Below are 144,179 nucleotides of genomic sequence, written 5' to 3'. Positions count from 1 at the left end.
AGTAAAGGTAGCCTTTCTAACATTTCTCAGGCTCTGTACCTGTGACTTTCTGGTGTCAACATGCTAGATAATATTTCTCGAATTCCACAGAATCACAGAGGACACGTGATTTATGTGCATGGTTAGTACACACCACAGAAAGAACTGGAACCCAAAAGCCTGTGTTCTTCCCTGCTGTGCCAAATAGCAGAAAATAAGCCCCAGGGGCTGCTCTGGTAAATGTACGCTGTTGGGGGGCAGGGCACAGACTGAGGGAAACAGGCGAGTTTCGCCGAGAGCCCAGTGAGCTGAGCGTCTCAGAACGTACTCAAGAGCACCGTGGCCATCAGTACTCCCGAAGAGCCACTTCTTACAACACATGCAGACCCCTGGGCCCACCTGAGACAGACTGGATCAGAACTCCCGGGGATCTGACCCAGGAGTGTGCATTAACAGGCACCTTTGGATTCTTCGACCTAGTTTGAGAAACACTGGAATAAAGAATGGGACCAGCCATGCACTTGAACGGGATGACAAATTTAAGTAAACAGGGAGAAAAGGACTTTTCACAGTGTCTCGTATGTAGTTAGTATTCATATATACTGCCGAATAAACAAGTGGAAAGGAACTTTGGTATCAAGAACTGACATCGTGTCTCCAGCCAAAGCACCCGAGGTTAGCAGCCCCGGAGGAAGGCAGAGTCAGTGGCTCCTTGCCACCAAACACTGTTTATGAAAGGGGCGCTTTACCTCGTGGGGAACATGGAGACTTCCATCACCCCTGGGAACTTCTAATTGAAGAAGCTAAAGTAACAGCCACTGGGGCCCAATCCTTCCCAGCCAGCCCCCCTTCACAGCTGAACTACCCAAAGTTTGTGGGGGAGAGACGCAGAAATCCCACCAAGCAGGACCCGAGTAACCCTGGACCAGGCATGAGGGAACGGGAACAAAGGACTCAGTGGGATGGGTAGCTGCGAGAGCTGTGTGCTGTTTTATCAGTGCTGATAAGATGTTCCTACCAGTGTGGAAGGCAGACAAGAATATTGGAGCCGAAGACACTTCCCTCTGGAACATGGTCGAGGCGAAGGATGCCCAGTGAGCATTTTGAGAAATACACATTGAGACAGGATTGAACAGAATTGAACTGGATTCGATTGACAGTCATGAATCTGATGCTTTTGATAGCTCTTTTTATTAATATCTTCCTGTTGGTAACGATAAGTATTTATTTTGAGGGGTTTTTTTTCTTTTTAAGGAAATGAAAATAAAATCAATGAAATTTTGTGTTTTTTTAGAGAGAGCACGAGGGGGGAGGAGTGGTAGAGGAGAATGAGAGAGAGAACCCTCAAGCAGACTGCCCACTGAGCATGTAGCCCGACAAGGGGCTGGATCCCATGACCCGGAGACCATGACCCAACCGGAAATCAAGAGTTGGGCACCTAACCAACTGAGCCACCCAGGCGCCCCCTAAAATGTTTCTTAAAGACGATTGCTTCAAACTAAACTATCACGGCACATTACCTATGGGGTGGGGGGTGATGGGGAGGGGCCCCTGGCAGGTTGATAAAGTTGTTTCCTGATCATGATATCATATAGCTGATCTCCACACTTTTCTGGATTATGTTATATTTCACTACAAATTTTAGCCAAAGAGGCTGTCTCTTTGATTGGCAGAGATGGAGAAATTGGTCATAATTTGGGATGTGTAATGTCCCACTTATCCGGGAACCATAAAATCTTCTGGAAACCATTCTTGTTTTGCAAATAAACATGCTCATGTGTATCTGCTTGGTTAGAAGGTGTAAACTGAGCTTCCGTGTACTCTTCTGGCAATGTCTTCTCACCACCGCCCTCCCTGTGAAAGATGCTGCTATTTCCCGGTGCCCTGGGATGTTGGCTGGAGCAGTCTGGAGGTGGCACATGAATGAGCTCCCTGGGGAAAGGAATTGGAGCCTGATCTCAGGAAATGTTCTTCCCGCCTATGGCAATTATTTTAAAATAATTTTCTATAGGATCTTTGATCTGTCTTACCAATTCTACATCAGTGTTTGTTTTTAAATCAAAGTTCGTTTTTTTTTTTTTTTAAATACAGGCTCATAAAATATTAGGATTCAATATTCGCTTTGTCTTCAAATGCTACAATTGTATAAGCTGATTAAAGCAGACCTTTTTTTCCCCCTTGGAATCTTTGAATTAAGAGAAAATAAAATCACTGCTCTGCATTTTCAGCTGAAAACAGGAAGGGATGGGTGAGGGGAGGAAATGTAAGTCTGCATCCAAAAGACAGAAAAAGGAAATTGTCCAGGGACGTGGCCACTGACTGTCCTTCCTATGGCTACATGAATTCATTTCTGATCAGACCCTAGTTATGAGAGGAGAAGTTAAATGTTATATTAGAAGCAAATCCCGTTGGGGATTTGGAGCGTGGAGGGGATGATGTCCACAAGATAATTAACATCTCTAATGTATGTCCTAACAAATCCAAACAGAACACTGGCTTTGTATTTGCTTTGGTTTTCTTCCTGCTAATAAATGTCTCGTCCCTGGGCTAAAGTAAATCCATCACCTTTGTTACTGTGCTTTTTCTCCTTCTCCCTGATTTCTCTGGTCCTACAGTCCTTAGGTGTGTGACCCTCCCTTTCAGGCTCTCTCTGGCATAGGTCCTTGTGATTCTGTGACACACTTCACACTTTCTCTTCCCTCGGCCACCATCTGCCTCCCAGAGTTCAGAATTAAGGTGCTCCTTTCTCACTGCTTGCTGGGGAAAGCCAACTGCATCACAGGGAGAGCGAATCCTATGGCAGGATGGTAAACACTGACCACGGGAAGGTATAAAGAGTGAGAAACCAGCTGAAGAAAAGCAATCTAGCTGAGTTCAGAGCAGATCTTAGGTAGGAAGGGCCTCTAAAGGTAATGTGGCTTCATGGCCATCCTGTAAATGCAGGTGACCAGCTCGAGGTCGGTTGGGACAACTTTGGCTTAGTTTTCTCCACCATCCCACACTGCCCAGTTCGTGTGTCCTCCGTGTTGGGGCAGGCCTGGTACGGCGCTGGCACTTGGGCCGTCTCACTGGGCCTCCCTTTAGTGTCTTCTAAGTGTGCACACATTACGGGGCGTACAGAGGGGCCCATTTGTCCTGCGAACACCTACGGACTTCACCAGGTCCCTGGTTTCTGAAAGGTTTTTCTATCAGAGTAGTTTGGGGGGCGGGGTGCAGTTCTGAATCCAGACTATGGAGTCTTTCAAAATCTTACAAAACACAGCACCGCCAAAGGCATCTTTAAGCGCAGCGCCCGGAATGAAGGAAATTCCAAAGGCCGCTTGAGAAGCCAAGGCAGGAGCAGGGCCCCGCGCCCGGGAGCGAGCGGGATGGGGAGGAAGGGCGGCGTTAGCGTGGAGGGGAAAGGGGGGACAGCGAGCAGTCCGCGAGCCAGGCCGGCCCGAGGGGAAGGCAGGAGAGAAACCTGAGCTGGGCCCGGGTAGTCCATCTCCCCATCCCTTCCCCTGAGCCCGGCGTCGCGCGCGTCCGTGGCCTTGGAGCCGAGGGGCGGCGGTCGGGGTGAGGGGGGTGCAGGGGGCGCGGGGCTCGGTGGCGCTCCGAGCGGCCGCTTGGCCCGCGGCCCGTTGGCTCGGCGCCCGGCCGGCCGGTCCCGCCCCGGCTGGGATGTAGGGAGCGCCGGCCTGCCTGCGCCCCTGTCCCCCCTCGCCCAGTCCTCTCGCGCGGCGGCTCTCGGTGCGCGCGTCTCCCTCCTGCCCTCCCGCTGCAGCCATGGCCGCCTCCTCCGCGCGGCCCACCGTCCTGGCCCTGACCGCGCTGGCGCTGCTCCTGCTGCTGTGCCTGGGTCCAGGTAAGTGGGGCGACGGCAGGGTGCGGGGACGGAGATCGGTGATGGAGTGAGGGCGGAGGGACCCAACCCGAGCCCGGGCAAGTACCAAGGGGTGATAGGGGTCTTGGGTTTTGCACTTGCACAAGTGGGAGTGGCGTGCTTGGGTCCGCAGACAGAGTACTAGGGTCAAGGGCAGGGTCTCAGCCCTGCGTGGCCACCTTGGGAAAGAATGAGGGCCAAGGTCCGAAGGAGGGGCAAGAAGTGTTTTGGACCTAATACAAGGGGCAAGGGGGTAACGGGAGCTATCAGCGGTGGGGGCCCTCCAGGACTGAGGGAAACCCAAAAGCTTCATTATGGAGATGCCCTTCCAGGCAATTCCCTAACCAACTGAGTCAGGTTCCGGGTCTGCCAGACTGTGCCCAGGCCTCACATCCCAGATGGGGGAAATGCTCTTAAAGGAGAAATACTTAACCTTCTGTGCTTCGTGGAGCCCTCAAGCAATCGGTTGAAAGTTCCAGGTTTGTTCCCTATAAAATGAGCATATTCATACACATCCCCAAAATGAAGTAGTTTGGAGGGGGTGCAGGCATCTGAACCTTGGGGGTCCACAGACCCCACCTGACGGTTTTGTCCTGACTCTACTACCTTCCACTTGTAGGATCCTTTAGGGTTCACTAGTGGCCTCAGGCCTGCATGAGCACATTTGAGGCTCCCAGCTCTGAGAGGCATATGGTGATCCCAGATCTCCTGCTAAGGGCGGGGAGGCTTGAATCGCCTGCCCAAGACCAGGAGACTGGTACTCTTCCCCCTACAAAGCAGATGGCTAATGACCATGGAAGACACCCTTGATTGCTTTGCTTATTCAAAACAGGTATGGAAAAACAAACTCTTGGTGAAAGGGAGGGAGGAAGCCTGCCCTAGGAGCCCTGAGGCCAAAGCCCCAGGTCGCCAGAACAGCGGGGGACCTGTTCCAGTGGGGAGAATTGCTCTCCTTCTAAGTTACAACCACAGGAGAGGCTAATAAACTACGTGATTGATCTACCTCTCCTACTTTGTTCCTCCCATTTTCAGAAGCACGTCTGAATAAAAGGAGTGAGCACCTGCTATAAGCCATTCCTTTTCAGATTTGCATTTTATTTCATTCGTACCAAGAATGAGGTGAAAGGTGCCAGTTAAAATATTATCATCATTGAGCTGGAATGTGAAAGTTCTTATGACATAAAATGAAAATCTTTATACATCAAGTCCCACAGCTGGTTCCTTACGACACCCAAAAACACTTAATGGAGAAAATGATCATTGCTCCTTCTTGAGTAGTTTATTAATAGTTAGCCCCTTCAAAGGGGGGCATCTTGCAATTCTGCATCTGCTGGGAGATCTAATGTCAGGTTTAATAAATTCAGGAGTGCCTATTATCAGCCTAGAAGTAGTGACTGATGATATTGGGGTAAAAAACAAATCCATACTATAGGAAAAAGAATTCACAGCTATTCATTTGTTCATTTTTTTCTTCAAACAAATTTAGTGTGGTGTCTGATCACATGTATTAATATTTATCTATACTTCAGTGTGTAGTAATTGGCACAGTGGCAACATCAATAATTCATAATTTAGGATTTTTCTGTGCCTTTCCGTTGTACAGCCAAGATCTGGCGAGGCTTTCATTTCTTAGAACAGTAGTGACATATTTGCTGCTAGAAATTGCAACAAGATTGCAAATGCCTGAATCCAAAGTCTATTTCAACATCAGGCCATATTTCATTCATTTATTGTTAAGTGCTTTTACAGAGGCAAACAGATGGAGGGACGATACTTAATTCTGTGTGTGCCACGCTGTTGTTAGAGAGGGACCAGTGTTAAGATATTAATGAATGCTAATATCTGTGCCATGGAAAGTGTCTGTCTGCTTTGGCAAATGTGTTCATAGATTTCTTTATTGACTCTTAAGATTCGATGGGAAGTACAGCTTTAAGTGTAGTCCTACTCCACTCTAATTAAATAATCCTCTCAACAGGAGCCCCATCAGGTGCTTATCTCTGCTTATTTACTCTTGATGGGGAACTTCTTGGGGTGACTCACCCCATCTTTGGAGTGGCTGCCAAAGTGTTGGAAACCTTAGTTTATGCCCTAATCTATGGCCCAGGGGTGTTTCTGGAAACCATTTGCTGACTCATTTTTTTTCAAATTGTATTCCACTGTATCAGTTAACATAGTTTAAAATGTATGTATTATAAATATCCGTAGTCAAATCATTTGAAGGCTTGGTAAATTTTGAACAAATTTTGTACATTTTTAGTGAAAGTTACTAGTAATGCTTTACTGAGAAGTGCGATGTATTTTTATTTTTAATCCCCGTGCCCAGTTTTGGAGTTGAGAGGGTTGTTGGTAATAAATGTATGATGTACCAAAACAAAAAAAATTTCTGGTTCCTAGAGCTTCTTCCCAACCATGCTTCCTGGCTGATGTACCTACTCTAAAGGCAGTTGGGTAGTGCTCAAATTCAGATGCCTACAGAGAGCAAATAGGTGAAATGGCTCTTTATGGACCATGGGGCGTGCTGAGTGACTTGGGCCCAGAGGCATTCAAATTCAAAATTTTGTAAACAGTGGGTATGCTCTTCAAACATGTCTGCAGGTAAAGCTCAGCTGTGGGCAGCCAATTTGTGACCTTTGGCCACAAGTGTGGTTTTTTTCCCCCAAGTACATAGTATATTCTTTAAGCAGGGGGCAGTTCTTAATCTTATCTGGATCCCAAACCCTTTTGAAAGTCTGGCAAAAACTATGGCTCCTATTCCCAGAAAACTGTACCTTTGCAGATGCGAACACAGGCCTTGGGGTCTGTCCATGGATGGGAAGGTTAAGGACCTGCCTGAAAAGGTGGACACCAGCCCCTCCATCTTGGGGCCAGACCAGCTCCTTATACCTGAACATGCTCTGGAGGCCGGGCTTTTCTCCCGGGAGCTATGGATATCCCTTCACGGAACAAGCCTTGTACCTACACGTAGCACCTAAGGTTAGCAGAAGTGTCTGCCGGTCCTCACACCTGCTCACCAGGAAGAGGAGGGTGTCCTACCAGGCCAGGCATGTTATTTTCTATTCAAATGTTTAGGCTGCTTAGAAATACTTTCAGAACTGAATAAAAATCACAGCAACTGGTACCAATATGGCCTAGTTGCAAGAGGAGCCAGACGAGCTACAAAACTGGGCTGGATTTTTAAAGAGCTAAGGTGCATTCCTTGGCTTGTGGCAGCGTAACTTCTCGGCGCCTGCCCACCTCTGTCTTCACATGGCCACCTTCTCTGTACCCTCTCCCTCTCCTCCAAAGATCCCAGCCATCGGATTCAGAGCCCACCTTACATCCACTATGATATCACCTCCTTCACAGTTAACTGAGATTCTTGATTACGTCTGCAAATGCCCTCTTGTCAAACAAGTTCACATTCAGAGGTTCTGGGTGGATATGAATTTGGGGGGAACACTATTCCACTTACTATACCATGAAAAGGGAAAGTTTGCAGGAAGGTACACATGCCGGGTGGCCGGGCCTCATAATAAGACACAAGGGGCTGAAAGAACAATGTCATTTCTCCTAGGTATTGCTCAAATCCTAATGCTCCTGGTCAGCCACGGTCATTGTCACCAGTCTGAGCCATGAGCAGCCTGAATTGTTTTTCCTGCATGACAGGAAACGTGGCAAACAGCAAAACTGTGAAACCGCCAGGTTACCAGATCGAGATGGGGGCACGCGGGGATTTTTTTCCAACTCTGATTCTTGCGCTTGAGAAATTAAAGGGGGCCGTGCAACTCTGACACGATTTCTATGTCCATTCCATTAGGTGGCATAAGTGGGAATAAACTCAAGCTGCTGCTTCAAAAGCGGGAAGGTAAGGATACCCTGCATGGAGAAGGGCGGCATTCTTAACGGATCGCAGGGAAAGGCGATGTTGAGTGTGCTCCCTGGGGTCTTGTGTTTGGAACATCGGAAGCGTTTACTCCTTGAAAGGTTGGCAGATCTGAAGGGCTTACTCTGTGGGTATGTGTGTGGTATTTTATTAGGTAAATATTATTGCCGGTAAATGTTTGAAGATTGTTTTTCTGAAAGCTGTCAGTGTGGACCCCAAAATAAAAGAAACAGTGTTACTGTGTTAATTTAATGCTGTGTATTTTAGAACCATGATACCCTTTGGAGCAGATATCTAAATTTAGAGCATATCCTTTAGAGCACATAAAACATCCGTTAGTGAGGTAGACTCGGACTAGTACTGTTGTGGTACTCTATATCCAGTTAGCCCTTGGGGGCAGCGTGGAACAGAAAAAACTGTTTTGTGACTAACACCTGTTGTGAGAAAATACTCCTATGATGAATGTGGTAGCCAGCAGCAAAATGTTGTAGAAACAGAACAGGCTGGGAGCCACACACATCCTGGGCCCGCCACAATCAGGTAGATCTGTTGGACCAATTATGTTGTCTTGTGAAGGCCATCTTCCCTTGGAACTGTCATCTTTGCCTGTAAAATGAAGAAGTTGTTTATCTCTTGGAAATGAGGAGTGTGGCCACATTTCTGATATAGACCTTTGATCCCTTATTCTTCCCTCCCCGCCTCCCCATCCAGTTGAAAGGGGATTCTGGCCAGCTCAGTCTGCTCCCTGACCTTGTGGAGCTCCCTAGTGCTATTCACATGCTTCCCAGTCAGCCCTCCAGAGATCCCCCAGATGCTGGGCACTTGGGGCCCCTCGCAGGGGCAGGGGGCTCCTGAGGGAGCTCCCAGCATCTTTCTCAGCATTTCCAGCCACCCACCAGGCCCTGGCCAATCCCCGATCTCTGTGCCGGGTAGCCCGCTCCTCCAGGACACCCGGGGTGATGGAAGTTCTCAAATGGCCAGCCTGTCAGAGGTGGGAGAGAGCAGACCACCAAGATAATCACGAGTCCTGGTGTACATTCTCAGCTTTTATTCAAGTCAAGCCTAGAAACACATATTGAGCACCTACTATGTACAAAAGAGTAGTAACAGGCCCTGAGAGAGACACAGATGAACAGGAAGTGAGGAAACACATCCACTGCTATTTATCCATGTGACCCAAGGAACACACCGAACACTTCACTCCCATCATCCTTTGCGGCCTTCATAACAAGGGACTGCCAGTCCAGTTTTATAGATGAGGGGGCCGAGAGCAGGGGCAGACGCAGGGACACAGCTGCTTCCCCTGAGCACAGCCCGCAGAAGTGGTGGCTTTTAAACAGTTGAGACCACAATGGGAAGACGTTGTTAAAGAAGCTGAGTGTTAAAGCAAGGGCCAGTACCTGTCAAGACTCGGTTGAATCGTCGATGATGTGTGAGGCCCGCAGAGGGTGGCCCAAGGTGGCCCGGTCTGCTCCGGCTCTCCAGGGTGTGAGCTTGCTATACTGCCGAGCTGGGCCTGAGCTCATTGTTCCAGCACTTTTTTCCTCGTGGTCTCCTAAGCAAGCACAGCACTCTCTGGCTTGCACGTGCAAGGAACATATACTTGTGTGGCCTTAGACATCCAGTTGCTTCCTAAATGCTTAAGGGGTATGCCACCAGGCCCTGTCTGAGGCCTGGGGTCTAGGCCTGGTGAGTCGCTGCTGAGGACGGGCTACATCTTGTTTCTCCCCTGTGCCCTAGAAGTTGGGGGCTAACCTGCGCCCCTTGATATGGCTGCACCCAGATGGACGGCTTACTACCGAGGGGCATGGAGACTGATGACAGGCGGCTGTATTTTATCACATGTGATGTAAGAGTGAAAATCAAAGCCATGTTAGGCAGGGTGAGCTTGGGGTGCGGGATATATACTAGTGATTCGCCCTGATAAGAAAAGAACTCATGCTTTGTGCTTTGGGGGGTGGGGAATTGATCCTTTTAGCACCTGCTCCGGCTAAGACTAAAGTAGCAGTGGACGAGAGTAAGGCCAAAGAATTCTTGAACAGCCTGAGGCGCCAGAAGCGGCAGCTGTGGGACCGGACTCGGCCGGAGGTCCAGCAATGGTACCAGCAGTTCCTCTACATGGGTTTCGACGAAGCGGTGGGTAGTTCCTCCCGCCGGAGGCCTGGCTCCCCCCACAGCGGTGTGGTGGGGGCAGAGGCTTGGCTCGGGGAAACAGGGCACAGAAAATTAGCCTTCGGAATTCACTCCAAAAAGGATGAGCCCCATGATAGGCCAAGTGCTACCCAGGCGTTGGATAACATCTCCATCGGGATACAGGGACATCAGCTGGAATTTTTCATCAGACCACATGCAAATGGGAATCTCTCCCAACATGACTGGGAAGCGGAATCCCAGAGAAAATGGCCGGGGCTTAAATTCATCCCAGAATCCCATGTAACTTATCTGCACAGTTTTGCCTGGGTGTCTTTAAAATAACTCACAATGGGGGCACCTGGGTGGCTCAGTCGGTTAAGTGTCTGCCTTCAGCTTAGGTCATGATCCCAGGGTCCTGGTATCGAGTCCTGCATCGGGCTCTCTGCTCAGCGGGGAACCTGCTTCTCCTCTCCCTCTGCCTGCCGCTCTGCCTACTTATTCTCTCTCTCAAATAAATAAATAAATAAATAAAATCTTTAAAAAAAAAAACTGACAACCTGTCCAAAACACATTTGCGGCTTTACCTCCCCAAAATGTCAGAAACAACAAGATCGAAGCAAAGACCCGTGAGGATAATGGGAAGAGACGAAAAGTGACTTTTTAAAGAAAGATGGGTCTTTGCAGATGTTTTCAGGAAAATCTGGCAATGCATTTTCAGGAAAAGATGGGTCCATTCCATTCATGTGTCCAGGCAGGGAGGTGAGTGGATGTATTCACTAAGTCAAGGAAAAAGAATGTTTACAATCACAGACTGTAGCTGGGGGCAGAGTTAAGGTCTCAGATTCCCATGCATAGACACAAGTGTACAGAGTGACCAGCAGGGCAGCGCTAGCAGGAGTGCTGTATTGGAGGCTTGGCGGCGGCCTGGAGAACGCTCAGCCTGCCACCCCAGCCAGAAGGGGGACGGGGACAGATGAAGGGCAGTATCTCCAAGAGGGGGCAACTGGAGAAGTACTTCTCCAAATGGCCCAAGATTTATACTGTGAGTAGAGGATGTATAAGACATCGCAATAGATGAAAAACAAAAACTCTTTAGAAGCCTCATTTTTAATGGCTGTATAAAATGCAGTCGTGTGGTTGGATTATAATTTCCTTCCCATTCCCAACCATTGGATATATTGGTTATTCTCTAATTATCTTTTTGCTACTTAAGTAAAATTTTTTTTCCTGTGCAAAAAGCTAAACACATACATTCAGACTCTGCCAGGTAGGATTCTAAGCACTTGTATGAATGAACTTACTTACAGTCGCAACAACCCAAATGACAGGTACTGTGATTTGCATCTTTGTGTGTAGTTTGTTCCGTACTTGGTATTGCATTCTTCCCAGGGGAGTTGCGGAGGCAAAAGGTAGAATCACTTGCGGGTCTTTGGGCACTGTCAGATTGCACAATCCCAGAAGTCCTGTGCGAGAGCACCAGTTTTCTGGCATCTTCAGCATCACCTCGAATTCTCACTGAAAATTAAAAAAAACAAAAAAGTACTTGCTTGAACATGAAAATGGTATGTCCTTGTAGTAATTTGCATTTCTTTGATGCAGTCCATGAAAATGGGTATTAAGAGTCTAATGTGGAGAAATGGCTAAAATAATGACTGGTGACAAAACCAGAATAAAGGTGAGGATCCATAAGATTATAACTAAATATTCACAGAAAAGAGACACCTGGGTAGCTCAGTCAGTTAAGGGTCTGCCTTCAGCTCAGGTCATGATCTCAGAGTCCTGGGATCTAGTCCCGTATTGGGCTCCCTGCTCAGTGAGGAGCCTGCTTCTCCCTCTCCCTCTGCCCCTGCTTGTGCTCTCTCTGTCAAATAAATAAATAAAAATTAAAAAAATAAATAAATATTCCCAGAAGAGACTAGAAGGAAATACATCAAAATGTCAGTTGTGGTTGTCTCTGGCAGTGGAGTTATGATCCCCCTTTTTCTCTGTCCCACTCCCACGTATCGATTTGTAGAGTATGAGTCTGTGTTATTTCTGTACTCACAAAACATTTCTTTAATTTCTTGAAAACCTTGATGTTTCAAGGTCTGAGGTTTGCCAAAACTTCAAACACGATTATAAAATGCAAAAAACCAAGGAGAAAAATGATTTCACGATGGGAAAAGCTCCGGTGTTGTGGGGAAAGCAAACATTCTCGCTTTCATGGCAGAGGCGGAGGGCGGGCTGAGCAGATGCCAGAGCCCCTGGGGCTCAGCAAACAGAGGAGGGGCCGAGTGGTGCTCACCAGCATGGTACAGGCTGACGACTGCTCACCCGAAGTGGGTGGCCACAGAGAACACCATCATGGGCGAGACTGGGCCTTCCAGCCTCAGGGAGTGCTCAAATACCCATGTTCACTGGCAGTCTTATTAAATAGATTCCTGCGACCCAACCACCGGAAAATTCCATCCAGGCAGCATGGAGGGGTGCCTGAGAACTTGCACTTTTAGCATCGTTAGAGATTTGGATGCGGTGGTGCACTGGCCACACTTTGAGAAAAATTGGACCCAAACTTTTAGATACCCTGCAACCCCCCTAGGTCATCCCTCTCTTGTCCCCGCCTTTTTGGCCTCACACCAAACCTCTCCCCAAGTTGTCAGCATCAACACATGTGAGCGCCCATCTACATTCATCTTGCACTTTCGCTACCGACAAAGAATTAGTCTTTCCTTTAAGAGACGCATCGATAGCAAAGACCAGTTACCCCAGCTGTAAACTTGAAAGTCCTTCTATTCTTCTCACTCCTTCAGTTCTTCCCCTCCCTTTTATTCCTGCTAACTGCAACTGTCTCTTTTCATGTGTCTCTCAGCAACTGTAGGCTTCATGAAGGCAGGGAATCTGTCCTACTTGCTTGGGGTGGCCCTTCAGTGCCCGGCACAGGGCTGACAGGCTGGGCCCATGGAATCAGCGTTTGTGGAATGAGTAAGTGCAGCCACAAGTTCTAGCCAAACCACGGGTATAAAAGGGTCACCATTGCAAGTCCCTGTGGCTCTACCAGGGTGGTGGTTGATTTCATTTATCAAGCATCTACTCTGTGCACTAGGGCCAGGCACAGGACAGGACAAGGAGAGAAGGCAATGTCTGTAAGATGTGTGCAGTGCCTGGGGGTCAGGCCAAGCTATCGCTATCTTTGGGAGATGCCCATTTTATTTCCCAAAAAAGAGAAAAATGTTTGAGTGTCGGGTATATTGAGAACTCATAGGGCAGAAGTTTTCAAGGGCTTCATGTGTACTCCTTTGGGGACAATGGCTTTTATCAGTACTCTTTAGCTGGCTGTGTTGACCTCTGAGCACAGAATACCATCATGACAGGCGATTCTTGGGAAAAGTTGTTAATCACTGAGGAAAAGCCATCACAGAGAAAAGCCAGGGATAAGATGTGGTCGAGGGGGAGTGTGTGTCCTTAAATCCGTTCTCTATTTTTCTCTTTTTCTCCAGAAATTTGAAGATGACATCACTTACTGGCTAAACCGAGGTCGGAATGGGCACGACTACTATGATTACTATCAGCGTCACTATGACGAGGACACAGCGATTGGTCCCCGGAGTCCCCACAGCTTCAGGCACGGAGCCAGCGTCAACTACGATGACTACTGATCATCACTTCACGCTCCGTGCACCAGCACCGGAAGTGACCCCTTCACTGCCTCGCACCATGTGGCTTCTGCTGGGCTTGACTTCCGCAGATCTTTTCTACCCCCTTTCTGTGACCAGGAAGGAAGAGTTAAAGCAAAGATCAATGCCTTTTGATATTTCATGCAAGAACCTAACAATGCATTCCATTAAAAAATAGAAATAAAAGCATTTTGTTAAAAACAAAAGTCTCAGGATTTCATTTGGATGGAAAGTAAGCTGGCCACAGTTTTCATTCCCTGGATTTTCTCCAAGTTGAAGCCTCCTCTGAGAGGCAGCTCTCTGTCACCGGTACCCTGCCTGGAATCCTAGCCGCCCCCTGGGCAGACCATGGGACTGAGCAGGGGTCTGCAGTTTGTTAAAATTCTGCCCACTCGAAATGCAAGAGAGGAAACCAGCAAGAGAATCTGGTCAAAAATTATTTAAGGTTACAGACATGGTTTGGAGTATTCTAATCACTGTACAGGTGTTTGAGACCTTCTGGGCCCCAGGCCCTGAGTGAGAACTGGGCCATTTTAATATGATCATGCAGGGAATGAAGGGTAATAGGAAAAGAGCTAAAGTTTGTGTGAATTCAAGGCCTCACTTGTCTTAAAAAAAGTAAAGCTTCGCCAATGAATTCAAGAAATATTTAAGAATATACTTCACGGGGGCACCTGGGTGGCTCAGTTGTTAAGCGTCTGCCTTCGGCTCAGGTCATGATCCCAGGGTCCTGGGGTCGAGCCCCGCATGGGGCTCCCTGCTCAGCAGGAAGCCTGCTTCTCCGTCTCCCACTCCCCCTGCTTGTGTTCCCTCTCTCGCTGTGTCTCTGTCAAATAAATAAAATATTAAAAAAAAAAAAGAATATACTTCATGTAGTATTTAAACAACCTGAGGGGATGAAAGAGAAAAGTGGTGTGGGGGTGGGGAGAGGGAGGGAGGGAGGGATGGGAGGGAGGGGAGGGGTGGTGGGCTCCTGAGGCGTTTTTGCTGGAGGGAGTCTGGTCACAGCCTGTGTGATGCCCACAGAGCTGCGGGGGAGGGCAGGGAGCACTCAAAATGGCTCTTACACTTTTGTGGGTCACAGACCCCTCTGACAGTCTAATGGAAGCTTTTTGTTCTTTCTCCAAAAAAATGATAGTTTTGTATATAGTCCCTGAAACACATCTCCATTCACAAATCATGAGTAATTAAAAAAAAAAAAAAAAGCCAGCTTAGTCGCAAGTACTGACTCCGGGAGACTGGTGTTTATGGACACTCATCACATCTGCATAGGAAGGTAATTTTGTTTCTTCCTTTGACATCCTTACAATTTTTAAAAATTTTTGTAAAATATTCATAGCATAAAATTTACCATTTTTACCATTTTTAGGTGTATAGTTCAGTGGCATTGAGTACTTTCACATTATTGTGCAACCATCACCACCACCCATCTCCAGAGCTTTGTCATCTTCCCTAACTGAAACTCTGTCCCCATGAAACATGACCCCCCCCCAGCTCCTGGTAGCCCCCCTTCTCCTTTCAGTCTCTATGAATAGGACTACTCCCTGGTACCTCATTTAAGTGAAATAATACAGTATTTTTCTGTGTCTGGCTTATTTCACTTAGCATAATGTCCTCAAGATTCATCCATGTTGTAGCCTGTGTCGGAATCTCCCTCCTATTTAAGGATGAATAATATTCCAATGTACGTTTATACCCCATTTTATTTATCCATTCATCTGTCAATGGACACTTGGGTCACTCCCCCCGTTGGTCTATTGTGCATAATGCTATGGACATGGCTGTGCACATAGCTCTTCATGCCCCTGCTTCCAATTCTTTTGGGTATATGCCCAGAAGTGGAATTATTGGATCATACGGTAATTGTTTAATTTTTTGATGAACTGCCATACATGTTTTTCACAGTGGCTGTCCAATTTTACATTCTCACCCTTTAAATGTGTTTCTTTTTCTTGTCTACTATGAGGCTGGCTCAAACCCCAACACAATTAAAAATGAGGGAGGGAAGGGTGACAGAGAGGATATCATAACTTCATTCCCAATCTTGCCATGTTTCTCCATATAGTACGTTTGCTGGATGATTTTTGTAGATGTCTTTTATCAAATTAAGGAAATTTATCAAATTAAGGAAATGGATTTTTCTATTCATCGTGCTGGCTTAAAAAATATGCTAAGATAATTTTTAAATGTTATGTCTGGATGTCAAATTCTATTTTCCTAATCTGTTGAGATGATACAATTTTTCCTTGTTAATCTGTTAATTAATGTGAGTTCTATTAATAAAATTCTAATATCAATGAATTGAATCCCTGGAGTGAAACTTAACTTGATCATGATTTCTTTTTATTTATTGTTGGATCTGGTTGGATATGTGTTCTCAATTCTCGTATACATGTTCATGAGAAGGTTGGTTTTAGTGTTTTTTCTGGTTGTTTTTGTCGGTTTAGATATCAAAGTTATTCTGGCCTCTTAAAATGAGCTGTTTTCTTTTCTATTCTGTGTAGGAATAGAATGATCTGTTTCCTGAATGTTTGGTAGCAGTCAGATAAGGCCATCTGAATGCGGTGTTTTCTCTGTGGTAAAATTGTTTCCTATTGATAGCATTTCTTTTACAGGTACAGGATTATTCTGACTTTGTGTTTCTCCTTGGATCTTTCTAGGTAGTCATCCATTATATCAAAGTTTTAAAGTATTGAGAATTGTTCTTAATATCCTCTTACTGCTTTTCTCTGTAACATCTGTGGTTTTATTTATTTTTTCATTCCATTCCACTTGTGCCTTTTTTTAAAAAATGAATCATCTTTTCAAACATGAAAATTTTGCTTTGTTGATCTGTTCTTTTGTATGTTTTTCTATTTCATGAATTTCTTTTCTCTTAATTTCCTTCCTTCTACATCTGTGGGTCTTTGATTTATATTAGATCTTAGCTCTATTTTGAGCCTTAATTTTTTTTTTGAAGGCATTTAATATTGTTTCCTTCCAAGAACTGTATCCCATGAGTTTGATGTGAAAAGTTAAGATGATGAAATCATCTCATTTCAATTATATTTTCTCCTCTGACCCTTAAGTTGATTACAAGTGTTATTAAGTTTCCAAGTGAATGGATTTTTCTAATTATTGCATTGGCTTTGTTTTCTAACTTAATTACATTGCGGTAAAAAAACATTTTTTAAAATAAATAATTTAAAAAAACACTACTATAGTCAGACCCTGGTCCTTTGAACTATACTGAGGTCAGTTCTGTGCCAGTGCGTCAGGCCCAGCAAATGTTCCATGTGTGCTTGAAGGGACTGTGTCTTTTCCAGACATCAGATGCAGTCAAGTCCATTAGCTTAATCTTGATTTTTCTACTTTCTTACTGGGTTTTTTTGGTCTGTTTGATCTACTAATTACTGCCAAATGTATTAAAATCTATGATGATGATGGATTTGACAAGCTTTTCCTTTAATTCTGTCAGTCTGGCTTCATATGAGGCTATACACAAATTTACATGGTATACACAAATTTAGAATCAATGCATCTTCCTGGTGAAGGGAATCATTGATCATTATGCAGCAAATTTCTTATTTCTAATAATGTGTTTTGCCTGAATTCTCCTTTGATATTAATAGAACTATATTTGCCCCCCTTTGGTTACTAACTGCCTGGTATATATTTTCCATAGTTTGGCCTTTGTTCTGTGTGCTTTATAGGAGTCTTTTGTAAAGAGTACACAGCTGAAATTTATTTTGTTTTTAAAACATGGTGTAACTATTAAGGACTTAATGGGAGAATTTCGTCCACTTACACTTATTGTGATTAGCCATTTCATTTTATTTCTAACATCACATTTGGAACTTTTTAAAAAAGATTTTATTTATTTATTTATTTATTTATTTATTTGCACAAGCAGGGGGAGAGGCAGAGTGAGAGGGAGAGAGAGAATCTCAAGCAGACTCCGTGCTGAGGGCAGAGCCTGACTCAGGGCTCCATCTCATGACCCTGAGATCCTGACCCAAGCCAAAATCAAGAGACAAAGGCTTGACTGACTGAGCCACCCAGGTGCCCTGTATTTTGAACTTTTGACTCATTCCATTTCACCTGTTCCTGTCCTCCTGTTCCTCTTTTCTTGCCTTCCTTTGGACAGCTTTGTTTTCCTTGGTTTATTCTTTTCCCTTTACTTCTTTTGAAGGTATACATTGGGTCTATTCCATTAGTGTTTGCTCTTTTTAATGCCTATTTGATGACATGACAGGCACTCTATAACCATGGTCTTCTGGACAATACAAGGACCTTGCAAAACTTATTCTCTAGTCTCCTCTTCCAACTTCTAAGCGGTTGTAACTTGGCATTTTAAATCTAGCCTGCTTTATTTTCCCCACAGATTATCTTTGTTTCATATACAGTCATTAGATTGTTTAGATTGTCACATAGTTATCTTGATTCACTATTTCTCTTTGCAGCTCAGACCACACACCTGCAGTCATTTTCCTTCAATTGGAATTACATCCTTCAGAATCCATTTATTTTTTTTTTAAGATTTTATTTATTTATTTGACAGAGAGCAAGAGAGCACAAGCAGGGGGAACAGTAGAGGGAGAAGCAGGCTCCCTGCCAAGCAGGGAGCCCCAGGCAGGGGATCGATCCCAGGCCCCTGGGATCATGACCTGAGCCGAAGGCAGATGCTTAACCATCTGAACTACCCAGGTGCTCCCAGAATCCATTTAGTGAGGGTCATTTGGTGGTAAACTCTCAGGTTTGACACTTTCCATTGTTTCACTTGGTACAGAATTTTTGGTTATTTATTCAGCACTTTGAGGATATGATTCTCTTATGGTTTTCACTGTTGATGTTAAGAGTTTTGCTATTCATTTATCACTTCTCTGTGCATGACACTGTCCCTCCAACTGTCTTTTATAACCTACATGTCTGCTATCTCTACAGCTAGGTCTTTATGTGTTTATGTTGCTTGGGGTTTGTTGGGCTTCTTAATCTGAGGGTCAGTGTCTTTCAACAAATTTGGAAAATTTTCCCCATTACTTCTTTGAATGTTGCTTCCTCCCCATTCTATTAGCTCTTCCCAAAATGTTATTCAAGTATATAAACTTCAATTATATTTTCCCTTTCTCAAATATATGTTATGTCTCCTGTTATCTGCTCAGATTTTCAATTTTCTCTTTTATTTATTTAAATGTATTAAACTTTTTAATTTTTTTTTCCTCCAGTATCTGAAGAAGTCTTTGTGGATCTATTACCACCCGCCTTCCATTAATTGTTTTTCACTCATAACACCGTCTCCTTGATTCCATGTAATGTCTAATTCCTGTTCATTTTCTTTAGAGCTTTATTTGGTTGAGAAATATTTGATGCCTGACTTAAGCTGAATTCTTCCAGATGTCACTTGAATCTCCCTTTATCAGTGCCTTGGGTGCAGGGGCAGGAGGAGGAGGAGTCTTACCAAACCGGGACCACTGTAGATTAAATTCTCCACTTGTGGATTTATAGACCACATAGGGACACCTTGCAGTTAAGATTCTCATGGGTGATCTCTCCACACCCACCCCAAACCCCTACTCAGCTGTTTGAAAGAAAGCATCCTCACTGCTCCCTTCAGTGTGATGGGTTTATTTATTTATCCATCTAGGTGGATTCCTTACTTTTGTATCATTTAAGAGATCATCTAGAGGATTTTTTAAAAATTATATTCAGGGGCGCCTGGGTGGCTCAGTCGTTAGGCATCTGCCTTCGGCTCAGGTCATGATCCCAGGGTCCTGGGATCGAGCCCCGCATCGGGCTCCCTACTCAGCGGGAAGCCTGCTTCTCCCTCTCCCACTCCCCCTGCTCATGTTCCCTCTCTCGCTATGTCTCTTTCAAATAAATAAATAAATAAATAAATAAATAAATAAATAAATAAATAAAATCTTTAAAAAAAATTATATTCAGCATTTTATTTGCCCTCATTGGAGATTTACTCAGGTTATCTATCCTGACATACTACTAGAAACAGAATTCCTATTTGGTCATTTACTTAAAATCAGACATTCTTCACTTTTTTTGTGTGTCTAGGAATCTCTCTGAAGCATAATGCTTTTTAATACATAAATATATAGGATTACAAATGAAACCAATTATACTGAAAAAATTACCAACATTTTAAAAGACACATTTGTGATATAGTGGTAAATGTTCTTCCTCATGCTATAAGTAACAAGATCTGGTGACAGGTAGACAATCATGGTAATTTCCAAGTAGTGAAAGTATTTTGAGATATTCATAACAAGTATAATGTGATGGCATATCTGATTTGTATGCATGACAAAACACCAGGTAAGAGCTAAGACTATTGCAGTTTGTTGTCTATATTTATAATTAAAGAAAAGGCTAAATTTGAGTTAGGGGGTAGTAAAAACAAATAGCATAAGATTTTTCCCCATTCAAGTTCGTGAAAATCTTTATTAGAGGGGTTTCCAGTCCAATTCCTGTAGTATATCCAGAGTGAAAGTTCCCCACTGTGTTTAGGTTAAAGGTGAAAATACCTGACGAGTCCTAGGAGGTGTGGCCCTGCCTCTTCCTTTAGCCTCCTCCTGTCCTCGCTCCCTCTTGCTCTGTGATTCAGTCACTCCAGCCATTCAATCCCGTTAGCGTGTCATCTACTCTTTCTGGAAGGTTCTGTCTCCCTCTTTTGCCTGGTTAACTCCCAGACTTCCTTCAGTGTTCAGTGTTGTCTTTCCCCCTCCCCAGTCCTCTCAGGCCAGCGTCCTCACACAGGCTCTGCTGTAGTGCCGTGATGCAGCACTTCCCTAGAGAAAATCAGCACCCGGACCATTCTCTGATAAGCCTCTTTTTCTCTCCTGGACTGTAAACTCCAGGACGGAGAGCATGACTATCTCTTGTTCACCACTGAATCCCCAGAACCTCGCACAGAGCCCATCAGAAGAAGTGCTCTTCAGTATGGGTTGGATGGAGCCTGACTGCATTCGGGAAGGGAAATTTGATTCACTCTCATTTTTGAGGAAAATGGCCGGAAGGATTGCATGAGAGACACCTCCTAAGTTACAAAGTGAGTTAGGAACAGAACAGAAACTATAACCCAGAATTGGTGGTCCTTCCCATACCAGATGATCCCTCTCCTTCCTCCCCAGGACAAGTACCACTTACCTTAGCTTATTCATGTCCCCACCCTTATTTCCCCCATGGCAGTGTCCACCTCTTCCCTCCAAAGTGTGCCTCATGGGCCTATACTTTCCTGAACCTGTACTCAGACTGGAAATAGTGAACTTTTTCCTCACCTAACCACTGCACTGACAGCCTCTGAGCAGAAGCTCACGTGACCAAGGCTGAGAACTTAAAGCAAGGCTGGGTGGAAAGCTTGCCCAAGCTTGGTCAGAGGCCCCTGGCCAAGTGCTTTCCACATCATCCCACCTAATTCTCCAAGTGTTCCTTTTTTTTTTTTTTTTTTTAAGATTTTATTTATTTGTTTGACACAGAGAGAGAGAGAGGAATCACAAGCAGGCAGAGTGGCAGGGAGCGGCAGAGGGAGAAGCAGGCTTCCCGCGGAGCAGGGAGCCCGATGTGGGACTCGATCCCAGGACTCTGGGATCGTGACCTGAGCCGAAGGCAGACGCTTAACGACTGAGCCACCCAGGCGCCCCCAAGTGTTCCTTTTTAAATCAAGAAATACTGTAATTTTTCTGGATCAGAATTACACTCCAGGACTTTATAAACCAAAAGCTTCAACAAAGGGCAAAAAAATGCCACTGTAAAAAGATGAAAAGAATGGAAATGGAAGGACGGCACGTGCCTAGACATTGTTCTCCCCCTCTTCCTCTGCCCATCTTTTTCAAGACTCAGTAGACAGCATCTGGGGGGAGGATGACTAGGAATCTATGCTGGGGATGGGATGCCTGGAGTGACCAGACTGCTCATTTTCAAACATCTGAAATGCTGTTAAGAGAAAAGTCTTTGTCTTGTTCTTGGAAAGCCCCAAGGGCACAACCAGAACCCAATTTTAGCTCAAACTTCCAAACATAAAATGGGTTGCTTCACAAAGTTAAGTGTTTCCAGCAGGGTGCGTGAACATTTTGTGAAGACTGTTTATTGAAAATTCTGCTTTTGAAGATTAAAGTTTCTTAAAGCTTGAGATCATGGGATACCCAGTGGTGATTCTTGTACAACAGCGACTCACTTCTCCATCCCTGCTGAGCCCTTGTGAAGAGATCTAGCATCTGATTCTTCTGAAACTGACTAAACTTTTTTCTCTCATAAGACTAATAGTGTATATACATAAGGAGAAAAGGCAAGACTAGATAATGGTAGCAATTATTAGAGCCAAGAGAAATACACGCCATTCAGGCTACAGACCACTAAATAAATGTTCAAGGAGTCTTGTTACTAATTTTCCAGTAGTTTGTGATCTACCCTGCTTCTACATCATATTGTAGCAATTGGGAAAAAAGGTAAATACATCCAGGAAATCTGGATTTATAAGAGCTGTGTCTTTTCCCTGGAAGTTCATTTCTTTTCTTGTAAATAAATACCTAGTCTACCTAACATAAAACAACCTGGGGAGAGGGCAGAGAAAAACACCAAGAGGTGTCACTGCTGTGATCATCAGCATTAAACAGAGGCTGAGAAGCAATGGAAAAGGCAGATGTACTAGTTCTGAACAAAATGTGTGGAGTAGAGTCTGTTACAAAGGATGTGTGTGCGCATTGGATGTAATTCATGGCTAGTTTTTTGTTGTTGTTTTTAATTGAGCTCTGTCATCCTATTCTTTTCTGATTTCCACTTCCTTTTCCCTTTTTGCTGAGAAACAAATTTTGTGAAAACAAACCAGGAAATGTGAAACAGAACACAGAAAATAAGCATCCAATATCAAAGAAGCCCAAATGCTGATAGGAACGCTGACGGAGGGTCCTTATTGCGCTGACAACAGATGAATTTCACCTCCTGCCACTTGATCTGTGAAAGTAGGAATGATGATTTTGATTAATTGTCCATCCACGACCTTTCCAGCTGGCCAGCTGACTCAGACACGGTTCTGTTGTGGGAAGTATAAACACAATTATCATCATTTCCTCCTCACATATGTATATTATATCACTGCAACCTCACTATCACCTTTAAGGTAGGAAAATCAGGTGTTACCACCTTCACCTATACCTTTTTTGTGTATCTTCAACAAGTTTTATTTCATTAATACTTGATTAATGAAATTCCATTTTTAGCTCCTGATTTTATTTAATCCTTTTCAATGCCTACTAAATTTTCCTTGATTTAAAAGTAATCTTTCAAATTCAAGTTTTGTCAGAAAGCACACGGCATCAAGCATAGACCATGATATAGCTGGAATACTTAACATGATTGGATTTTTGGCATCATGTGATCATGGTTTTTTGTTTTGTTTTGTTTTTTTGCCCTTTATGGTGGAATATATTGATCAGGGTTTTCAAATACTGTACCAGCCTTGTATCCCTGAGTAAGTTCCACTTGGTCATGATGCGTAGGTTTTTTTTTTTTAAGATTTTATTTATTTGACACAGAGAGACACAGCGAGAGAGGGAACACAAGTAGGGGGAGTGGGAGAGGGAGAAGCAGGCTTCCCGCTGAGCAGGGAGCCCGATGTGGGGCTCGATCCCAGGACCCTGAGATCCTGACCTAAGCCGAAGGCAGACGCTTAACAACTGAGCCACCCAGGCGCCCCAATGCATAGGTATTTTTATATATTGTTGTTGAATTCAATTTACTAACATTTTATTTAAAGTTTTTGCACCTAAAAATATAAAAAATTTGCACCTATATTCATGAGGGATCTTGGTCTGTGGTTCTTTTTTTGTACTGTCTTTGCCTGGTTCTGATGTCAAAGTAATACTGCTTCATAAAATAAATTGGGAAGTGTTCCTTTCCTCTTCTAGTTTTTAGAAGAGATTGTGTAGAATTGATGTGAATTCTTTTTTAAATATTTGGTAGAGTTCTCCAGTGAATCCTCCTGGGCCTGGAGGTTTTTCAGGAGGCCATTACGGATTCTATCTTATATGACTATTCAAATTATGCATTTCATATTGGGTAAGTTGTGTCCGTTTGTGTTTTTCCAGGATTGGTCTATTTCATCTAAGTTGTCAAATTTATATACAAAGCTGTACCTACTATTCCCTTATATTCTCTTGATGTCTCCAAATTGGTGTCATTGGCCACTTACATTTAATGTAATTATCATGTTAAGGCTTGAATCTGCCTTTTTACTTTTTGTTTTCTGGCTTGTTGTGTTTTTGTTTCCCCACCTTCCTATGGGTCACATTTTTTTTTTTTTTTACAATTCTATTGGCTCACTGGGGTATGTCTCTCTGTATAGGTCTTTCAGTGGTCACTCTAGATATTACATTATATATACATGTGACTTCTCAAAATCTACTGAAGTGAACTTTTACCAGTTTGAGTGTAATATGGAAACTTTTTACCCTCCAGCATTTATAGACAGTTGCCTTATTTCCTTTAAATTAATTGAAAACCACAAGAGTGTTATAATTTTTGCTTCAACCATCAAACAATTTAGAAAACTTAAGAGAAAGCAAACCTATTACATTTACCTATATTTTTGCTCTTTCCATGTTCTTTCTTCCTGATATCCCAAGGTTCCACCTTTTATCATTTCCTTTTTGTTTAAATAATTTTAGTCATGATTGTAGGATGGGTCTGCTGTGAAAACTTCTCATAGTTTTCCTTCATGAGAGGAAGGAAGGCTTTCCCCTCCACATCTGAAGGGTATTCTCACTGGATATAGAATTCTGGACTGACAGTTTTCTTCCAGCACTTGGAAAATGTGCCACTTATTCATGGACTCTGCAGTTTCTGATGAGAAACTCATGGCCATTCTAATTGTTTTGCCCCTAGAGGCAATGTATCATTTCCCTTTGACTGCCTTTGAGACGGCTTTCCTTTGGCTTTAGTTTTCAGTTTTACCATTATGGATCTTGGCATGGATTTCTTTGGCTTTATCTTACTTGGGGTTCACTTTGCATTTTGAATCTGGTGGTTTATGTTGCTTTGGCAACTTTAGGAAATTGTCCATTATTTTTTTCAGTTCCACCTCCCTCTCCTCTCCTGGGACTCCAATGACATGACCGATTTTTTCATTATAGTTCTACACATCTTTTTTTCAGTCTACTTGTTCAGAACAGGTAATTTCTATTGTTCCATCTTCAAGTTCATGGAGTCTTCACTTTGTCCTCTCCATTCTGCTGTTGAATTCACCCCCAGAGCTTTTTATTTTGGTTATTTTCTTTTTCACTTCTAAAAATTCCATTGAATTCTTTATAACTCCTCTTTGCTGAGATCTTCTATTTTTCATGTTTCAAGCTGTTTATAATTGCTCACTTAAGTATTTTTTATGATACCTGCTTTAAAATATTTGTCAGGTGGGGATGAGAAAGGTACAGCATCAGTAATATAGTCAATGGTATTGAAGTAGCTTCTATTGAATGGTGACCAATGGTCGCTACACTTGTGAGCATAGTGTAATGCACAGAATTGCCAAATCACTATGTTATACACCTCAAACTATGGAACACTGTGTTTCAACTACAATCCAATACAGAAAATTGAAAATAAATAAAGTATTTGTCAGATAATCCTAACATCTGTTGTCATCTCTTAATTCCATTTGAGATCTTCTTGGTTCTTGGTGTGAGGTGATTTTTCACACCTTGGTGTGACGTGACACCTGGTTGAACATTCTAAGATAAAACACTGGGCCTTGGCAGGCCTTCTCTGACACCACTCCTGTGAGTGAGAGGGAGCACTGCTCTTGATTGCCTGGTGGGGGTAGAAGTCCAAGCTCCTCACTGATGACAATCAGGCTGGAAGAAGGGGCACCCCATTACTGCTGCACAAGTGGTCCCCACTGGAGTTGCTTTGTAACTACTGATCAAAGTGCTGAAAGTCCTGACTCTCCACTAGGGCTCCTCAGACACCACCCCAGCGGGTAGCAAAAGGGGCATGTCAATACTGTTAGTAGGGGGTGGAAGTCCAGGACCCCCACATGGTCTGACATCATGGAGACGGGGTCATTGCCACCCGCCGGAGACGCAAGTCCCAGATCTGGCCATCTAGTTCCTAGCTCCTGCGAGGCTTTCCCTGATACTACCAGAGAGGGGGTGGGGAGGAGGTTGAGGCATCTTGTTACAGCCAGGCAAGGGGAACACTTCTGGCCCCACTTGGCCTTTGCTGGCAGGAATGGGGGATGGGCTGCGATTTTCTCACACGGTATTTGACTGGAGTAGACCCATCGTTTAAAAGTTAGTTCTGCCTTACTAGGCTGCCCCTTTCCTGGTACATTTGCTACAGTGAGCAGGTTTCAGGTGCTTTGACTGTGCCCACTGGCATCTCTAGGTCGCTGGCTTCTCAAATCTGGGATATATGAGGCAAAAAGAAAATCCAAGGAAACCACCACTTGTATTAGCTTCCTCGGGCTGCCATAACAAAATACTGGAGACTGGGGGGCTTAAACAACAGAAACTTATTTTTTCACAGTCCCAGATGCTGAAAGTCCAAGATCAAGGTGTCAGCAGATTCGGTTTCTCATGAGGTCTCTCTCCTCGGCTTTCAGATGGCCACCTGCTTGCTGTGTCCTCACATGGTCTTCCCCGTGCGCATGCACACATACATTGTCTGGATTTCCTCCTTATAAGGACACCAGTCAGACTAGACTGGGGTCCACCCTAAAGACCTTTTTAACTTAATAACCTCTTTAAAGACCTTATCTCCAAATATACTGTACATTTTGAGGTCCAGGGGATTAGGAATTCAACATGTGAATTTTAGGTGGGACACAAGTCCACCCATTATGACACTACTGTATCCCTCCTCAGGTCCTGAGATACCTAGTCATCCACTTTTTTCTATCCACTTCCAAAGTCCTCCTACGTGTGTTTTACATATAATGTCCAGAATTTTAAATTGTACTTAGTGGGAAGAAAAGGCAAAGTCTGCCTACTCCATCTTCTTGGAAACAGAAGTCTCCTTGCATTTTTCTTTATTTTTGTTTCTTTAAGGACTGGTCTACCACGGTTGGTAAGTGGCAGAGCCAGCTATTCTGACTCCTGCATCCTGAGTCTTTATACCACGTCACATTAGTTTCACTTCAAATAAAATGTGTAAAAGATACAGACACACAAAATTTCAAAATATACACAAATAGCAAGACTTTTAACAAGCATTAAAGTTCTTGAACAAACCCTTTCACCAACATGGAAGGGGCTTGCAAGTCATCCCTCTGTCCTGCTAAAAAGCAGAACTGAAAAAACCAACATCTCTTCTTAGAGGCAACACAGTAGTGAGGTTGCCGAGCAAACTGCTGTCCCCCAAATTGAAGACTGACAGCCGAATACATAGGACTACCACTTACTGCAAGAACAGGGCCGAAGGAGGAACATCTGAATTGTAACTGACAAACTGCTGGAGGCCCGTGTGGACAAGTCTTAAAAAATCCAGGGGGACCCCCAAAATCTGTGAGTTTTCTCTCTAGGAACTCAACCTGGTGTTCATAGGTAAAGAGCAGAGAAAAATTCCGTGCTCAGGAGAGAAAAAGGAACTGTTTTGAATTACAGCAGAGGACTCTGTTCTCCCTAACAAGACCTGCCCTCTCGGGAGGCACTAACCAGTCTAACCTGCTGGGGTTATATCAGAGCCCAACTGACCTGGGGAAAGGGAATCATGCCAGCCCTGCTAGATGTTTCCCACCTAAAAGGAGAAAAAAAAATTAAGATTTTTGATAATAAAAGCCCTACTTTTCCTTCCCACAGCACAGCTGTAGATAAAAATGACCCTTGTTCCCCAATGTGCCTAGGGTACAAACAGGACACAGTCAAGAATTTTTAATACAGAGAAAACAGGTGGGTTAATCTTGGTAATGAGAACAAAGCCCTACTGGAGTCTTTGAAGCAGTGTGCATGCCCACCTCCAGATACTGTAGTAAGCAGTTCTCAGGGCAATGCAATTTTTCAATTCCCTAGCAAATGTAACAATTAACCACAGAGAAAGTCTAGGTAATACACACAAATCACCTTCATATACAAACTGAAACATTAAAACTCACAGCTCCTCTGCCCCAGGAAATCACTGAGGACTTCCCAGATTTCCCATAGTGTCTTATGAGGTCAAATTGTAACTCACTGTCATGGCCAGACCAGCATTTCACTCAATACAACTTCGAAATTGAGAATTGAGAATGAAGTCAAGCTCCCAGTCCAACTGAGAACTATTAGAGGGACAGCCCATCCAGGGCCAGTGCCATGACCAAAGACTCTACCAAGGCTCATGGAGTAACCAGGCTGCTGCAAGAGTCTACTTGGGGCCAGTGGGCCAGGCTCAGTACTGAAGAGCACATAAGTGAAATCCAGCATGTTCTGATTCTGTAATGTGCACCTTGCTTGAGCTCATTCACGGTCATTGAAGGAAGAGGAATTATACCCCAGCAGTGAATCCCACATCAGGAGCCAATCCTGAAATGCAGGGGCACTGTCATCTAACCACCTACCTGCCCCTCCCCAAGCTCCCTCAATACCACTTTCCTCTCTCCCTGGGACAGTGACATGCTCAATCCAAAGCTTACATTATTTCCCTGGATGCATTATTACCCTTTTCCTTAGGGGGAATTAGACACGATCCCTCTTCCCCTTCTTCCTTGTTCCCTGAAAACTTTTATGGAAATCATAGGGACGAAAGTAAAAAAAATTCCAGAATTCTAGACACAAGCAAATAATAAGGTAAAAGAATCCTGAATCCCAGGGCTTTTGGGTACCCCCAAACTGCTCTGTCCAACTTAGCTCTACAAAAGTTCCCTCCAGGTCTCTACTCGTTCTGCGATGTCTGGGGTCCAAACTTCTCAGCTCTGTTCACCTCTGCCCAGTAAATGGTGTATTGCACAGTTCAGGCCAAAATAATGACAATTAAAATAAGAACGTTCCGTGACTCCTCTCTTTCTCTTTCACACAATGTCTGATCTAGCAACAATCCCGAGCTCCAGAATCTTCTGGGGAATTTAGCATGACAAATAAAACAAAACCACAGCTTCCTTGGCCTGGCCTCAGTGATTCTGATAGGAAAAACATGTCCAATTAAAAAAAAAAAAAATCCCCAAGTGATTGTGAAGGGCAGGCAAGTCTGGCTTACCCTGGTTAGTTATGGAAACAGGCACTCTGCTCCACTGCTTGAGCTCTCCTGGTGCCAGGTCAGCCTCTGTTGCTATCATGCAGAGCCAGCTGGCTTGGAAAATGTAGTTGCTTTAACTCCCTGTATTGTTCTCCCATTTGGTACAAAAGGAATACAAAAATCCTAACACCAGAGCTTGAAAGAATTCTTAATGAAAGCAAAAGCTCTCAAAGTTTTCACTCAACACACCTAGTTTACAGATTTTTACAACAAATGGCACTTCTTTTTCTCCACCTGGTCGTTGCTGCCAGAGAAGGATATACAGTGATTCAAACGCTGGATGAGATCGGAAAAGTCTCTCCACACAGCAGTTAATATTACATGCAGATTCAGCCCCAGGAGCAGAGCAATGTTTTTAATACCCACTCATCAGGTTACATATACCAACCTGGATGTTTTCGGGTTTTTCCTTTAAATTCTACAGCATTTTTCTTAGCAATCCAACAACGCACCATGCAAAGCAGAGAGCCAACATTTAAAATTGCAAGTGTGTTTCAATATTTATTAAAATAGCATATTTAACCACTGTTAACCAAGAATACGTTAACTTTGTCCCCTCCCACCCCCACCCCAAATACGCAGCACAACACAGTAGTGATTTCAAATATCCTTGATCGTGATAACCAACAGAAGTATTTCAAAGTCAAGTTTGCAACTAAAAACTAGACCTTGGAAAAATTCTGAATTAAAAGAAACATAAAGCTCTCCAACAGAATTCTTTTATCTGCCTGAAGAATAAAAGCCGGTGTGTCACCCACCTGACAATACTGCCAAATTTGTTTTTTTTTGTCCTTTATGCATAGTATAATGTCTCATTTATAAGTACCCACTTTTATAAATAAAATTGGCATTTTTCACCCCATTTAATGTTCCTTTTCAGCTTCACAAAGAAACCAGTAAATAAAACTGTCAACGACAGTCACGACATATGCTCTCATAGCAAGATAAAAAACGTGAAAATACGCAAAGATGCATCTACGCTATTTTACATAAAAAGACAGATTTTAAAAAGTGCAAGGCAAAATTTGCAGTTTTCTGAGGGGAGTTTTTAGGCACATCCATTTCTCAAAGCAAGCTTCAGAATGAAATTCCAGTTTGTTCTTCATGACACCTGTTTTAAGTCTTTCTTTAAAAAAAAAAAAGAAAAAAGAAAAAAAAAATACATCCCATCAAGTGTGAAACAGGGAGTCTCCCGTCCCGAGAAGTGAGGTTTTCAGTTATGGCGTGTCCGTCCTTTTTTTATTCTTGCGGGCTTTGGTTTGGGGATGTATTGATTATTTGCCTGGTACTCGAGTTCTTTACGGAAATAGTGGATGGCTTTGTTCAAACCTTCTTCCAGCGGGACCTGTTTAAAGAGAAGGTGAGAAGGGGAGACAAGGTCACTGTTGAAAGAAACTGTAGACCTCCCCGGGGCTTCGCGGGCAGGAAGTGCTGACGAGCGGCCTGCCCTCCGCAGGGGCACTCACAGCACCGCGGGTGGGTCACACGGCATCATGGGGCTCGCCAGGACAAGGTCCTTCCAAAGCTGCTTTCAGAACGCACTGGGCAATTTAACAAATTACACCCCAGATGGACATAAGATGCGCTCTAATCCCCAAAGACCTGAACCACCTCTTGCTGGTTTGGGGTCTATCTCAGTTTGAATCAACCACAAAGAGCACCTGAAAATAATGCCCGTGTGCATGTGCCTTTCTTTCGGAAGTGTATGATGGAGGGAGGGTGCCCTGGGAAACACCTGTGCGTGACCCACCCACCTCACTCTCCCACGGGACATTCGCTCCCAGTGACCTAAGAGGCTGAGTCTGAGAAGAACCCATGACGACACCGCGGAAGCAATCTTAATTTAGAGCCCCTCCCTGCAGCCAACAGGAAATCCAACCAGCTGCCCATGAGAACAAGGGGAGAAGTCAGGAGGGGAGTGCTGCCAAGGGGCACCGGAAACTGTTGGGGGAGAAGGGTATGCCTGTTACCTTGACTGTGGTGATGGTTTCACTGGTATAGAAATACATCAAAATTTATCAAGTTGGACATTTTAAATATAGGCAGTTTGCTATATGCGAATTGTACCTCAACAGCACTGTCAACAAGACACATATGGAAAAATCAAGATGGGTATATGACTAAACGCTTCGTTGGACAAGATCCCTCAGAAACTACTAATGAGCTGAAACTAGTAGTAAGAGAAACCAGTGGTAGATGTCTCATCTTCTAAATGTGTTATACATCTAAACTCCAGAAAAATAAAAATACCTACATACCTCACATAATATAAAAGCAATAGTTACTACACAGCAAGTGTACATTTAGCTTTTTAAAAAATATTTTGTTTAAAATAAAGGGGCTCTACTTACAAAAGGACTGATGGCAAATGCCTTCTAAAAACAAAGATCTGCACTTGCTGCTTTGTGTGGCGGGAATTCTTATGTATTAAATTTTGTCTGGGCATGAGCATATTTTTAGTGCACTCAACAAATCCCTGTGGCCTTCAGATCACTCAGACCTGTAGATTCCAGGATAAAATAAGATCGGACTGGAACTCTCAAGTCCCTTTAAGATCCAACACTGTAGGATTCTACTCAGCTCTCTGGAGGGCAGCAGAAGAGACCGCCCCAAAACATGACTGTGGGAGCTCAGGACCACATCACCCCCAGATCTGCCACTTTGATAGGTATATGGACCGTGCTGGGCTGCAGGCTCTTGAACAAGTGCAGGGCGAGGCTCTCTCTGAACTCCTCCGACCAGACAGGCCCTCCACCAGAAATCCAGCTGTCCTGAGTTCCCTCCCAGAGGTGTCATCAACCAGGGAGCACTGGCTCTCACCGCAGGAGAGGGTACTACACCTGGACACCAGGGAAACTGTCACTGGCTCTCTTATCTCCCATCTGTTCTTCTAAGGGCCCATTCACAGTTCTTTTTTTTTTAAGATTTTATTTATTTATTTGAGAGAGAGAGAGAATGAGAGAGAGAGAGCATGAGAGAGGGGAGGGTCAGAGGGAGAAGCAGACTCCCCACTGAGCAGGAAGGCCGATGTGGGACTCGATCCTGGGACTCCAGGATCATGACCTGAGCTGAGGCAGTCGCTTAACCCACTGAGCCACCCAGGCGCCCCCATTCACCGTTCTTAAAAATCATTTACTGTCCTCTAAGAGGCCTATGTGCCCCTCTTCTTTCCCTATTAAGATGGTATTTAAACCTAAATTCTAAAGCTGCCTCTTGAGTTACTTATTCTTCCCTGGGTATCTCCCACATCTACCTGCAGGACACACACTAATCTACCTGCACAGTTTCCCACAGGCCACATGGAGTCTAACTTAGTCTAGGAGCAACAGAAAGGCATGGAGGGTTACCGCTCCCTGGACTTCGGTCTCTCATACTCCCAACCTGGTGTTCCACCTTCCTGGGAACTGGGGTGACCTGCTTGTCCCGGTTGACGCAGCAACCTTGCCCAACCCTGCATGTCCAAGGACATCCTGGGCCGAGTGGAGACAGGCAGGTCAGCCAGGGCGACCCAGGCCCAGAGCGCATGCGGCCATTGCCCTGGATCCTTCTTTCACAGAGTAAGCCATGTGCATGTGCAAGTTTACAAAAGCAGACTCCACAGTGGGCTCCCATTTCCCTGTCACTGAGTGAGACACAGGAAAGGAGAAGCCATATGCCAGCCTGGAGAAAACCCTCCGTCCTGTCCGCCCAAGCACGCCAGTGCCCACAAGGACCCGCCACGGGCCTTTGTCGACAGGGCAGCGTGGGCCACGCACTCACCACAGGCTCCCACGCCAGCATCATCTTTGCTTTTCTGATGTCTGGTTTTCTTTTCTGTGGGTCATCCTGGGCTTCGGAGAGAAACTGAATCTCACTTCCACTACCTGAATTAAGAAAAAAGAAAGGTAAGAGAATCACAAACCACTCCAGGTGGGACTTTTACTGTATGCCTCAAAGTGAAATCCCTCCATGCAGTGAGTAAGGGTGCAGATGACGGAATGCATTTCCCACGGAGTCACTGAGTCACACGGGGGACTGTACCTCTGGCCCCATGAGAACTGGGTGGGAGGCAGTCACTCCCGAGAGAAAGGGCAGGGCTCCCTAGCTGCCCGCTCCCGGGCAGACCACCCACTGTCAGCTAACACGGCAGGCATGCCCACAGAGCCAGACTCCAAAGTAAGTAAAAGTGGCAAACGAGGTGTCATCTGTGATCCGATGGCCTCACTGAGCCACATGTGAGGCATTCACACACTGCAGGAGCCCCTGGCCTGGAAGTGGGCTGTCTTCCAACTTGTTTAACCAAGTAGAGTGCAGGAGGAATGACTGAGGGCCAGTTCCGGGCTGACGCCTTACGGAAGACCTAACTATTTATGCACCTGCAGGTGTGAGCCCTGAGCCAACACATAAGATGTCCAGCTACCGTGCTGGCCAGCAGAATGAAGCCACGCGAGGGACCATCGGCAAAGACCTGCAGAAGAAACGCCCAGCGGAGGCCAGCCCCGGGCACAGAATCACAAACCAATACAATGGTTGCTGTTGTAAGCCTCTGCAGTTTGGGGTTGTGTGCTACTGAGCCTTTCACAGAACCCTAGTGATTATAATGCCCAAGGATCTTGTCAAAATGCAGATTCTGATCCAGAAGACATGGCTGGAGTGTGTTATTCTGCATTTCTAACAAGCATCTGGGTGACGCTGAAGATGCTGGCCCCTGGGCCCCTCTCGAGGTAGAGGTTTGGGATGGCCTAGATCCTGGACAAACTGCTATCTGAGCACATCCCTTCCTTACCTGGGTAGAGACAGGCAGACCCAGAGTGGGAAAGCTGGGGAAGTACATCTCGGGGAGGCTGCTGGGGCCATGAGATCCTGCAATTTATGACCAAGGATGGCCAGCCCCCCCTCCTGTCCGAGTGTCCAGAGCTGATAAGAACATGCTGGTAGATGACAGCTCCAACTCAGGAAGGACAGCCCCCAGGAATCAACCCAGCTAAGTATGGGGTCTAGACAAGCACTTGAGCACGTCCTACATCAGGCTTACCCCAGTCTAGCCAGCCACACTCCAATCTGGTTGTGTCCTGACTCAAATTGCTTGATCAACCATGGAAAACAGATCATCCCCCCTCCAAAAGTCAGACTTCCCAGAGCTCTAGTAAGCCTGCTGATGTGACAAAGGGCTCACCCACTGTGCATCTGCAACACAAGTGCTGTCTGAAAACACACAAGCTTCTTACAACTTCCAGAGCACGTCCCTGATTGGGGTTACTCCCAGTGTCTACACTGCCGCCAACATGTCGTGGCTAGGTCGGCCGGAACTGCCAAGAACTTGAAACTCGCCAGCAGATTCCATCAGAAACACACAAGCTGGTACTGCTCCCTCTTGGCTCTTGGAAATCTCATTCTCATCACTGTCCGTGTTTGGAAATCCAACACTTGTTACTTGTGCAGAGTGATCTACCACTATCCCATCTCAAGCACTGGGAACAAATCTACTCCTCCCACTCCACCCCAACCTGCTGATACAACTGTGAACACAACCAACCTCCCTTCCCACGCTCCTTCATCTTTATCTTTCCATTACTTAATTAAAGACTCAGAAGACAATTAAGTGTTCCTGAAAAGTTCTGCTTTTTATCCAATTCAATTAGCTTGAATTAATTACACATTTTCTAATCAGGGTGTTATTAACTGATAGGGTGAGTGCAGCCAATTTCACTCAGTGACGTGTTCATCTTACTTACCAACAAGGTTTTTAATTAACTGAGCAAATTCTAGGATTGTGTGTTCTTCCGGGTTCCCCTAAGGAAGAAATGGTTGCTGGTTATAAGTATAATCACAACAGCAGAGACCACCACCCAAACCACATGCATGTCTTCCAAGTATCCACGGGCTGACTCTGGCATCTTGGAAAGTCATGAGGCTCCTGGCTCTTCATGTTTCCTCGGGTTCTTCCCTGATCTGGATGATGACTGATCCGCCTAGTGAAGTGCTAAACTGTGTCTGGTCCTGCTTTTGTCCTCTAGACTAACTGTCTGTTGACAAGAATGCCCCTCGGCTGGGCGCCTGGGTGGCTCAGTTGGTTAAGCGACTGCCTTCAGCTCAGGTCGTGATCCTGGAGTCCCGGGATCGAGTCCCACATCGGGCTCCCTGCTCGGCAGGGGGTCTGCTTCTCCCTCTGACCCTCTTCCCTCTCGTGCTCTCTGTCTCTCATTCTCTCTCTCTCAAATAAATAAATAAAAAATCTTTAAAAAAAAAAAAACAAAAAAAAAAACAAAAAAAAAAGAATGCCCCTCGGCTACGTCAAGAGCATCTAATATGGACACACGGTACCTGGCCAAGAGACAGGACGATTTCTGTATCTAACGTTACCATAACTGCATTGTCACTTGGCATAAAAGTTTGGGTCTGCAAAACGAGCTCTCCTAAGACAATACACTTCCCTCAGGGTGCACTGTGTCAACAACTTAAGCAGTAACAGACTTGCTTACTTGCACATGGGAGCTGTAAAGGAACCAAAATGCACTCGCAGATGAGGGCTCTGGGTAGCCAGAGGGAAAGCCTCAATGTGGTTTATAGAGTGAGCTTGCCCTTAGGGGGCATCAAAGAAAACCACTTTCTCCTTTTCTTCCTTCCATCACACAGGACGGCGGCCACTGCCCCTCTTCCCTTCCCGATCCTGCTGCTCTTACTTGCCACCCCCTCCCCATCGTAAGAGGCCACCATCAAGTGTGACAATTAGGTGTCCTATATACGCTGTACCCCCAACTTCCTGATCTGGCCTGAAGCTGGAAGGGACCAAGTCCTACATATGAGCGCCAAGACAGGACTGACTAGCAAAGTGGAGTGACAGGAACTCGGGAGGGAAGGGCCCCGTCTTTGTCAGGGCTACTTGCAGACACTCTTCAGACTTTGGGGAAGACGGGTTTCTCCCAGGGATGGGAGTTCCCAAAGGGCCCTGGGTCAAGGCCCCCTCAGAAAGAAAGAAGGTACCTAGCATCTAAAGAAAAGACTGTGGTTACTTGGGGACTGGGGGACATCACTGACAACATCACCATTTTAAAGGGCCTGGAGCAACACCCAGGGTAAAGGTGACCCGGCCTTGACAGCATCCGGTGGTAAACGCTCGGAAGAAACAGGCTCCACGACACGTCTCATTCTAATTTCATGTTCTTTGAAAAGTGCATGAAGGCAGCCCTGGCTGGTGCATGCTGACCCATGAATCGGTCAACAGTCTGACAAGGGAATGAGGTCTCCACCTTTCCTATTTGGTAAGAACTCCCTCCCAACTCAGTGAAAAATGAATGCGACAGATTCGTTTGGTTGCGATCTTGCGAAAGATTGCTGGTTACAAAGAAAAGTACAAAGAAAGGTTTTTGAGTGAAGTGGTTGTGAAGAATCAGCAGGCATGGCCACACCTATGAACCTTAAAACCTTGTAGGAAGCAGGAGAGGTGGTTTGGGAGAAGCACCTGAAGCCGATCCAAGGCTTGTCAAGGTGAGGCCATGGCTCCCGATACGCTAATGTCAGGGGCCGTTGGCAGAAGCAGAGCATTTGAATGATGGGCAGTCTGCACTGGACACTTCACATTTTAAACAAGATGGAATGAAGCTCTTCAGAGGACGGTGAGTGAGAAGGTAGGAAGACTCCAGACATGAACATGAACTCTGGCTGACAGCTGGGGAGGAGGAGACTCAGAGGGTATGACCCTGCCCTCCCAATCTTTGGAAAGTTACCCCGAGTGCGGGAGGCATTGGATTAGCTTGAATGGCCTCCACGCTGAGAAGTAAGGCCAGTGGGTAGCTCACAGAGAACGTGATTGTAGTTCTAAATCTAAGGAAATGCTTCCTGCCGATTAGAACTGGCCAGAGACAGAATGAAGTGCTTTGAAGAGATGTATGTTCACCAAGCAGTAAAACTGCTTAAAAACACAGAGCGCAAGAACCTTATGATCCCTCCAAGAGGGAGACTCTGGGACCACAGGAAGCAATGAAGGAAGAAGCAACAAAGGTGCCCCCAGAGCAGCCAGCTGAACTATACATGATCAGAACCTGGGACACATTCTTAACCTCCGTGATCTAAAGCTCACTTAATGAAGTCTTCCAGAGATTAGATTATGCCAAACAATGGAGAAAGGAATGCACACAAAAAACTGTCCATCTACTGTCACCAAAGGCTTTCACAAATTTCCAGACCCAGGCCCTTCAGGATGACAGAGGCGGGTGAGTGTTTGTCACACCACTCACCCATGCCTTGCAGACGTTTTACTCCTTTGCACACTCTTATTCTGTGTTTTTCCCCTCTACTATTCAGCAAGCAAACACACGCATGCCCTACGTGTGCTGCCGGCAAATAAAGCAAAGGTTGCTGGGCTCTTTATGGTCTCACAAAAGCACGCAACTCTGACCTGTCCCAGGGGGTGTGGAAGGAGCGGAAGCACTCACCAGGTTGACCGGGCTGCTGACGTTGCTGTTCATGAGAGCCACGAGGCCGTTCACCAGATCGCTGGAAAAGAACAGAAAGCCAGGTCAGGCGCCGCAGCATGCACGTGCCGGGCAGACCCACGCCACCTCCCAGAAGAAAATCAAACCCCAAATGGAAAGCCGATGTCAAAACAAAATCCTGCAAATAAGCGGTGTTGAGAATGCTAAAGTATTCATGGATGATGATATGACGTCTGGAATTCGCTCTCAGCACGTGGGGTAGAGATGGCTAAACGGGAATGGAAGCGACGGATGGGCTTAAGTTCTCTACTTTCGTCTACTTCTGAAACCCTTTAACGATTGGAAAATAAAAATAAAACAGACATACGCCCCCAAAAGATGGTGTTAATACAGTTTCTGATGAAAAGTCCATGTTTAAATGTGAGCCCACGTAGCTGGTCCATATGAAAAAGCAACGATTTGAAAAAAAAAAACAAAAACAGTAAGACCCACTGAAATGAATGCACTCCAGTATGTAATTCTCATACTGGCAAATCACAGATAAAGCCAAACAACACAGTGTTGAAATAAACCAGACCACTGCTCCCTACCCCCCCACCTTCAAATCCCCCCCACCCCTCGCCGCCCCCCGAGGCTCCTCGCATGAACGGTCGGGGACCTGGATGTTTCAGATGGATCGTGACCGACTGGGCCATGAAGGTGAAGAGAAGTAAGCAAACTTTCGCTTACCAAGGTTTGGTTCTTATTTTCAGAGGCTTTAAAGTGTGGCTCTGTTAAAAAAAAGTTACTTCGTAAAAATGACACCTCACTGCTACACACGAGCACGTTCTCTACGTCTACTTTCATCAGCTGTACTTCTCAGAAGACTTTTAAAGTTCTGTTCTGGTGATCCAAATGCAGTCTGCGTTGAAGCCTTCCCTTCCTCCTCCTCCATCATTACCAGCAAGGAGCAGGTTACTATGGTCAACTTCAAAACAAAACCTGTTTTTGCTTTCCTTTCCGTCCAAAAAAAGGTGGGGGGGGCGGGGTATTTGGCAAACAGTTAAACTATTTTCTGAATTTTTGTTTCTGATGATTGGGTATTTTAAGTGAACATGCCTAAATAGTCCGTTCCATTCTCACAGGTCAAGCACAAATACAAGGAACTGCTGACTTTAGATGACTTTTCTAGAAACTGGCAAAAAGTCACTTCATCACGATGGCAGTAATTACTATTCTATTACATCACAACACATCTCTCACGGCGTAGGTCTCTGCATAGTCGTCAGAAGACGTTAAAAGCTGCCATTCACCAGCATCCACAATCCATTTTAATACTGAAATGCGGGGGGGTCCACGTGAAGCTGGAAGACAACGGACTCATGCAATCATCCTCGTGGTGGGGGCACGCATCTTTTATGTAATCAGCTGGCAACTTTTAAGGTCAAAATTGCATAGATCACACCCATTTAACCTGAAGCTCTTCAAAAGTGTCATTTTGACAAAGTGACTTTTTTAAAAAAAAGACAGCATGCCTTTGTTGTGGGGATGAGGCCATAACCTGACCAGGAAAACATCAGACACAGTCATGCCAAGATGTGAATGTGTATGGTATGGTCACCCGGACCTCAGAAACCGGGAAATGCCACTTCAGGGCAATCGTGGATTCTGGAAACAGTTAACTTAGTAAGGTAACCATAGATTCAGACATTGTGCATTCTTAACTACAAAATTAATTGTTTCTAAAAAAAGAAAAAAAACAGCTTATTAAAACTAGCAAAACTAACTTATCTATCTCAGCTGAGTCTTAAATAATAAAACTGGGAAGTCAGGAAAGCTGTCTGAGTTTGGTATGTCATGGAAACACATCAGGGCAGGCCACGCACTGCGGGCACATTCACTCCTGAGCTGGGATGGTGTGCGGCATGTGCATTGCTGAATTCCTAACATCTTTTAATTACTGGCAGAAAAAGTCTGAGGCCCTTTTAAATGAATTTTGTATGTGCTGCCTTTGAAGTAAATGAGCACAGTTAAAAACAGTGAGTTCTAACTGCTTTGCCTTTTACTGCAGTCTCCCTGGCACTTTGCGAGCTGTCACAGCTGAAGAAGTTTGGAGGCCACCGGTGAGGTGGTTCCAGGTAATGCCACGTCACGGACGACCGCACGACGCCCTCACGATGTGCACAGGGGAGCGGGGTGAGGTGGGCGAAGGTGGGTGGGATGGAAGGTGTGTTATTATGAAAAGATAGTACTCAATACACAAAGTCCAATTAAGATGGCCCGGATACAGAATCTGGCTTGATGCATTTTCTCTGAGCACAAGGTTCCTGGGGTAAGTGCTTTGAAATGAAAACAGTCCTAGAGGGATCCTGCTATTTCCTGGTTAAATCTCTTCTTAGGATATTCGGGCACCAAAATGTGCCAGCTGTATTTTACTCCCAGGCTTTGTGTCCTGCTTGGCAAGACACTCATGGCTGGGGAGAAAAAAAACACTGACTGTGATGTATGTTTATTCATAGCTTTCTTTTAGACTAACTGTGAAAACTGACAGATATGTTTGAGAAAAAAATCTACAGTGGCTGTTTTTATTTTTATTAATTTTTTTCCCTAGCAGTTATTTTTCTCAAAGAGGCTTCTCCCTAGGATTCTCACATAATCAGACAAAAGTCTACGTGGTTGCTCTGGCCGAGGTGGCCCAGACCTGCACCCCCGCTGCCACCACTTCACCGTTACAGCACCCCGGGATGCCCTCGGGACACTTTTTCCTGCTGTGCGTGTGGCCGTCACCCTGCCTGACAGGCATTCCCGGGTACTTACATTGCACAGTAAAAATATATGGTACCAAAATACAGAACTGGATTTTACAATGATTTGGGATATCAGAAACTTCTACAGAATTCATAGTAACCGTGTCATGTGGGCAAATATTTTGTTCTATGCAACTGATTATAGAGTAAACTCTTCTCCCAGAACCCAAACTGCATTTTAAAATGTCACCAACTGAATTGACCAACAAGAATACGAGACTTTAGGAGGATTAACAAGAAAACGATAATAATTACCACTGAGACTATTCGACAAGGTTCTCACATGTATTTTTACCCGCATTTAGAGTCCCACATAAAATCTGACAGGAGGATGGTCTACCTCATCTTTCCCTTAATGAGGACAATCTCACCCGCCCCAGAAACCCACATTTAAGACGGGTGTGTTTCAGCTCCTGCAGGGTTGTTGGATGATTAAGGCCAGCTCTCCAACTGGTGTGATCTGAAATCAAGTCGCCCTCAGGAACTGGGCAAGTTTCCCTACGAAACACTAGGTGGCAGTAAAAGATTAGCACATGAGTCATAAATGCCTCAGACTTACGTGTAAAATTTTATTTATTTATTTTTTTTTACGATTTTAAGTAATCTCTAAACCCAACAAGGGCCTCGAACTTACAACCCTGAGATTAAGAGTCACATGCTCCACCAACTGAGCCAGCCAGGCGCCCCGAAAATTTTACCTTTTAAACAGAGAACCCCAACGGCTTTCCCATCTGAAAATTAAAATGGACTTTTAACCGAGCCACGTTAGAGATGTGAAAATAATGAACATATTGAACAGACGCAGGCTGCTTGGGTCTGCACCACCTCTGCTGGAAGCGGCGCTAAGGCGGACTTGGGCGCAGCGGGCCCAGCTGCCTTACCTGACGTACTGGAACGCCCTCGTCTGCGACCCGGACCCGTACACCTAGGAGAAAAGCGACAGTTAGGCCTCTGAGAAAACCACACTGTAACGGGAAAACGGGTTTCCTTAAAACTCCAGGGCCACAGACGGACCTCCGAACTGACGCTGAAGGGGCAGTGATGCTACAACCCACTCGGCACCTCCAAGTTGGGCCCCGACAGTGGGAAAGCGCATGCGTCCATGTATCAAGTCTGTCCTTCCAAGTCAGTTGTGGAAGGAGTCGGCTTCTGTTACGGTCTGGTGATGCGTCGGGGATTACATTAGGTTCTGGGGTCTCCAAGCGCAGCAGGGTGGCGGCCGCACACATAGCAGGAAGCAGTACCTAGAACCCGGGTCCTGCACCCTGACAGCTGCGCGCCCAGTCAAACCAGCCCAGAATCTCTGGGGAGGAAGCGGCGGGCAGCTTGGTACTTTTACAGCCCTGGGTGAGTCTAACATGCAGCCAAGTTCGAGAAAGACCCAGGAAACCACAGACAGGAGACGGAGGTGGCGGTGGAAGGAAGGGAGGGAGGGAGGGAGGAAAGAAGGGGCCCTCACGCTCCATTTGTGTCTGTTGCCACATGTCCAGGCCTGTACTCGGTTCCTTTTCTCCACAGACCCTCTTGTCTGAATGTTCCCTCCTTGTGACACTTCTCTGGCTCATTCCGCCAGCCAGAACGAACAGCTCTGCCCTTCAAGCTCAGCCATTCTCCCCTATTCCTCTAGACTCTGCCACTCATACCAGCTTCCCGCAGTGAGCTCCTGGGGACAGGTACAGTGTCTGACTCACCTGCGCCCCACTGCACCCCACATACCACCAGTGCTCCCTGAACGCGTACTGAACAATAACCCTGTGGGGTCTGCAGTGTCTACCACGTGGTTAGAACAAAGAGACTGAGGCAGAGCCTCTTTGAGGCCCTCCCTCACCCTACAGTCACAGAGAAGGAGCCAGGGGGTTTTTGCTTGCCTTCTTGCTTGCAGTGGTAGAAAGGCGGCAGCTGGGAGGAGGGACTGCCTTCTAGAACAGCCTGCCTTCCAAGCCCGGAAGAGAACAACACTCGTGCCTCCGTCACTGGCCACCTGATGCCAAAGAGGAGCCAGAGGCCAACAGCTCCACAGCCCAGACCAGCCCCACTGGCCTTGCTTTCCAACAGGGCTCCCCAGGGCGCAGGCCACCAGGTTTGAGAAGCAAATCAGAAGGAACAGGAAAGGGAAGAAAAGCATGCTTCACAGGCACCCGCTGCCTTTTTCTCTTTTTAAAAGCAGGGTTAGAAGGCTGCTTTTGTTATCTTAATAAGCATTCGGATATACCAATGTCAAAGGGGCATCGGATTTACCTACTTAGGCGGAGGCCCTCCCAGTGAGAAGAGGCTGGGGAAGTGATTTACAGAGCTTTCTGTCTACAAGACCCAAGTGCAACCACCAAACTCAGTAAAGGAACGTTGAAGAAAGATGAATGGGCCTCTGAGAAGCAGACTCACCCTTCCTTGGCAATTCTGCCTGAGCCCAATTCCCCGGTCTTGCTGACCCTTCTGATACATCTGGGCAAGTCAGGAAGGAAGCCATGGGCCCAATAAGTAGGACGTAGGATGGGGGGGTGTCCATCCACTACACATTGCCGGCCTGTCATCCTGGAAGTCCACCTGCACCTGAGGAGCCCTGCAGGTGGGACCCCGGTCTTATTTCTGTACCACCGCATCACAGTGGAGGTCACGAGAGCCCCGAGCACTGCAGTGACTGGCATCCAGGAGGGTACGATCTACCCTGACTCTAAGTCCAGGAATCTTCTTACCCCACCACGTCAGTAATTTCAGCACCTCCCGTGGCTCCAGCTGTCACCTATGGCCCACAGCAAGCTGGCAGCGAGCCACCCTCCCATCTCTTTAGAAGGTATCCAATTTGGGCAACCCCCATCAGTCTGAGCTGCAGCATCCTTGACACACAGGGCCGTGGGCACAGAGCTAGTTCCTGGTTCCTGGGTGTGCTTAGTCAAAGTCCAGACCCTCCTCTGTCTCCTTTCTTTGCCCCTTCCCACCGCCCCTGATCAGGGGATTTGCTGCTGCATGCCGGCAACATCCACAGAGAGCCCACCATGCGTGAACAGCGACAGCCTTCAACACGCCCGTGAAGGCTTGGTCTTCACTCCCATCAGCCCTCTGAGCTGTGATGTACCAGAGCTGACCCACAGAAAAACACGCAGGCGCAGTTTTCCATCCCACTGGATGTGAGAGAAGGAACGTGACTTGGCGCTGTGTGCTGGCTGAGCCCACAGCCAGGGGGAGGTGAATGGGCCGCCAAGGTTAGGATTCTGAAGAACCACCCCAAACGCCTTCTCAGCAAAAGGAACAAGAGAATCATGATGGCGACACTCAGTGGCTTGAATGTCACAAAATGGCATAAACCGAAAGGTTTATTAGAGCCTCGTACTGGGAAGCCCCAAAAAGCTAAAGATTGAAATAAGCTGCGTCTACAGAGTTTCACACTGCTGCCTTGTTCAGAGTGCCCTCCTAGAGGGGGCAGTGATGCCCAGAAGGCCAGGGTGTCTTCAGGCACCCCTCCCTAACCTGACTCCATCACCATAAGGCTCCAGGGGCCTAGAGCTGAGCTGCAGGGGGGAGCTCAGCCTGATCCCTTCAGGTCCAGTGACGAAAGCCCCTCAGCAGATATCCTGCCACTGAGGTCCCACCTGATGTCCACATGGGCGGCGAATGGGCCTCTGGGAAAAAGCCCATGTTACAGAAGGAGCCAACGGAAGGGCCCCTCTCCCCGGGCTGTGGCAGGAATGCGTGGATCTTGGGGACCCCCATGCACAACTCTCCTGGGTCCTGTCGATAATTGACCTTGAAGACATGCCCCAGCGTGTGCAGGTAGTTAAAATGCAATGTCAGCGGTGCCCCTGGACCCTTCCTCCCTGGCATCCTTATAAAGTCCTGTTGGATTTAAGTTTCTGTAGTGTGTCCTATTGTTCATCTCTATTTTGGTTTAAATCAGCCCCCCTACATACATCTGCAGTATTTACAACACAATAATTTTTAACTCCTGTGTGTATTATTTTCACTATGCAAGCGTGCTACGTGAATAAGTTAAGTAAAAAAGAGTGCACGTGTGAGAGAGAAGATGCGATCCCACCTCCCCCAGCAAATATGCCCACCCTGACTTCAGGAACAGCTGGAAGCCCTGCACAGCCCTCTGCCTGACGAGAAGGCACACCAGGGCACAGACCGGATCTCACTCACAGACCTGCCCAAAAGTAGATAAGCAACAGATGCTACAGCATGAGTAACAAAGGGCCTGGTGCTGACAGTGAACACCCTGCCCGGCTCCCATGGCCGCCTTGTCTTCCTCCATGAGAAGACAAGCCAGGCTTTTAGCAGCTCTGCCTTCACTTCCCAGAATGACAGAGGTGCAAGGAGATTCAGGTCCCTGTTCAGTCTGGATAACCAGGGCTGTGTGCAGGTCAAAGCGGCATAGTGATTCAGGAACCACCAAAAGGGAGAGGTAAACCAGTGGGCAGGCGGGCAGCCAAGAGCACAAGGAGTACTACCAGGGAGCACTGCAGCAGGGGGAGGGGGGAGACAGAACACCACAGGGAAGCACTGCAGAGGAGCACCTTGGGAGAGAACAAACATGGGGGGCACGAGGAGCACTTTGGGGGGCACGAGGGGCACTTTGAGGGGCATGGGGAGCACTATAGGGGAGCATAGGAAGCAGCATAAAGAGCACTGCAGGGGGGCACAAAGAACATGGGGGGCATGGGGAGCACTATGGGGGAGTATGGAGAACACTGCAGGGGAGCACTAGAGGGGAGCACAGAGAGCACCACAGGGAACTCGCCCGGGAGCATAAGGAACGTGGGGGGAGGAGGTGAGGCATGAGGAGCACTATACCAACCCCAACCCCAACCCCACTGCTGTGTCCCATGTGCCTCCATGAACGAAGGCCCAAAGTTAGGGATCACTTCCGATACCACACTATAGATACAAAGGGTAAATAAAATGTAGATTCTGGTCTAAGAAGTATGGTTTCTCCAAAATTTCCCTCTAGAAAAAAACAGCAAGCCTTTTTTAAAAGATATAGACCGTGACTCAAACCCCAAATCTGCCACATCTGGAAAAATTCACCTCAATCAAGTTGTTCTCTCACCTGCAAACTGGAATGAATCACAGTGAGGTGAGAAAACAGAATTAAACCCTAATGCACATGTGAGCACGCTCAAGAGCTTTGCCTGAAATATGAACTCAAGTCTCTTCAAGATAGACTTAATGAGCTAGCTCTACCTGAACTGTGCCATCTACTTTGTAAACTTTCCAAACTGGAACACAGTATTTTCTGAGCTTTGTGAGCTCAAGCTAGAATACAGCTTGTGTGTGTGACTCGCAGAACTCAGCACAATCCTCCCCGAGTTACCCTGACAGACCTCTGTGACTCAAGATGTGGCGACAGGCCCAAAGGATGAAATTTGCCCCGAGGTAAGATGACAGAGGGCTTCAGGAAAGGCAAGTGAGAACAGTAACCCAGCTTGGAAAAGGGAAGGCGAGATACTGAGGGGCCACGAAAGAGGCCTTTAGTCTTGGAAAGAACATGTTGGAAACAGAGCGGGAAAGGATGGATGGGCCTCCTTACTCTCCTTCCCTGATAAACCAAGTGTTCCCGAAGCTGGGCTGGACTGAGAGTCATGACGCAGGACCCCCTCATCCAGAACTTCTCCACAAAGCCATCTGACAAAAGCAACGCCATCTCAAAGAGACAGCAAAGGATGAAGAGCGGCTTCATCAAAACACTGAGGGGACAGAATTCTGTGTGACAAGAGGGACCACACACTTCTGAAAGGCCTCCTTGAGGACTCCTGCCACCAGGGGTGTCTAGAAAAGACAAAACGCAGCGTGTCTGGGACTAGCTGCCGCCCTGCTCCTCGGTCCCTGGCACTGAGGTGATACCACATGTGTTCTCTCCGGCTGCCCACAGTGGGAGCTTTCTTGGGCGGGCCCACCTGATGCTGGGGCCCTGGCTGTTGCCCAGGAGGCAATCGGTCAAGAAGCCCTTTCTCAGAAGGCTTTTAACAGTTCGCTCCGCAAACGAAGCAGCTCTGATCAGGGGTGGGAGGAGACTTCATGAGGGCAGTGGCTAAAACAGCTCCAGGAGTGTCCCTGAGGGTGAGGAGTTCCCCACCAAGCAGCTGGGCTGAGGGGTCCCCATGAAGGAACCCTTGGGACCCAAATAGCAGGCAGAGGGGAGCATGGATGAGAGGCAGCTTCATCTTGCAGGAACACTACAATCACGACTTCCAGAACAAGCCACAGAGCACTTGTGCTCATCACAAAGGCAAGCGGCCACTATAAACCCAATCCTTAGCTTGACCAGCATTTATCACATGCCGCCTGGTCGCCAGGCACCCTTCTGGCAGCTGGGGATACAGCCATGAATGAAACCAGGTCCTGATTTCAAAGCGCTTACACTCGAGAGGGGGCTGGGGGCTGGAAAAAGAATACTTCAGTTGCTGAGAAGTGCAATGAAAACCACAGAAAGCACGGTTAGGAGGCGCAGAGCGGCGGCTGGGTGTCATTACATGTAGAATGGTTCAGCGCTCCCCTGCTGAGAGGATGACTGAACAGGGAGAGGCCTGGAAGGAGCGTGCTCCTGGGACAGGTGGGAGCAAGGGGCTGAGCTTGCAGAGCAGCAGGGCCGAAGCTGAGGTGCACAGGGGGGCCTGTGAATCATGCTCTCAGCAGATGAAAGCCCCCCGGAGCTGCTACTTTTCTTCAGAGGCTCCCCTGGCTGCTGGGTGGAGAGACCCCGACCGGGAGAATGAGTGGCTAGGAGGCCGGGGCAATAAACTGGGGGCGCACGGCAGTGAGGCCAGGGGAAGCGGGAGAAGAGGGGGACGGGGCCGGATTCTGGATCTTAGGGCAAGGCCACCAGGCCGTATCACTGTAGCAGTATGCAGTGTGAGAAGGACAGCACCCAGGGTGACCACGGCATGGCTGTCTGCAGGCCCTGAGGCACAGAGCTGGCAGCTGGTAGGGGGAGGGAGGAGCAGGGGCGGGGCACTGGCTTGGAGTCACCTCTCGCCTGCAACGTGTTCAGCAAAAGTCACCGGTAACACGTGTCTTGCCCTGGGCTGGGGGCGGGGGGAGCATACCATTTTGTAGCAGGCTAAGCTTTTTGTTCTGAATTGGCAGCCGTGTAGCTAACCCATCCAAGAAGAAACGAACACCATGGAGAACAGTGATCAAGAGCAGAGGCTCTGGCTCAGACACCGGCGGCCACCGTCCGGCCACGTAAGCTTGGGCAATTCCTCTAACCTCCGTGCTTCGGTCTCGCCATCTGGACCATGGGCTAATAACAGAACCTGGGCCCCACACATCTGTTGTGAGCACTGAGTGAAGTGAATTAATGGGTGTGAGCATCACTGAACAGAAAACAGTAACCTTACTCTACTGAGAGACAGACAGACAGACGGATATGTACGGACACAGAGCTGTAACTCTCCCTTTGGAACCCACTCAGCTGATAAGCAAACCCTCCTGCAGTTTTCAGAGTAACAAGACGAAAACAAGTGTTTGGATGCCCACCAAACACTAAGCCTGAGAGGATGCAGAGGCCTGGAAGAGGATGCTGAGGCAGACAGGAGGAGGATGCTGAGGCAGACAGGAGGAGGAGGAATGAGAAAAGCAAGAGGACAGAGGAGCAGAAGAGGAGAGGAAGAGAACACCAAGAATTCAGCTAAACCAAAGAAAACCAACAGAACTGAATCAGCAAACCCTTTGTAGAGCAGGAGAGGACCACTCCTCCCTGAGGATGGGATGGGGGCGGTGGGGACGTGTGTGGAACGAGCCACCCACCCTAATGCAGGGTGGGTATCTGAGGGTGCTCACCTGTACCATACACTCAAACCACTGACCCCAGACCACTGAGGTCCAGAAGGTGGGCTCCAGAAGGCTCCCAGGTTGAGCCTGACAAGCAGAGGGCATGCTTCTGGGCATCACCAAGAAAACTGCCAAGACCTGCCCCAGATACCTCACTTCTCAGCAACCTGAGGGGCACTGAGGATACACACGGCCCTGGCTACAGCCCGTGGGCCAGGAGAACATCCAGAAAGGTCTTTGCCTGCAGGCTGGTGCAGGCAGACGCACCCCGAGGCCCGGGCCGCGTGGACCAGGCTGCAGCCCACGAACTAGGCAAGGCCACCAAGGCTTCATCACTCTTCTAGATTCCAGCCCTGCACCTTCCCTCCTTGTCACTAAGGGCAGTGGGATGTACCCAAGGCAAAGGGGCAACCTCAGGAAAGTAACTGCCCGAACCAAGAGGCACTGCTCCTTTGTCACTTGCTAGCAGACAGCTAACTCCTTCTGCCCCCCCCACCCCCTCCCCCCAAGGCCGGCACCTACCGTAAGCGGCTCGCCCTGCAGCGCCTGCAGGATGAAGTTGCTGACGACCCGGCCATCATTCATGTGCATGCGTGGCCCAAAGGTGTTGAAGATCCTGGCCACTCGCACTTCAACGCCTTCCTGGAACAGGAGAAGAGGATGTGGGATGCATTTCATTTCACCTCATGTTTCCGATGCCTGGCCCATAAAGCAAGTCTGAAAACGCGCTGCTTTTTGCTCCCAGATGAAAGTGGCTTTCTGGTAGTGTCTACATAATACATTCACTAACAAATCTGAACACTGCACAGAGTTATACCAAACTCGAATGCATCCCCGATTCCACCCCCATCAGGCCATCGACCTCCCGGCAGAGAACCTGCAAGGCAGCAAACAGTAAAGAAAAAGGTTTGTAGAACATTTTTTTCCTAGTAAATAAATATTTCCCAAACAGGGCCATGCCATGCATACTCTTTTATAATCATCTTCACATGGTATTTCGCGCAGGTTTACCAGTCAATAGTGATTTTAAAGGTCAATGAATGTTTGGTAGCTGATGCAAAGAAAAACAAGCAAGTGCTTTATCCTGGAAAAGGGGGGACACACATTCTTAAAGCGGCACACTACCCTACACCCCCCAATCTGTCCCAACAGAAAACGGACTTGTTTTAGTGAAAAACTAAAGACAATGCAGCGCCCCCTATGGGCTACTAGCTACAAAACCTGGAAAAATCGGTGCCAACATCACCGAGAATAGCTATCTCTACGTGGTCGGATTATAGGTGTTCATTTTCTTCTACGTGTTTTTTTATTTTTTTTTTAATTTTTTGTTTAAAGATTTTATTTATTTATTTGAGAGAGAGAATGAGAGTGAGAGAGCATGAGGGGGGGAGGGTCAGAGGGAGAAGCAGACTCCCCGCCGAGCAGGGAGCCCGACGCGGGACTTGATCCCAGGACCCTGAGATCATGACCTGAGCTGAAGGCAGTCGCTTAACCAACTGAGCCACCCAGGCGCCCCTATGTGTTTTTTTAGATCTTTCTATTTTTGTTACAATAAATATGCATTACTTTCGTATCAGGGAAAGTATATTTCAAATATGTAATCAGGAAAGTATGTTTTTTAAACCCCCAAAGCCTTCTTGAAACTATCTCATGCAATTATTAATTTCACAGGCTGCTTCTTCCTGAATCAAAAATTAATGTTTTTATCTCACCCTGAATTAGTGGACTTCCACAGCGTCTGTGTGTCTAATCTGTTTCACCCATTAGACTACAGACATGCATTTTCCAGGAGTCTGAGGGCAGGCAGGATGGCAGGGCGAGGCCCCGGGGCTCACGAGCCCTCCAGCTCCACTTACCCTTGCTCAGCCCTACTGTACTTGGGAGAGGAGCGTACTCACCTCACACAGGGCTCACAAAAAGGAAGCCAATCCCTGCATAACCCTTGGCCCGGGCCTGGTAGCGAAAAGCAGTGGTTGCTACTGTTGTCTCTACTCGTCCAGAAAGTTTTCTATTCTAATTCTACCACTTCAGGTCCGGTACAGGCTGGGGTCCAAAGAACCCTCAACTAACAGGGCTGATTCAGCACAGATTTTTCCACCAGTGTAATGAGTGAGAGGTGATGAGGTACCGTGTCCCAAGGACCCATGTTGCCTCCCTGTGGTTGGAGCCACCCGGCTGGCCACCTCTGCCCACAGCAGCCTCAGCTCTGTCCCAGTTACTAGACAAACACGAGCAGTTTTTATGTGCACCGAGATCTGAAACGGTTGGGAAGCATGGATCCAGCACACAGCTCACTTCTAGAAACCAGACGGCTATATCTTTGCTAATTCCTCCCAGCAATGCATTATAATGCTCACATGAGCTACTCAAGAGTCTTAGGATTAAGGTATGATCTATAATCCTAAATTCAGGAATAAATCAACTCCTTTCTCTGCTGAACTAACCAGAGAGCATTTCCAAAATGGGGGGAGGAGGAGAAAGAAGCAGAGATGTTGATCTCAACAGAAAAGAACTCAGAAAGTATCCACTTGCATTTAATTGTGAAGATGAAGAATCAGGAGTAGATGAATATGGTGTTATCCTAGAAACAGACTGGAAAAACCTCATCAAATTTACGAGTCAAACCAACATGCCTGCTGGGCATGTTGCAGAGGCTATGCAAGGTATGCAACAAATCTAATGCTTTCATCCTCCGGACTTCTCCGTCCTCGGGGACGACACTCCAGAACATGGCCTCACAGAAGCTGTGTTTGCGGACATGAACTGGCCAGCACGTACACGGGTTTGTTTGTTTTGGTTTTCCCGTCTGAGTCGTGAACTCAGGTGCTACAGGACCGCCCCTGGACCGGTACAGTTGCTGGGAGAGCCACCGAGCTTTTTTGAAAACTCCAGCTCTCAAACTCAAACGAAATAAACATAAACCCAAGGCTCACTCAACTTAAGGCCTGCTCTCCTCTCGCGCACTGGCATCTCCCAGAGTTTGTGTCCTGCTTCATCAGGACACAAGGCCACCCCCGTTCGGCATGCACAGTTCATCAGCCCTCATCCCCTGGGATCTTGCAGGGGCTCCAAGTGGGAGGGCGGACCCGCCAGCAGGTACTGACGCGGATGCTTATAGTGGCAGCCCAGTGGGTGTGCACATCCACATTCTGGAGGCAAGTATAATGACTCCCCATCTCAGGCCTGAACAAAGGGTCAGTATCTGACCCAAAGCCTGCTTCCCTGAATGAAAACCCAGAAGGTGCCCAATGGGCCGTGATGCCTCTTCAGGGAGACCCTCCTCTGCAGGACCAATGAGCAAACACATGCACAACCTCTTAACTCATATTCAATATTCCATCTGCCAGGGGCAGTGTCCTGCTGACTACCAGGCTGGTGCATCTGAATTTCCACCATGGCACAATGCAGGGTCTCTGCACACTCACACACGTACACGCAACAGTGATTCAGAAAGGAACTGCCGGGTCATTAAGAATGGTTGGGTTTCACTGTGTCCATGGTTTTGTCCCGGGTGACGATCAGGAGTCATTCGCTCATGCCTCCAAGCATCAAGAAGTTTTTATCAAGCATCTGGACGACTCTTCTAAGTTTGAGTCACAGCAACATAAAACCAGTAGCAACTTGAGAGAAGACAATGCTCAGGGCGCCCCTTGAGTGAGTGTATGTAAGCACACACAGCTAAAGAGCACGTGGCTTGCTCTGATAACTGGGCTTCAGAAACAGTGGCCAGGCTACAATAATATACAATCCCAGAAGGGTGAGCTGCCATCAGAATGTCTCCTTGCCTATTTCTAGTGCCCAGGAGGGGTGAGCAGTTGGAAGGCAGGCCTGACTGATCAACCAGCAGTAACCCAAGAGATACAGTGAAGTTTGGAACAAAGACTTCCCTCCCCAAACCTCTCCAGAGGAGAGAAATGTTGCCAGCAGGGATTAAATGGGCTCTCCCTCAAAAGCTCTTTTCAATGCAGTCATTCCCTGGCGAGTACTGTCTCAAGCCATTGAACCACACAGTATGATCACAGTCCCTGTCTTCACTATGGCAGGTGCCGGAAGATGGAACACAGAAGCCCTGCATAGGGAGGGAGCAGGTGCTGACCAAGAGCTGGCCATCTGCCACCCACTCCGTGGTGTAGGCAGCCTGCCCTGAAGGGGGTAGCTAAGGCAGGGATGGGGTCAGAGAAATAACAAAAAGTGCTCCCAGGTACAATGGGCCTGACTTTGTGGTGCTTCCATAATCTTCCTCATGCCCCTGGGAGAAGTGCACACACATCACGAAAGCAACAGGACTGTGAGACCCTGAACACTGAACCGTGTAATTCCCCTATGGCCTCTCCTAAATGCATCCTAATGGGGTCTGCTCCCTACCTGGGGAGAAGATGAAGGCCATTACAGAACACAGAGCAATCTTGCTGAGCATGATTCTCCAAGGTGCTAAAAAGCTGCAATTCACTCTCGGTGATGCCAAAGGGACAAGGCCATACAAGGTCAGGGGACAGCAGTTATGCGTCTGTCTGGCAATCTCCCTCAACTGCCCTGCTTTGGTCTTAACCATCAGTCGGGAGTGTTCGTTATGCAGCAGGCTAGGCCAACGCTCACAGCGAGGCCAGGAGGCGTCAAGTACTACTCTGCCAGTTTCTAGGTGTGGAGGGCAGGTACTCGGCGAGCGAGCGGCAGCGCCAGGAAACAAGGCGACACGGGGTCTTCACCCCTAAAGGGTGAATACTGTCTTCAAACATTTGACTTGTTAGCTGCTTGCTGAATATCTGTTTTTTGAACTAAAATATACATACCAACTATTTCATTTTTTAAAAGTATTCTGATGCTGGAAAATAAAATAAAACCTCGAGACCACTGGACTAGATGATTTTGGAGTTTTCTGTCTTTCTGCTCTGCCAATCTACGTTTTTATGAAGGGTGGCTTGTTTTGCAGACCCAGCCCTGTGGGTGGGCCACAGACTCCAGAGAGTCATACTCATGCATGGCCTGGAGCTCAAATACACACCAACCACTGACCACAGCATGCAGACAAGTCCCCACATTTAAAGTCCCCACATTTATAAAAGCATTGCATACAAGTGCACAAAGGAAGTGCACTTTAATTCCTCCCTGACAAGTTCAAAGGACAGGTTTCTCCTGGTACCCAAAAGTAGGGTGTTCCTATGAAACCCTTCAGAAGCAGGAATGACATAAAATAAAGAAGCAATTACCATCAACTTACATGGAAACATTTTTGAGCTTTCCCAGACCCCAAAAATAACCTTTCTTAGGCTTTTATGATACCTGCAGACACATCTTGCTAACATGAGCGGAATAATTCGAGATTGAGCTCAGATGCTCACAGACACAGGTCAGGGCTCTGGCACCTGGTGCCACGCTGAGTGGGGCTCCCGGGGAAGGGGCTCGGGGTGTCACCACCTCTGTCATGACTCACTGCAAAACAAACTTTGAACACTAGTTTCGCTTTTCGGATGTTTTTGTAAAGGTGAAAATCCTCTTTGGTTCCAATTCATTCCATCCCCTGGAAGAAGACTCACGGGAGCTTCTCTTTCCATGAAGGACATGTTTGAAAATGTGTATGTGGGACAGAGTTTTCTGGGAAATCCAGTTCTATTTAGAATACATTAGGGTATTTCCATACATGAAAATGAACTCAGAATCCTGAGAATCCTTTGGGAAAAGGGAAAACCTTCCTTTAGATCTTTAGAAAAGTTCTACTGTATGTGGTCTTCACAATGAAGGGACAACTTATACTTAAGAAAGGATGTATCATGTAAAAAAAAAAAAAAAAAAAGGAGTTAAAGTTATTAAAACAATTAATTAAAAATATGCCAAAGGATGATGGTTTCCTGTTCTCTCTGGTCATTCTTTTTTCATTTGTTTCCAGACAGATAGCACAAATCGCACACCTAAAGTCTTGAATCTCTCTTGCTGTCCTGAAAGGCTGAATATGTCTCACTATGAACAGAGCACGTCACAACACCACTCCTTGCTGGCTAACCACACCGCTCTAAGGAGAGGTTGGCAATTCCAGAGCAGAGCTGCGTGGACTGCTGGCTCTGGGTGTCCTCACCGACCGTGCGTGCCTCAGAGGAGCGCCGATGCCCTTGGACTTGCAGCTGCATCTTCTCTTGCTGAGCCAAGCTTCCTCACCTGCATGCCCCCCACCAGGGCCATCGGCAGCTGGACAGCCAGGTGTGGGTTCAAACTCCACTTACCGGCTGAGGAGCTCCACCCAAGTTTTGTAGCCACTTGCCCATCTGTAAAATGGGCGACCCAGCCCTACCTCAAAGGGGTCATGAGAACGAGGTGAGATTAAACAGATCTGCGCTACAGGCTGAGCCCTAACAGGATGCCAGCACACCACAGGCACTCCTAGCCCACAGGGTCTGGCTCCTCTGCAACAGCCACTGCAGGCCTGCAGGGCACAGCCTCCGGACTGCAGGGCGCCATGCTGAGCGCGCAGAGTCCAGAAGGGTTATGTCCACTAAGGAAGAAGGAAAGGCAGCAGAAGTTAGAGTTCTGAAAATCAGTCACTTTCGAGTGGGAACCCCAAAGAAGGTCTGATTTGCCCCAGACCAGGCCATTCCTAGAGGGGTCAACCCTGATCCCCCAAGACCAGGCCATACCCAGAGGGCCAACCCTGACCCCCCCAAGACCAGGCCATACCCAGAGGGCCAGCCCTGACCCCCCAAGACCAGGCCATACCCAGAGGGGCCAGCCCTGACCCCCCAAAGACCAAGTCACACTCAGAGGGCCAACCCTGACCCCGAAGACCAGGCCACACCCAGAAGACCAACCCTGACCCCCCAAGACCAGGCCATAGCCAGATGGCCAACCCTGACCCCCCAAGACCAGGCCATACCCAGAGGGCCAACCCTGACCCCCCAAGACCAAGTCACACTCAGAGAGCCAACCTTGAACCCCCAAGACCAAGTCACACTCAGAGGGCCAACCCTGGCCCCTCAAGACCAGGACATACCCAGAGGGCCAACCCTGACCGCCCCCCGAAACCAGGCCACACCCAGAGGGACCAACCCTGACTCCCCCACCCACAATACCAGGCCACACCCAGAGAGGGCCAACCCCACCCTTTCTGGTAGCTAATAATAAAATCCTGAGTAAAAAGATTTGTTTTAATGTCTTAAATGTTTACCTTTTCACAATCTTCACATGGTGGTTTATTTTCCTTGGTTTTGTCCTTATTTTTGTCTCTAGATGGGATTACAGATAACAACTTTTCTTCCTTCCTGCTCGTGTTTTCTTACTTTCTGTTCCTGGCCATGCATCCTGCCAGAGCAGGAACACAAACACCTCTCCACCACAGGAAATGCACCCATGTTTCTTCCTCCTCAGCAAGGATCCAAACTAAGGAGGGAGAGGGAACCCCAAGGGGGCCCAGTCTTGGACCCATCGCTCTCCCTGCAAGGGAGCAGAGTATTTGTGAGATGAACAACAGGGGAGGGACGGTGTGAAGCCCATGCTGGGCCCTCCTCACAGGCCTCTCAGAACTCGGGCACCGCCCTTGGCACACTCTCCCCACGTCAAGAGGCATAAGCTCCACTCGTCTGCCGGGCGGCCACCAGAACCGGACATGACCCTGCCCTCCAGGGGCGCGGTCCCTCCCTGACCTCAGGCCATCCAGAAGGAGCAGGAGCAGTGCTATGGAGCAAGGGGCTTGCATCACATCTGCTCCTAAGTCCCAGCTCGCCACAAGGGGCAGGTGGTATTCCCAGACAACAGTGACTGTAACACTCCCCCAGGCAGACAGGAGTCCTTGAGCAGGTGCGCTAAGCAATGTGATGAGCCTAGACGAATCTACAGACTACTGGGTGCAATTAGCCTAGACCCCAGGCTTCTCAAAAAGCACAGAGCCCTTCTTCCACAAGGCCTTCCCAAACCTACTGCCATGACAGGAAGCGATCCATACCCTGTTCCCACATGTAGAGCCCTCAGCGTCCCAGGGAGAAGCACACTATTAACTTGACCACCAGTGTGACTCCTCCATCCCCACAACAATCGTCTGTTGGGGCCTCCTGTGTGTGCAGCACAAGCCAGACATCCCACAGCAGAGGCAGCTTTCCCGTGAGTGACTGTCCCTCACAAGGAAGGCCCCTGCTATGCAGGGACACCCTCCTGTCAGGGCTCTTATCAGGGACACTTAGGCACAGATCAACTGTACACACAAGGGGCTGCTAATGGGAACATGACTTCACAGTTTTCAGAGCAATGCTACCTATGCCATTAACCTCCCAAGACCTCTGTGCACAGAAATGTAAATGCTGACAGATCCAGATTTTTCTAGACGCTATATTCCTGAGCTCATGAGCCGGATGACGTGCACAGATGCAGTGCTAGTCTGTGTTTGAAAAGAGCACCCTGGCTAGCGCCTGGGCGTGTATCACAGTTCCGGGCATACAGTCAGCGCTCAACGAATGCTGGCTATAGTATTACTAAATACTACAATTATCATGAGGTCATACCTTGAAGTAGGTATTACCTAGAGACTCACTAGACTCATTTAATAAAAACCAAGAGTTCAATTAAAATGTCCTATTTGCCCACCAGCTTTAACCTATATAAAAACTCACGAAGAAATACCACAAGACTGAAAGCACAAGCCAACAGTTAAGAAACACAACAGTCTTCAAACTTATTATGCAGTAAAATGCAACACGTGCCCCTCAAGCACTCAGGTTAGTCTTCTCAGTACCAACATATCCAGAGGTTGTTCTCTGTATCTGGGAGACCGTCCTAAATTGTGGAGTCAAGTATTCTGGACTCAAGAACCATAAAGATAGGGCCTTTCCAGAACTCATTTATGTTTCTTAAAATGAATGGATAATATGAGTCAATTGCTCAAAGTAGCTTAGAAAGCAATCAGTGTTTCCTGAGAAAGAAGACAGAATAAATAAATACCTCCATCAGCACAGTATTCTGTGGGTCTTTAATGTTGGTATTTCATTAAAGACATGAGAAAAAAAGCTCCTGACAACTCTCTTCTGCGAAAAAAAGATGCTCAGGGACACTCAGTGGCAGGCACGTTGACACGCCTCTTCCGTCATGCAAAACATGACCATCTGAGCTCACCGGCAGGCAGGATCCTCGGCCTCAGAATGCTGCTCTCAGGGACAGACATCCAAGTCTCTAAGTCCTCGGAGCATAGGCCACATCAGCTGACTCCAGTCTGCAATGATTTGCCCCCATGCCCTCCCTCCTCTACCAGAGGGCACGTCCGTGAGGATGTCAGAAAGCTGGTCCAAGCTCAGAGACAGTGACCGCAGCCTAGCCTGGGCCCTCGCCTGGAGTCACAGTGCTGTGACAGATGGGTCACAGGTTCAAGGCACACAGAGGCAGAGCCAGGGTGGGAACCCAGACCCTCCACCTCTCAGTCTCACGGGCTCCTTCTGCTACAGTATGCAGGTGAGCAGATCCACAACATGACGTCATCCATGGGAGAAGCCCCGTGTGGCAATGAATAATTAAGAAATCAGGAAATAGTAAATAACTATAAATAACAATTCCTAAAAAGTTTCAAATTAAAACAATCAAATTCATTTTTATACGTATTAAATAACTCAAAGTAAAAAAAATAATAATAATAATAAAGTTCACTGATTTGGAGGCTTCAGGAAAACAGAAGCACTTACTAACTGCTGGTGAGCAATCAGGCAATAGAGAAATGTACCGTTAATAGCCATGCAACAGCATTCCACACTGAAGCATTTATCCCCAGGAAATCGTTTTTAAAAAAGGACATACACAGGAAAAGCTGTTGATAATACTATTAATTTATAGTAGTGGGAAACTAAGCTTCTCCAGTAGCCACTGTCGGGCAAACTTAATCACAGCGTTTCACTCCTGTATGGTGCTCTGCATTTGATGGAACGGGTGTTCTGCGCATCTACACCCCAAGCCCCCAGAACGCGGCTCCATACCTGCTTCATGTAGGCATAGCACATGGTCTCGGCAACGCGCTTCCCTTCATCGTAGCAGGCTCGGGGTCCTATTGGATTCACGTGGCCCCAGTATTCCTCACTCTGAGGGTGGACTTCAGGATCTAGGAGTGTGGGAAAGTGAGACTGTGTGTTCATCAAGTTCATATGCATTCTGAATGATGAATATTTATGATGCACAAGACTGCTCTAGAAAGACCAAGGTAAACATTTACAAATGGGGAGATACCTATCAATGTGGCACAGTCCATTCTCCCCAGTTCCAGAGGGATGCACTCTTCTTACCTCCCGTATTAAGTAAGGACAGTGTTTTACAGGGAAAAAAATAACTTGTAAGACCAAGGTCACTCAATTGCAAGTCTCCCCTCTCCCCCGTAAATTGTTCTTAACATTTAATTATACAAACTATAATTAAATGTAATCTATGTGAAGGGATATATGGTTCCACTTTATATTTATAAAATACATAATCATAGTAAAGCATGTACTTACTGAAATAATTTTAAGAGCATCTCTGTGGAACACGTGGACTTTCCCATGTGCCAACAACATGAGGACAAACTTGAGAAGCTCACTGAGAACCTCAGTGAGACGATCAGTACCCTGGTCTGTGTAGGCAGAAGGACCGAGTGTCCTAAGGCAAATGACTGCTTGACCCTTTAGCACACATTTTATATTCCCAATTCCTGTTTTTCTCGTGTGTAAATCAATCACATTTTAAGATGTGCCAAGGGAACAGACTATTTAAAGAAACCTAGTAACAAATGCTTTTGTAACAAGTATATTTTTGAAATGTGAATTAAAACCTTATGTATATGGTACATACAGCCATAGTATAAAATGTATAAATCTTTGCCAAGAAATCTGGACAATGTACAGGAGCTCTATATTATAAATTCATTTCTTGCTTATCTTAAAGCCAAAATCTGACTTCAGCTCATGGGGACAATGGGACCCACGCAGGACAGAGACATGAATACATAGGTGCCGAAGCCGGCCGGCCCCGTTCAGGAGGCTGGCACTCCCCTGCAGTGTGATGGAATCAAGGCACAGACTCAGACCTCTCTAGCCACTGCTGTGGTTTAAAATTCTCTTAAAAGGGGGGCATAGTTTTACTGCAGGATGAGAGAAAAGGTCTATGGCGAATATTCCCTGAGAGAAGAAAACCAGTGACTTAATGTCACACAGATGTAACAATTGAGAGACCTTTTTTGGGGATTTTTGACAAGAGCTGGGCCACCTAGACTCCAGAGAGACCATCATAAATTGAGCAAATGGCAAGAAAGAGAAGATCGGGCATACCCCTGACTCTGCTCCTTGATGGGCACTCCTGGGCTGAGGTGTCCAGATGCCCAAGGTTCAAGACACGGCTTTATAAAGTCCCCACACCTTGTCGTTAAAAAAGATCTAGAGTCGAAACTGATTTCCAATTAGTCTTCCCTTCTCGGTATGTTGTGAGGGTAACCCACCAAGCACCCCTCCACGAAGCATCCGTTTACTGCAGTGACCAAACACCGGAGCTGGCCAGTTACACCCTGATGTCATTTAAGAACCCTAAGGAACACAAGGTGTCATCAAATATGCAGATAATAAATGAGGCAACGGAGGAAGAAGGCTGGACAGGGAAAACATGTCATTGTGCCCTCTTGAACCAATAAGAGGAGTACCTTTATATTTGAGACATTTAAAAAGCTTTAGCCCTTTGAACTGTATCAACACCACTCTTGTGACACAGGAAGCAAAGGGGAATCATCCAATGCCCTATAAAGGGAAACGTACTGATCCCTTGGTAAGTCTTGCTACGGAAAGGACAGGAAGGAGAAATGCAAGTCCACTCAATGCCCGTTCCAAAAGCAACTGGCCAAACAGGTTGGCGGTGGACGCTTTTAACTGCCAAGATTTCAAAGTGGATTGTGCTCCACCTTTTCACAGGGATTACAGAGAACAGAACTGCATTTAGAATTTGTTTCTATTTTTTTTTTTTCACTTGGTTCCCTTATTTAAAAAAAAACAAAAAACACACATCTCTTCCTATTTTGCCCCCTGACTTCCTCATTTCTTCGTCCAAAACAGTAATGTGCAGTAGACAAATTACACCATGTCAGAGTCCAGATTCTGCTGCTTCAACTGAGCAGTTCTCCACAAACCTGCACAAGCCTGCACTGGTTGGTTTGGGGCCGAACAGAAATCAATGTGAACTGAACCACAGCCCTCACCCCACTCCGAATGCTGACTGCCTTAACAGGCCTCGAGGGGGGTGAAGCGCTGCAGGTTGGCAAAACAGGCTCAGGAGTTTTCTGGCACTACCTACTTAAGATTCTTCCAGAAATCATTATACAACAGGTGAGGCAATCAGCACCTATCTCTTTGCCAAGCGAGCAAAGGCCAAGCTCTGCGATCTCGGTGGGTCAGGCTCACTGCACCCACTGCTCACACCGAAGAATAACATGGACCAGCTAAAAAAAGTGGCAAAAGAAATCCCTGACCAATGATCTCCGGGGTCCTTTCATAGCGGAATGGAAAAAATACTTCCATGGGTTTGTCCGAGGTGGGGCTTACTGGCCAGGTGACAGGACATGGTCCTCCAAGAGCGTTCTTCAGCAGGAGGAAAGGGGGTTCGGCCCACTGAGAGCAGACATGGATGGCTGAGCCGGGAAGGCTCTCTGCTGCCTCACACACAAACAGGGAAAGCAAGGCGGGGCCTTCTTACAGTGGAATCCTGGACTCATTTTTGCTTCCTTCTTCACCTAAGACAGTCCCATGGGCCCAGAGCCAGTGCCCTGTGGGCGCCCCGCCACTCACCTCCATACACCTCCGAGGTGGAGGCCAGCAGCAGACGAGCACCGACTCGTTTCGCCAGTCCTACAGAAAGCAAAGATAGGATCAGAGAAGCTGTCAGCTTCAGGGAAACGAGGAGATGACATGTGCATGCCCATTTTTGTAGCCAATTTATGTAATTTTTTAGTATGAATCGTCTCTGATCATTTGTGCACGGTGAACCATCCACTCACACTGTCATCTACACTGGAACCAAAATAAAAACAAAATCAGAAAGAAAAACACAAATGAACCCTCGGAAGCACAGTATTTAGTCCGATACTGATAAGTGGAGGCAGGGGCAAATGGAGAGTCTGTTAGTTTGGGAAGGTGGATTCAGGGTTACCGGTGGTAGGCAGAAGGCAAGGCCGTTTGCACCCTCACTTCCACTATCCCCCCCACAAGCCGGTCCACCTGCCACTTCCTCAACACGCCACCTGGCGTTCCGAGTGTGCCTGAGCCAGTCTCCCCGGCAGGGCCCCTCCACCCTGTCCTCCTGCCTCCTTGACGCTCAGTTTCAACGGCCCCTTCTCCAAAGAAAGTCACCACATTCCTGTGTCCAGCTCTGAACCGTGTCCTGCATAAGCCCCCTGCAGGTAGAACAGGCTAGAACATCGTGCTCTATGGTGGTCATATAAGTAGGCAAAGTCCTCCAGACACAAACTCCCAGCGTTAAGCAGTTCCTCAGAGGCTCACAGCAGCCCTGCGCCAGAGAAACCCACTGCCCTTCGCTTAACCCAGGGTCTCCCGAATGTACTCCCTTCACGGAGCCTTCGTGCACAGACGTCACCAGACCGAGGGGCCAGCTGTGCCGTGCACCGAGGTGCCCGTGAAGTGCATGTACACACCACCTGCAGACGCTTCTAGGGGCGGCCGGCGACCTAGAAAGGCCCCCGTGTGCGGGGTCTGGGGGAGGGGGGGTGTGGGAGCACCGGGGGAGGGAAGCAGGGAGCTGTGAAGAGGGAAGATGAGCAACAAGAACAAGAGAATCAGGCTCCGAACAGTAAGGGTGTGGAGATCATCTGTGCAAATGCCACAGTGCAGTGGAACAAAAAATGTTAGAGGGACAGAGCAGGATATGGAACTTACGGGCTTTATAACTTATACCACAATGATAGTAGTTTCAAAAGGAAGGATCCCGAGCTGGTTTGTTTTTTTGTAATAAACTTTTAAGACAACTGTAAATTTACATGCAGTTGTACAAAGTAATACAGAGGAACCCTGTGTACCAAGTTCCTCCCGACAGTAAAACCCTGCAAACTAGAGTACGACATCACAAGCAGGACAGTGACACGGATACACTCAGGACACAGAGCATCTGCATCATCACAAAGACCCCTCAGTGGGGGAGCCAGGGGAGCCCATGTGCGCCGCTCGAGTGCCCAGGTGTTTATGCAGAGACTGGACAAAGGAGTCTCATCCTGAAGAAGCCGAGCACAGGCCCAGAGAAGGGGGGAGCCACAGACAGGGAAGGGCCCCACCAGGAAGGGGCCGTTTGGGGTTTGCTGCATCTTGTCTCAAGTGCAGAATGATTAATGACAGCACCTCTCTCCGTTCAGAATATGAAGTCCCGCTTAGGGTCTCTGTCGCCTAGCAACTCTCCCTCCACTTCGGGTTTTGTCCTTGTCGTTCCTGAAAGGAGTTTACCCTTCCTTCCAGACTTCCAGGTCCAATCTCAGCCATGGCTCAAGGGTCCCTTCCGCCTGGAACTCTAACAGCTTTCACTGGAACGATCCCTTCCTCCTCGGTGTCACTGGTGGCTGGCCCATACATCACCTCCTCCAGGGAACGCCAAGGCCAAGCTCCCTGCCAGAAGAGCCTGAGGATGAGCCTAATCCGAGGGCAGGACAGTGCCTTGGGCACAGTGACTGCACCATGAATGCTATCTTCTGAAACAGCCTGGGCTTCGTGGCTTTTCCCCAGTTGTATCTAGCTCGGATACGAAGGAGGCAGCCGGGGAAGCAGAGAGAGCATGGGCAGGGGCAGGAGCTGATGGCGGCTAGAACAGGCAGCAAGCAGCTCTACCAACATCTCACCTTGGAGCAAAGTGGGGACTCTGTTTCATCTGGTGGCCAGGGCATGGGTTGCAACAAAGAGGAGAACAAATGCCCTTTCTAGACTAGGAGAATGAATCATTTCACTTCACACGGAGCTTGACCCCCCAGAATGTTTAGTCTGAGAGATCCGAAAACCCATCTCTGGCTGCCCTTTCAATCCCTTGTCTCCAAGCTTCCCCAAATTAAAATTTAGTGCTCTATTTCCCAAAATCCATTTATAGAAGCTGTTTTAAATGTTCCCATAATTAAATCCATTTTTCACTTGACATTTTAAAAAGTGGTTCCTTTTTTCTACTTTGCAACTAATCAAACCCCTAGTTTTTGAAACCCGTGTCAAACTTCAGATGTCTCTAATTTAAGCATTAATATGTACATGTCACCCACAGCCATAAATCTGAGGCATATTGTTTGTGAACATGCACGGGTGGCCACCTTTACCGGTGTTCATGCTGTCACCTTTCACCTTCAAAGTGAATACCACAGTTCAGTCTAGACTCAGGTACTCAGCTTGGACAACCCCATCAGGTCGGCTGGTCTTCTGCTCCTCCCAGGAGCGCTCCTGATAGCCCGGTGTGTGCAGTCCACACAAACCCAACCCTGGATCAGAGTCGCCAGTGCCTCTTCCAGCCCAGAGGCACACACACCATGTCACAGGGGAAAGGGAAGAAGGATGCGTGGTCACAGTGATGGGTGGTCACTCCCAGGGGATTTAACTGAGTCAATGCAGACCCGTTACTATGACTGTGTCCCCTGTGAAAACTGATGGCTCATAAACTCACTCTGAAAGAGCATGGACAGGCGATGAAGGAGGGGTCTAAAGACCAAGATCAAACTCTAACAGAATGTTAATGACCTATGCCTGGAATTGTCTAGAACATTCCTAGCAACAGCTGCGAAATAAGGAAAGGACAACTTACCCAGCATGTTTAGTGTCCCAATTGTATTGGTCTTCAGGGTCTTGATGGGGTTATACATATAGTTTGGAGGGGAGGCTGGAGAGGCCAGGTGGTATATCTGGTCAACTAAAGGAGACAAAAATGGAAGTATGTAATTTCCAAGGAAAACACTAAAAACATTTTGAACTCCTAAGAATCAGGCTGTATGATAAAGGCATTTCTATATCTTTCACTGAAGTTCCAGTTGTTACTCCTTTATTCTTCATAAAAACAAATTTGCTTTTGCATTTAGAAGAACTTTAAACAAAAACAGGAAGTCTAACTGTCTGGGCCTGTTCTCCTCTAATCAGAGGCAATCTGATTACCGAGTTGACTGTTTCTGAGATCTGTCCCAGATACAGCATGCAAATCAGAAGGAAGACCGATTTTTCAGACACTGAATGAAGCATGACTATCTAAAGCAAGCAAGGTTTTTAATTTGTAAAACCAATCTGACATAAAAGCATTAAAATATGCTTTACTTGCTTTGTTTTCACATATTTTGTGTACATAAAACCAGACCCTGAGATGACAGTCGGAGGGTCGCTTTTGTTTGTTTTCGTTGACTGATTATTTATTGAGGATCTGCTCAGTGGCTCATGAGCAAAACGACGCACTGGAAACCAAGGTTAGTAACAAGATTTCAGTCATCAAATGCCTATCTCAGGGAGGACACAGGCGGAGATACAATGACCAACTGCCAGCTCTGGAGTACGCTGGTCTGATGAAGGAGACTGAGCGAGGGGTCTGGCCTCTAGGTGGACCTGGCTGTGCAGAGAGACGGGCTAGGAGTTCATTCACGCTCAGGCTACTTGGGAATGAGGGTGCTATGCACCTGGGATGGGAAAGGACAAGAATTTCTGCTGAGGCTCTGAAAGACCTAAGTGACAAGTTTGATATGGCGACAGCGTATGAGACTTTAAATACCAGGGTAGAGTCTGAACTTGCGCCGATAATGAAGACCGTGGAGTTCTGAGCAGGAGACATTTTGAGGACACAGATTTTGACACCGAACACTAAGCAGCTGATAATGCATTATAATTATTACCATAATTTTGAGGGCAAAGTACCATTATTTCTGTTCTACACAAGAGATTAAGAAGCTTGCTGGTGAAGCAGCTGAATAATGACAATACCAGGATTTGAACCCAGTTCAATATAAATCCAAACCCAGAGCTTTTTGAGCATTATATGGTACTGTTGTCAGTTCAGCTAGAGTCAGGAGAGTGGTTTTTAAAGCCGTGAATGGCAAAACGACTGGGTTCTGCACAACTCCCCTCGTGCACAGGCGTCTGCTGTGACATCACCATCCCCAACCCTTGCTCTCCAGGGTCAGGGAGCACCGGCCACACAGCAGAGAGGCCCCTGGGAAGCAACGTCTCCCTGTGAAATAGCAGTGATGAAGAAGCACGTATCGCAAGGCCATCCCTGCAGACAACCAAGTCTGTCCAGTGCCGTCCCATTCAGCTCCGGGTGAGAGAAAATATCATCACCATCATGGGGGATCCGACACACTGCTGCCAAAGTGAACCCTCCTTGTACACAGCTTCAGCCCCCAAGCAAGAAGGCCCGCGGGGACCTCCCTGGCCTCCCACCCTCTTCCCAAGCAGGGACCATTGCTCTCTTTTAGGTAACGGCACATTAAGGGCTGGGTTTCAGAAACGACAGGCAAAACAGGCCAATGGGGAAAAACAGTCCTCATGGTGAATTCTCCAATATAACTTTCTCAGAAAACATCCCTTCCCACCCACATCCACTCACTACTCATCTCCCACTGAAAATCTCCTGTCATGCCCAGGATGGCATAGGAATCCCCGCAGTGCCTTCTGGGGGCCGGGGCGACTTCTGAACACACTCTCCCACCCAGGGGTGAGAGCCGGGTGACAGGTTCTTATCTTCAGAAGAGGGACAGAAGTGGTGACTCCACACAAGTGCATGATATTCTAGGCTGTGAGCTTGGTCTCTACCTTAATTCACCCTAATTATCTCAGTCTTTCAAACCCAACACAACTGGGAGGCTCAGTTCACATGAGCCACTAAGACTAGGAGAAGGGGGAAGCCAGACGGTTCTATGCAGATAGTATCTTTGGGAAGGGGTTCTAGGAACTGCACAGGCTCATGGAACAACCTGGTAATGGTTTTTCCTATACAGTGACCATACCTCAAGGGAGGCAAGAACAACCTGTAAAAGACTGTAGCTCTCATCTTCTGGATATTTATTTATGAGGCTTTTTTGGCTAAGACTATTCAGGCCAACTCCTGAAATGATTGTTTTAAAAAGTCTTCTTATTTTAAAAATACTTCTGCAACACCATCTCTATCAAAACTTCAACAGTGATTTTTGCAGAAACAGAAGAAAAAAAAATCATCCTGAAATCCGTACAGAATTTCAAGGGACCCTGACTAGCCAAAACAATTTTGAAAAAGAATAAAGTGGGAAGACTTACATTTTCTATTTCAAAACAATACAAAGCTACAGTAATCAAAGCAGTGTGTTACTGGCATAAAGACAGACACAGAGACCAGTGGAAAAGGACATGGAGTCTAGAAATAAATCCTGTGTACGTGGTTCAGTGATCTTCAACAAGGATACCAAGCCACTCAGTGAAGAAACGACAGTCTCTTTAACAAACGGTGCTGGGAAAACTGACTATCTATACGCAAAAGAATGAAGTTGCATCCTTATCTTACACTACATACAAAATTAACTTAGAACAAACAAAAAAACAAAACGTAACACCTAAAACAATAAAACTCTAAGAAGAAAACAGGGAAAAAGCTGCAGGACATTAGATTTGGCAAAGATTTCTTGGGTGTGACACCAAAAGCAAAGGCAACAAAAGCAAAAATAGAAAAATGGAACCATGTCAAATTTAATTACTTTTCTGACAGTATCAAAGGACCCAATCAACAGTAAGAAGGCAAACTACACAACGGGAGAAAATATTTACAAGTCATACATATGAAAAGGTGTTAATATCTAGAATATATAAGGAGCTCCTATAAATCAACAACAGAATTGAGTAACTCAAAAAATGGCAAAGCACTTGAATGAATAATTCTCCAAAGATGACATACAAATAGCCAACAAGCACATGGAAAGAAGTTCAACATCACTAATCATCAGAGAAAGGCAAATCAAAACTACAATGAGGTATCACATCACACCCATTAGGATGGCTACTATTAAGGAAAAAAAAACGGAAACCGAAAATAGCAGGTGCTATGGAGGATATGGAGAAAGTGGAACTTTGGCGCACTTTGGTGGTGATACAAAATGGTGCAGTCACTATGGAAAACAGCGTGATGATTCCTCAAAGTATACAAATAGAATTAACATAAGAGCGGAAATCCCACTTCTGGGTATATACTCCCAAGAACTGAAAGCGGGGTCTCAAAGAGATATTGGCACACCCATGTTCACAGGAGCACTGTCCACAACAGCCACCTAGTGGAAGCAACCCAAGCGTCCAGGGACAGATGAACAGATAAACAAAATATAGTGCGTGCGCGCGCGCGCACACACACACACACACACACACACACACGGAGAAATGTTATCCAACCTTAAAATGAAAAAAAAAATTCTGTCACATACTACAACAGGGAGGTACTTTGAGGACATTACCCTAAGTGAAATAATCCAGTCACAGAAAGACAAATCCTGTAGGACTCCACTTATATGAGGTACCTAGGGTCATCAAACTCAGAGACAGAAGGTAGATCAATGGTTCCGGGGCCTGGGGGAGGAGCGTTATTGTTCAATGGGTACAGAGTTCCAGTTTCGCAGGTGAAAAAGTTCTGGGGATCTGTTCTAACACAGTATGTTTACCACTACTGACTAGTACCCTTGAAAATGGTCAGGATGGCAAAAAAACAAAGTAAGATACTCATGAGCAGTAAAAGTAGATGAAAAGAGTATTAGTGGAAAAAGGGTGTAACTTTTACTAAGGCTGAAGTCAAAATGAATGCTTTGGGTTTATATATTTGTTCTCCTCCCTTTCTCTACCCTGGGAATGTAAGAGCTAAAATCAGGCTGCTGAGCCACTGCCACTCACTCAAGATTCCCAATCAGTCCTTGCTCTACAGCAGTTACCCAGGGAAGCTTTTGAATGAGGGATACCTGGACCCCTGGCATCCAGATGCAGACACTCCAGGTGGATATATTTATGTACATATATATATATACACACACGCATATACACACACAGACGTACATATATACCACACAAACACACTTTTAAAGCCACATCTGAAAACTACTGATTTAAAAAGCACCCACGCTTTTGAAAGACTAATCTTTCTTCAAGAGAACTAAGAAAACCCAAAACCTTTTGAAATTGTTTATAGTCTTAACATGCAAATTCATTAAGTAAGAGGAACATCTTTTTTTTTTTTTTTTTTAAGATTTTATTTATTTATTTGAGAGAGAGAATGAGAGAGAGAGAGAGAGCACATGAAAGGGGGGAGGGTCAGAGGGAGAAGCAGGCTCCCTGCCGAGCAGGGAGCCCGATGCGGGACTCGATCCAGGGACTCCAGGATCATGACCTGAGCCGAAGGCAGCTGCTCAACCAACTGAGCCACCCAGGCGCCCAAGTAAGAGGAACGTCTTGTGAATGCTTTCTGACCGCCCCCCCCAAGTTATTCTGAGTTGATAAACGCTACAGATAAAAAGCAAACAAAAAGTTTATTATGTGAAGTATAAGTTAACAAGCCAGGTCTCACAGAATGCCATCCTTCTTAGGCTGTTTTACCCTTTGCAGCCTACAGACAGACCGGTAAGAGCACGGGTCCGTCCCTGCTCACCTGTTTCAGAGCTCAAGGACTGCAGGTGTGTGCAGCAGACCACCAACTCCACACGCACGTGCTGCACCTCCTCCCTGGAACACACCTCATCACACCCCAGTGCCACTCTAGAGCAGGAGGGGGCCAGACCCACCAAGGAATAAATCTGGCCAGGCCTTCGGAGCTGAGTGCCACCCAGGAGAGCACACGCCAGTGTGCCTGGCCCCTGGAGCTGGCGCCCTTCAGATATCCGCTCACGAAGGTGCCGCCACCACGTGCTTCCCAAAGACCCTTTAAATCAAGGGTATGGGTCGTGATCTCACAGAATAAATCATTTAGTACTGTTTTTACTCTTGAGGTGACAACATCTACAGCGAAGAAAGTCTTTCAGTGCATCAGAGACTAGAGAAAAGGGGGCCCTGAGAGCTCGACCCTCGTAAGTCTGACATCAAGCAAAAGACGAGAATGTTTCCAACCCGCTCCCTGTCTCCTTCGCGTATGCAGGAGCCCACGCTTTCTCCCTCAAGGCTCAAGTCAGATGTCAGTTTGTGTGGGGAGCCCTCTTGCACACCCTGGTCAGGGATAATCACCCTCCCCGCCCGCTGCCCATGCCACTGGTTAATTACTGCATTCTGCCCTGTCCAGAGCTTCCCGCACGTCCTCTTCACCAGATGAAAAGTCCCTGAGAACAAGCGATCCTTCTTCTTCCTTAGGCTCTCCACACAGCTTTGCTCTCGGCAGGAGGGTGCCCCCACCTTGTTACCTATGCATACACACAAATGCAGATTCCCAGGCAGATCTAATGCATCAGAAGGACTAGATGGGCCTGGGGATCTGTGATGGAAAACCAATTCCCCACCATGACCGGGGCCAGTTTGGGAACTGTGCTCACTAAAAGCGAGCTGAGTAAAGAGATGAGCCATAGACTGGGGCGTCTTCATCTAAAAAGCTATTCCATCTGGTTTGTTGGTGTTTTCACGTCTGGGTTCAGCTTGACTGCAGCTTCCTGGTCATCCCACCTGGAAAGGCTAAGGTGTGCCCTAAAAACTATGTCCACTGATGCATGGTGTTTAAGAAGAACCTGAAGTCTTACGAAATCAGTATTTCCAACAGCTCTTCTTTCCCATGAGAATGTGTTCTGCTGGGAGTGTTTGTGACAGTGACTCCGGTTTCCATACTAAAAAGGCTATTGAGTAATTATTTGGGTAAGGAATTGTGAAGAGGAGAGCAGGGGGGTAATTTTAGAACGAGCGTAAATAATCAGAATGAGAAGTGCTACAAAAATACTGAATAATATTAACAGAGCAGCAAAGTTAACCCTTACAGCCCAGGGGGGAAGGAAGCCCTCAAACGATGTAAATTGCATCGTAAAACACGTACACCAAAAATGAGCATTACATTCAAAATCTAAGCTGAAGGGACGGAGAGGAAGAAAACAGGAGAAAAGAAAGGCAGGGCCATTCATTCGCTGGAGCTGCACCTCTCAATGTGACCACCAGGTGACCCTCCTGTGATCCCGAAACATTTACAAGGGCCATGCGCTGTAATCATGGCCAGAAAAATAGCCTAAGCAAGGAGCCCTAAAAGAGCTCAAATTAATGATCAAGGAAGGGAAACAGTAAAGCAAACTAGTGTTTTCCTTTTTTGCAGAATTTCCTTAAATAGGTCCAAAACAGCCTTCCTGCTAGAACACAGGGAGTTATTTTTATGCTGGGAAAAGGATGGGCAAGGGGTGGGGTAGAACTGAGGCGTGCTCAGCCCCACCACGAATTTAATTCTTAAAACAACGACCCTGCGGCTACACTAGCCACAAACCAACTTCCCATAGGTTTTCACTGTGCCTGCAAAACACACAGATGATACATAAATATAAAAGGAAAACGGTGTCAAAATTGAACAACTCAAGATCACCCAAAATTATTGTTCAGACTCCATCAAAAAAATCAAGTGTAGGGGCACCTGGAAGGCTCAGTCCATTAAGCGTCTGCCTTTGGCTCAGGTCATGACCTCGCGGTTCCGGGACTGAGTCCTGCATCGGGCTCCTTGATCAGCAGGGAGCCTGCTTCTCCCTCTGCCTCCGCCCCTCCCCCTGCTTGTGCCCCCCCCCCATAAATAACATCTTTAAAAAATTAAAATTAAAATAAAAAAAAATCAAGTGTAATCTCCTACCAAAGGGGAAATCCACATAAAAGCCAACTGAATGTTTACATCTCCCCGATTTTTTTTTATTTTAAATATAAGTTCCTATGTCCAACTGCTTCCCTGTGCCAGAGCCACACCTTACTAAACTAGTAAGATACCCATCAAGGAGTTGCACCCTGAAGCTTTGAAAAAACTATAAAATAAAACAAAAGGTTGGTTCTTGCTGTGAATTTGTTGATTATTTAGCATATAGTGAAATCCCAGCATAAAGATACTCCTGTTTATCCATGTTCTTTACCCTCGGTCCAGACCAGAGCCCTGGCATAAATACTGCACAAGATGTCCCTCTCTGCCACATGGAATGTGTGGTCTTAACCCTTGCCCCCCAACACCGGTATTTATGATGGAAAACAGGATTTAAGGAGATATAGGACTTTTCGGTGTAAAGACCAAACTTCTCTTGGCACAAAGAACTAAAAGTAAAAGAGTAGGATTTTTTGCCTTGATTTCATATCAAATAATATTGACTTAATGCAAAGGGAAGACTGTACATGCCAGAGGTCTGGCTCAGCCCCAGGATCAAAAGTTCCAGTCAGCGCTGCCGCCTGTCAATTTCCTGCCACAGCTGGCAGCCGCCCTCACCTCCCTCGGAACCCCCCCCAAGTGCTCAGGGGTCACCATGATAACACTGTGGCGAGAAAGCACCTACAGGCCAGAGCCTCACTGCAGGAGTTCCCCACGGCTCCAAGTTCAACAGAGTGTGGGATCTTGGATCTGCTGCCTCTGCATTTTATGTTTACATTTGCAACAAAAACTGAATGGGATAAAAAAAATTCTAAATTATAATCCAACAAAAATCTTGGAATCAGAATAGCACTCCTCAAATACCTACATCAACACGGACCCAGCGCTCTTGGCAAACACAGTTTCCATCCCCCATTCATGGTCAACTCCAGGCCATCTGGGTGTGACAGTCCAGCCTCTCCTGTATTCCCTGGCTTGGCGCCCGCCCCTCCTCACCTTGCACAGGATCCCTGCACCTGGGAAACGGGGGGTCACAGGACTCCACGCGCTGGTTCCCTCACCTGCACACGTGAATAATAACTGCCTACCTCACCCATACGCTGAAAGAATTAAATATGTTAATTATACACAGTGATTAGAACAGTGCCTGGAACACACTGGGTATTCATGAAGTGTTTACGATTGTCATTTTCTGCTTTCATTGTCCTGGACCTCTTACTCACGGGTACCGCATGTTCCAGGAGCGGGCTCCCCATGATGCAATGAGTGTCTCATCTTTTTCTGTCCTCTACAGAAATGTTGGTTTCAAGATTCCTGCTTCTGCAGATGGTGGACAAGTAAACTGGGACAGATTTTGGGAGGGGCCCAGGCTGTATACACCGGGAGCCTGGACATGAGTCTAAGGAAATGGCAGGCGGCTTCTCAAGGAGGGGTCATCATGGCCCATACTTACAAACTCCCCAGATGGCCCACAGCACGAATAATAAAACTATATTATATTCATAGGGAAAGTGCTAATAAAATAACCTCCTGAACACAAATCTTAGCCTAGCCTACGTTACATGTGCTCAGAACACTTACATTAGCCCACAGTTGTGCAAAATCCTCCAACACAAAGCCTACTTTGTGATAAAGTGCTGACTGTCTCAAGCACCTTACCGAGTACTGTATTGAAAGTGAAAGCGGAAGGGTAGTCTGGGTATGGAACGCTTGTACATTTATTGGTTGCTGACCCTTGTGATCGCTGGCTGACTGGGAGCCGCGGCCACTGCCCAGCATCACAAAAGGACAGGACTGCACGTCCCTAGCCCAGAAAAAGATCCAGATTAAAAATTCGAAGTATGGGGTACCTGGGTGGCCCAGTCGGTTAAGCATCTGCCTTCAGCTCAGGTCATGATCCTAGAGTCCCGTGTCCGGCTCCCTGCTCAGCGGGGAGTCTGCTTCTCCCTCTCCCTCCGCTCCTCCCCCCCCCTCCGCTCCTCCCCCCACTCGTGTTCTCTCACTCTCCCCCTCTCAAATAAATAAAATCTTTAAAAAAAATTCAAAGTATGGTTTCCACTGAATGTGTACTATTATCACACCACTGTAAAGTCAGAAAATCCTTTAAGCTGACCATTGTAAGTCAGGGATTGGCTAGACCTCCATCCTCCTCCAGTAGAGTCAGCTCTGTTCTGAAAAAGCCTCCAGGGTCAGTGCTCCTGTCCTACGCATCCCTAATCCTTGCTTCTGCGATCACACGGCTCTTTCTCTAGACATGCTCCCTTCTCAGGGAGCCTGCCTGGGGCCAACACCCGCCCACCAGCGCTCCAGGCTGGAACGAGGGGCTGCCCAGCGCTGAGCCTCCTCTCCACCATCTCCGTGGCCTGGCATCTCCCTCACAAAACCTGAACACACCCCGTGCCCCCCCAACCCTGGCTTGTCTGAAACTTCCCTGCACCCTTAATATATGGGTTGGAAGAATTAACTTGACTCCTTCCTGAGATTCACCATCTGAAACTTCAATGTCTCCTTTGGTAAAAATCCAGAGTTCTCTTGAAGCAATATACAGCCAGACTCAGTTATTTCAGTGAGTATTACAATTTCCTCCAAAGCAGCGATATTCCTTCTCTACAGAGTAGCCCAGACAACGCAGAGGCCTCTAACAGAACCCCTATGACACCAGCACTGCTGGCCTTCATCAGTTTTACAATTCATGACCACGTGACCACCCCCGCACTCCACGGTACCGCACTCTCAGCCCCGACCCCGGGTGGGTGGCAATCACTTTCCCCCTTCCCAATGCCGCCACCACTTTCTGAGTGCAGACAACAGTTAATTTCCCACAACAGTGAATCGCTAATGCCTCTGCTTCTGAAACAATGGTTACACTCTGAAAATAACAAGAGGAGGAAATCTGTGCTGAAGGAAAATTAATGAAGCTCTGCTATGACATTGCCAAATTAAGTGACACCACTGTTACCCCGTTACAACCCAAACAACTTGCCAGCCCCGGAAAAACAAATAAACTAAAACAAATTCCACAAAATACTTTTCAGAGCTGAAGAACATTCCGGGTATGGTGTCAATACCACATGAAGTGGAGTTTCTTTTACTCAGAAGAAGGTACTCAAAAGGAGAGTTATGTATTGAACGCTGGGTGTGCATACTTTGTAATACACTCTCCCGCACACAGGAGAATAATTCTATCACATCAACAGGACACATTAACTTGTTCACTGCTGCTAAAAGACCGCCGTACACATTACACCAAATGGTAATCCCACTTAGTATGAGCACAGGCTGTAACGTTCTATCAGAGGAAAAACTAAAGTGGAGGTAAATTATGGCAGGCACTGTAAGCACAGGCGAGGACAGGTCACTCAAGGGTGCCCTAAATCATGTCATCCTTTGTGTGACAACGCAACACCGAGGGGAGGGGGCAAATCAAACTCAGTTCATCTGGTTAAATTCATGCTGTGTCTGGCTTGCGGGGGGGGGAGGATTACTACCTCTGAGACGCACAAGTGTACCCACAAGCAGGACCCAATGATGGATGCTCTTCTCCCTGGACGGGGCTCAGAATCAGGTGGGCACTGTGGGGGCAGAAGGACTGAGGAGATGGGGAGGTTGGGGAGCAGGTGGGGGACTATCACGGGCACGTATAAGAATCTTACGCTACGGTTGGAGAAAGTGAAAAAAAAAACAGGCTTTAGACTATGGGGGTGGAGAAATGTCTTCTGCTCTCCCTCACGGGTGCCGCTCCCACTGCAGCAGATGGCAGAAGTGTGAACCCTTTCTTGTGGGAGTCCATTCGGTGCATTCATGAGTGTCCTCCACACGGAGTCTACAGTTCGAACTGGGAGAAATGGTCTCCAATAGTTGTGGTGTCAAAGCTCAGAGGCAAAGCAGATAATTTACTTACCAACATACCGTTTTTACTCAGTTTTGGTAGTACTGAAATTATGTGATCTATAGTTTCATTTCACAAATGTTTACTGCCATGTGCAAAAAGAGGGGAAAGAGGAATAATAGCAGCAGCCACTTGGAGAGCACTTGCGAGGCGCCAGCCCCTGTGCCAAGCCCTGCAGCTTTGTACTGATGCCCTAACAAACTCAGAGGCTAAACAAAAATGCCCACTTATAATCTACCGGGTCTGCGGGTCAGAAGCCAGGCGTGGTGTGGCTCAGCTGGTTCTCTCTGCCCTCACAGGCTGACATCAGGTGTCAGCAGGGCTGCGTTCCTGCCATCAGTGGGTGAGTCAGGCGGTTGGCAAAATTCAGTCGCATGAGGCTGCAGCACTGAGGTCCCCATCTCCCTGCTGGCTGTGGGCTGGGAGCTCCCAGAGGCTGGCCACAGGCTCTGGTTCAAGGCCGCCTTCTGAGCCAGCAGCCGTGGGTCAAGTCCCCCTGACCTCCCCAGTGCCCGTCTCTCGGAAGCATCCCTTCTACTAGATCTCTCCAACTAGCTCCTCCACCTACTGCTGCTGCTGCTTTTCAGACTCGCGTGATTATGTGGGCCCACCCACATAACCCCAGGGAATCTCGGTGTCTTACTGATACCAGCTGATTCACGACTGCAGCACGCAGACTCTCACACTTTGCAGTTCTGCCTGTGAGCGCCCGCCCTATCACGCGCATTACCTCAATTAACCCTCACAGCAAACCCACGATCAGGTCCAGGGGGAACGTGAGCCTATTTATCTATTACCTGGATCATCTAGTTCACTTCACAAACTACAGCCTAACCCCAAAATAAATCCCCGAGAGATTAAATAATTACATGTTTTAAAAAAAAACAGCAAAAAAGTCACATAAACAAAAAACACCATGGCTGAATATTTCTCTATTCTTGGACACTTAGAACATAAAAGAAATAGAACAAAGGGGGAAAATAAACAGATGAGACTGTAATTATAAAATTTCAATGGAATTAAAAGGCAAAAGCCAGATTCAGGGGGACGGGCAAATGTTAAATATATACCAAATGATTAATATCCCTATTATGAAGAACTCCTACGAAAAGCAAATTTTTTAAAAAAGGTAAAAAACTATTTAGATTTTTTTGTGTGAATTTTAATATGTTAGAAAACATCTAGCTTTTTTAGTCAAAGAACCATGTGTTTTCTATCGAATTAGCAAACTATTTTGTTAGTAGTTTTTGAAGATAATGCTCAGTGCTACTCCTGTGTTCATGAAACAGACAACACCGAACAAGGAGGACATAGCAGCATTTGGCAAAATTCGCATTTGAACTCTTTATTAAGGAAATAAAATTCAGAGGAAGATAGTTATAATAAAACACTGGAGAACATTTAAGGATAGGAGTAAATAAAGCACGGTATACCCATATGATAAATCCTGCTCAGCAACTATACCGGCTTTCCAAGATACTTTGTATTGACATGGGAAAATGTCCATGACTGGATAACGTGCAAAAGCAGAACACTACCCTATCCATGCAGGAGGAGGGCAGGTGATAATCGAGCTTTGGAGCCTGAAACCTGAGGCTGAGTTCTGGCCTGACTGCTTAACAGCCCGATGGCTTGGGGCAGACCACAACCCAGTTCCAGTTTTCCATAAATATTCAAGGGGGGATGACACCATTTACCTCTCAGGGCTCTGGTCAGATTTAAATGAGAATGAACATGAAGTCTGGTGATCCTAAGAGGCCTGCTAAGCAAGCACCTGGTAGAGGTTCTCATCGACACACCTCAGACAAACCCTCCCTCCTAGTCTCCTGTGGCTGTTGTAGTCGAGGTGCCACACACTAGGTGAACTAAAACACCAAAAATCTCTTTTCCCACAATTCTAGAAAACAAGGTGTTGGCAAGGCCACGCTTCCCCCAAAGGCTCGAGGGGAGAATCGCTCCTTGCCTTGTAGGTGGTGCTGGGGCTGGGGCTGCATGGCCTCAATCTCTGCTCCGTTGGTGTTCGTGAGACCTGCTCTTCTCCCCATGCATCTGTGTCTTCTCCATTCTGTCTCTTATAAAGACACTCGCCATTGGAAATACGGCTCACCTGGGGAATCCAGGCTGATCTCATCTTGAGATCCTTAACCTCATTACATCAGCAAAGACCTTTCCCCCACGTAAAATCACATTCACAGATTCCGGGGATTAAGACATGGATGTATCTTTTTGGGGACCACCGTCCAACCCACTACAGCCCCCAATCCCTGACTCCTTGAGAGTGGCAAAGTTACTGAGGCTTTAAACTCTCAGATGTGGAATTTCACTATTAAGTAGCATTCCACACCAGCCAGCACCCTGCAGGAAGCTCGAAGTACTTTTGCACAAGTGGGGCAGGCATCGGATGTGTTATGCAGTGGGAAGGGTCGTGCACTACACAAGCCCTTCTGGAACAGACCATGACGATCAAAGCCAGGAGGGCTCGGGGCAGTGCAGCCAAATGCCCACAGTGCCGTCACCGTTCTTTATCACAGAAACTAGGATAGTGCCTTGTACCCAGTGAGACCATTTCAGAAACAAGGCACAGCTCCCACTCACTGTGGTCGGGGCAGAAGGCTCTGGCTGGGAGCCGGCTGCTCTAGGGAGCCCACCCACCAGGCTCGACATGCTGTCAGTGTGCACTCTCACTCACCTTCGATGTAGAGCGGCTCCACCACGTCGTGGTTAATCAGCTCGAAGTTCTCATGGCCGATCCAGTGCTCCACATTCCTCTTCCTGCCCGTGAAGAAGTTGTCCACCACAGTCACCTCGTGGCCGTCCATCATGAGCTTGTCGGTGAGGTGGGAGCCCACGAACCCCGCTCCTCCGGTTATCTGCATGCACCCCACATCCCCAGAGAAAGCACAAGAGGACACGGTGACAACCAACTTCAAGGGGATTTGGCTTTGGTGCAGCCACAACTTAAAACTTGGAAGGAGAGCAAGGAAGGAAGACACTAACAGTTTACAGACAGCATCTTAGCTCTTCCTCCAGAACAAATCGTCACATACTACCGCCGACTTCTAAGCAGCCTAAAAATTGAAACTACCACCCAGTCAATAGTACAGAAAAATAGTTTCAAGTTTCCAAATGTCTCCTCTAAAAGACAATTTTACATTAAAAAGTTCTTATTTTATAATGGAAAGAACACTGAACATCACTTATCTAATTCTACCACTACTCCTGCAAAGTTTCAGAATGACTCTCTTTTAAAAAATGATTAGCAACATGCAGAGATTCGTTGAACTACCAAATAATATATGTGGTTTTTAAAACTGGACACAAAAATGTCATAAAAAACGATTATCTTTCCAACTGCTTATGAGAACAAATAAGCAATAGATACTGTTTGCAGACCAGAGCCCTAAGTGATTAAGTTCTACCGTCCGGTCCCTGTCTAAGCAGGAACGTGACCACTGCGTGGGGTCCGCTGACGGGCCCCAACGGGGACAGGATGCAGCTGTGGGGGGCAGGGGGCCAGCAATACTGTGCTTCCAAAGCCTGAGCCACAACAAACGTGAAGAGGCAATCACGAGTGAAAGTCACTGTTAAACTAACAGAAAGACTTTATTCAAATTAAATGATGACTATGGAGGGGGCCAGATAAAGCATACTGAGTGTTGGGGAGGAAGGAGTGAAAAGAACACTCAGAAAGCGGACTAGCAATGGGCAACCACTTTTTCCGTCCTGTTCTGTTCTCCGCTCTGCCTTCTCTGCAGTCAAAACTTGCACTCACCTCACCCTCCTGTTCCGAACTGAAAGAATTAACACTAGGAAGGAAACACCAATTCTTTTACCAAAACAAAACAAAACACATAAACCCTCAGGCATATGGTTTTAAAACATTTTGTTTGCCACGAAGTGCGATAAAATCTGACACATAATTCAGATGTTTACCACGGATGAGAACAAAGCAGCCCGGGGTGAAGGTCGTCGATTTGGGGAGCGGGGAGGGGTCATGCCAGCCACAGAAGAACCACATCAACACCACCCAGACATTTACATATGCTCTGATGAAAATACACACACAGCTCAGCCATGAACAACACAGCTGTGATCTGCACAGCTCCACTCTCATGCAGATTTTTGTCCGATAAACACGGGACAGGACTGTGACTGTATTTTCTCTTCCTTACGATGTTCTTAATAACATTTTCTTTCCCCCAGTTTATTTTCTTGTAAGAACAAAATATGTAATACACGAAACACACAGAGTATGTGTGAATCGACTGTTCGTGTTATGGTAAGGCTGCCAGTCAACAGCAAGCAAAAGGAGGCAACAGTCACACACGGATTCTCGGCAGCACGTGGAGGGTAGAGGGTGGGGGGGGTCAATGCCTCTCACCCCTGAGTTGTTCAAGGGTCAGCTGTATCATGGGTGAGAAAGTGGATGGCTGAAAAGTCCTGACGCTCCACAGCTTTCGATCAGCTGCATTCATTCTTTACGGAGAGCACCATTTCCTAAATCATCTCTGCTTCGCAGATAGGGAACAGACACCCATAGACCTCACAGATATATACAGAACATTCCAGAATACGCATTCTTCTTGAGCGCACATGGAACTTTCTCCAGAATAGACCACATACTGGGTCACAAATCAGGTCTCAACTGATACCAAAAGATTGAGATTATTCCCTGCATATTCTCAGACCCTTTAAAACTGGAACTCAATCACAAGAAAAAATTTGGCAGAAATTCAAACACTTGGAAGCTAAAGACCACTCTGCTCAACAATGTTTGGGTCAACCAGGAACTCAAAGAAGAACTTAAACAATTCACGGAAACCAATGAGAACGAAAACACATTGGTCCAAAACCTATGGGATACTGCAAAGGCAATCCTAAAGGGGAAATACATAGCCATCCAAGCCTCACTCAAAAAAACAGAAAAGTCCCGAATTCACCAACTAACTTTATACCTTAAAGAACTAGAGAAAAAGCAAAAATGATGCCTGAGCCACACATTAGAAGAGAAATAATTAAGATTAGAGCAGAGATCAATGAATTAGAAACCAGAAACACAGTAGATCAGATCAATGAAACTAGAAGCTGGTTCTTTGAAAGAATTAATAAGATCGATAAACCACTGGCCAGACTTATCCAAAAGAAAAGAGAAAGGACCCAAATTAATAAAATTATGAATGAAAGGGGAGAGATCACGACTAACACCAAGGAAATAGAAACAATTATTAGAAATTATTATCAACAACTATATGCCAATAAATTGAGCAACCTGGATGAAATGGATGCCGCCTTCCTGGAAACCTATAAACTCCCAAGACTGAAACAGGAAGAAATTGACAAGCTGAATAGGCCAATAACCAGTAACGAGATTGAAGCAGTGATCAAAAACCTCCCAAAAAAACAAGAGTCCAGGGCCTGATGGATTCCCTGGGGAATTCTACCAAACATTCAAAGAAGAAATAATACCTATTCTACTGAAGCTGTTTCAAAAAATAGAAACAGAAGGAAACCTTCCAGATTCATTCTATGAGGCCAGCATTACTTTAATCCCCAAACCAGGCAAAGACCCCATCAAAAAGGAGAATTTCAGACCGATATCCCTGATGAATATGGATTCCAAAATTCTCAACAAAATCCTAGCTAACAGGCTCCAACAATACATTAAAAGGATCATCCACCACGAACAAGTGGGATTTATCCCCGGGATGCAAGGGTGGTTCAACATTCGCAAATCAATCAATGTGACAGAACACAATAAGAGGAGAGAGAAGAACCATATGGTCCTCTCAATTGATGCAGAAAAAGCATTTGACAAAATACAACATCCTTTCCTGATTAAAACTCTTCAGAGTATAGGGATAGAGAGAACATTCCTCAAGTTCACAAAATCCATCTATGAAAAACCCACAGTGAATATCATCCTCAATGGGGAAAAGCTGAGAGCCTTTCCCTTAAGATCAGGAACACGTCAAGGATGCCCACTCTCATCACTATTGTTCAACACAGTTCTAGCAACAGCAATCAGACAACAAAAATAAATAAAAGGTATTCAAATTGGCAAATAAGAAGTCAAACTCTCTCTCTTCGTAGATGACATGATACTTTATGTGGAAAATCCAAAAGACTCCACCCCCAAATTCCTAGAACTCATACAGCAATTCAGTAATGTAGCAGGATACAAAATCAATGCACAGAAATCAGCTGCTTTCTTATACACTAACAATGCAACTGTAGAAAGAGAAATTAGAGAAACGATTCCATTCACAATAGCACCGAAAACCATAAGATACCTTGGAATAAATCTAACCAAAGAGGTAAAGGATCTATACTCTAGGAACTACAGAATACTCATGAAAGAAATTGAAGAAGACACAGAAAGATGGAAAAACATACCATGCTCATGGATCAGAAGAATAAACATTGTTAAAATGTCTATGCTACCCAGAGCAATCTATACCTTCAATGCCATCCCGATCAAAATTCCAATGACATTTTTCAAAGTGCTGGAACAAACAATCCTAAAATTTGTATGGAATCAGAAAAGAACACAAATCGCCAAGGAGATGTTGAAAAAGAAAAACAAAGCTGGGGGCATCACGTTGCCCGACTTCAAGCTATATTACAAAGCAGTAATCACCAAGACAGCATGGTACTGGCACAAAAACAGACATACCGACCAATGGAACAGAATAGAGAGCCCAGATATGGACCCTCAACTCTATGGTCAAATCATCTTCGACAAGGCAGGAAAAAATATGCAATGGAGAAAAGACAGTCTCTTCAATAAATGGTGGGAAAATTGGACAGCTATATACGAAGAATGAAACTCGACCATTCTCTAACACCACACACAAAGATACACTCAAAATGGATGAAAGACCTCAATGTGAGACAGGAATCCATCAAAATTCTAGAGAAGAACATAGGCAGTAGCCTCTTTGACATCGGCCACAGCAACTTCTTTCAAGATTCATCTCCAAAGGCTAGTGAAACAAAAGCAAAAATGAACTTTTGGGACTTCATCAAGATAAAAAGCTTCTGCACAGCAAAGGAAACAGTCAACAAAACAAAGAGGCAAGTCACAGAATGGGAGAAGATATTTGCAAATGACACTACAGATAAAGGGCTGGTATCCAAGATCTATAAAGAACTTCTCAAACTCCACACCCAAAAAACAAATAATCCTCAAGTCAAAAAATGGGCAGAAGACATGAACAGACACTTCTCCGAAGAAGACATACAAATGGCTAACAGACACATGAAAAACCGTTCATCATCATTAGCCATCAGGGAAATTCAAATCAAAACCACACTGAGATACCACCTTATACCAGTTAGAATGGCAAAAACTGACAAGGCAAGAAACAACAAATGTTGGAGAGGTTGTGGAGAAAGGGGAACCCTCTTACACTGTTGGTGGGAATGCAAGTTGGTACAGCCACTTTGGAACATAGTGTGGAGGTGCCTCAAAAAATTAAAAAGACAGCTACCCTATGACCCAGCAATTGCACTACTGGGTATTTACCCTGAAGACACAGACATAGTGAAAAGAAGGGCCACATGCACCCCAATGTTCATAGCAGCAATGTCTGCAATAGCCAAACTGTGGAAGAAGCCGAGATGCCCTTCAACAGATGAATAAAGAAGATGTGGTCCATATATACAATGGAATTATTACTCAGCATCAGAAAGGATGAATACCCAACTTTTACATCAACATGGATGGGACTGGAGGAGATTATATTAAGTGAAGTCAAGCAGAGAAAGTCAATTATCATATGGTTTCACTTATTTGTGGAACATAAGGAATAGCATGGAGGACATTAGGAGAAGGAAGGGAAAAATGAAGGGGGGGAAATCGGAGGGAGAGATGAACCATGAGAGACTATGGACTCTGAGAAACAAACTGAGGGTTCTAGAGGGGAGGGGGGTCGGGGATGGGTTAGCCCGGTGATGGGTATTAAGGAGGGCACGTACTGCATGGAGCACTGGGTGTTATATGAAAACAATGGATCATGGATCACCACATCCAAAACTAATGATGTATTGTATGGTGACTAACACAACATAATAAAATAAAATTTAATAAATAAATAAATAAAGGAAATGGACACCCAGGGGAACTGAGTCTCTGACCACGATCCCCAGGATCACTAGTGATGACAGAATAAGCTTCGAGTCCTCCTAATTTCATATTCTCTCCATTACCTGTAGATTTTTCTGGTTCATGTTTTATCCTCAGCACACCTACATCTCACCTGTATACCTGAATGATGACTTAAAAACAGAATTTTCAGGAAAAACACATGAATTCCAAATCTAGCTTTGCTAGTGTTTAACTCGAGGAATGAAAATTCATTTTATTTGAAATAGCCTTCATATCACTGCATTTTCCCAAGCCTCCCACAGTTCATAAGTCAGAAAAATTACATCGCCTTTCAAAGAAATTTAACCTTTTTTAAATGTAACTCTATATCTATATGCAAATGTTTCCTAAACTAAGATGTTCTGTCGCATGCTAACTTTATCTCCACACCTAAAATAACTGAGGGACTACTCAGGGCTAGCAGAAACGCAGTGTACTAAATTATACACGATTTCCTCCAACATTTCACTAGTTTTAAGTGGTGACATAAACTTGCTGGAAGCACCTTAGCCTTGCTTGAAACGCATTTGAACTGTTTTTCTTGAGTAAGTCCTATCAAAAATACTTAAAGATTTATGTAACATAGCTGGGTGGTTATACAGTGTCTCTCCCTAATCAATTTCAGCCCATTAGGCAAGCATTTCAAACAGAAACAAAACTGGCAGAATCTCATCACTTACAAGCTCCCCCAGGAAAAATGAATCGCCAAACCCAGGGATACCCTGTGAATAACAAGGAGCTAACCCCCCAAGAAGAGAGTAGGATGAAAGGACAAGCAACCTCTTCCAGTGGAACTGAATGGACTCCACACAGCTTTGCATGGCTCTGCAGTTATGAGCTCATCTCAACTGCTTGTACTTCCGGCTCTTGTGGAGCTCACAGGCAGCGAACCTGGTCCAGTTCAAGGGCAGCATTCAAACTCAAGCTGCTCAGCAAGTCTGCAAGAAGAATGCCTTTCTGACAAACTTCTTCTTTGTGCCAAGGCTTCCACAATCACTGAAAAGCTTTGGGTTTTAGCAACAACGTGGCACCAGATGAGTCTGAAATGTGGCTTAACCTATGAGACGGCAGAGGAGTGAAGGACACTCAGCCCATTTATTGTGGTTATGTGAAAACTGAAATAAATTCGGTAATACTCAGCATCGACGGGAAGATCATCCCACGTGAATATAATAATAACCCTTGCAAGACTGTGCAGGGTTCATATGTTAGTGGAGGGCATCCAATAGTCTGATCACTCCGACATGTGGCAGCAGAAAGACTGGAAAATTAACTTTTCTCTGCTGCTGAAGACACGGATATATTTCTCAATTCATGCTTAAATGCCTACGCATTTTTGATATGGTAGAAATAACCCCAAAAGGGGGCGCCTGGGTGGCTCAGTCGGTTAAGCATCTGCCTTCGGCTCGGGTCATGATCCCGGGGTCCTGGGACCGAGCCCCGCATCGGGCTCCCTGCTCAGCGGGGAGCCTGCTTCTCCCTCTGCCTCTGCCTGCAGCTCTCTCTGCTTGTGCTCTTTCTCTGACAAATAAATAAAACATTAAAAAAAAAAAAAGAAAGAAAGAATCCCAAAAGATGGGCGTACAAGTATAACAGATGTTAGCGTCTGCTCAGGGTGAGATTTATGTAAACCAACTAAAAAGGCAAGAGATTTTCTCTAACTTCCAGAAGAAAAGGGAGATTATGGGTGTACACAGTTTAATATTGATTCAAGACTATTACTCTGGTGTTTGGGATACATAGTCCTACAGCCTAGATAACAGGTAAAAGAACAAAAAACCACTTGTGTACCAACCATTTACATATCAAAGTCAGATAAGACATTTCTTACAGAATGGCAAGGTGAGGTGCTCCACAGACCTGTCCCCAGCAAAAGAACGTAACTGGTGAGAATTCAAAAGCCTAGCCATTTAAAGTCTCTGGAAATTGTTCTAAGGGTATACAGCAAATGAAGAAACATTTATTCAAGAAAATCTACAAAACTTCAGTAAGAACAGAGAGCCTCAGTGACACGTGGGCCGTGGCCCACTCCCACCTTCCACCCTTCACCCTCACGGTTCAGAGTGGGTGCTGGTGTGGCCAGAACAATGGCGCTCCGGGTATCTCACCAGGAAAGGCAGGCCACCCACATTTCTCATTCCCCCCAGCTTGAGCTGCACAGGCTCAATTCCTGAGGCGTGAGCCAAGTGGTTAAGAGAGACCTTCCTCACGCGGCAGAGGCTCTACTCCAGGGACGGCAGGCTGCGACTGACTAATGGGACTGTGGTCACCCTTGCCCCGGCTCACTCACGGAGTGGATTCCATGCCCAGAGAGGCAAGGCAAGAAGACCAGGGGTACAGGTCCTGCCAGCCCCCTGCCTGTAAGCAGGAATGTCCCTCCCTCCTCCAGCTCCACAGTAGTGGCTCAGAGACTCTCCCCTGGAGGCAGAGGCAGTCAATAAAAACACAAGAGCTCCAAAGCTCTCCCCAGAGAGATAGACTTAATTTGAAAGAGAAATGGGGAAAGTTCAAGCATAAAGGTTATCTCAAAAACCATGGAGATTTAAGTGGTGAGCAACAGAAAAGAGCCTGGTAGCTCTATGAGAACAAGCTTAGTCACAGGACCGCTAGTTTAGTAGAGAGAGCCAGGGAAAGACACACCTAAAACTCTTGGGGTCAGGGCAAACCTCAAAGACTGGCCTAAAAATCTACCTCCGCAAAGGGGCCAGAATTTAACGGAATCAGGCTGAGGAGCAATTTATAATGCAAAGCATTGATTAAAGCAGTTTGCTCAACTAGCAATTACTGGAGCCTAACAGTTAGTGTGATGCCACACAAGGCAATCAGGCTAAGAGATGGTCACTGCCATTCCACTGCGTCCATCCCCAAGACTGTGGCCTCTGAGCAGCAACCATCAGAGAGTCCCATACTCCAGGGGAGCAGACATCACTGAAAGAGACCAGCCAAGTCATTAAACAAGTAAGTAAACTAGAAAAAATAAAACAAGGCTTGGAGAAAGGGGAGAATAGTACCCAGAGTTGCTACAATATACTACCTAAAATACCCAGTTCTCTACAAAAGACTTTGAGACACAGAAAGGACCAGGAATGTGCGACCTGGACCCAGGGAAAACCACCAGGCGACAAAAACTGCCTGTGTCAGGGCCCAGTTGTCACATTTAACAGTCCTCAAGTCAGCTAGCATAAACAAGTTCACAAGAATGGGAGGAAACCATGCTTAAAGAAGTAAACGGAGACTAAAAAGAGAACAGCTACAACATAGAAACAAATGGAAATTTGGAGGTTGACAAGTATAGAAAAACCCACAACAGAGAGTCAACAACTGATTGGATCTGGCAGAAGAAAGCAAACCTGAGGATAAATCGAGAGTTCATGCAACCTGAAGAGCGGAGAGAAAAAAGAAAGTGAATCGCCTTAGATTGGTATGAGACACCAATGAACACAAGAACATGCATATAATGGGAGCACCAGAAAGGAAGAAAGGGAGGAATAGAAAAAATATTCAAAGAAATAATGGCTGAAAAGTTCCCCAGATTCACGAAACCCATGAATCTACACATTCAAGGAGCTGACCAAACTCCATCCAAGCAGGATAAATGCAAACACAAACAGATGCATGTAGTCAGATCATACTAGAAATGCTAAAAATCAGAGACAAAGATAAAATTCTGGAAGCAGTTGTACTGGGTTAAATACTGCCCTATAAAATGTATATCCTTCTTAGAATCTCAGAACATGACCTTATTTGGAAATAGGGTGACTGAAGATGTAATCAGTTGAAATCTGGTCATACTGGAGTCGGGTAAACCCTGAATCCAGTATGTGATGATGGACGCAAAGACTGGACAGATGTGTCTTCAAGACAAGGAATCCAGGACTAGTGGCAACACCAGAAGCTAAGAGAAAGGCATGAAACAGATTTCCTCCTAGAAACTTCAGACAGCACGGCCCTGCCAACACCCTGACATCAGAATTCTAGCTTCCAGTAGTGGGAGAGTTTCCGTTTCCGTTGTTTTAAGCTACTGAGCTGGCAACTGTGACAGCAGCTGGTGGAAAGTAGACAGCAGACAAAGAAAAGGACTCCTCACGTACAAGGGACCCCCAACATGACTAACAGCCTATTCTCTATCACAGCTAGTGGAGGAAGCAGTGGGGTAACACATTCAAAGAAGAGAAAAGAAATAAAACTGCAAGCCAAGAATTTTATATACAACCCACACTTCTAAAACTGAAAAACAAAAATGATAAACAAAAAATGAGAGTACTCATTGCCAGCAGCCCCGCCATACAAGAAATACTAAAAGATGTTCTTCAGGCTGAAAGTAAATGATGCCAGGCAGCATTTCCCACACAGGAAACAAAAGGGGGAGGAACAAATAAAGTAATGAGGTAATTATAAAAGACAATGTAATGACACTCTCTCCTTTCTACTCTTAATTGATTTAAAGACCAAATTGTATAGCACAACAATGTGAACATACTTAAAGCCACACAACTATATACTTAAATGATACAATGATAAATTGTGTAAGGTATATTTTACCACCATCACCACTGCAGCAAAATAACTGTATAAAATAATATGCATAGTACTGTATTATTTTCCCTGTAAAATATAGAAACATATTTGACAACAACAGCATGACGAGGTAGATGAGAGTTGTATTGCTGTAGGGCAATGACATCAAAAGTTTACTCAAACCCACAGGAACAGATGAAGGAAGCTAGACAGGCTAATGAAAAGGATGATGTAACAAATACTGTAAATACATCTTTACTCTCCTTTATTCCCTCACCTTATTTAAAAGATATAAAATTTAGGGGCGCCTGGGTGGCTGTCAGTTGGGGGGCTGCCTTCAGCTTAGGTCATGATCCCAGAGTCCTGGGATCGAGCCCCACATTGGGCTCCCTGCTCAGTGGAGAGCCTGTTTCCCCCTCTCCCTCTGCCTGCCGCTCTGCCTACTTGTGCTCTCTATCTCTCTGTCAAATAAATAAATAAAATCTTTTCAAAAAAAAATAAATTAAAAAAAATATATAAAATTTAAAATTTAAAAATTATAAAATAATTATAACAACGTATTGTGGAGTTTGTAACTTGGATTAAAGTAATATATAAAATGCATAGAAATATCACAGGAAGGGTTGGGTAACAGAACTATGTAGGAGTGGCATTTCTATATCTCACTGGAACTCAGTATAAAGCTAAAGTAGAGTATCCTAAGTTAAAATGTAGATGGTAAGCACTAGAATAAATAGCAACAAAATGAATTTTTAAAATACAGTAAAAAATAATTAAAGGAATTCAAATGTCACATAAGAAAAGGTTTATTTAATGCATAAGAAAAGAACAATGGAAGCCTGGAGGAACAAAAAAGATATGAGGTATACGGGAAACACAAAATAAAATGGCAGTTATAAAGCCAACTATGTCGGTAGTAACATTAAGTGTGAACGGATTAAGCCAACCACCCAAAAGGCAGCAACTGCCAAACTGGAAACAAATAAAACAAAACAAGGTCCAACTATATAAAGTCTTAAGGGAACACACTGAAGACTGGATGATTCAATGTGTTGAATGTAAAAAAGTATAACACATAGCATAGAAACAATAAGAAAGCTGGAGTAGCTATGATATCAGACAAAATAAATTTCAAAACAAACAAAAAAATGTTAATAGATAAAGAGGGGCATCTTATAATGACAAAGGGTCAATCCATCAAGTAACAGTTATAAACATTTATACACCTAACAGAGACCCAAAATATACAAAGCAGAAGTTGAAAGAATTGAAGGAAGAACTAGAGATTTCAACAACAATAGCTGGAGGCATCAACACTTCACTCCCAATAATGGACAGAACTATACAGAAGATTAGCAAGGAAATGAAGGACTTGAAAAACACTGTAATCCAGCTAGACCTAACAGATATCTATAGAACACTCAACAACAGCACAATACACAGTCCCTTTAAGAGTACATGAGGGGTGCCTGGCTGGCTCAGTTGGTGGAGCATGAGACTCTTAATCTCAGGGTTGTGAGTTCAAGCCCCACACTGGGTGTAATGATTACTCAAAAATAAAATCTTCAAAAAAAGAAAAAAAAAAAAAGAGTACATGGAATATTCTCTAGGATAGACATATCATCTAGGCCATAAAACAAGCCTCAACAATTTAAAAGGAATTGAATCATACAAAGTAAGTTCTCTGACTACAGTGGAATGAAATTAGATCAATAACAAAGAAATCAAGAAATCCACAAGTATGCAGAAATTAACCAGCACACTCGCAGATGACTACAGGATCAAAGAATAAGTTATGAGGAAAATTAGAAAATACTCTGAAATGGGTGACAATGAAGAAACAGCACACCAAAACTTAGGGTAGGCAACTAAAGCAATGTAATTTCTAAAAAGATACAAACTACCAAAATAACTCAAGAAGAAATGGAAAATCTAAATAGATCTATAACAAGAGATTGAATTAGCAATGTTAAAAAAGTTAACAAAAAAAGCTTAAGCCCAGATAACTTCTGTGGTGAATTTCACCAAACACTTCAGTAAGAATTAATACCAAATTGTCAAAAATTCATCTTAAAAAATAGAAGAGGAGGGAACACTTTCCCACTTATCCTATGAGGTCAGTATTATTAACCTGATACCTACCAAAAGCGGCAAAAGACATCATAAGAAAGGAAAATTATAGACCAAGATCTCTCATAAATACAGACATAAAAATCCTCAGCAAAATGCTAGCAAATCAAATCCACCAGTATATAAAAAAGGATTATACATTAACCAAAAGAGATTTATCCCAGATATGCAAGATCGGTTGCAAACTGAACAAACCAGGGCTAAAAGGGAATCTGGTCAACCTGATAGAAGGCATCTATGACAAGCTCTCAGCTAACATCACACTTCACGGTGTAAGACTAAAAGCTTTCCCCTAAGATGAGGAACAAGACAAGGATGTCTGCTCTTCCGACTTCTATTCAACACTGTACTAGGGTTCTAGCCAGGAAAATTAGGCAAGGAAATGAAATAGAAAGCATCCATACTGTTAAGGCAGAAGTTAAACCACCCATAACTGCAGACAGCATGATCTTGAACAGTACATAAAAAATCCTCAGGAATCTACTTGAAACTATTAGAACCCAATGATTTCAGCAAAGTTGCAGGGTCTAAGAAAATACAAAAATCTATTGTGTTTCTATTTACTTACAATACAAAATACAAGAATGAAACTAAAAAATAATTCCATTTATGCTATCAAAAAGGATAAACACTTTAGAATAAATCTAACAAAACTGTAAAACTTACACTCTGAAAACTACAAAAAGAATGTTAAAAAAAATTAATGAAGACCTAAATAAATAGAAAGACACCCCATGTTCAAGGATCAGAAGACAATATTAAGATGACAATACTGCCCCAATTCATCCACAGATCCAATGTGGTCTGTATCGAAATCTCAGGTGGCTTCTTTAAACAAACTGATGAGCTAATCCTAAAATTCACCAGGAACTGTAAGGGATCCAAAATAGTCAAAACTATCTAGAAAAAGAAGACAAAGTGGGAGGAATCACACTTCCCAATTTCAAAACTTACTTTATAGTAACAGTACCAATACTTTTACCAACACAGTGGTACTGGCATAAGGACAGACAGGATCAATGGAACAGAAATGAGAGTCTAGGAAAAAATATTTTCACGTATGGTCAGCTGATTTTTGACAAGGGTGCCAAGACAATTCAATGGGACATGATTAGTCTCATCAGCCAGGGGCACTAGGTATATACCCAAGAGAACCAAAAAACTATGTCTGCACAAAAATTTGTATACCTATGTTTCATAGCAGCATTATGCACAATGGCCTCCAAGTAGAAACAACCCCAAATGTCCATCAATTGATAAATGGATAAACAAAATGTGGTACATCCACAATATGGAATATTATCCAGCCACAGACAGGAACGAAGTACTGATTTGTGCTATAGCATGGGTAAACTTTAGAAACATTACTCTAAGTTTAAGAAATCAGATATTAAAGACCACATATTATATCATTTCATTCATCGAAATGTCCAAAACAGGCAAATCCACTGAGACAGAGAGTAGTTTCAGTGATTGCCAGGAGCTGGGAGGAGGATGTCTGACAACGGGGATGGGCTTCTTTCTGGAGCGATGAAAACATTCTGGAATTAGAATGGAGTGCTGTCGTAGGACTTTGTGACCATACTATAAACCAGTACACCGTATATTCTGTATGGGTAACTTACAGTATGTGAATTCTACCTCTATTTAAAAAGCCAGCTTCTTGATATTATAAATATTAATCAGATGTGCAAACTTACCAAAATTCTTTTACGGTCCTTTTCTGATAAAAATTTTACTGGCGGGTATTTCTGGGTGAAGCTGTAGAACATGAAGAGACGAGAAAAGAAAAGTCAAACATCTCCTGTGAGGATTTTCTCTACTACCATCAAAACAAAGGCTAGACTGTGGCATTATTACTGTCTGCTCCTTCTATCCATTCCAAGTGAGGGGTGTAGGAACCAAGCGGTTATTGGCTCATTTGAATTCAAGAAATATGCAACCGGCTCCTTGTGTAGCATCAAGCTGAGGATAGAGATTTCATCCTGGAGAAGGGAAAATTTACCAAGGTACACGCTACGCGCAGCCAGAGCTAAGCACAAAATAAGGGGGGGGGGGTGGCCTCCTTATAATGCTGTATCGAGGTCTGCAAGGAAGAAAGCAGCTGTGTGAAGTCACAGACCCAAAGCAGAACACTGTGCCTTGCAAGGGGAAGAAAAGAAAAAACTGACTAAGCCTGTTCCCTTATTCTGGGCAATTTCACAACTGCAGCATCTCTTTCTGCACCGGTGCCCCAGTACAAAATGGCTGGGCACCAGCACTTTCTGCCTCCGTGGTCTGCTCTCAACACACCTTAAGTCTCACCTCATCTTTCCATAATGCCTCTTGCCCCCAGAAAAGGTCACATGGGCCCCCAACCCCTACTGATATTTCCGGAGCAGGGCAGTGCAAGCTGCAGATAAAAGATCAAATGAGAGTTGATAAATGCAGATTTGAAATATCCATTCTTAAAGTGGTTAAATGGTTCAGTTAGGAACAAAGTGCTTTTAGTAAATTCAAAGAAACCAACTTTACAGTCATTATTTTAATTGGAGAGGTGCCAGGGGCACTGTCTCATCCCCTTCACATCCCCAGCTGGGATACAGAAGGCATTTCCTTAATGGTCGCTGAACTGAACAGAATATGACAGGTCATTAGACAGAAGACCTTGAAGCAAGTGTTTCTCATCTCCTGGAAGAGTGGAGACATGCTTAGAGCTTGGGGCAGGAGGGCTTTCTTTTACAATGCAGATGAATTCCCCTATTAAGAGCTTCCAGATTCTCAAAAGGTCAAGTTCCCCTTGCAGACTACAAAACCAGAAGCAGGCAGGTGGGAGAATCTGAGGGAATGAGTGAAAATCTCGGCCTTCCCTCTTATTAGTTCTGTGACCCAGAGCAAGACCCCCAAGAGCTCTGTGCACCTCAGGGCTTCCTGCTGTCAAGGGGTAATCACAGCACCTTCCCCAGAGGGCTGCCCTGGCAGGAGCTGTCTTTACCACAGGTAATGCCCAAGTGAATGTTCTCACAGCGGCTGGGGGGCAGGGCACATTCTGCCTGCTGGAACAGTGGAAGCCTTCAGGGAGCCTGACAGATGCCTTCTTTGCGAAGTGACACTTCTTGTCATTCCGAATACTTTCTCCGTCAGTCAGCTGGACGTGGCCAAGCAAACCACAGCACTGGCTGTGTGCACCCCTCACACAGCCCCGACATCCACTCTCTTCTCTGAGCGCCCACATCCACCACTCCAGCCTCAATCCCAAATTCCACAGCCAGCCATGTGGCGCACCTACGGTGTCTCGCTCCTTCCAGGCTGACCCTCTCCCCACCTGCCCACTGTTGCCCCTTGTACCGGAGAGAAAATAGCAAACAGTTTTCTTATAGGAAATACAGTTCAATGAAACTGAAGCAAAAACATAACTGCCTGACACATGGTCACATGTGGAGTACAGACTGATAAACCTACTTCAAACACTGTGTGCTAAAAACCTTTAAAAAATGAAAACACTGGCTGGGCTTGCTTTGTTTTCTTCAACATGTAGCAACCAAGTTTCAGATTTCATATGTATGATCAAGTTATTAAACTGTTGGAAGGACTCTCTTATAACCCTCACTTCTTCCTTTGAGAAGTCAGGCACACAAAGTCAGAAATAAGAGCAGGGGTAAGCTCCTTCAGGGTCCTCCTCAGTCTGCACTTCACACTGTTTGCCTTCCTGCAGTCACGGATGACAGAGCTGGGGGGGGGTGTGAGGGGACTGTGTGAAGTGACTCTGAGGTGACTGCGTAAGGGAACTGCGTGGGGGACTGTGTGAGGTGACTGCATGAGGGGACTGTGTGAAGTGATTCTCAGGTGACTGCGTGAGGGGACTGCATGAGGGGACTGTGTGAGGGGACTGTGTGAGGTGACTCAGGTGACTGCGTGAGGGGCTGAGTAGTAACTCTGAGGTGACTGTGTGGAAGGGACTGTGTGAGGTGACTGCATGGGGGGACTGCATGAGATAACTGAGGTGACAGCGTGAGGGGACTGCATGAGGGGACTGTGTGAGGTGACTGCATGAGGGGACTGTGTGAGGTGACTCTGAGGGGACTGTGTGAGGGGACTGTATGATGTGACTCTGATGTGGTGCTAGCTGGGCCACTCCTTCAGCATGCCACTCAGGCTTCCCCTCCTGCACTTTACCAGCATTGGGCAAAGTGGGCAAGGGAAAGGCATAGGCTGCTTTAAAGGCCTGCAGTAGGTTAAAATCCTACGCAGCAGCATACTGGCTCATCCATATATTCATTTATTCCAGAACTTTTTACTGGGCACCTATTCTGTGCCACACACTGAGGACACAGAAGCAAACAACGTAGAGAAGCAAGAACCTGCCGACACGAAGCCTGCATTCTGCATTTCTGAGTGTGAGACAAGCAAGGGAGGTGAATGAAGCAGGAATTGAATAATGGATCTTTTCTTACCCCCAAGAATTAATCCTTTAGTAATTATTTTATGCCATTCTAGACTCTAAACTTCCTGTACATGAAGGTAGCGAGTAAGAAGCATTTTTACTTAGAATTTAAATTCTCATCATTACTTGCTATCTATTCACAGAACATTTAAAGATATTGAGATGAAATTAAACAAATGGCAGGCAATCAAACTGTTAAGAAATGGGGGGAGGGTGTAGTAAAGAAAAGAAAAAACTCACATAACCCACTTACTTAGGCTTCTAGAATGGCATTGTTCCCATTTCTTTCCCCATATACATATAATCCCTACCTTTCAAAAATATCCTTATTTCCTGGGGGTCACTTTGCCTCCAAATGACAAGCACATCAAGACAACATAATCTAGTTAACGTTCTTATCTTGCTCGTGTCAAGATGGGTGTTTGATCATTCTTATCATACAAATCAGTCAGGAAAAATAAAACCAGACAGAGCTCTATCGATTTCTACCACAAAGTCATGTCCGTACTTGACTTTCTAGCTAACACAATAACCCTGGCTCATCTGTCACCTGACTTGCTCACCAACCTAGAGACCAGAACCATTTTAGGATGAGTAACTAGTAAAGCAGAACTAAGTAGAAAACACTTAACCTCTGCACCTATCTTAAAGGTAACTCTCACAGTTTGACAAGAATGAGTTACTGGCACATTCTTCAAGATTATATTTATACTTGTGCTTCACTTTCCGATTTAAAAAGGACAACGAACACCACAAAAGTATCAAAAGGAATCATAAAATTCTCCTATTTCAAGAGATCGTGTGTGTAAACCATCGCCTCAGGGAAGTTATCCAATTAATTCACTTTTCATAAATATTACTCTCTAAAGACTTTATCAGTGGTGAGCAATATTTTTGGGGGGCAACATAAAACCTGGTGGGTTATTCTTACCATAAACATTTTTTTTTTTAAGTTTCAATTAAAATCTCTCAAATTAGGGCGCCTGGGTGGCTCAGTCATTAAGCGTCTGCCTTCGGCTCAGGTCATGGTCCCAGGGTCCTGGAATCGAGCCCCGCATCGGGCTCCCTGCTCTGCGGGAAGCCTGCTTCTCCCTCTTCCACTCCCCCTGCTTGTGTTCCCTCTCTCACTGTGTCTCTCTCTGTCAAATAAATAAATAAAATCTTTTTTAAAAATAAATAAATAAATAAATAAACCTCTAAAGACCCAACTCTGGACACACAGTTTTCCCAATAAACTCAAGGGAGAAGTTCTAGCGCCGGAGCTCAATTGTTTTAGAGAGAGAGGGAATGTGGGTGCAGCAGAGCCACACACACCCACACATTGGCAGGCAGGGGTCAGGGGGAGACCACGACAAAAGGTGAGGAGCAACTTGCTTTGGAATCTGATTCAAGTAAGTTCTCACTGTATTATATTACTCTTCCCTTCCATCCACTTTACCTGGACTCAGTTCTGGAACTTTCCTGATGTATGGTGACAAGCAAATAACTGACCCTAATTTCTTATAGTACTTACACACAGTACTAGGTTTTAGGTCCTCCAGCTTTATTTTCTTGTTTTGGAATTCTCTCAGACTAATCAATATTTGTGAGACACCACCTGACTGCCCCGCATAACTTAAAAGAAGGTAAGGCTTAGCTTCAATTTGTATGCCATGAATTTTCAGGAACTGAGAAATTCACAGAATTTGGAAAAGGAAGATTACAACACACTTAGATCCTCTCTTCTTCTCATGTTTGGACTATTTGAATCAGGGTTAAAGAAACCCAACAAAACATTTATATGGCCCTTTGTTTACATCATCATAGTTTGTAGAAATCAAACTGACAGAGGTTAACAGAGGAAGGGCTTCTAACATAGGAAGACTCCTGAAAAAAAATAACTTTATTAAAATAATTTTTTTCCTAGAGAGAAAAAAAGCTTCCATAGCTTCCAAAAAAAACTTTCCATAGCTTTTATAAGAAATAGCTCATAATGACAAAAGAAAAAAAAAGGGTTTAAAACCACCTCATCCGAATTTTACAGTAAACATCTACCTTCTCACAGACAAGTTCCTATACTGAAAGTGCCTGATATCTTTCATATTATAGAATTAATTACATAGATGAAAAAAAGAATTATACAGTTTAGATGAATTTATATTGAATACTGACCTTCTAAAGTCAAAAAATAGAAGTATTTTCTTTAAAAAAAAAAAAAAAGTACACCTACCTTTTTTCCAAATCTCTGATTTTCTCTCTTAGTGGTTCAACGATCTAAAACAAAAATAACCAACATCAGTTTTGAAGCAAAGACAGTTCTCCACCGCTTCCCCCCTCTCTGATGTTCCACATGGGCACGACATCATGCAAAACAGATCGTAATTTCTTCTATTATCCGCTTCCAGCTTGAAATTAAGTTATACTACTTGAATCACAAGTCAAGAATCGAGATAATACACTGCACGTTGGAACTCTTACTCCACAGACACTTAAGTCTCTGGGAAAATTAACCTTTTAATTTCCTTACAACAAGCAAGGTGGCTGAGGCTCACAAGAACAGGCAGATCACCACCACCCTCTTCTTTTCAGGAATGAAAAAATCCCCTCAATGCTGCCCACAAGGCTTAACCTCTTGTTTCTGCACATTATCTCCACATCATCTGCTCAGCGCGTGAAGGAAAGGCAGGCTGTGAGCAGACCCAAATTCCTGTGTGTTAACACTGGGAGCTGGGATAGAAGGACGAGAGCAATCCGAGAGCTTCTCCACAACTGTGACATTTGGCTTCAGATCAAAATGACTGACTCCCCATCTCCTCCCGCAGCCCATGTTACACTCACGTACCTATATCTACAATTATTGGGCTAAAAACATAAGCAATTATTTTTAAATAGAAGGTATATAATCAACCAGAGGCTCTAGCTTTCAGTGAGCAGGTGTGTGGCTTCCCCATCCGTGCATGTGGGTGCTCCCCAAGTTCCCCGTCCTAGCATCTGAGTTGGGCGGTTTTCCTTTCAGCATCTGCTGGGGTGAGTGGATGCTGGCACTTGCCTCCATCCCTGGTGAAAGTACTCACTTCCCTTTCTCTAAGAAATTCTGGGAAGGTCAGTTGAAAAGTCAGACAAACTCGTAAATCCATTTTGCCTCTGAGGTAGAATTTGTACATCATGCCTTGATCAAATGGCCAAACGCTGACACAGAGGCGTATCCACAGCATAACAGATGGAAAGACTCCTCTAAATAAGGGAGTAATTTTTGAAGAGATGTTTTCAAAATCACGGGTTAGCATCGGGCTCTCACAAGAAAGGTACCAGCACAAGCCAAAGAACCGAAATTGACAAACATAACGACAAAATAGGAGCAAAATACAGGAAAGGAACTAACCTCTTCGATCTTGCTCTCGATTTTGAGTTCACCATTTTCCTGGATAGACCTGTTGAGTAGAAAGCTGCGAAACTGAGATCCATTGAGAGGCTTGATGACCTCAAGATTTATTTCTGAACAAATGACAACACAGACCAAAGGCTGCAGACCATCTCGCTGCTCCCCTTCCCAAACATCAGTCCCAGGTTCCAATTCCCTCCAGAAGGGGGTGCACCCAAGGAACGGAAGACAATGGAGGAGAGGAAATCTCAAATTCATCTCACCAGCTCACCTCTACTTTGTAAGCGTTATTTCTATTCCACTAAAATAATCTTTCACATTATACTCAACATGGGATTTTAAATTAGAGGCAGGAAGTGTGTCTATAGGAGTCCAAGTCTCTCTGCTGGGCTTTCCTGGGGATTTGATGCAAAATGGAGCTTTTCCAAGTAAAAAAACAGAGTTCCTTTAAATGGGATCTGAGCACCCCTCCTAGCCACACACACAAGTCTTTGTCAGGAGACACTCACACCCTGGTGGTAGGAATCAGATCAACACCGCCCCACTGGCCTTGCAAAACCTACTCAATCTGAAAAGCCTGGTGGGGGCACAGCAACCCTTTACCCTAGTAGCCCAGTGCAGGGGCATCTGACTGCCAAGCCCACCGCCAGCACCACAATTGTGATTGCTGCTCTTTTATTTTCACTATCAAGGCAGACAAAGTGGAACGAATTTTTCTTTAAGTGTAAAACTGTACTAACAGCGTCAAATTTGTTTTTACAATGAATGCTTGTTCATTTTTTTTTTTTTAGAATATCAACACAGGATTTTACTCTCCTGAGTGTCCCTCCTATGTTTATCACAAAGCACAAATAATGCACACTCAGGCCAGAAGGCTCCTCGGGGCTGAATCCTGAGATAAGCAGGTGGCCTCAGAATCTACTGGTCTACTCCTAGGGCCAGGGGCCTGCATGGTTTCCTAAAGACAGCCCCCTTCTCAAAAGGCTTTGGAAAGGCACGCCCCCACTGTGTGCTTGTCCAAGCCACCCAGAAACACAATCACATTGTAGCAGGGCAAAAGCTAGGGTCAACCCTTTCCTGTGTACAAAAGGAGGGAAGGGACGCTGAGGCAGGCAATGCAGAGGAGCCAGCCAATAAAACTGGGCTTTACCTGAGCAAATAGTAAAATCAGATGTATTCCTCGAGAATATCCATAAGAAAAAAGACAAAGCTCAGATGTGTGAATGGCAAAAAAAAAACCTGTTTCATTTTTAAAATATTCAATTAACCCATGCCATCTACAGTCTATCTGTAATAACTGAAACGTGTCTGTAAAACCCGACCACAACATCCAAGTTATTAAAAACAGTTACCTCATATTAACGAAGTTGCCCCAAACAGCTGGAAGGGAAAGAAGAAGAAAATTAGGTCAATACTTAACTTTGTGATATGCAAGGATTCCAACTAATACAATTTTAATGTTTAACCAATATTTTCAAGTACACTAAGAAATCTAAATTACAGTTCATGAAGACAACAAAACGCACACTTCTGAAGTATTAAGTCCTACTAAAAAATAAGTGAAAAGAGGATCCGATACTTCTCTTTAATTTTGGATTACCTCTTTTGGGGTCTGGAGTTCAACTGTGCTTGTGTTTTGATAAACAGTATGTCCCAACCTTTGTCTGAGGAAGAGCCAGTCACAAGCATCAAAGAACTGCATGTCTGAAAGAGATCCTAGGGCTCAGTGTGGCCTTTTCCTTTTAAATGTCTATGAAACCAAAACCCAGAGGGGTTAGGTAATGGCCTGACGCTGTGGCTTAACTTCACCCGGAAGCCCATCCTTTCTCACACTTGCCACATCTCTCTTGTAGTCTAGTTTCTCATCAGCTGGCCTGCTTCCTTGATTATAGACACCTGGAGGGCAGGTTATCATGTGTACACAGCTGGTGCTCAATAAATGTGAATAAACCAGCCCAGCCGCCGCAGTGAGGTTTTGCCATGGATGACTTTAAAAACATCATACTAGACTATGAGCCACCATGGCCACAGCCACCAGTGAAGGCTTTGGAAAGGCACGCCCCCACCGTGTGCTGGTCCAAGCCACCCAGAAACACAATCACATTTCAGCAGGGCAAAAGCTAGGGTCAACCTAGGGTCAATACTAGACTATGAGCCACCATAGCCACCAGTGAAGTTACTGAACAGAGAATTATTTAATAAAGAAACCTTTCCCATGAATGAGTGTCTCTAATATTTGTACTCATTCCTCTTTGGCCCTCCTGTAATCATCCCCCAAATATGGAATACCTCCTAAGGGCCAGATGCTCTTAGGTGCTAGAGAAAGACAGTGAGCAAATTCACACATCCCCCCCCCCCCCCGCCCCCTCCCCCCCATCCTGGAGATGGCGATTCTGTGAGCTCAGGAAGGCCTTCAGGTTAGGATCTACTCCCAGGCATCTTCTTATCGTCATTGTCTGGTACATAGTAGGGGTTTAATAAATGTTTACTGACTAGGACTCAGTTTCCAAAATCACTTGTTGCTGATTCCATACAAGCACATTCCTCTCCAAACAGAGTAGTAAGCAAGTGATACAAAAGATAGCAATAAATAACTAAATAAATGTGGCAAATAAGCAAGAAATGGGAAAATTACTATAAATCCATACTATATTCCTTATTCATTAAAAAAAAATAAAGAATGTTTATACCTTTGGACCACATGAGCTTACTTTTGAGTATTATCCTAAGGATATACATATATATACACAGGAAAGCCGCCTTCACAAATCATGGCCTTACTTATTAAAAAAAAGGGAGGGTGGGGGGAATAAACCCAAATGTCCTACGATTGGGGAATTGCTATATAAATTATGATACAGCCTTTCAATAAAATCGGAAAGCCATTAAATCTCACAATGACTATTATCAAACAGACAAGAAATAACAAGTGTTGGCAAGGACGTGGAGAACAGGGAACCGTCATGCACCGTTGGCGGGAATGTACACTGGGGCAGCCGCTATGTAAAACAGTAAGAGGTTCCTCAAAAATTAAAAACAGAAATACCATATGACCCAGCGTTCCATTTCTGGGTATTTATCTGAAGGAGACAGAAACACTAACTTGAAAAGATGTCTGCATCCCCATGTTCACCACAGCATTATTGACAACAGCCAAGACATAAAAACAATCCAAGTTTCCATCCGTGGATGAATGGATTATTCGGCCATAAAAAGAAAGAAATCCTGCCACTTGAGGTAACATGGATAGACCTCGAGGGCACTATGCTACGTGAGGTTAAGTCAGACAGAGAAAGACAAATACTGTATGATCTCACTTATATGTGGAATGTCAAAAACTGAATGAAACAAAAACCCAAGTTCATAGATACAGAGAACGGATTAGTGGTTGCCAGAAGTGAGCAGGTGGGTGTGTAGGTGAAATGGGTGAAGGTGGTCAAAATAAGTCCTGGGGATGTAATGTACAGCATGGTGACTAGTTATTAATACTGAATTGTGTATTTGAAAGTTGCTAAGAGTAAATCTTAAAAGTTCTCATCACACACACACACAAATGTGTAACTATGTGTGGTGATGAATGGTAACTAGACTTACATAATATACACTGTGTATATATATATAGTAGTATATATAGATAGACGTTAACTATTAATGTATATAACATAAACTAATACATATTACATGTTACTAATATAATACTATATATAATATTACATGTCAATTATATCTTGGTTAAAAAATATGGTTATGAAAATACACTGCAACATGGTAATGCAGTTATGACAATTCCAGATGAGAAAATATATATGCAGTATGACTTCTGCTAATAAAAACCACCTAGAATAAGACTGCCTGAAGATGCCAAAATACTGTTTAAATGGTGACATGCTTCCTTGTATCTATGTTCTTACCTTGTGTTTTAAAAAGGAGGGAAAAGATTTCCAAACCCTTGCTGAACGCCATGCCCCCCACCCCTCAGAAGACCTGGGAACACGGGGGTCAGTGGTCAGCTCAGTGCTGGCGTTGTGGACGAACCTGCAGTTGCCAAACCCCATGGGCCCTGCTCTTCACTGTGTACCTCAAATAAACCAATTGTCTCATTTTGACTTTAGGATTCTGTTGCTTGTCAAAATATACCAGGAAGCGGTCCCTCTCTGGCTGTGGAACCTCAGGAGGAGAATTATCCACTCCTTAAGATGCCTTAGGGTGGATAATGCCTTTTGACAACCTTTTCTAATCATTCCATGGTTACTAGTTTATTCATTTTCTTTTTAGCCTTTTCTTGAATCAGTTTAAAAGGTCTGTCTCAGAGATGTTTCTCAATCTTCTATCATCCCTTAGACCATCTGAGAGCATGTGAGGCTGCCCCCCTTCCTGGATGTGTTCGCCCTCCTTGAAGTACAGACACCAGGGCTCTGAGTGCTCTCCCCTTTCCTACTGGTCCTACGCAAGCATCCCTCCCCCTGTAAGCAGGTGAGGGCCCTGGGATCCACCCCGGAGAATAATGCCCATGGCCACATCTTTGCTACCCTTTATAAAGAGGTAATAATGGCCATACATGGCTAACGCCCAAACCTATTCTTGTGGCTCAGACTTCTTCGATTGGCTCCCTGCACTTGGAAACTCATCCTGCTCTTCCCAGTTCACCCCTTTCCCCGCCCCGAGAGCTTCATAACCTCATCTCCCCTCCTCACCAATCAGACCTCCACGTAGGCCGCCATTACCTCCTCCCCCCGATTTGCAGCCTCCACCCTCCCTAAAGTAGCTCCATCTACATACGGTCAGAAGTGCACACACCTTACCTCCGCATGACATTCTTGAGAAAACCTCCCCAACCTCCCTGCCTGCTCCAGGGGACATCAGGAGCCCTCTGAGTTGTCACAGCACCAGCGACACACTTCTTTTTAATTGGCAGTTTACAGGTGGGTCTCCCTGCAAGATGAGGGCTGATTCACATTTGCAACACCAAACACATTCAGGCCAGCCACCAAAATTAGATGAATAGAGGAGGTCGAGGAATGTTTTCACTTTACTACATTTACCCCCTGCTTAGTACTTTTTCTTTTCAGAAGTGTTATCACCAATTAATCTTTAAGATGTTTTTATGTCAAGTGTTTCTGGCCTCCTTCTATATTTTATTTTTTATTTTTTTTATTTTTTATTGTTATGTTAATCACCATACATTACATCATTAGTTTTTGATGTAGTGTTCCATGATTCATTGTTTGTGCATAACACCCTGTGCTCCATGCAGAACGTGCCCTCCTCAATACCCATCACCAGGCTAACCCATTCCCCACCCCCTTCCCTCTAGAACCCTCGTTTGTTTTTCAGAGTCCGTCGTCTCTCATGGTTCATCTCCCCCTCTGATTTCCCCCCCTTCATTCTTCCCCTCCTGCTATCTTTTTTTTTTTTCCTTATTCTTAACATATAATGTATTATGTTTCAGAGGTATAGATCTGTGATTCAACAGTCTTGCACAATTCACAACGCTCACCATAGCACATACCCTTCCCAATGTCTATCACCCAGCCACCCCATCCCTCCCACCCCTACCACTCCAGCAACCCTCAGTTTGTTTCCTGAGATTAAGAATTCCTCATATCAGTGAGGTCATATGATACATGTCTTTCTCTGATTGACTTATTTCGCTCAGCATAACACCCTCCAGTTCCATCCACGTCATTGCAAATGGCAAGATTTCATTCCTTTTGATGGCTGCATAATATTCCATTGTATATATATATATATATATATATATATATATATATATATATATATACCACATCTTCTTTATCCATTCATCTGTCGATGGACATCTTGGCTCTTTCCATAGTTTGGCTATTGTGGACATTGCTGCTATAAACATCAGGGTGCACGTACCCCTTCGGATCCCTACATTTGTATCTTTGGGGTAAATACCCAGTAGTGCAATTGCCGGATCATATGGTAGCTCTATCATCAACTTTTTGAGGAACCTCCATACTGTCTTCCAGAGTGGCTGCACCAGCTTGCATTCCCACCAGCAGTGTAGGAGGGTTCCCCTTTCTCCACATCCCCGCCAACATCTGTCATTTCCTGCCTTGTTAATTTTGGCCATTCTGACTGGTGTGAGGTGGTATCTCATTGAGGTTTTGATTTGGATTTCCCTGATGCCGAGCGATGTTGAGCACTTTTTCATGTGTCTGTTGTCTGGCCTTCTAAACTCTCAAAAGCTCTGTCTGCTTTGTTTTAGAGAACAAAAAGGACTCAGCCCAGCACACACCAAAGACAACCAGTAGGCAGGAAAAGTTCCTGTATTACCACAGACTCATTCCAAGGAGGAAAACACAAGCAATTCCCAATAATTATGGAGCCTTGCTCCCCATGTTCTGTGTAGACTGGCCTGGAACCTTGCAGGGCACGGAGTTTAAAAGTAAAACAGTATTAAAAATTAATGTTGCTGGGCGCCTGGGTGGCTCAGATGGTTAAGTGTCTGCCTTCGGCTCGGGTCATGATCTCAGGGTCCTGGGATCGAGTCCCGCATCGGGTTCCCTGCTCAGTGCAGAGCCTGCTTCTCCCTCTCCCTCTGCCACTCCCTCTGCTTGTGCTCTTCTGTCTATCTCTCTGTCAAATAGATAAATAAAATCTTTAAAAAAAAATAAAAATTAATGTTGCTTTTAGAATTCTGCAACCTGCTTAAGTGAGCCTGACCCACCTTACAGTGTTGCAAAGGGATCGCTGGGAATTACGAACAGCTATACTCTACAGATACCTGAACTAAATGGAACTAAATTAAGTCAATTATATACCATACAAGGACTCAGTATTAAGAAAAGTATTTTAAAAAAGATGATCATTCACCATCATTGACAAAGGGCTTAAAATCAAATTCTCTTACACAGCTTTCAAGATAATTTACTGATTTTTATTTTAAAAATACTTTGCACGCAAACTGAGGCACACTGGTTTCCCAATTCTCTGTCTGTATCCAGACTTCATGCTATGCAAGGAAACCCCGTTCAAGAAAATCTTTCACATAGAAATTTTCATTTAGGGCAAAAAAATTGAGTGATTTTTAAAGAGTATGATTAAAAATGAGTGTCCTTTTCCAACAAAGGAAAAATTAAAATGCTCATTCAAAATGCTCATTCAACTCATTTCGTAGTCCCTATTAGTCTAACGTGGTTTCTTAAATATTAATCAGATAGCACTCGAGACAAATCCTTTTAGAACATAATTTCTCAATCTGAAACCTGTGGGTCTCCACCAGATTCCTGAATGAATTTCAGGAAGTCTAGGGGGAAAATCCTTGAAAGTCCATGCAAAACCACGCATACAAAGCTTTCAAAAATCCCCCATAAAAGCTTGAAATTCCAGAGGTGCATTGCTCTTTAGACTCTGAGTCCTTGAATGCCAGGCCACACAGAAGGTGCGGATTCTTCACCAAGAATCCTATTACCCTATTTAAAGTACTGTTATGATACTGGATCAAACAAAACCATTTCCATTTCACACCTATACATTTTAAATGGCTGCAATATGCTTTAGCATGTTTTTGTTGGACATTCTGATCACCATTTTCACCTAGAGAGCACATGTACTTTTATCCTAAGTCAGAGAAGGGAGTGTGAGTTAGGGAAGCCACTCCCCAGCTTGGCTAATGGGCACACACCTGTATTACACACAATATGCCCAGTGTGCCTGCAGGCAAGTACAGACAGCCAGACATCCTACAAACCAGCATGCCAGGGGCTCACCAACCTCAGCCTGGTGACTTTAGACAGTGTGACCGCATGGAGAACGCATGCAGGATTTGCCTTCTGTCTTCAGTATTTGCAAAAATCCTTTCTTCGCTCATCCACCAGCCAGCCATCCAACAAAAATGGTGCCTGCGGATGAGCAGAGTGCTAAGACCCTGTGCACAACCTCACCTGTATGGTAGGCAACATACACATGATACACATACACAAGAGAGGTGGGCCAGGGGAGGAGGCGAGGCTCAGCTGACAAGACGCAGTAGGGGTCCACCTGGAACCACAAGGGGAAACAGCTTGACCCTGCTCATGCAGGAAAAGGTGGGGTTCACCAACCACCCACAAGACGATGGGGAACTGACCCAGATCATAAACAGTCCTTCAAAGACAGGGCAGTGGGAGAACTGGCATGCCTGCAAACTCCTCTCAGATGGTCACCGGCATAAATGCAAGTCTCCTCTTAAAAACACACTTTTAGATATTGAGCCCCTGCTAGGAGCCAAGCACTTTATGAGGTCTTGCAGCAAAGGTTCCTAATCCATGGTGCCCTTTAAAGACTGAAAAGTTTCTCCAGGACCTAACAATGACTAGGAACTGGCAGGGAGGCTGGGGGAGAGTGGAGTGAGGGTCTGCCTTTTCCAGCCTCAAGGGATAAACACTGGGCCTCCCAGAGCCTGGGAGGCCCTACACCGTCTACACTTCAGACCTCATGAATCAGGATCTCTGCAGAGGAGCCTGGATGTTGCATTTTTTCAAGTGCCCCAGGGGGCAGAATCACCTAGAGAGAGGTGGTGAAGAGAAGGTGGAGAGCCTCTGTACCTTAAGGGATCTGGTGGCCTGCCACAGCCACTCACCTGTTGCCCACCTATCTGCTCAGACAGTCCAGGCTCAAGCCACTCTGGACCCTGGTAATTTCTCCAACTTGCCTCAGGGTCTTTGTACTTCCTCTTCTTCCAAATGCCTCTTTATCTGCGCCCCCCCCCCCCCAGTTCATCCAGGTATCAGCTCAGTGAGGTCTTCCTGACCAGTCTATCCCTAATAGTGCCCCCATACCCCCTCTTTCCTCCCTACCCATACTCAACCAGCTTTTTCTTCACAGCACTTACCACCAGATAATATACCCACATATCTATCTATAAAGCTCTGTGCTTGTATGTTTCCAGCCAAGAAAATGGAAGCCTCAAGACAGCGAAGACTATTTCGTTCACTGCTGTTCTCTGATGCCGAGACACTGCCACATACTATTCAGTGCTCACTCAGTATTTGCTGAAAGAATGAAGGCATGAATGAAAAGCTCTCCCAAACGACCGGGAATCACTGCTCTAAGGCAGGAGTCAGCAAACTTCTTCTGTAAAGGCGCAGAGAGTAAATATTTTAGGCTTTGTGGGCCATATGATCTCTGAAGTCATGGCTCACCATTGCCACTGAAGTGTGACACAGTCCTAGATAATTTGTAAAAGCGTGACCATGCTCCCGCACAACTTCATTCAAGGATACAGAAATCTGAATTTCGTGTGTTATGAAATAGCATTCCTTTTTTGACTTTGTTTCAACCATGTAAAAATTGTTAAAACTTTCTTAGCTCAGGGGTGGGCTGGAATTGGCTCATGGGCCATAGCTGCTTATCAATCCTTGCTCTAAGAGATCCCAGAATGACTGCACGCGGGCTTGTCCTTACACAGAGAACTGCCGAAAGCCACTCTACGTAATACACATCCGGGAAGTAAAGGCTACTGTTGACCCAGTCCTGGGGAGCAGAGAGGAGGCACTGACCTGTGGAGATGGGGGTGCGGGCTGCACACGGTGGGGACATCTACTGGCCTGTGAAGAAGATGTCCTCGGAGGATATGAGCACCCCTGGTTCCCCTTCCTAGCATTCCAAGACAGCAGGGCTCTGGTGAGTGGGCCACCAGCAATCACTCCAAGTGTGCGGCAGGGCAGCTATGTTCTGGCCGAATAGGAAGCAGGGGTATGAGGGACAGATGGGTCGAGAATGCCGAGAACAGAAGGGGGTGGTGAATGGGTGTAATCAGGAGACAGAAACACCAGACGTGGAGGATGGCGGGGGAGGGGACACAGGTCTAGGATTAGCCCACACTCCCACTGGAAGCATCCAGGCTAAAGATGTCTACCAGGCAAATAGAAACAGAGGCCCGGAGCCAGGAAGGCCAGCGCCAGCTAGAGGTGCGGGTAGGGTACCTGCGTGAGGCCAGCATGTCAAAGGTTCAACAGTACGTGGCCCTGACTGTGCATCCAGCCGGGCAATGGCCACAGCCCCGGGAGGCTCCCGACAAGGCCAAGGCGTGCGAGCAGCAAGCACAGTGATGCTGATGTCACCGCCGCCGGTGACCCCACACCGGCCTTTCCCGATCACTGTTCCTAGTCACGAGGTCATGTTGTCTCCTCCACTTCACAGCCGCAGACCGGAACCAAGAGGAGCCTCCAGTCACCGCCCACACTCTGCCAACACTTCCAAGGGGGAGGCCTCATTCAAGGCCCCAGAGTCACCCCCAACTCCAGTGAAAAAAGGAATCTTGGGTTTGTTTTTTTCTAAACTTGTCCTCTAAGCTAATCCCCTACCCTCTGAGCCCTGTGTGCGGCAGGTGCTCCAGCTAAAACTGAGAAACACTGAGGTCATGACGTCCTTCAGGGGACAGCAAAGCCTCTGTGCGTGCTGAAGAGGGTCCCTATCTCAAGAGAGTGAACAGCAATTCCAATCCCCATCTGCTCAGGTCAAGAACACTTTAATTTAGAGAAGCACGCAAATCAGCAATGCTGTACAAATCCTGGGTGCCTTGAGCTCATTTAAAATGAGTATTACTGGCACACGACGTTGCAGCAATGCTAAAGCACATTTATCCTGCAGCATGCGTTCTGCCGTGACTGTTTACTGTTCCTCTCCAGGTTTTCTGAGCGTGTTAACTACAACAGAACGCCTCATCTAAGCTATGACTCACTTGGTGCCAAGTGCTCACTGCAAAGCTGTATGGTGTCATTGTGTTTTTCACACAGGGCCTTCCCGGTGGCACTATCTGTCCAAAAATTCTCCTGTCAGGAGATGGGGTCTGTGTGTCCTCCCCTTGAATCTGGTGGACTTGGGACCATTTCCACTATAGGGGAAGCCAGAAGTGACGCTATGTGGCTTTGGGAGCTGGTCATAAACAGCGTGCTCTTCTCTCGAGTTTGCTGGCACACTGTCTCTGGGGCCCCTGATCTAGACGGGGTCACAGCCAGGTGCGGTGCAGGTGCTAACAGCCAGTCCTCGCTGAGCCCATCCTCAGGCGCCAGATGTGCCAGTGAATAAGTCCCCAGAAAGTACATTCTCCAGCCCCAGCTGTTTGAGCCATCCCAACTGAAGTCCCAGACATCATGTAACAGAGAAGACTCTCCCCATTTCAAATTCCTGACCCAATGAACCCATAAGCACAATAAAATGATTGCTATTTTATACCCCTAAGTTTTGAAATAGTTGGTCAAGCAGCAAAAACATAAGCAGAATCAAAACAGACAGCAACGTCCCCAGCCCTTTAATCTAGAGATGAGGCAGACCTTAAATCAACCCAGGATACGGGGCTTAACTCCTCCCAACCTGATGCATTCCCAACCAAGTGCACGTGCACCCTTCCCCACACCCAAAGCACAGCTTTGCACAAACTCATCGCCTTGGTAAAAAGCCTAGATCGAGGCTGCCGCCCTGGAGAAACCCTCCCTCCCCAACCACCCACGCTGCCTGCCTGACCTGAACAGAACTGTAAATGTGCCAAGGAAAGATGCACCCCTTGCTCACCACTGATGAACCTCAACAATCCTCGTACCAGAACACAGCAAATATCTGACTCCCCTCAGGTAAACTTCGAAGCAGCACAACTGAAATTTTTTCAAACAAGGTAAGAATATACATTACTTTTTTTTTTTTTTTAAGATTTATTTATTTGAGAGAGAGAAACAGAGACAGTGCACAAGAGCATGAGCAGGAGGGGCAGAAGGAAGGGGAGAGAGAATCCCAAGCCTGACACAGGGCTCGATTACAACCTGAGCTGAAACCAAGAGTCGGATGCTTAACTGACTGCGCCACCCAGGTACCCCTACTTTTTTTTTTTTTTTAATACACTACTCTTATAATAAGAAAAGCATTAAAAGAGTTGTTTATATGGAGCAGAAGGTTCAAATTAGGAGATACTCTTCTGTTTTTAATTCTTGAATAAGAAAGGGAGATGTGCAGAAGGGGGGAGATTCAACGTCTCCAGTTCCCACTAGAAGAATTAGGGGTTCGGGGTCAGGCAGCATCATACCTCAACGGGGAGCAGTCACTGAATGGGGATCTTTGCCTCCTGCCTGCCCTGAAGGAACCGAGCCCAAAACCCTGCACCCCACACACCCGGCCAGGCCTCTGACTGTCCTGAGCAGTTAGACGGGAGGAAACCTGTCTCAGAGAAAAAGGCTACTTGGGGTGGCCGAGCAGCCTCTGGAGCACCTACTTCTGCGCCCTCCCTGTGACACTAGCCCCGCTCTGGGGGCCCCCCAGCCCTGGGCCCAGGCTGTGGAAGCAGGCAAGACAGCAGCACCTTCTAGGCCCTGCCCTGCACTCCCCGCAGTCCCAGCTGCCAGGTCCCGACCTGCGGCTATAAAACATTTTGAGTGACTCATGCAGTCTCACAGGCTTATCTAATACAATTGTACTGACGTTCCCATGGGAAAAAATTTTGCCCCAAGATGTTCCTTTTTTTTTTTTTTTTAACAAAGTGATTAAAAGGGGAAGAGACCATAGACTTTGCAGAGGACATATCGTCCTCTGAAGAGTCTTTATTACATGTAAAAATGTCGCTATTAAGTGAGAACAGAAACAGTAGAATCAATTTTTTGCTTTTTAAAACTACATACATGTTTAAAACTACATGCAGATGTCTTCACAGAACTCTGAGAGACATGGGGTAAGACCTTTTTGTACACCTCTGTATTTTAATTTCTACAGCTCGCAGGAAGAAAGTCTGAAATACATTCTTCAGGTCCGGAGAGGACACTGAGTTGCTTCTGTCCATTCCAAGCAGGGCAGCATCATGGCTTACAAAACACAGGGTGACTTATTAAAATCCCCCAAACTGGTAAGTTAGAAAAATCCAGAATCCAAAACCATTTACTCAACTATCGTATCAAAGAACTCTACCATTCTGTTTTAAAAGCCTGGATAAGAGAATCTCTCTTCCCCAGGGACCCTCAATAGCTGTACAGGACAAATAGTTCCTTAGAACAGAGCTACACAAAACGTGTCCCCGGAGCGGTGGCAGGAGTGTCACATGGGACCCTGTCAGAAATGCAGATTCCCCAGCCCGCTGAGCTCTCCTGAATCAGAAGCTCTGGGATGGGGCACAGCCCCTGGGATTTAATGAGAGCTCCAGGTGATGCCGATTCACCCACAGTCTAAGATTCTCTGCAGTAAACTGCCTACCTCTGTTGTTCTCCCGTGCTCAAAAGACACCCCATGTTTTGTTAAGAGGACAACAGAGTTAAACAATGCTCAAATAAGCCCTCTGCGGATCCTCCTTCCATTGTAGTGCATTTCTAGATGCCCCTTCTTCCTCTGCACTGCCCTTCCTTCCTTTTCCCAGGCCACTGGGAAGGACATGTGACATGTCCCTTCAGTACATGCTCTACTCCAACCCTGTGCCAGCCTCTTGCCTGGGCTCTGGCCACTGCACAACCAGGACCAGAAGCCCTCCACTGCAGCCCTCCCACTTCTTCCATCTCCGTGCGGCACTTCTCCTTCCTTACCAGGTATCCTGTCCTGAAAGCTGCTGGCTTTGTCATTTTCCTACTCAAGATTTCCAAGTTCTCCAAACGATTTTGATTGCCCACTCCAATTATCAAAAGTCCTGAGCATGCACCCCAGCACCCCATATATATGTATATGCACACTGTAAAGGCTAAGGTAATATATATATATATATATATATATATATATATATATATATTACAGAATTTCTTTTCACTGCCCCCCATGTGAAGGGTTCCATGGGGCACACTCTCCCCCACCCAAATGCCAGCCACACAGGATGCCCTCATCCCCAGCACCCTGGCCCCCACTCCTCCATCACTTGTTGCCAGCAGGCCAGTGCAGTTCTGAACACACTCAACCCTCCCTAGACTTCCTACCCCACTGAATGTCTGGGGGATTCTTTTTTTTTTTTTTTTTTTTAAGATTTTGTTTATTTATTTGACAGAGAGAGACACAGCGAGAGAGGGAACACAAGCAGGGAGAGTAGGAGAGGGAGAAGCAGGCTTCCCGCGGAGCAGGGAGACCGATGCGGGGCTCGATCCCAGGACTCTGGGATCATGACCTGAGCCGAAGGCAGACGTTTAACCGACTGAGCCACCCAGGCGCCCGTCTGGGGGATTCTTACATCATATTTGTGCTTCCCAATTATGAAATAATCAGCACCTTGTCATAGATGGTCTCATCTCTGATAGACAGCAAGGTACCGCTGAGATAAAGCTTGCTTAGGACCGGGTCCCCACGAGCTCAACCGGGCACACTTATTAGGGACAGAGACTGGGTGTCACAGTCACTCTGCACAGCAAAGCCCTGGCATAACCAGAGCATCTGACTTTCTCCCCAAAGGGTGTCCAGTGCTCCCTCCCTTGGCTCCCCCATGCTCGAGGCCCAGGAGGAGTGCCCTCTCCAAACACAGGCCAATCCCAAGGCTCCCCCTGACCATTCTCCTGGGCAGGATGCCCAAAGGACCCATCTGTAGCAGAATGAAAATTACAACAGAAATTCCACACACTGACCTTGAAAAGCCAAGACAGTCTTTAAGGTAAAGGTTTAAAATTCTAAATATTGAGCTATCCTTAACAGGTTTCACTTTTATTCAAGAAAGCTGTAAGAACAAGTTTGAAGGGAAGAACTCTCCCATTGAAAGCCTCAGCCATGCAAGCCTTCCTTTAAGTGAGAACAACCCATGATACACATCGACCACTGAGTTCTAGGCAACCATTTAGACAAATGAGATCTCTGCATTGAAAGATTTTCTCCATATGTTAACTACAAAAGCAAATCACAGAAAAATCCATGGTATAAACCATTTACATTTTAAAAATACCTAAATATATTTTATGAATACATAATGCAGAGGGAACTATCTAGATGATTCATACAGACATACTAAAATGTCAACCAGTAACTGACAGGAAGGTAAAAAGGGTTAGCTGGAAAGGGGAAGAAGAGGGAAAGAGATCTTCCAAATGCTTCCATATTGTTAGAATGTTAAAACTGTGAATTAAAACTAAGCCCCAAAAGACATATATCAATGCCCCTTGCACCTTAGTATCCAAACTGTAACTTACTCTTTTTTTATTGCAGAATATATTTATTTTATTTTTTATATAAATATATATTTTATTATGTTAAATTAATCACCATACATCATTAGTTTTTTTTTATTATGTTATGTTAATCACCATACATTACATCATTAGTTTTTGATGTAGTGTTCCATGATTTGCATATAACACCCAGTGCTCCATTCAGTACCTGCCCTCTTTAATACCCATCACCAGGCTAACCCATCCCCCACCCCCTTCCCTCTAGAACCCTCAGTTTGTTTCTCAGAGTCCATAGTCTCTCATGGTTCGTCTCCCCCTCTGATTTCCCCCCTTTCATTTTTCCCTTCCTGCTATCTTCTTTTTTTTTTTAACATATAACGTATGATTTGTTTCAGAGGTACAGGTCAGTGATTCAATAGTCTTACACAATTCACAGCACTCACCATAGCACATACCCTTCCCAATGTCTATCACCCAGCCACCCCATCCCTCCCACCCCTACCACTCCAGCAACCCTCAGTTTGTTTCCTGAGATTAAGAATTCCTCATATCAGTGAGGTCATATGATACATGTCTTTCTCTGATTGACTTATTTCGCTCATCATAATACCCTCCAGTTCCAACCACGTCGTTGCAAATGGCAAGATTTCATTCCTTTTGATGGCTGCATAATATTCCATTGTATATATATACCACCTCTTCTTTATCCATTCATCTGTCAATGGACATCTTGGCTCTTTTCATAGTTTGGCTATTGTGGACATTGCTGCTATAAACATCAGGGTGCACGTACCCCTTTGGATCCCTACATTTGTATCTTTCGGGTAAATACCCAGTAGTGCAATTGCTGGGTCGTATGGTAGCTCTATTTTCAACTTTTTGAGGAACCTCCATATTGTTTTCCAGAGTGGCTGCACCAGCTTGCATTCCCACCAACAGTGTAGGAGGGTTCCCCTTTCTCCGCATCCCTGCCAACATCTGTCATTTCCTGACTTGTTAATTTTAGCCATTCTGACTGGTGTGAGGTGGTACCTCACTGAGGTTTTGATTTGGATTTCCTGATGTAACTTACTCTTAACCATCATAAAATATCTTGGTTTCCTCTAGGTCCTTCAAGTCAATACTCAGAGGCAACAATCTATCAACAGAAAGCTACCATGATATTTACCATATGTTATTATCACTATGTGTCTATTTCTTGCAGCTGGAATTAAGATGCATTCTGTCCCCAAATATTCACCTGACAAAATCACTTCTGCCTCTTCACATCAGGACACAAATAAATTTGTAAACACATTCCACTCAAACATATTCTCAAGGTTCTAGTGCACAGTTCTATTTTTTTTAAAGATTTTATTTATTTATTTGACAGAGAGAGCACAAGATTTTATTTATTTATTTGACAGAGAGAGCTGCAGAGGATGAGGGAGAAGCAGACTCCCCACTGAGCAGGGAGCCTGATGTGGGGCTCAATCTCAAGACCCTGGAATCATGACCTGAGCCGAAGGCAGATACTTAACTGACTGAGCCACCCAGGTGCCCCATAGTACTACTATTTAATTAAACATTCAAAAACTGCTTAATCTGAACTCCTAGACAGTAATATCAAGTTTAGAGAAACAGGCACAAAAAAAGATAGAAAAATGCCAGACCACCCCAGAAAGCAAACAAGCACTTTGATTCTTCAAATCACATTAGGGACAGATATAAGTGACAAAAAGTGGACTCTCCCTTCTCCCCTCCTGTGGCTTCACAGATACCAATAGATGCCTAGCATGATACAAAGTTGCCACATTTCTTTTGCTTTTTCCCACTTAAAAAGATGTAGGCTCAACCTAAGGAAGTATGGCAATATTTTCTCTCCAACAATAGAAAATGAAATAGACGTCCCTTGAGGCTACGAAATAAAAGCATCTCCTTAGTTTTCTGACAAAAAGAAGAAACAGATTCACTGAAGAAAAAGGAGAGCAAAGGGCGAATCCTTCCCTTCCCAGCCCAGCCGCAGGGCTGCGGGCAGGAGAGATGAAAGCACTGCGTGTACCATCCCTGGTACAGCCCTCGAAGCCTAAATCACAACCACAGACCTCACTTCCTGTGGATTCACTCTGAAACTGACCCAGTGCTCTTCCCTTCTGACCAATCACTTCCCACTTCCGGGTGGAAACAGAAGTCAGGAGAAGGCGTGAATTTCCAGATCCCAGCACAGAGCAGGCCACTCAATACCCTTTTGCTGCCAAGTGGGTGATGAATCTGCTGAAAACTGACAAAGCAACAGCTCTGTACTGCAAGCATTTCCTTTTCAACTAGCTTCCAGTGAACACCACCGATTAAGTCTGATAGTAAATGGGGATGAATCTATTTTTAGAATACTGAAGGCAAAGAACATCAGAAAAAAGAATTTTTTTAAAGTAGGTAAGAAGAAAAGGAAAATTCACACTCCTCACTACAACTTCTAAACGGAGAAAGGAGCTCACGTGACCAAACCCAGAATGTGAAAACATGATGTAATGCATAAAGGTGTAGTAACCTTTTTTAGAAAGTAGAACACTATGATTAAGAACAAGACAGAAAGAGTATGTGTATATATATTGATTAGTGCAAAGCACAAAGGAGAAATATTTTAAAAATGGAATACAACTTTGGGGGTAATTTTACAGCCTGATGTTAAAAGTTGCTTTGTTAATAATATATTTGCTACTGGATCTACTGAGAATGCTAAAGAGAAACTTGATAAACTTCACAAAAAATATACAAAATCTACATGAAAGAAATTATAAAACTTTACTGAGGGTCAAAAAGAAAGACCTCATTTCAAATGAAGAGACATCACTATTTCTGTATGGAAAGACATTTTTAATATGCTAAAATTGTGAGGATTGAGATTTTATCTTTGTACTTCATTCTCTAAGTTTTTCCACATTGAGTACCCTATTTCCCTATTTACAAATTAGTTTTAAATGGGAAGTTTAAAAATCTGAATGATGCTTTTAAGTCGGACTTTTCATTTTGTATTTGAAGAGGTGGAGAGGGAAAGAAGGTGCGGGAGGGACTGAGGAGGGACATCTCAAACCACGGTGCCCACTGGTGTCACCCAGGCGGCAGCCAGGTAGGCCACGCCCCTGGAACCAGTGTGCGGATTTCCCACTGGTGGGGTGGCCATCCGCAGGGTCAGAATCACGTGGAATGGCTGTGTCTGTAGGTCACCCTAACAGGCCTGGAAAATGCCAGCCTTCTGCGCACAGCCCTTCTCAGGGATGGCACAGTCCAGGAGAACATGAGGAAAGGGGCATGTGGGAGAAGCCAGATGAGGGGCGAGTGTGGAGGGGGTGTTGGGGGTTGGTGAGAGTAGGGAGAGGGGAGGGAGGGAGGGAAAGAGATGGAAGTAGTATGGACTAGGTGGGGGAGTGGGGAGGAGAGCAGGAGAGGGGATAAAGGGACAGGTAGAGAGTAAGGTGATCCTTAGAGGAAGGGGTGAGATTGAGGGGGAGAGGGAGAGAGGAAGAGGGAAGTGAGTGGACAGTGGGGGAGTACCAGGGACTAGGTGAGGTGGGTATGTGAGAAGGGGGAGGTAGGAATGTGGAAGGGGGAAGGGTAAGAGTGGGTGTGGCAGGCAGGTGGGGTGGGGGAGGAAGTGTTTGGAGCTTGAGGGGGGGCAGGTGCCTCAGAGGCCTCAAGAAGGTCTCAGGTGCTCAGTGGTGGGGGACCAGGCAGGTGCAGGTACAAGACCCGCTACTCTGGCTCAGAAGGGCTGTGGGCCTTGTAAACTCAGCACCCCAGCCTGGACAGAACACTGCTGCTAGAACAGAGGGACAGGCCTTCCAACCACCCAAGCTGGGGCATCGGGGCTGTGGGGGCTTCAGTGCAGACAAGCTACCCAGCAGCCACCTGGGCCCACCATGCTCATCAACCAGGTCAGAGTCATAAGGAAGAGGGGGGACCCCTACTGCAGGGCCAAATAAGAGGACCAGAAGCCAGTTGACTACCCCCCAACAAGACAAGGGCAATGTCCAGAGATCCTCTAAAATACCTCCTGCCCTTCCACCTTGTAGGCACCCCAACAGGGCTGCTTCGAAGTGCAAATTCTTTCAGGACAAGTGTCACTAAAAGTCTATACTGAAGCTAAGAGATGGGGTAGGTGCAGCCTTGGGGTTCCTTCAGGTCCTTCTATACCACCATGGAGTACCAGACTAAGAGCTGGGGCAGGTCATATGACTGCCCTCTGCCTCAGTTTCCCCATATATAAAATGGGGAGATTATCCTCCCCCGTGCCTCACTGCAAGACAGTAGCATTATCTAAGTAGGTCACTCCTCACACTGCATTTCTGCACCTGCATCAGTGGCAGAAGCGGGAAGGGGGGGCTTTCATTGCTTTGAGGGCCTAGGACAGAAATTTTGTCCTTTAAATAACTAAGAGGAACTGGGAGTTAAGGAGAGCAAGGAATCAGAGTAAAATTCTACAAAAATAAATTAAAAAAAAAAACTAAGAGGAACAACAGAACTAAGATCCTGATTTGCCTACATGCAAGTTTCAAGGAGAACCACCATTTATGGCCCCTTATCATTCACTAGTAACCATTTCCACAAGGACTGTCGTTGGCCCCTGACAGTGTCAGATTAATGTGATTCTTTCACTTGATTCCAACGGAGCCATCCTACCCCTTTAACCTTCTGTTGCCGGTATAACAGACCAGTCTGCTCACATCTTTAAAAATAAATAAATAGGGGGGCGCCTGGGTGGCTCAGTCGTTAAGCGTCTGCCTTCAGCTCAGGTCATGATCCCAGGGTCCTAGGATCGGGCCCCCCATCGGGCTCCCTGCTTGGCAGGAAGCCTGTTTCTCCCTCTCCCACCTCCCCTGCTTGTATTCCCTCTCTCGCTGTGTCTCTGGCAAATAAATAAAATCTTAAAAATAAATAAATAAATAAATAAGAAATAAATAAATAAATAGGGGTGCCTGGGTGGCTCAGCCGGTTAAGCGTCCAACTCTTGGCTCTGGCTCAGGTCATGATCTCAGGGATCGAGCCCCGTGTCAGGCTCCCCACTCAGTGGGGAGTCTACTTGGGATCCTCTCTCTCCCTCTGCCCCTCCTGTGCCCCTTCTCTCTCTCTAAATGAAATAAAATCTTTAAAAACAGATAAATAAATGAAACTCAGATCACTTACATTACATATGTTAACTGAATTCTAACTTAGAAACAGCTTGTTTTCAGAAAGAGTATAAAAATGTTCAGATACTAAGTATAAAATTCCAAGGCCTCACCACCCTAACAAAATTGTTTTCATTTTCCTAGATGCTCAGACTCTTTCTGAGAAAGACTACGATAAGGGGAATTCAAGTGTTTGTTGCTGCTGCTTTAGGGCACTTACTTATTTTGGTTAGAAAAATAGAAAGCTTAACCAAAAACTCAAAGAAACTCATGGATTAACCTGAAATTCACTCCTTGTCCTTCTGAATGAAAGGGAGAGAAAGAACACCCTGGCCACCCCTGGGGAGCACCTGCTTGCCCGCTGTCACTGCCCTTCCTACGTGAGGACAGCCTCCCCACACATCACTTTCTCACACCTATCCCTGGAAACATCTTTTCTCCCAGGTGGCTCACAAGTGAAGCTATCATCTCTTTAAAGAAATTCTGTCAATTCCTCATAGTGTTTTCTAAAAAGTATTAGTACCTGCAAGGTATAAGAGAACACAGTATCTCCTTGTTGCAAGTGCATAAAAATGAAACAGCAGGGTTAGATAGATGACTGTCCCCAAGCCACAGAATGAGTCGAATGAGGGCAAGTGAAACTGCCCTTCTCCAAAAAGGGCCAACCCGGAATCATTCTTCTCACACGTAGCCTGCAGGAGCTCCTAAGACCCAAACATTTGTAGAACATAAAGCAAGGAAAAAAGGGGGGGTGGGGAGTAGGCATTAACGTGGATTCAACACATATGGAGAATCTGGCAACCGGGCCTGCCTGTTAAACATCTACTCAGGAAAGCTCTTCGACATCACAACAACCAGGCTCTTGATATCCCGGCCTACATAGCAGCACCACACACCAGGCCTAAAACCTGCCCACGCATCTACACGAGGTAGCAGGATACCGGCGGGAGAGTGCAATATCCAGGCTAGACGGGCTGACCCCAAATGCAAAGCTGATTCTATTTGGCCCTGCCCTAATGCTTGCATATTTTGAAATATGTTCACTGCAATCTCTAACTTCTCATGCTGCATGAATTTTGATCGAATGTTTGTCTACTCAGCTCACTGAATGAAGTTTATGTGGAGGCAGACTTCAAATGCTGCCGTTAAGGACCAGAAGGACCTGCTCCTTGCACTGTCACCTCCATGTACATGGTCATGCTGGCACCTACACCTTCAACCCTACTGTCCAAATCCTATTCATCCTCTGAAGTACCAACCCCTGGGCCTTGAGGGCATGCCCATTCCTTCCCAGTCCCTAGTCTCATTTCTCTCGTCAAACACCTTAGCCAGTGTCTTAAGAACTGTGTGTGTGTGGGGAGGGGGGGGGGGGGCGGACAGGAAAGCTGTTGAAAATAAAGACTCCCAGGTCCTAAAATCTGTTTCTACCCTCAGAACACCTCTAACACTGAATGTGTGGCTTTTTCCCACACTAACAACCAATTCTCCAACTCTCTGGACACTCACTATGTGGGTATCCAACAATTCAATTCAATTCTCACGCCTCACACTAACAACCTAGAGTTAGGACAGACCCATGTTAAGGGCTCAGTCCCACAAGGCTGCCCCCACTTCAGACACCAATCACAAGTCCCTATACTTCTGATGAAGTGGCTATAAATTGGGGGTTTTCATGACCCCCCCCATCCTTGGGTTTGGTAACTTGCTAGAATGGCTCCAAGAACTCGGGCAAACAGTTTACTTACACGTACTGGTTCATTATAAAGGATACAACTCAGAAACAGACAAGTGGAAGAGATGCACAGGGCAAGGTATGGGGAGGGGACTGGACCGTCCATGCCCTCTCTGGCGTACCACCCTCCCAGTCCCCCGTTGCGTTCCACAACTGGGGAGCTCTACAAATCCCACTGTCCAAGTTTCTGTAGAGCTCAATCTCCAGCACCCCTTCCTGGAGGTTCGTGGGTGGGATCCTTCTCGTGACCGGCCCCATCCTGGCTACCCAGGAGCCCACCCTAAATCACTTCATTGGCATCAACTCAGGTGTGATCAAAGAGGGGTTCTCATGAGCAAAAAAAGACACTCCTATCACTCAGGAAATCCCAGGAGTTTTAGCAGCTTTGTGCCCACAGGGGACAAAGACCAAATATATTTTTCTCCACACCACACCAGGCATGAGAAAATAATTGCCATTTACTTCACAGAGAACAGTTAACACATATATAAAGGGTTCTTAAAAGTCCCTGGAAAAGAGGGGAGCCTGGCTGGCTCAGTGGGAGGAGGATGTGACTCTTGATCTCGGGGTCGTGAGTTCAAGCCCCATGTTGGGTGTGGAGCCTACTTAAAAAAAAAAAAAATGAATGGGGAAAAAAAGAACCAACAACTCAATAGAAAAATGAGCAAACCCATAAACGGTTCTCAGAGGAAGATATATTAATAGCCCTTAAACATTTCAAAAGATGCTTCATGACACTCACAATAAGAGAAAAGCAAATTAAAACAAGGAGATGCCATTTTTCAGACTGGTGAAAATGCAAACGTTTGCCAACAGCCCCTGCTGGGGAGGCCGAGAGAACCAGCGGCCCCGGTGGGAGCGTGTGCACGGGTTTCTTCGCTGCAGCAGCCTTTGTGACAGCAACATCTCTGAAATCACTGAAACGCCTTCCGCAGGAGACAGGTGCGTGCACACGGGAGTGTAACACAGCTGTACAACAGCGAGGGCGCATCTGCATGCGTCCGGCAGAGCGCTCGCTCTCCGCCAAAGGGAGGCAAAGAGTCTGCACAGGATGCTACCTGCTGGGTCAACACCCAGAGTAAGGGCAGCATCCACACAGACTAATGTTAATATCTGCAGAAAGACAGATAAAACACACTGAAAGGGTGCAGAAGGCTCGAGATTTCCCCAAGAGGCAGCTAATTTTTAGGTACTTTGACTTTTGAACCACATATATGGTTTAAATACTTTATCAGAAAGAAGAAAACTGAATACAAACCAAGAAATGAACTTTGACTTGTATCGGGTATTAAACAAAATTATCACAAGTAGCTTTTGAACATAATACTCTAACTGAACATCCTCAGTGGGACATATTGTGAGGACAGAAAGAACTACAGAGAAATCCTGAATTTGGTTAAGTTTGTTGTCAGTACGGTATTGACGTAGTAATTTTGAAACTGTTCTGTCTGTATGTTAGTAGAGCCAATGACTTTTTACTGATGTCAGAAATGAGATTTTCACAGTGGGGAAAAAGGACACAGCAATATGGAATACGGGAAGGTAAGGAAGAAACCTGTTAAGATTTAAATTGGGCATATTGGCATAAACTCATGATTGGAAAAAGTGTGTACGTTTCCTGGCTCTGTCCCCTGAAAGAGATGGGAGCAAGGACACTTCGATGGCAATGCACACAACCAGGGCCCAGGCCCTGATTCCTTAACAATGTTCCCCAGTGAAAATAAGCAGGACTCCTTCAAGAAATAGCTAATTCCAAGACTGGGGCAGAGAAAAAACAAGATAAGCCTGGAACATCTGGAGATCAAGGAAGTGCTCAAAGACTCAAAGAATCTATGAGTCCACAAAGATTTTTTTTAAAGGGGGCAGGGGTGAACTGATTGGTGGCCCCCTCCCCCAAAATATGTCCATATCCTAATCCCTAGAACCTTGAATGTGATCTTACTTGGTATGATATAAGTAAGGATCTTGAGACCAAAGATCACTCTAGATTATCCAGTTGGGCCCTAAATCCAGTGCCAAGTGTCCTCATACGGGGCACAGAAGAGATGTGACAGACAGGAGACAATGTGACCACCCACAGAGGCAGATGGCGGGATGCATCCACAGGCCAAAACATCTGGAGCCTTGAAGGAGCCTTCAGAGGGAGAGCGGCCTTGCAAGCACATTGATTTCAGACTGCTGGCCTCCAAACTGTGAGATAATAAACTTCTCCTATATGAAAGCCACCTAGTTTGTCGCAATTTCTTACAGCAGGCACAGGAAACTACCATAGAGAGTGAGAAATGAACGAGGGAGGCAAGTTCTTTCCAGAACAACACAAGTTTATAAACACAGAAGGGCTTACAGAATCAGAAAATCACCATTTTGGATTTCCCAAAGTAAAAACTGATCCAGGCAAGGACCACCAATGGCCGCTAAATGCATGGGCCAGACAAGAAGATACTCAGGGTTTCCAAGAATCACCCCGGGGACTGTGTACAGGGAAAAGGCACCTTTAAAATGAAGTGCGGTGATGGCCAGCCCTTCCAGGCATCCAACATATGATGAAGGGTGCAACCACCCTGACGGAATGCAAATCAACAAGCACTATTATAAAAAATGTCCAGCCAAATTTAATTGTAAGGAAACAATCAGATAAATCCAGAATTCAAGACGTTTAACAGGACAACTGGCCTGCGCTTTTTTAAAAGGTAAGTGTTATGAAAAATCAAAAAAAGTTAGAGATCTAACAGCCAAATAAATGCAGCATATAAACCCTGACTAATCCTAGAGTTAAAACAAAACAAAACAAAACAAAAACCCAGAAAAGGGTATCAAAGACGTGGATGGTACAGCTGGGGGAATTCAAACACGGACTGTATGTTAGACAATGTTATTTATGTTAATTTTCAGGGTATGAGATTATATAGAAGATGCTTTTAGTCTTAGAAGATCTACGTTAAAGTATTTAAAGGTAAAATAATATTATGTCTGCAACTTTCAAATATTTCAACCAAAAAAATGTATACATTAAAACAGAGAGAAAGAACAAATGTGGAAAAAAAGAACAGCTGGTAAATATGGGCAGAGGAGGATTTGGGTGTTTGTCGATTATTCTTTCAACAGAAAGAATAGAAAATAGGTGTGGAAATTCTCAAAATAATGAGCGCCCAACACAATTTCAAGGTGCCCCTCCCCAACCCCCAAGGAGGGGTGGGAGGAAGATTCCCAGGCCCCTGCCTGGTGGGGATCAGGAGGATCCTGAGAACCTGCATTTAACAAGCGCGAGCTGATCGTCACACTCAGGTGAATCTGGAACCAGCACCTGGACTGTTTGCTTGTTTTTCCCCTACCTCTTCTCCCTGGAGCCTGCTGGCATCACGACGCCAACTCCCTGTGTCTCCCTGGCAGCAGGCCAGTGGATGTTTACTGAGGAATTCACGAGGACAGTCCCTTAGCCACGTGGGGCTGGTCAGCTTAAGGGCAAAAGTATTCTAAGGGAAGCCCAACTCAGACAAGGTTGACGTCTGTTCCCATAAATGCAAGCAACATGTTTCTATATGGTTTTCAGGATTTCATTCAGTAGCTTTCCTCCTCAGTGGAATAAGAGCAACAGGATAGAAAGGTACCACAAATGCAGTGTCACTACCGCAAGATCCACAATACACCAAAAATTAAGTGAATATTACTGGACATCACAACTCTAGATTTCAAGAGCTGAAGGTAAAAATAATGGCTCCTAAACTCACAACATCAGCAGGTAGACTTCTTTTTCATTCTTGCTTAAGGTCTGAGCCTAGGTAGATGGGTAAAGGGTAACAGAACGAGGCTAGCAGAGGCAGGCAGTGGGGAAGGCCGGGCCACACCCCGGGGGGGGTCAGGAATGGTCATGCCTGGTGCATCTGGAAATGGGGTGACAAAGCCACTGAGACAGAGGGTCTGACTTTCAAATTTGTCTAAACAACAGGACGAGTGGCAACTCCACTCCCCGGCCTGGCAAAAGATGGGCGGGCAGTCCCATCTCTGGGGAGGGGGTCTCGGACTGGGGAGCCAGGTCCACCTGGAACGATGATCAAAGTACTGCTCAGACAGGAAGCCCTGTACCCACTGGGCCCCCAGATGCAGGCAGCCGAGGCTCCCCGTCCGGCAGAAGCCTGGCAGAGCCTTGTCACCAGAGCTCAGAGACCAGAGGACAGACCTATGGTACTCTTCCCAAACAGGAGCAGAAAACCTAGGGCCACCAGAATGCCAAGGAAAGCCTTGCACAAGAAAAGTGGGAAGGGACCTGGAGGGAAGAGACTCTTCAGTGAGAAAGAGCAAACAAAATTTCCAAGAAGAGAATACAACCATGAAATGAAGACCACATTTTAGTTTTGTTTTTTAATCCAGAGAAAAAAAGAACTCTTATAAATGGAAAAACGATAGCAAAACTAAAAATTTTTAAAAATCACTAGAAGCGTTAAATACAAAGCGGAAGTTTCCAAAAAGTAGAGCAAAACTTTTAAAATAGGGGGAAAATAGTAAATAAAAGGACTAGAATAGGCAATACTACATCAGCATAATAATATTCCAGAGAGAGAAAACACAGAACAAAGGAAAGGAAACAACCAAAGAATAATTTAAGAAAATCCCCAGAACTGAAACGGAAGATTTTCTGGATTACCAGGGGGCTCTGCAGTACCCAGCACACAGGGCACAGAGGCATGCAAGGTGGGCCTCGTGCACCTCAGACCACAGGGGACAGGTGGGTCAGGGCAGGCTCTGCTGAGCTGCAGCAACGAGCAGACCCAGACCCTAGGACGCTTAAAAACAAAGATGCAGGGGCACCTGGGTGGCTCAGCGGTTAAGCGTCTGCCTTCGGCTCAGGTCACGATCCCAGGGTCCTGGAATTGAGCCCCGCATCGGGCCCCCTGCTCAGCCAGGAGCCTGCTTCTCCCTCTCCTGCTCCCCCTGCTTGTATTCCCTCTCTAGCTGTCTCTCTCTCTGTGTCAAATAAATAAAATCTTTAAAAAAAAACAAAACAAAAAAAAAACAAAGATGCATTCTTCAAGTTTATGTCACTCTAAGGGAGTGGGGGGCTGTGCACTGAGCACCATCACCTTGAATGATGCCGGTTATCAAACCAGAGGGGAGGAAACGTTCATGACTACTCACTGGGCCCCGAAGTGAAGCAGGGTCCCCGCCTCCACTCCTGGGCACGGTGACTGCAGGAGGCCGCCCAGGTCTGGGAGTAAGGAAAAGGCCAGGGGACAGAAAGCTGGAAATAGGTGGTCAACGATGACTATCATGGGCCAAAAGAAGATCCTGCAATCTTCCAGAAGGAAAACACAAGTCCCATGGAAAGTGACGGACCTGAAACAACTTGTCAACACTAGAAACCAGAAAGTAAAGGAACAATTCCTGAAAAGTTCTGAAGGAATCTTTTTCTAGAATTCAACATTATCAATCTATCAAGTAAAGGTGAAGAAAGACACTTAGATGGTCTCAAGATTCTCCTTCAATGCACGTCCAAGTGAAAGAAGTGTGAAATAAGCAAGGGGAAGTCAGGGGACAGGGCATCTGTGATGGGCAGTGCAGGTTTGAAGGCTCTGGGGGCCCTTCTTCAGGAAGGCACCCCGTCAAGAGGTCCTGCTGCTCCTGAACATCTTGGGGAAAGACGCAAACAATTGACAAAGCATTTGGAGTTGAATCAGAAATAGTACATAGAAAATTAAAAAAAAAAAAAGAAAGAAAAGAAAAGTCAATGATTAGCTCCAGGGAAAACAAAAAGTCACACACAGCATTCCTCACTAGCAATCAGAACAGCATTTAGTCATACACATGTATTCTAAATGTTTATCTCAAAATTACACCACATCTACACTGGCGATGGTGAACATGGTGGGGGGGGGGGTGGGCAGGTTAAGAGAATAAACAATCATCTTCCAAAGAATAAAGTCACTAGGTAATACCTACAAATGACAAATCAGCAAGCATATCATTCTATGGCACAAAGACAAATATCAAAATCAGCGAACAGAAGTTAAGTGCTTGCCTCTGGGTGGGGGAAAATAGAGGAAGGGACTCTGTTTTGCCTAACAAACCCTGCAGAGGCTATTGACTTTTCAAACTATTTGCATGTTAAAAAACACGACAGGTAATTCCAGCTGAGCCTCTGCCTGGGGAGCCTCTGCCTAGTAAGTAGGCATTATTTTCAATCAGACCTCGGAGTTCTTCCAAAGAGCCAAGAGCTACCAGGGCTGAAACACTTAAGAGACAATCCCTGTCCTCAAGGATTGGGAATTTTATTGAGAAGAAAACACAGGCGTGTGCAGTGCAAGGTGGCACGGGCTCACTCCCCTAAGCATGGTCCAGAATGTTCACTGAGAGTAGGAAGGGAGACTCTGGCCCAAGTAGGCAAAAAAAAAAAAACCTGTTGAGAAAGATCCAAGTGGAAGGAGAAAGACTAGCAGAACTTGAGAGAGAAACAGGCAGTGCACTTCCAGAACGGGGACTGAGGGTGTGTGTTAAGTGGGAGTGTGGACAGTTTTTTCAAAGAGATTTCACTCCTAACAGGAAGGGCAAGATTGTCAATGGGTTCCCTGTTGACTTATATTTTCAGTGTCCTTGGACACTACCAATCAGGAGCCCGGTAACGTTCCCCCTGCACCCCACCACCACCCCTCCGCACTGTCTCAGGCATACCATCCCTGCTCATTAGCAACACTGATCCACCCTATTCTTGAGCCCCTCAAAACTAAAATCACAGATTTTATAAGCTGGCCCAAGGCCTCTCCCAAGCTGGCCCACTCTGGCCCCTGTCTGCTGACCAGCCTCATCACTGTACCTTGTTTTTACGCTCCAAGAACACCACCCTTCTTTGCATTCCTATAGCACTCCCTGTTCTTGGCTGCCACAGGACCTCTGCACATGCTGTTCCTTCTGGAACACATTCCCTCCTAGGCCTCCTGATTCTACACATCCTTCAATTCTTAGCTCGAGCCTCAACTCCTCATGGAAACAAATGTCCCTGATTCCTCTAATTCAGGAGTCCCTGTCATAAGCTCTCATGCATTCCTCTCCTTCATACCAGTTTGTAAATTAACCCTCATTGGGATGATTATCTAATTCTTGGCCACTTTACCTTCTAGACCAGTGGTCCCCAGGCCACAGCAACAGCTTCCCAGGGGAAGCTATGAGAAATGCACATCCCAGACCTACTCAATCAACAACTTGAGGTGGGAGGCAAAAATCTGTGTTTTGAAAACCCTCGAGGCGATTCTGATGCACACTCCAGTTTGAGAACTACTGCTCTAAGCGCCAAGATGGCACTTCCCGGTGTCCCCTGGCACCAAGCACGGTCACAGACAACGGTAAGGACTTGGCAAGATTTCCCAGTGGAATGGATGGTGAACAACTTCCCATGGCTCCCTAGATCCCCTTTTATTAATTCTAAACACCTCTGTCTAACTTTAGAAGCCCTATAATCAACACTGAGCCTGATGCAGACCTGGGTTCTACCCCCACATCCCTGGCCTTTTTTGGGTTCAAAACTTGGCTCTCTATCGTTTGTCATCTGTGTAATCATCCATAAATGTTACTAATTTCTCTTGGTCTTAATTTCCTCACCTCTAAAACGGGAATAACCATAGTATTTCCTAAGATTGTTGAGATAATTAAATAAGCCAATGAGACTCATGCCTGCACATACATGTAAACACTCAGCAAATTTAGGTATTATTATTTCATAACAATAATTATGCAATTTTAAGTGATCTTTCCCCTGGTCAGCTTTCTTACTCAAGATTGACCACAACACTTAAGGGTAGCTTTCTCCCTTTCAAACTACTCACATCTAACTCCCATCCCCCGCTTGAAACTGTCTAGGATCTAAGAGCCCTGCTGGAGCTTTCTCTGCTCCACCTCCTGGAAGAGCAGGGCTATGCTGGACAGCCTGGGTCTGAATAACACATGTCCTCCTAGAGCTCAATTGAAGTCACTTTCTCAAGTCCCCTGTCACCTCTGGAATCAGATCTTGGTAACTAAACCGGTTAGCAGGTTGTTTCATTTAAGAGTGTATCTGTCTGGTGGCTAGGATTCAAACGGAGCTCACACTGGGAGCTATTTCTAGTCCAACTGTGGTAGTTGGTAAACTATTAATAGCAACAATTAAAATATACTCCCATCGAGTAGATCTTTAAAAAAAAAAAAAAAGCAAGCAAGCAAAGGACAGTTTCCGCCTCTAAGAAGACAAGGGTCTACCACCTGCCTGCGAACTGCCCCTCCTGCCCTATCTCAGGCAGAGGCTGGGAGTCATGACTGAGACGAGAACCGTACACACCGTACACAGCAAAGCGCCGCCCTGGGTCTCCCTGCGCTGCGCCTCCCCACGGGGCCGACCCGCCGCGCCCCGGGGACCCCGCGCACCCGGACATCTGGGCGCGGCCACCGGCCGGCGGGGGCCAGCAACACTTGGCTCCCCAGTAGTTAAATGCTGAGTAATTTTCCTGCGGAGCAAACAGTCGAAGCGAGGGCTCTGCCAACAGCAACAGTATTTTTATCCTACTTAACCAACACGGCGGCACGGCCGCGGCTGTTCCCAGGGTGTCCTCGCGCGGCACGCTCGGGAATCGCCGGCTGGACCCTCACCGGCTGCCGGGGCGACGTGGACAGCAGTCCCACGCGTCGGGGAGGGGGGGACGGAGGCAGCGGGCTGGGGCCGCGCGCGCGAGGTCGGCGGAGGCCGGAGGCGTCTCGCCGCGCGGGGGCCCGGCTGTCCCAGAGCCCCGGGGCAAGAACCCCTCCGCCCGGCCGCCCGGTCTCCGCGCCGGGGCCTAAGCGCTGGAGGGTCTGCGCCCAAGTTGGCCAGCCGCCCTGCCACAAGAGCGGAAAGGGGGAGACCGGTCCGCAACCCCCGAAAAGGGGTGAAAGCAGGGAGCGCAGGTCCCGCCCGGTGCGGGACGGGAGACCGGACAACAGGGCCGCTCCGGGGCCGCACGCAGCCCGCCGGCACCCGGCCCCGCCACCGCGGCGCCCGGGAATGAATGGGGCTCCCTGCCGGCCCCGGCGCGAACTCACAGGCTACGTAGGCGAGCAGCGCGATGCCCAGCAGCAGCTTCATCCTCCTACGGTTGACGGCAGACACGAGGCGCAGGAGCGCCTTGCTCACCATCCCCAGGAGCCGCGCGGGTCCAGGGCCCTGCCGCGCGGGGGCCGCCTGCTGCACAATGCGCGGCGGCTGGGACGGCGGCGGCAGCAGCGGCGGCGGCGGCGGCAGCGGCGGCGGCGGCGGCGGCAGCGGCGGCGGCGGCCCCGGAGAGCCCCGCCCCCTGCCCCCGGCCCGCGCGGTCCCGCCCCCGCGCGCCGGGTTTCCTGCTGGTGGCACCACCGCGCACGCGCGACTCCGCCTCCGCCCCGCCTCCTCCCTCGCCCTCCCAACGCCCCGCCCCTCCGCCCCCTCTCCCCGCAGGCGCAATTGCGGCTGCTAACTCAGTTTTCGAAGAATGTGGCGGCGAGCCGGGGGCGGGGCGGGGCGGGGCGGGGCGCGGCGCATGCGCGAGCCGGCATGTTTTCCCCGGAGGTGCAGCTGGGATTCTGTACCTAAGAGGTGCGTTCCCTACCCGAGGGCGGGATCGCGGTCGCTGGGTTTCCGAAGCCGGCCCAGCGGGTGGCAAGCGGTGGGCAGTCATATGTGGCGATGAAAAGAAATATTTATGCTAAATTTAGCCATGTCTTTGAAGTCCTTAGAACGCCTCTTTCAGAAAGTTGACTAGTTCTGTGGGCTGTCTTCAGTAACAATAGCGGCAGCGAAAATTATTAATCCTCTAAACAGTGCTAAAGTCAAACCGATGCGTTGCTTTTTTCACTGCTATGATGGACTGGGATGTCTTTCTTCTAAAAATAGTTTGTTATTATTATGAAAACGTAATGCTGGTGGTATAAGGACAAACCAGGAAAAGGAAGGAATGAAACCGCGCTTTGTCTCTGCCTCTAGAAAAACACTGAACATGTCAGCACATGTGTTTCATTCCAAGCTTTTTGTTGAGTGTATATATAGTCAAGTAGTTAGGGAGGTGAACTGCGGTGGTGTACAGATTACGTGTGTGGTGGCTGAATGTATTTATTCCATAAGCATTTATTGAATGCCAGCTACAAACAAGGAGGTGTGTAATAGGGTACACAGATACCCGAGGCTCGTCATCGGAGCCGCAGACAGCTGGCCCCGGCAGAGAAGAAAAGATGGTACGCACAGACCTGTGATGCCAAGTCAGATGAGACCCAGAAAATGTTGGGGAGCTACTGGCTAGAAGTGCTGATACTCAGCCACAGGGAGAAATCAGAGGAGCCAGCAGCGTCCTTGGAATGCCAGGCCATTTTGCCAAAATCAAATACTTTGTGTTAGCTTTATTAGAAATCTCCAAGAATAATAAACAACTAGCAATAAATCAAAGCAGTCATATGTTACAGCCTTGAAACTACACAGAGCAAATGCTGTGATTGTGTGATTCAAATACAACCTTCCCCCCATCCCTGGGCTCCCCCAGTAACTTGCTGAGAATCACTGAATGGGAGGAAACATGCTGAGCAGTTTTGCCATGGGAAGAGCCATCCTGCTGTCATGCTGCCCACAAATTGAGTGGACTACTTTCAAGAAGCCCAGATCCCAGTCTGAAGTATCAAAGGAAGCTGCTGGGTGACACTTCCTTTACTTCCTTTGGAGGCAGAGAGAGCCCTACCGTGGGAGCCAGAAGCCTAGGTTCCCACAGTGGCAGGGTTTCTAGAGCCCACCTGTGAGCCTGGAACAAATCACTTTTTGCCTGTGAATCTTAGTTTACCTGTCATTAACATTCTGGGTTTGGGTTCCATCTATGACTTTGCACTGAAGCGCCTAGAGCAGGCAGGGCTCTGGGCTCCTCTGATTTTAGGATACTGTGATTTTTAGATTAAAGGTGAGGAGCAGAGATGTGAGAAAAGATTTTGTTGACACTCGCCCTACTGGGAAAATCAGATTGGAGCTGTGAGTAGATTTCAAGCATATTTGGTTAGTAGGCAGGGTTTAGTTGATAGGTATCCACCAATTCAAACAGGGCCGCATTGTGAAATACACGCTATTTCTCTACAAAACTGAATCACATTCCTAGTTGAGCATTTTCTCTGCCACTGTATACCATTGCCACATTCTCCTGCCCCACCGGAGTAAGTATTTGGAAATGTCATCAGCTGCTGCAGGTAAAATCCTGCTGCTGCCATCATTACCATCAAGAAAGCTGTTGGTGGCCTGGGACCCTGATTTCCAGCCCAACCAAAGCCAGAATTGGGGAGTAGGTGATAGTACACATTGTGCCCAGTGGAAGTGCAAAGACACAAGGGAAAGGACGTGCCAAAGAGGCCCTCCAAACTCATCAGGGAAACCGTGGGCTTGGGTCTGTCATTCCCTCTGCCCCTCTTCTCTGTTTCCCCTTGTCTTTTTCCAACCGGCCCACCTCTACTTCCCCCAACAGGTCTAGGCTCACGTCCCCACCCGCACCTTGCCCTTGCTATCAAGGACTTCATTCTTCCTATGGATATGTTAACAAGAATATTTTTGAGCAGTTACTAGTTCCAAGGGGTAACTAAAAGCAAAATCATAATATGGCTCCTGTCCTGGAGTGCTAAAAATCTAAGAAGGGCAGGAAACAACATTCATTACACCTCTATCACAGGCCAGAGACTGTTACGCCAGGTACTTTGACATGTGGGCTCTTGTAAGTCCTGTAACAGCCCTGTGGTACAGGGGTGCTGTTGCTGTGGCTGAGTTTAATAGAGGAGGGACGGAAGCCCCAAGAGTTTAGGCAGTAGCTGGCAGCCTGGGAATGGGGTTTTAGCCCATGCCTTTCCCCTAGGCCAGGATGCTTTTTGGCGGGAGAGTGAAGACATGCGCAGAAACAACTGTAATTCCTGGTAGCAAGTGGTGAGTGCTGTGGGACAGGCTCCGTGGATGGTTAAGGAATTTCACCAGACAGACACACTGCCCCTTGGGAGTATGGGGCACCGGGTCCGCGGGTACATGCTCACCCAAGTTGGGTAGCAACAGCTCCAGTGAGAGTGTTTATACCATGGAAATGAGCAGTGGCTATAATTCAGGGCTGTTGCTTCTTTCTCCTTTTTTTTTTTTTTTCCTTTTAACCAGCACACTTCTGCGTCCAGGTAAGAGCAGCGAGAGGAAGTTTGGCAGAATAGGAGCAGCATGAGCAGAATTTGAAAGCTCAGGTAAGATTTTTACTCACGCACCTTGAGCAGCGGTCTCGCTCAGGAAATAGCAAGGACAGGGGCGCTGGGGAGGGAAAGGATCCCAGAGGACACAGTGGGGATGTTTGGTCGGCTGGAGGGGCAGGGATTGAAAAGAGAAAATACAAATGTTGGAGGGGAAAGATTCTGGAAGGCCTTGAGGGTTAGTACAAACAAGGAGTCCGTCAGGCCCTGGTCAAGGGTCACTTTCTTTGCTGGCTACTTACCGGTCGCCTCAGCCTCCATCTGTACTTGGGGTCTCTGTTCTGTTCTGTGGGGCCTGGGAGTGCGTGCACTGCATTGTCCAGCCACTGGCAGGATCTGCCCCTCGGAGGTCCTGGTGGAAGACCGGCAGGAATATACGTCTTCTGCTTCTGGCTCCCAAGGGTGGCCATTGCTAGTGGTTGCTGGAAGTTGCTAGCATTAACCATTTGCTAGCAAAGGTGGGTGATTCCAGACCCCAGCAGTCCAGAGCATCTTGTCAGAGAATCAAGGCTTCTCTTCCAGGTGATTCCAGGGCTGATCAGCCCCGGCCATTCACTGCTTCTCGTCTCTGGGTATCACTCCATCCTTCCTGATGCCTCCAAAATCCCTCTTCTTTGTCTTCTTAAGCCTTCCAACAGTGTTGTCACCAATCTCCTGTAATACATTCCTTCTGTTTGAAATACTTAGAATAGTTTTCCGGACGAGACCTTGGCCGACACATCTTCTGCTAAGGTATTTGAGAAAGCAGAGTGGGTCCAGGTTTACTCTGGAGCTGTCTGTCGTGATGCTCTCCTCCATGCCACGCCAGCTCTGCCCCAGGTCACTGCTGGTTTCCTGCTGGGCACTGACCCTGGTATCTGCCCTGGAGTCCCTTTGTAGAGGACATGACTGCCACGGGTCTTGGGAGAGGGACAGACGGGAGGTAGGTCTTTGTTTCCCGCCCCACCGTCACTCCAGCATGGGTGAGTGCACTAGACCTTCAGTCAGGCTTGGGGATGCAGGAGGGTTTAATATGCCAGCCAATGAACACTTTGAAATTGCATATCTAACATTCCCATTCTTATGAGTCTTTTTAAAAAAAAATACACTTTATTTTTTTGAACAGCTTTATACTTCAAAAAAAATAATAATAATAATAACAGCTTTAGACTTGCAGAAAAATTGAGAAAGTAGTACAGAGCTTTCCCAGGCCCCCATTTTCCCCTGTCATTGACGTCTTGCATTCACATAGAATTTATGTCCCTTCACGTCAACTTCATCCTGTCAACATGATCTGTTGACTGTCTGATGGCCTTGCTGGCCTGGCTAAGGTATGTTTGTCAGGTTCCTCCCCTGCACAGCTATTCTTTGTCCCCTTCCTATCCTGTTCTCCTTGCAAGAAAGCTGCTCTGCATAGCCTACATGTGCGAAGCGGGAAGTTATGCACCCCCTCCTTGAGGGGGTCCTATCTGTATAAATTATCTGGGATTCTCCATTAAGGGAGTCTTGCCTCATCAAACCCATTCATAAATACCCAATTATTTAATTATCCAGTCCATCACGCTTACTTTCTGGCACTGCAAGTGCTCCAGGTTCAGCTTGTATATTTCCTGCCCCAGTCCCGGAATGCATTCCTCCTTATGTCTCCAACTCCAGTCCGTTGCCACGTGGATCCCTCTAGCCTCCTGCCCCCCCGCCCAACCCCGCCGCTCCTCCCAGAGACAACCTGGCTCCTGCCATCCACCGTCCATTTGCTTCATCATCTGATTATATTACTCACGTACAGCAGTGTCACCTAAGAGTTCTTTGACCCTGCACCACTGGGGATGGCCATCTGCAGTCTTCCGTCCCTTCCCCCCTACACACACATACACACACACACCTGTCTTCTCCTTTCTCCTTTGTCCTTCCCCCCACACTCAGACCCCCCTCCAATCCCACCCCAACCCTGGAATTCCTATTTATCTCTATGCAGTGCACTTTGTTTCCCCTTGTTTAGTCCATACCCTGGTGGCCTCCCCTTCCTATCTTTCTAAGCAAATATAGTTCCCCTTCTACGAAATACTCTGGTGTCACCCGTAAAATATCTTCCCAAGCCCAGTTAGGCTCAGGGGCTGGTCTTTAGTCTGTAGACATGGGGTGTGACCACCCCCCCTCCCCAGGGCAGCAGCATCCATTGTCCACCAGGTCTCCTGGCAGCAAAAGCCAGACCAGGAACAGCCACGGGAGCGGCACAACAGCCCAGGTGGACAGGAGCAGGAACATGCCAGGAGTCATGGTAGAAAGGCCATGGAGATAAATTTGAGGGTTATTTCAGAAGTAAAACAGTGGAAGTTCTAGTTGATTGTAGAGGTCAAAGGGGAGAAAAATTAATCACATAAGACTCTCATGTCGTATGCTGGGGTGACAGGTTTTCGTGAGGTGTTACTCAGTGAAGACTGGAAGTATTTTTCCTGGCAGGTGTTTGCATTTTAATGAGACTCCTGGTCTAGAATTCGGAATTGGAGACGAGGTTTCAAATGCATGCCAACTGCAGTAGCAACGTAGGGGTTGCCTGAAGCAGGAGTTAGGAAGGGCTCCTGCATCCAGATGCAGCAGGGGACAGGCTGTGATGTTCATGCTGCCTGCGTGGCTGGGCAAGAGTGGGGCAGGGCCTGGGAGACCCAGGGCTCTTTTGGTTGTCCTGGTTCTATCTACAAGTTTCCTTCTAGTTCAGGGATTTTTTTAGTGAATTGTAAGTACTAAAAACTACCTTTGGAGGAGATTATTTGGAGCAAAGCCTCCATATCATATCCTACAAGCAGCATCCTTCCTCATCCAGTGTAAAGGCAGTCCTCTATTCCAGACTCGAATAACCAAGGAGCTGGAAGACAGCATGGTAATAATGAGTTCCTGAAAACTGACCTAGGACTTTGGTCAGAGCACTATCCTATAAGGCAACAGTAAACTAATCAGTTACTCAGTGGATTAGGTATCAGCCACTAAATCATGCTTTTTAGACCTTATGATACTTTATATATTAGGGAAGAAAGCTTAAAATGAGAATTTTTAGGCACAAAGAGTGGTCAGGAGAGAAAATTCTCTGTGTGTGTATGTGCACACACACACGCATGTGCATGTGTGTAAGCAAGCACCTGCATGTGATCTTCAGAAGCAGAGAATGCAAAATATGGCATTCTCATAAGAAGCAGAAAAAAAGTCTTTCTTTCTCAATACACCTTACTTCTATCTGGCAGGAAGTTGTCATAGTAAATATATAAATCTATGTTGTCTGTGATATTGTGAGATTGATCAGTGCACCACCTGCACAACTGTATGTGGTATACATGGCCAGGAGTGGGGTGAGATGTAGTGACACAGCAAGAAGGTAGGGGAGAAGACAGTAAGAAAATGGTTTCCCGGGGCGCCTGAGTGGCTCAGTTGGTTGAATGACCGACTCTTGATTTTGGCCTAGGTCATGATCTCAGCATCGTGAGATCGGGCTTGTGTTGGGCTCCGTGTTCAGCACGGAGTCAGCTTGTCCCTCTCCCTCTGCTCCTCTCCCCTGCTTCCTCTCTGTCTCTGTCTCTCTCTCTATCATAAATAAATAAATAAATAAATAAATAAATAAATAAATAAAATATTAAAAAAAGAAAATGGCTTCCCTGTAAGCATATGAAGCCATGGAGTTATAACAATGAGACCTGCTCTGAGTGAGTTTTCTGGTACACAACTAATTATCACTGAGTAAAGCACTTCAAGCAGGCAAGCATCTGATGCATGAAAAAACAGGCATGAAATAGTCCGCGTCTTCACATCCTCCACTTGTACTTCACTGACTGGACCCCTAGTCGATGACAGCAGCACGGAAGGTTGGGATGGGACAGAATTAAGTAGGGGACGAGGTAAGCAGCCATGACAGTACCCTGTGATTGTAAAATAATAGAACTCATAACATAGGTGTGAAGATAGTTCTACAGACATTTTGAAGAGCGTGATAATTTTGAAGGACAGCATACATTTAGACATATGTTTAAAAAAATCAGTTACTTTATGTCGTACTTCATGTGCAGCTTTCTGATTGCTTTTCAATTACCAACATCAGGGGAAGGCAGAGACCTCAGGGGGGTAGAAGATCTCCAGCATAAGGTAGTGTCAGAACTCCAGGCTGAGATGGGGAATTTTTCAGTGTTAATGGGACAACACGAAAGTGTTTGAGCAGAATAAAATCCAGAGTGGGAAGGGGGAGCAGGCAGAAGATCCAGTACAAGTAGATGTCAGTTTATTTCATTTTAAAGGTAAGTAAGCCTTGTTTCCTATACAGGTTCAAGGTGAAGCATTAAGCAGTGATAACATAGCAGCTCAAGAAATTGCCAGAGGCCTTCCCTCCCTTCATATTCCAGGGTCCTGAATGCTGGGTTTGCTTAAGGGAGATGTTCACTGGAAAAGAACTTCAAAAGAGATATCCCTAGGTGAATGGCTAAATAAAATTAAAGTAACACTACCCAGATGTTCATAGTGCATGAATGGATAAACAAAATGTGGTATGCATGCAGTGGAATGTTATTCAGCCTTGACAAGGGAGGAAATTCTGACACAGGCTACAGCTTGGAGGAAGCTTGAGGACATTGTGCTAAGTAGTGAAATAAGCCAGTCACAGAAGAACAAACACTGCACGACTCCATATTATGAGAAACGTGGAGTCGACACCTTCATAGAGACAGAAAGTAGAGTGGTGGCTGCCAGAAACCGAGGGAGAGGAGAATGGGGAGGCATATTTGATGGGTCATTAGGACAGATGAAAAGTTCCGGGAACGGATGGGGGCAATGGTCGCACAAGAGTCCAAAAGCCCTTAATGCCCCCAAACCATGTGCTTAAAAATGGTGAAAAGGGTAAATTTCATGTTATGTGTATTTTACCACAACAACAAAAAAAGAGGATCACTCCTACTTTCTATCCTCACTTGAAAGTGATAAGAATCTGAATGTCATGACCTTGTAATTATGTAACAGAAATGTGGCTTTTCTGGTTGGGTATTCTCTTCTGGTACAATAAATGTATTCTTACAATTTTTTTGTCTGTTTTGTTCATTTATTTTTTTTTTTTATTTAAAAAAATTTTTTTTATTATGTTATGTTAGTCACCTTACATCATTAGTTTTTGATGTGGTGATCCACGATTCATTGTTTTCGTATAACACCCAGTGCTCATTGCAATACATGCCCTCCTTAATACCCATCACCGGGCTAACCCATCCCCTCACCCCCCTCCCCTCTAGAACCCTCAGTTTCTATTCTCACAATTAAAAAAAATAACACTAAGATACCCACCAGAGCCCTTTCGAAGATGTCTGCCAAAGTCTCCCTAAGGAAATCCTTCTGAATTATTTTATCAAACAGAGGTGGTTATTTACTTTGTGATTTGCTGAAATTAAAGCAATGTCATACTACAAAGAAGCATGAGCCTTGTAGAGTAGCCTGTAACATTGCATACACAATTTGTATGAGCTCTTACTGAGAAGTTCCTTTTAGTTGGCTTGAGAAGCCTTCTGAAGCTTTATAGAACATAAAGGTATGTGTGTCTGATTACATTGTGGTCACTATTGTGAGCAGTTCAGCATCTGACCCTTCCTTTATCCTCACGGCAACATCCTTTCTTTGGAAAAAAAAGAGGACGTATTATTGTAACTTGTGCATGTTGTCATAGGCATTGGTGACAGCTTGGAGCACTCAAGGATTTTTCTGATGCCCATACTCTTATGTCCCCTTCTGCTGAGAAGAGAGATGTATTTATGCATGGTACCATGAGAAAGCATGGTAAGCCTTCCTTAGCAATTTAGACTAACGTTTTCTGTAACAGAGCTCTGCATTACCCTACCAAAGGATGGCTCACAGCCACACCGTGGGTGAGGACGAGAGGGCACAGTATTTCATATTTAAAGTCAAACGAATGCAGATTCCAATTCTGACCCCACAGCCGATGCGGCTCTGGACATGGTACTTAGCCTCCATCTATAAAATGTGTTGACTAGTACATACCTTTCAGGGTTGCTGAGAGGGTTGGAGACAGTATGTATAAGAACACACAGTGCCTGCCATGGAGATGACACTCCATTAACACCAGTCACTCTTGGCTTTTATCAGTGCTGTCTTTGTTAGAGCATTTGCTCAGAAGAGCTGGCTCTTACAACAACAAATACACATTGGTAAAAAGTGTTCTTCCCCAAAACTTTGACACTAACGCTGGATCGAGAGCATCAATAATGAGCAATAGGATTATTGGTTGATTTCAATAAAATCCTTCACATCTGGACTTGCTAATGCTTTGAACTTTTCTGACCATTTCCTCCCTATTTTTCACATTCTCAGGAACAGAAATGTGTGCGGAAAATGTGGTCTCTAAGGCATGCTGACAATTGCCTTCACTAAATGAGGAAAAAGGAAATATCTATTTTTACATGTGTTATATCACCTTATAAAGATGATCACACACAGCAGATGTTGCAAAAATGCAGGTCGTGACTTAACAGTGGGTGCCACAAGGAAGTCGGTCACCAAGAGAAGTGTCACACTCACCCTCCTCATCCCTGAAGCAGTTTTTCATCAGATTAGAATAATGGAGACTTCAGGTGTGGTGTTATTACTCTTACAGCTATATCTGTCTTAACATTTGAAAAGCAAATGTTTTCACCCAAGTGAAGGTTGCCGGCAATCGATAAACTCAATAGTGCTGTTAAAACAGTTACAGTTGCAAATGACAAAATTGAAACTTGTCTGTCCTCAAAAGAAGGAAGCTGGAATTATTCACAAAATCAAGGGAAGGACAATAAATACTGGGACCTTTGGGCCTAGAACTGGGAGCTCAATAACTGTCTCTCTCTCTCTCTCTCTCTATATATATATATATATCTCTACCACACTCACACAGACACCCACACATAGGCACGCACACTTGAATTCTCTTACCCTGAATAGCATTGCCCCTAAAGAAAGGAAGCATGGCCCGGAGGAGTTCTAGGATTACTATACAGGGTCAACAAGCTACAGCCTTCTGACCTCCTGCTTTTGTATTGCCTACATGTCAAGAATGATTTTACATTTCAAATGGTTAAAAGCAATCAAAAGGAGAATACTATTTTGTGACATGAAAATGATATGAAATATACATTTCCGTGTCTATCAAGTTCTATTGGAGCATAAACACACTCATTCATTTGGTTGCACCGGCACGGCAAGGGCAGGGTTGAGTAGGCACAACAGAGACCATCTATGACACTCGTCACATTAAACATTGCCCAGCACACCACACATGGCAGTTACACGGTTGTGACTCGACAACATTCAATTGCCGTAGATCCCGACGTCTTAAGTTTTATTACCAGTGCGTACTCATTATGCCAAAATACAAAAAAGAAGAGAAAAGTGGGCTTTGAATATCTGCTTTGAAGGCACAGGAGAATGCAGAGGACTTTACTGGTTTAGATGGCAAAGCATCTAAAAAGCATCTTTTGTCATGTGATAACACTGCAGCATGCTAAGTGAATACGACATAGGTTGGCATTACCAGACTTAGCGCCCAATTCACAAGAAAGCAGCAGTTAGAAAAATTAAAACATTAAAAAAGAAAGTCTTGGGGCACCTGGGTGGCTCAGTCCTTAAGCATCTGCCTTCGGCTCAGGTCATGATCCCAGGGTCCTGGGATCGAGTCCCACATCAGGCTCCCTGCTCCTCGGGAAGCCTGCTTCTTCCTCTCCCACTCCCCCTGCTTGTGTTCCCTTCTCGCTGTCTCTCTCTCTGTCAAATAAATAAATAAAATCTTTAAAAAAAAAAAAAAGAAAAAGAAAGTCTCATCAAGCAGAATTCCTGCACAAAAATGAAACAGGAAAATAAGGCTGCAAAGTAAATTTCCTCATGGCTCATTTGTTAGCTAAGCAAGGACAACCTATTTACCAATGGTGAGTTAATTAAACCGTATTTGACAGCCTTAGCCAAGGAAATGTGTTCAGAGAAAATAAACCTATTTAAATGTATTGCCATTTGGTGAGAAACAGTTCCACACAGAGTTGAAGACTTTTTTTAAAAGATAAGTAATTTTGGGGTGCCTCGGTGGCTCAGTGGGTTAAGCGTCCGACTCTTGATTTTGACTCAGGTCATGATCTCAGAGTCATGGGGTCGAGCCCCACGTCGGGCTCTGGGCTGATCATGGAACCTGCTTAAGATTCTCTCTCTCTTTCTCCCTCTGCCCCTCTACCATGCTCTCTCTCTCAAAAATAAAATAAAAATATAAGTGATTTCAGGTGGTTTTTCTTTGCTCTTGATCAATGTTGCTCAGCTGTTGTTGTTTATTTAAGAAATCAATGGCTGGAAGTAACCAAAAAATTAGTTCCTGTAGTCTGGAAGAGCTGTAGGTAAGAATATTTCCAAAGAGGCTAAGAAAATACTAATTCAGTACAACTTGAACTGGAATCTGCTAAGATGTGTTGCTGTGCTGGTGATTCAAATGTGTGAAGCAGAAAAAGAGCTTCGTTGGACAAATCTACAAATGTAAAACCTATAATTACTCATTGTAGTATTCATCAGTAGGTGCTTGGGTGGAAAATAAATATCTCATGTGCTATTGAACAAATAGAATCAACAGTGGACCTTGTTCACTCTGATGGGCTTAACCAGTGTCAGTGTCATGAATATTTTGTCCGATGGAGGCTGACTATCCTGAATGGCCTGGCCACGCGGCATTCAAGGGCTTGGCAGTGGCCAAGTTGTACTGTTTCAGCTCAGGGCTTAGGTGGAATTTCTGAGCAAAAAGAACGGCACTGAACCCCCATTATCAAACACATCGAATAGCTTCAGAAATTCACTTCTGCTGCAGGCTTGACAATGTTTCTTAATGAATTCATCCAAAAACTAGAAGGCAAAACAACCCATGCCAACCCTTAAACTGTGGCAAAACCATTTCAGTAACAACTAACGTTTAAATCACACATAGTGTCAAGCAGCTTCATACACTTCTCACGCTGTCAAAAGTTAAGAAATGTTATCTCCATTCCCACACAAATTTGCAGAGGAGATGTATATATATATATATATATTTTTAGTTCAACCTGCAGTTCTAGCAGTGTTTGTCAAATCTGGATGCAAGCGAAAAGCAAATTTCCATATTGCAGAATCTATTGAGCTATGCAATTGAGGAGCTTTGGCCAACCCTCCACTGGAAGTGATTCATTTTAAATGCAATGGCATGCTAAATGCAAGTATCACAAGAATCATAGAATTGTAGCACCACTTTCCAAGGAATGAATGTTCTCAATAAAATCATGGATTTATATTAGTATTTGACAGCACTTCCCTGCACGGAAAGACATTTTAAGTAATGAAATACATACCATTTCAGCAAATTAGCAAAATGGTATCTCACAAGAAAGAGTTGTATTACTCTTATTTTTATTTATTTATTTATTTATTTATTTGACAGAGAGAGACATAGCGAGAGAGGGAACACAAGCAGGAGGAGTAGGAGAGGGAGAAGCAGGCTTCCCAACGGAGCAGGGAGCCCGATGTGGGGCTCCATCCCAGGGTCCTGGGATCACGACCTGAGCCGAAGGCAGACGCTTAACGACTGAGCCACCCAGGCGCCCCAAGAGTTGTATTACTCTTATTAATAGACTTATATTATGAAAAATAGTGCTCATTATTATTATATTTTGAATTTTGTCAACCAAATTCTTGTAGAGATGTGTTTTCTCTCTTGCCATTGAAGTACCTACACCATATCCTTATTTTGCCTCTTGTTCTGCAAAGCCTAAAATATTTGCTAGCTGGTTCTTGGAAGAAATAGTCTGCCAACACTTGCCCAAGAAGAAAGGGAACTTTTACCACTCATTCCACTGAGAAAAGTAAAGAATTAGCCAAGCTCGCTTTGTGATCCTATCCCGGAACCCATGACTACAGCTAACAGGATTAGGATCTATGACTGGATGGGCCTGGACCACAGGCCAGTCCCTGAAGCCAGAGGGATGGGACACAGAACCTGAGCAGTCCCCATGTAACTGCAGGGTGGAATGAGAAAAGAGAAAGAGAAAATGTTGGGGAAAATTGTCGCTGGGTGGTCTGGAAAGGAGTATATTAGTTTAAAAGACTCGGACCACATTACAAGTGGTGTCGATGTCATGACAGCCCACTTCCCAACACATATACTTGAGAAATAAGAAAATTTTAGACATTGCAATGTTTTAAAAACCTTGTTGGATTTTGATCTGTTGAGAGCTGGAGTTGACACCAGGAAGAATATAACACGGAGGTGTGGAAAATACCGGATGGGAGATAAAACACATGGAATCAAGAATGAGAGATCCAACATATGACTACCTAAGAGTCAAAAGGAGGGAATAAAGAGAAAGGGGTAGAAGCAGTGCTTGAAGAAATCATGCCTTATAACTTTTCTGAATGGAAAGAAATAATGAGTCCTCAGATATTAACAAACAAATCCATACCAAGGCACTCCCACCAGAGAAACTGCAAAACATCAAATTCAAAGAGAAACTTCTAGAAGTTACCAAAGGGAAAAGACATATCAACTTTAAAAGAATAGCAATTACATTATGAGTAAACATCTCAACTACTAAAAATAGAAGCCAAAGGACAATGAAACAAGTTCAAAGTACAAACGGAAAAATAATGTCAACCATGAAGTCTGTACACATTTAAACTATCATTCAAGAGGGAAGGTGAAATGAAGATATTTCTAACATACAAATACTGAGTTTGCTGCTTATAGACAGACACCAAGACTAGTTGAAAAAGAAGGATAAGCAGTTTGGCTGGGAGGAAAGAAGAGGTTTTATTTTGGACACATTGAGATGTGTACCCAGCTGAAGATGTTCAGTAGAAACATCAACATTTGTACCTGGGGCTCAGAAGAACTTAATTGAGTGATGTCAAAGCCATGGACCCACAGTAATTTGTTCAGGGAGACACACTGCAGGGGGGATAAAAGGAAGGCTAATGACAAGAAGGAGTAGAGAGAGCAGAGAATGGAATTGCAGAAACCCAGAGAAAAGTGAATAGTAAGGCAGAAACTGTGGTCTGCAACGTGGGATGCTACCTAAGTCAGACAAGAAGCATCAGAAGAGGTTTGGGATTCAAAGCATGAAGTCTGTACTGATAGAATTATTCTTGAAACCAGACTCTCATGCAATCCTCCTGTTCTTAAAGACCCTGTGAGATTTTTTTTCCCTCCGAAATGAGCACTTGATTCAGTCAGGATCCAACTAGAAAAACAGCAATTACTCAAGATAGTTTATACCCAGCGAACACCAAAGAATATAATATAGGGAATTTATCGCGATGACGCTGGGATGGTGAAGCACTCCAGTGTTTGGCAAGGGCAAAAAATTACTGTTCCCCCCAAAATGTATATGTTTCAGCCTAACCCCCAGTGTGGTGGTATTAGGAGATGGGGCCTTTGGGAGGCAGTGAAGTCATGAAGGTGGAGCCCTTGCAGATGGGACTAGCGTCCTTCTGAGGGACTGAAGAGCCCTCCCCCCCAGCCCCCTTGAGAAAATGCAGTAAGAACATGGCAGTCTGCAGCCCAGAAGAGGGCTCTTATCAGAGCTCAATCATGGTGGCACCCTGACCTTGGACTTCCAGCCTCCAGAACTGTGAGACGGAAATGCCTGTTGTTCATAAGCCACCCAGTCTATGGTACTTTAGTGTAGCAGCCCAGACTGAGTAAGGCACCCCCATCGTCTGATTGTCTAGAGGGTCAGAGATAGGAGCTGGTGTTGCCAGAGCACTGAAGCCAGGGTGACCAGCAGGTGTTGCAAGCACCTGTGAGCCTGTCCAGTGGGAGCCGAAGCCACGGAGGAAACAGGTAGTGCTGGGGCTGGGGCTGAGCAGGAAAAGGGCTGTACATACCCACGGCGCTTCTCTTCTTGCTGCCTCTAGCCTTCTGCCCCTTCCTCCTGGCAAACACAGCAGGAGGCCTGCTGGCTGGGGAGCTGGCAGATGCAGCCTGAGCCCCCATGAGATACTGAACAGAGCAGAGGAATGGTAAGAAATAGATCTGAGAGCAAAGAGGCCAGGTCTTGAACCTCTGGGCACTTCAGCTGCTTCTCTCCCTTCTCCTCCTCTCATTAACCTAACGCTAGTGGAACCTAACCACTGTTCTCAGGGGGCCCCCCTCGCACTGACTCACGTGATTCTCTGAGTTTACTTCTGTGTTCTTTTCTTTGCTCTTTAAAACCCCTCACTATGGGGTGCCTGGGTTTCTCAATCAGTTAAGCGTCCGACTCTTGGTTTTGTTTTTGTTTTTTTTTCAAAGATTTTATTTATTTGACAGAGAGAGAGACACAGCGAGAGAGGGAACACAAGCCAGGGGAGTGGGAGAGGGAGAAGCAGGCTTCCTGTGGAGCAGGGAGCCCGATGCGGGGCTCGATCCCAGGACCCTGGGATCATGACCTGAGCCAAAGGCAGACGCTTAACGACTGAGCCACCCAGGCACCCCCCGACTCTTGGTTTTGGTTCAGGTCATGATCTCAGGATTCCAGGATGGAGCCCCAGGTGGGACTCCCCGCTCAGTGGGGAGTCTGCTTGTCTCCCTCTCCCTCTACCCCTCCCCCCACTCGCAGGCGCTCTCTCTCTCTGTGAAATAAATAAATAAATCTTTAAAAAAATAAAAAAAATTAAAATTAAAATAAAATAAGAACCCTCATTTCTCACAATGTCCAGCTGAAATAGCACTTCCATCAGGAAAGTTTTCTTGATCCCTGGCTAGAAGTCATCCCTTTCTACATTGACTTTTCTCAACATTTTACTATCTTTTCTAATAGACTGAGCTTCTTGAGGGTGGGGAACGCATCTTGCCTATTTTCCTATTTCCCCGTGGTGTTTTGTGCATTGTAGGTATTCAAAGCAAGTTTGTGCGATGGTAGGATAAATGCAGGTAAGAAGCAATCATTTGTATGGATTAAAATGACCCCACAATTCGAAAGTGAAGTGCCAACATGCTTATCAGGAGGGGGCTGTATACATGGAGACACACCTCAATTCTATCATGGCAGACGAGAGACCATAACCTTTGTTGTTCCTAAGGACAATGGCGCCAGCTCTCTGGATTGCCTTCTAGTGTCTTTATTTCTATTGTCATTTCTTCTCCATTGCTTGATCTGTACTTTGCAACTTGTTTCAGTTGAGAGACTGATTGTGATGGTGATATTGTAATAGTTTATTAAGATCTCATTTAGATTCCTGAGAACG

At 45.8% G+C, this 144,179-nt stretch overlaps 2 protein-coding genes across 3 annotated transcripts; one reads left to right on the top strand and one right to left on the bottom strand.

The window, feature by feature from the left end:
- The first annotated feature begins 3,592 nt into the window (after window positions 1-3,592).
- ECRG4 (ECRG4 augurin precursor) lies at window positions 3,593-13,698 on the top strand. Its single transcript, XM_036113465.2, has 4 exons — window positions 3,593-3,826; window positions 7,641-7,688; window positions 9,685-9,842; window positions 13,316-13,698. Exons 1-4 carry the CDS (start codon window positions 3,748-3,750, stop codon window positions 13,472-13,474), a joined length of 444 nt encoding a protein of 147 aa, XP_035969358.1. The 5' UTR covers window positions 3,593-3,747; the 3' UTR covers window positions 13,475-13,698.
- A 15,950-nt stretch (window positions 13,699-29,648) lies between these two features.
- UXS1 (UDP-glucuronate decarboxylase 1) lies at window positions 29,649-128,012 on the bottom strand. Of its 2 annotated transcripts, none has more exons than XM_078056709.1 (15): window positions 127,794-128,012; window positions 98,178-98,205; window positions 96,826-96,889; window positions 95,674-95,717; window positions 90,742-90,802; window positions 76,937-77,117; window positions 63,390-63,494; window positions 60,401-60,460; window positions 57,581-57,702; window positions 48,168-48,287; window positions 40,760-40,803; window positions 37,093-37,153; window positions 34,393-34,450; window positions 32,438-32,541; window positions 29,649-30,023 (listed from the first exon to the last, which is right to left on the bottom strand). In XM_078056709.1, the coding sequence occupies exons 1-15, from the start codon at window positions 127,885-127,887 to the stop codon at window positions 29,892-29,894; spliced, it is 1,278 nt and encodes a 425-aa protein (XP_077912835.1). In that variant the 5' UTR covers window positions 127,888-128,012; the 3' UTR covers window positions 29,649-29,891. The 2 variants fall into 2 exon arrangements, with proteins under 2 accessions (XP_077912835.1, XP_077912836.1); XM_078056710.1 differs by having other exon boundaries at window positions 96,826-96,874.
- Between the last annotated feature and the right edge of the window lie 16,167 nt (window positions 128,013-144,179).

This window comes from Halichoerus grypus, chromosome 10, assembly GCF_964656455.1.
Source record: "Halichoerus grypus chromosome 10, mHalGry1.hap1.1, whole genome shotgun sequence".
Classification (NCBI taxonomy): Eukaryota; Metazoa; Chordata; class Mammalia; order Carnivora; family Phocidae; genus Halichoerus; species Halichoerus grypus.
The sequence above is the reverse complement of the archived record's forward strand: the minus strand, read 5'-3'. Positions and strand labels throughout refer to the sequence as shown.

What these genes read in the sequence shown, in the direction of transcription:
- ECRG4 (XM_036113465.2), top strand. Translation starts at nt 3,748, where the DNA reads ATGGCCGCCTCCTCCGCGCGGCCCACCGTCCTGGCCCTGACCGCGCTG. An exon ending in GCTGCTTCAAAAGCGGGAAG is followed by an intron (nt 7,689 to 9,684) that starts GTAAGGATACCC and finishes TGATCCTTTTAG; the next exon opens with CACCTGCTCCGGCTAAGACT. An exon ending in ACATGGGTTTCGACGAAGCG is followed by an intron (nt 9,843 to 13,315) that starts GTGGGTAGTTCC and finishes CTTTTTCTCCAG; the next exon opens with AAATTTGAAGATGACATCAC.
- UXS1 (XM_078056709.1), bottom strand. Translation starts at nt 127,887, where the DNA reads ATGGTGAGCAAGGCGCTCCTGCGCCTCGTGTCTGCCGTCAACCGTAGG. An exon ending in TCGAGAGCAAGATCGAAGAG is followed by an intron (nt 95,718 to 96,825) that starts GTTAGTTCCTTT and finishes TTTTTGTTTTAG; the next exon opens with ATCGTTGAACCACTAAGAGA. An exon ending in GCTATGCCTACATGAAGCAG is followed by an intron (nt 48,288 to 57,580) that starts GTATGGAGCCGC and finishes CTCCTGTTCCAG; the next exon opens with GAAGGCGTTGAAGTGCGAGT.